Genomic DNA, 141,658 nt, shown 5'->3' with positions numbered 1-141,658 from the left:
AAAAGCTGTTCGGGTGTAATGTATACAATCTGATGAGTTTAGAGACAGGTATACATCCATGAAAATATCACCACTTTCTATGCTGTAAACATATCCTTCACCCCCAAAAGTTTCCCCCCACCCTCTTTAATTGCCTGAATTTAATTGTTCCAACATTTTATCCCCTTTCCTCTCCCATGCTTCCCTTCAACCTGAGGACCCACTCTATCCCTGAATCTGAATACACTTGCATTTGCTTGATTTTTGTGCCTTGACCGTAAGAGTTGACAAATACTAATTTTTTTTTTTTTAAGATTTATTTATTTATTTATTTGACAGAGAGAAATCACAAGAGAGGCAGGCAGAGAGAGAGGAAGGGAAGCAGGCTCTCCACTGAGCAGAGAGCCCGATGCGGAACTCGATCCCAGGACCCTGAGATCATGACCTGAGCTGAAGGCAGCGGCTTAACCCACTGAGCCACCCAGGCGCCCCGACAAATACTAATTTTTATCTCAAACTCTAAAAAAGTCACCACCCATAGCTCATTTCCTGCTTGGCCAAACCTGTTGGAGCAGGAGAGGTAAGGATGAGCCTTGAATGCCAGGCCAGGGAGCGTGGACTTTCTTTTGAGGGCAATGGGGAGCCATGGAAGTCTGTAAGCTAAGGAGAAGGCAGATTTGGATGTATGCTAGAAATGCCCTCTGGCTGTTTGCAGAGACCTGGAGAGTGCCTTGCAAGAGGGAGGATGAGGGGCTGGTGGTCACCTGGATGAGAGAGGTGACAATCCAGGCTTGGGCTGCAGCAGTGGAGATGAAGGAAAAGAGGCAAACTGTGGGACTTGTTTCACATTCCCGCAGGGGTGAGGGAAGGAGGAGTTAAAGGTGATGCGCAGGGGGCGCCTGGGTGGCTCAGTGGATTAAGCCACTGCCTTCGGCTCAGGTCATGATCTCAGGGTCCTGGGATCGAGCCCTGCATCGGGCTCTCTGCTCTGCGGGGGGCCTGCTTCCTCCTCTCTCTCTGCCTGCCTCTCTGCCTACTTGTGATCTCTCTCTGTCAAATAAATAAATTAAATCTTTAAAGGTGATGCGCAGGTTTCTAGCTGGGGCACCAGAGGGACTGCAGGCTCCTTGAAGGTTTATCTTGGTTCCTTCCTTATTTTCACTGTCAGGCACCATGTCTGGCACGTCATGAGGCTCTGTGGAAGTTTCTGGCATGAATATGTGCCTGTGTGAATGAGAGAAATGGGGAATGCTGCAGGATTCGGGGGAGGAGAGGTCTGGGAGAGAAGGTGACCTCAGTTATTAGGGGAGACCTTGCGCTTGAGGTGGCAGTGGGCCTTCCCGGGGAGATGGCCAGGAGGTAGTTGGCCATAGGGCCAGTGCAGGAGAGAGGTCCAGGCTGGAGAAACAAGTTCCGGGGTTGTGAGTAGGCAGGAGCCAGATCATTGGAGCCAGATCACTAGAGGACATGGCGAGGAATAAGAAGGCAGTGGATGTGGAAGGAAGCTTGGGGGCCAGAGACATTTGAAGAGCTGGAAGGAGTCTGAGAGGGCCAAAGTTCCCCCTCACAGGGCTGCTAGGGGTTAAGTGAGACTGGGTTGGGGAGATCCACAAGAGCCAGGCAAGGGGTGATAAGCTGAATCGTTAACAGGCACTGGACAATCAGATCAGGCTGGGCCACTGAGGGAAGCCAGGACTTCCAGGCTCCCAGTTGTGCTAGAGTGAACTCCTGAGTAGCTGGGTCACAGGGAAGGCAGAGGCAGGATGGGAAGAGGGCCTTGGGCAGCTGGGGCAGGGAGTGGGGCACCCGGGGGCTCGGGGCAGCTGCTCTGTACTGGCTAGAACAGAAACACGTAAATACTTTAATAAGTGGGACAGTTACATAGGGACATCCTGGCTGCCTGTCAGCCCTGGGGACGGGCTGTATCGATTTCATTCATTCCTGGCTCTGGCCTCACATTAGAATAGCACCCAGCAGTGAGGAAACGACAGTTTCCATCAGGCTAGCACCATACCTGGCCTCTGATAGGTGCTCAATACATGTAATTTTTTTCATCTTCTTTTCAGGGAGTAAAGACGCCTCCGTAGTTCCAGGGAATTTCCTTCCCTGAGCACAGTTTTTCTGTTTTAGGAAAGCGAATTTCCTTTCACTTGCAAAGACCTGTCTTTTCTGCTATTGAAGTCCTGGGAATTTCAAAGGTCCTGGTTGGCAAGCTTGCTGCAGATCATGGGACAGTAGGAGCCCCAGTGAACAATGGTCCAATCTGGAGGGATGGCTCCAGTCAGGGTCACCCCCCTCATGGCCTACCCTCCCTTCCAACACAGCCTCGTCATCTGTCGGGAACCAGGGGCTTCTCCGGGCCTGACACACAGTCTGTGCTGTGTAAGTGTTCGTTGTGATTATTTTTGTTATTACTGTCCCTCCGCCTGGTGTTTCCTCAAATTGAATTATTTCTGTGACTCTAAAGCTTAGTTTATTTTTTTTTCTCTGAGCCTCCAACTAATACCTTAAGGCTTTGGGCCCCACAGGCTGGGTCCTCTTGCAAAGACTAATTCCAACACAATCTCTTTCCAGTGATTTTTAAACACTCACACTGAAAAGGAAGGTAGGCTTCCTTCACGAGCTCACTTAGTTTAGATAAATATGTGGCCTGTGGCTATATGAACAGTCCTAAAAAGTACCTTTATCTAGGTGTAGGATCTCAAAAGGAGTTTTCATGGCTCAGTGCCTATTCCTTTAGTCATTGATTTGTCCACCTCGTAGCTGCCCGTAAAACATCAGTGAGGGCAAGCTCCGGGCCTCTTTTGTTTGCTGGTATAAACCCACAGGTGGAACAGTTCCTGCCACATCCTTGGTGTTCAGTGAGTGCTTGTTGGATGAGTGAGCGGATGAGTATCTTCTCTGTGCTGGATTCCTGGCATTGGAAAGCCAAGGTAGGACACAATCCCTGCTGTCCATGGGCTCGTGGTCTTGGGCAGGAACTCACCATCCCCACAGCATCTACTGGAAATTCAGAGCAGGTCAGCATGGCTGCCCATGAGGCCCGCAAGAGCCTTACAGTGGTCTGGGAGCCTGGAAGGAAAGGCACCCCTGTGGGGAAGACCAGGGCAGGCGTCTGAGCTGAGTTTCATTTCAGCATGAGGTATGGGTGACAGGGAAGTAGAATGAGCCAAGGTCCAGAGTGGGAAATCTTGGTTTCATAGAGGAAGTTCCAGAAAGGCCACTGGGTTATGTGGGTCCCTGGGCAGAAGCTCCATGAGGGCAGGGGTTGTGTCTGTCTGGTCTGTCTTCTGTGACCCAGTGTCTGGCACATATGAGGCTCTAAGGAAATCGTAGCACAGGAGAGTGAATGAATGACACGAGATGGAAAGGAAAAATGGGACTTGGAAATTGGTTTTGGAGGTTTGCTTAGCAACTTCAGTGATTGTCTCCTTCCACTCTGGAACGTAGATGCTCATGTCTGGGAAGAACCTTAGGTCCCCCCGCCATTACCTCCATAACATCCCCCCACCCCACCCCAAGTGATCATGTAGCTTGGGCTAGGATGCCCCTCAGTGATGGAGAGCTCCCTCCCTCCCACACAGCTGGTCCTTGATTTTGGTATAGATCTGATGGCTAGAATTGCCCCTCCTGATGTTGACCACAGAGGAGGGGCAGGGATGTAGCCCTGAACTTGGCTTGGCTCTTGGCCCTTCCACTGACTCCTGTGGTCCTTGGGCAGGGCTGGCATAGCCAGTGATCACACAAGTGTGGGCTCTGCTGTCAGACAGAACAGAAGTTACTTGGCATCTCTGTGCCTTACTTTCTTTATTTGTAATTGGATTTAGTAATAATAGTACCGCCCTCGTAGGATTCTTGTGGGGATCAAAAACATCCTCATGCATTAGATAATACGTGCAAGGTTCTTAGTACCTACCAGCAAATGAGTAAGTGTTCGATGAAAGTGAGCTCTGATTTTAGTGTTTTGGCCTCCTTTCCAGGTCTCGGTTTCTCCCTCCATACAAAGGGAGTAAGAGGCCCTGGCTTGGCTCTCCTGGGGGTGGTGGGAGCACCCGGAGAGATAAGAATGTGAAGGCATCACAGACGGGAGGGTTGTGCAGCATTCTCATCAGCTGTGGCCTTTGTCCTGGACAATTTCACTGGCAAGCCTGACCCCCCCCCAAACACCCCCACCCTGCCCAGCTCCCGCGTTTTCTCTCTACCTTCGGTGGCTAGTTCCTGTTCCTTGCCATCCTGTATCTTGATCTCTAAGATACATACTTAGAACAAGCCTGCAGGGAGAGGAAAAGGGACACGAAGAGAAGGAAACAGGCGAAGTTTTCTCTTTCAGCAGTTCCTTGGGGGACTCGAGTCTCAGGCTTTCTGATCCTTTTGCAAAGGGGGCTCAGCCAGTCTTTGAAATAACCACTTCCTCTCTCCTGGCCTTTTCAGATCAGAGAGGTGGGAGGGGGTGTGGAGATTCAGTTCCTGGATGAGCTGGACAGGAGGCTGCAAGCTTCCCTCTGATGTGTGACACTTCTCCAGGGGCCCTGGACCTGGAGACCGTTCTCTGGGGTGTGGCAGCTCCTCTTGGGGTCCGCCCTGGACTCACCGCTGCCCAGCTGCTTTTAAGAGGTTTGGCTGACTTTCAGCGCAACTGAGTTGCTGTCAGAGCTTGAAGAAGCGTTCATACTCTTTCGGTCAGTAGTTCCCAGACTAGAGGCCCTGTATGCTCGGGGCCTCAAACCACTTCCAGCTTTTCCATGAGCCCAAAAGATGCAGTAGACCACCCCTGTGTGTGTGTGTATGTGTGTGTGTGTGTGTGTGTGTGTGTGTGTGTGTGCTCACAGGCTCCCAACAATAGTAGGTGTCTCTGTGTTTTCCTGGCATCAGCTCAGGTGGTCCTCTCTATGCTGGTACTGCCGGATGCCATAACAGCTTCTCACTGAGCTGATTTTCTGCCAGGAGCTGGGCAGAGCCCTTGATGCATATCATCGCACTGATCCCCAACTCAGTAAGGTGGGAATGGTTTATGATCTCTGTTTGCAGATGGAGAAACTGAGGGTCCCAGTTTCCTGCAGCCACACACACACATAATCAGCCAGGATTCCAATTCAGGCAGACCGATTCCCTAGCTCCAACCCTTAGCCGCTCGGAGACAATCTCCTGGAGCTCCATTATGTGCTTGTCAGAATTGCAAAGGGGCAAACACATTCGTCCTTACTCAGGGAAGGCTATTGGTCGAGAAAACTTTCACGTACTAGATGCAGGAGGCATAGTCAGAGGGAGGCGGGAAGGTTGAGAGCCAGATGGTGTGTTGTAGCACTGAGGCTGAAGAAGTGAGGGTCTTGCCCAGGGTTTTCTTGTGAACTGGCAGCTGGGACAAGAGCTTGTTTCACTTCTGGGGATCCCAAAGCACCTTGAGCCAGGCAGCAAGCGGGGCAGCGGAGGGGTTCCCCGAGCTGATGGTTCCTGCCTGTGGGCACATATGCCCGCGGCTCTGCCTGGCAGGATCTCTGAGCTCCCTCTGACCCGCAGGCCACTCCCCAGCAAGGGTCAGACCACACACCCTGAGAATTCTCTCCCAGTCCCCACCTACCTCCCACCAGCTGCACAGGGCTTTGGCTTTGCCAGACCACAGGGCCGTGGAGGGCTGGGCGGGTCGGGTGGCCGTATCTGTCTTCAGCAGACTTCCTTTATCACCTCTGCAGCTCCTGATTCCATGCTTGTCCATGCACCGTGTAGTTTGCAAAGTCCTTCCACATCTACCATTTCACCTGACACCTAAGGCTGTTCTGGGAGCTGGGCAGGGGGGGATAATACCCCATTTTGCAGAAGAGGAGAAGGAAGTTCTAAGAAGCAAGGTGCCTTGTTCAAGGTCACGTGCTCAGCTAGGAGCTAGTAGAGCCGAAAGGTGGGGTGGAAAAGGCCTGTTCCACCACATGGGACAGCATCTCCCCTTTCAGGAGTGAAGACTCCTGGGGAGCAGTGAGTAAGGTGCTAGGCTGGGTCCTGCAAAGAACTTTATTTTTTAAAATATTTTATTATTTTATTTGACACACAGAGTGCACAAGCAGGGGGAACAGCAGAGGGAGAGGGAGAAGCAGGCTCCTCACCGAACAGGGAGCCCGATGTGGGACTCAATCCCAGGACCCTGGGATCATGACCTGAGCCAAAGGCAGATGCCCAACCAACTGAGCCACCCAGGCACCCCTGCAAAGAACTTTATATATGACAAACTACATCACCTTAACCACATCTTTCTTCCTGTAAGGCATAAATAGAGGCAGCTAATTAAAACAGTTAAACCTGTGTCGCCTGCGATTTCCTGAGAAATCGCCTGCTCTCTGAGAACTCGTGATGTGACAAAGGACTCAGATGTTCCAGCTGGAAGGGGCTTACCTCTCAGATCCATGACTTTGTTACTGTGACCCTGGAAAGACAGTTCAGCATCTGGGCCTCCATCCCTACACACAATGAAGGTGATGACAGTACCTACCTTGCTGCTTAGAAACATGAGTGAGGCCATCATACGAATTTCTCTGAGAGATCTTAAGAAGTGTTATGCGATGATTACATGTGACAATGAATTTCCAGAAACAGCGAAGGCAAGAGAAATTCAATTTATAAGCTAGTGATGATTAAGTGTTTCCTGAGTAGTTTACACAGATTGTTCCATTAACGTGAACAAGAGCCTCCAGGAACCTGGTATGATATCATCCTCACTGCACAGATGTAGGTACTGGGCCCCAGAGATTTTAAGTAACGGGTTGCAAATGGCAGAAGCAGCATTTCAATTTGGTAATTTAATGCCCAGCGGATAAGCGGATAAGCACTTTAACTCCCACTTTAACTCTCAGGTGAATGGGATGTCCCATTCACCTGAGGGGCTGGATAAAACTTGGAGCGCTGAGAGCCAAGCTGTGGGAAGAGCCGAGATGCCCTTCAGCAGATGAATGGATAACGATGTGGTTCATATATACACTGGAATACTACTCAGCCATCAGAAAGGATGAATACCCACCATTTGCACTGGGATGGATGGAACTGGAGGGCGAGTATGTTAAGTGAAATAAGTCAATCCAAGAAAGGCAATTATCACATGGTTTCACTCCTATGTGGAATATAAGAAATAGCACAGAGGATCGTAGGGGAAGGGAGGGAAAACTGAATGGGAAGAAACCAGAGAGGGAGACAAACCATGACGGACTCTTGACTCCGGGAAAAAAACTGAAGCTTGCTGGAGGGGAGGTGGGTCAGGGGGTGGGGTAGTGGGATGATGGATGTATTAAGGAGGGCACCTGTTGTGATGAGCACTGGGTGTTACATGCAATTAATGAAATCATTGAAAACTGTATCAAACATTAATGATGTACTATCTGTTGGCCAATTGAATTAAAATTAAAAAAAAAAAAAAGAACAGGGTCACATAAAACAAAACAAAACAAACAAACAAACACACTTCACCCCAGAATTTCTGACTCAATAGATTTGGGAAGGGGTCTGAGAATTTGATTTCTAAGAAGGTGATTCTTCGATTTGTTTCTCAGGTGAAACAGATGCTGCTGATGGATGGCTGGGGGTTGGGGGGGGCACACTGTGAGAACTCTGTGCTACACAGAACTCTCCTGGTACTCCTGCTCCACTGATGGCCAGATATGGGCTTTCTGAGGCCTGTTTGTACAGCTTGGCTGGACATCATGTGCACCAAATTCTCGATTTATGTCACGTAGACACACATTATGCTAATGGACAAAGTGGCTGAGAAGGCCTTTACTCCTTCAGAAACTAAGTGAGAGCAGTTGCCCCATGCCTGCTGGTCCTGCAGGTGCCCGAGTCCTGGTAGCTGTGGTTGCCCAGGCCCTTCCCTGGGCCAGCCAGGGGAGGGAGGGCCATTTGTCTAGGGAAGGCACCGAGGACAGATTCACAGGCTGCCCGCCCCCCACTCTCAGCAGTCTTTCTCTTTAAGCCGCTCATGCTCCCAGATTTCCAAAATAATCTGTGAATGAGGAGATCAGTCACAGCCTGCAAAAAGAGAAAGCACAGACTAAGAAGACTTTAACTGAATTAAACTTAATTAAATTTTATGTTTTTGAAAAGACGTAAGCAAACGACTTCTGGAAGAATAGAAGCATTTCAGAAAACGGGGGTTGAGCCACAAGCAAGGGTAGCAGGAAGTAGAGAGTGAAAACCAAGGGCATATGGACGTCTTATTGTTCTGGAATGCTATCTGTTGGAAAGACTATGCTTTCTCCACTGAACTACTTTGATATCTTTGTCAAAGATCAGTTGTCCAAATGCAGAAAAGCTGAAATAATCTTGAAAAAGAGTAACATCACAGTTTCAAAACTTACTACAAATCTACAGCAATCAAGATGGTGTAGTACTATCCTAAAGGTAGACATCCATGCAGTGGAACAGAATTGAGAGTCCATAAAGAAACCTCACTTTTATGATCAGTTGATTTTCTGCAGTGGTGCCAAGACCATTGAAATGGAGTTTGGGGGAATAGGGTCTTCAACGAATGGTAGTGGGACAAGTGGATATCCATACACAGAAGAATGAAGTTGGTTCTCTCCCTCATGCTATATGTAAAAACTAACTCAAGGGGCAGCTGGGTGGCTCAGTCAGTCAAAAATCTGACTCTTGGTTTCAGCTCAGGTCATGATCTCAGGGTGGTGACTGAGCTCCAGGCTCAAGAGGAGTCTCCTTGGATATTCTTGCCCTCTGCCCCTCCCCTACTTGCTTGTGTTCTCTCTCAAATAAATAAATCTTAAAAAAACAAAAAACAAAAAACCTAACTCAAGATGAATCAAAGACCTAAATGTAAAAGCTGAAACTAGAAGACTAAGAAGAAAACGGAGATGTAAGTCTTGGTGACTTTGGATGAGGTCATGGGCTCTCTCTCCACGATTTGGGTCTTCATTTCGTCAGCAGTATTCCATAGTTTTCAGGCCTTTCACATCTTCTGCTAGATTTGTACCCATGCATTTTGTACATTTTATGCTATTGTAAGTAATATTTTTTAATTTCAAAATCCATTTTTTTTGTCACTAGTATATAGAAATACAGTTGCTTTTGTGCAGTGATCTGGTATCCTGCAACCTTGCTGAGCACACTCCTTAGTTCCAGTAGCTTTGCAGAAGATTACATCAGATTCTCTACAGACAGTCATGGCATCAGTGCATAAATTTGGGCAATTTTACTTCTTTGTCCAATATGGATGCCTTTCATTTCTTTTTCTTGCTTTAAGGCACTAACTAGAACCTCTGGTACCTCTGAGAGCAGCATTGAGACATGCTCACCTTGTCCCTGATCCAAGGTGGGGAGGGGCCAGTTTTGAGCATTAAGGAAGATGTTACCAGTGGGTTCTTCTGTGGGTGCCCTTGAACAGATAAAGGAGACCTCCTATTCCCCTTCTATCCCTAATTTGCTGAGACTTTCAATCAGGAATGGATCTTGGATGTTGTCAGTGCCTATGGATAGAGAAAATCCAGCGATCATGGATGGGAGAGTCCAAACTCAAGAGTGGCCTCTGCCTTCTCCCAGGAAGGAGAGGGGAAGAAATAGCCCCGCCCAGTGGGAGGAGCCCATCGTAGGCCACTAGGCTTGCTCCTCTTCTGCTGCTGGTCTGCACCTCCCTACTCAGCTGATGTTCCTAGAGTTTGGACCTGTGAACTCCAAAGCCAGTGCTCTTTCCTCTACACCAAACTGTTCAAAGACTTGACTCTGGAACTCTGCCTGACCAAGATCCCAAAAATGGATGACACCTCAGATTCCTCAGTAATATGATACTAGCGGCCACTTACTGAGCACTTTTGGAATATCAAGAACCAGGGCTGGTACTAGGGTGAGTTGAGTGAATCTCCCATGGGGGCAGAATTTACAGAGGTACCCCCAGCACGGCAGGTGCCTCACCTATCTAACCCTGCAAAGAGCAGTGTTCTATTGTCTGCTTGCATCCACTCCCTAAATCCTCAAATAACCCTACAGTGGGACGTGCCAGTGTTCTGAGTTTACAGATGAGGAACTAGGATGAGGGAGGTGGAGTGACTTACCCAAGAAGTAAGCTGGAGAGCTGGCATTTGAAGCCCAGTCTGTTCGTGTTCTGTGTGCTTAATCAGTGGTTCCTGGCTCTAGTGGGTCAGAATCTCCTGGAAGGTTGGTTAACACACTGATGTCTGGGCCCCACCCCAAGATTACTGATTTAGTAGGTCTGCTGTGTGCATAGGAGAGTTTGCATTTCTAATGAGCTCCCCGGGGGGCACGGATGCTGTTGGTCCAGGGACAGCACTCGGAGAACCATTGCACTATTTGTCAAGCCTCTTCCTTTGCAACCCTTGCTCATCAGATCCTCCGGGCGTGAAGATTCAGAGAGTAAAAAAGAGAAGTCTGAGCAAACACCACTGGGTTTGTGAAAGAAAAGAAAGCATCAGTTTCCCAGGACTGGATCACGAGTTTCCACGTCATCCAGGGGTGTGTTGGAGCGCCAACCCCATTCCAGAAGGCCTCGCACAGAATCAATGAGCAGTTATGAGTCGAATTGGAGGATGAACTGACTGGTTGCCATGGGACCTCTGTAAGGACTTATTCATCCTAAAAGAATGCCTGACATTTATTCTGAAAGGCGTCTTTCTATAGACCCTCAATCCTTGTAGTACAAAATGGTATTTTTTTTCTAAATATATTTCAAATGTTTTCTAACTTATTCTTAGACATCTATATCAAGGGGACATGGTACATTCAATTTTTCAAGTCTTTGAACATGGGCCATTGCAAAATAATAAGGGGAAGGGGGAAACAACACAGAGCTATTCACCATGTGATTAAAAAAAAAAAAAGCAAACTTAAATCTGTCTTGGCAAAATCTCTGAGCTCTGAACATGTGACAACATTCCAGGGTTGACCCTAGTGTCTGAGGAGTTAAATTTTTCTTTAAGCTCCCAAATCTTTGGACCCTAAGACCCTATCCAGTGGCATCTGGCCTTAAAGTGCAATAAGGAAAAAGCTGGTTTTAGTCATTTACTTGATTTTTATGAGGAGTATCACAAGCCCCGTGGCAGGAATTCACAGTCTTGGCCGCACGCTATAGTCACTTGGGGAAGCTTCTAGGAATCCCTTTGCCTCTGGCGGTGCCTCAGACCATGCACATCAGAGTGTCTGGGAGTGGGATCAGGCAGGAGTATTTTTGAAAACCCCCAGGTGAAGCCAGTGGCAGCCAGCCCTGGGAAAGCCCAGCTCTAGGGCAAGTGAATTCTTGGTGAATCCCCATGGCCTTCCTCTGATTTTATACATTCTGTACATATTGACAAGTTGTCTTCACTAAGTGTGGTACCACTAAGTGTGGTACCCATATGCACCATCACCATGCATACGCGCATGAACTCCATCGCTGTGCCTTGGTCCGCTTGCTCCCTGCAATTTCCCTCCTGGTCTCGTTCACGTAGAATGATGCTGCAGTAGACCAGGGATGGACAAAGATTCTTTGCTATCTCTCCCATTGAGAGGTGGGGTCTAATTCCCTGCCTTTGAACCTGGGCTGAACTTAATGATGTGTTGACAAACTACAGTTTGTGACAGAAGTGATGTTCTGGAACTTCTGAGCCAAGTTGCAAAAAGCCTTGCAGCTTTTGGCTAGGTATCTTTGAATGCTTGCTCCAGGAGATCCCACCCACACGTAAGAGCTCCAACCTTGCCCAAGAGACTGCCATACCAGAGAAGCTCAGTGTAGGAGCTGTGGCTGACACCTGCAGCTGAGCCCATTCTGCCAGCCACCCCAGGCATCAGGCACATGAGGGGACGCTTGGAGCCTCTGGATTCATTTTCCAGCCAAGTACCAGTGAGTGCCCTCAGAGGCCATGAAGAGCAAAAGCGTTTCCCAGCTGAGCCCTGCCTAAATTCTTGACCCATAAAATCATGAAATACTATAAATTGGTGCTTGTTTCAAGCTGCTAAATTTTAGGATCGTCTGTTGTGCAACAATGGATAACTGGAACAGGTGTCTTTATGTTTCCTTTTAAAAAAAAGTGTGTTAAGAACTATGTTCCTTTGATTTACATTTCCAGTTTGTATTTTCCTAGGGATTTGGATTTGGATTTGCAGTCTGTTTTCACCTTTGCACACGGACCTTATCTTGTCCCCAGGTAGGACCTTGACTCCAGGTTCACACTTCCATGGCACTCCCAGGACGCTGAATGTCCAACACCCCACCCACATGGCTATGACATGGGCTCCTACCCAGGAGATTTATACACAGATGAACTTGAATTCCTTTCAATTCTTCCATTATTCTAAGTGTCCTGGATGGTGGAGGGAGAAATTGAGATTTATTTTCTGAGTCCAACACTCACAGCCATGGCATATTGAGTCCTACAGAAGAAATAAAAATGTAGAGAGATATGAAGTATCATTTCCAGGCTCCTTGACTAGAAGCCCCTTGTAAGTGGATCCTAGCAACCTAAAAACACAGAAATAAGAGACGGTAAACCCTGAATGCTTTCTGCAGTAATATAATTTGGGCGGTTCAAGGTTTGAGCCTTGAACAAAACTGCCTTTTGCATGTATTATATATTTATTTTCTAAAACATGAAAGCATTCTAAAAACAATAATTTGGGCACTGAGATGGGTAGTTTCCCCATCTTAATTACCCCTGACATCTACTAATATTTCTTCCTACTTAAAGCATGAATAGGGGCGCCTGGGTGGCTCAGTGGATTAGGCCGCTGCCTTCGGCTCGGGTCGTGATCTCAGGGTCCTGGGATTGAGCCCCGCGTCGGGCTCTCTGCTCCGCAGGGAGCCTGCTTCCTCCTCTCTCTCTGCCTACTTCTCTGCCTACTTGTGATCTCTCTCTGTCAAATAAATAAAATAAAATCTTTAAAAAAAAAAAAAAGCATGAACAGTATCTACTGTCCCCACAGCCCATCACACTTTTTTTTTTTAGGGATTGAAATTTTTGAAAAGGAAGAGATTTAATAATATTACAGCTATCTGAAAACAAGAGAAAATCTATATGCCTACCACTTTGACACAGTGACAACTATATTTTTATGTTCCTTTCCTGTTTTTACAAGTCACATGTATGCAAATACTGTTCAAGACTTTCCACACCTAGTACTTTATCGTAAGTATTTTCTGTGGTCCTTCATAAACTCTATACCCATCATTTTTAATGGTTATAGAACATTTCTTCAAGGCTTATACCATAATTTACTTTACCATCCTCTCTTTCCTTTTTTGAATATTTGAGCTGCTTCCAGTTTTTCACTAAACAACTCTTTGATGAATATTTTTCTGCATATGGCTTTTTCCATATTTCAGGGTATTTTCTTAGGCTAGCTTCCCAGAAGGGGATTATTGAGTCGAAGTGTATGAACATTTTTATGGCTTCAAAGTATCTTTTGAAGAAGGTAGGTGTTCCATTTCATGAGGTTCACAAACATCAAAAAAAGGAAATTTGGCTTCAAGAAAATCCCTTGTAACACATGTATGTAAAACTTTGGGCAAAGGGCGGTTCTGATCATTTTTTAAGTCATTGAAAGCTTGCCCTTTTAAATGAAAACAATTTAAAAGTTGCTTCTTGTTTTGTTTGTGATGAGAATCTCTTATGAGATGTTTTACACTGCTGAGCTTTTCTACAAAGAGCCCACACAGCACTGTCCAACGTTTTGCTCGAAGGCTCATGCGATCAGCATACCCATCAGCTATTTTCTCTAGGCGGAATACCTGAGTTCTTCCAGGAATTTCTGCGGTGGAGAAGCTACTTGCTTCTTCACAAAACGGCCCCAGATGAGGGGCTCTTGTCCTCTGGGTTCAGGGCCTGGCCTCCCAGTTGCAGGCTACAGCTAGTGTGCTGCTACTTCCTTGGGCTGAAGACACCAATGCCGCCTCGGATTCTTCCTCCTGACCCGCAGACCACAGGCAGCTCTTGGAATCGGGGGTCCCATGGGCCCACCCCAAGCAAACAGCGAGGTACCCACATCAGCCATAGTCCCTCTTGGCACATGTTACTTGTGAAGCGCCATGTTGACGTGGTGAACAAGGCCTGTCAGGATTTCCTTGGATGCACGTGGTGATGAGAAGTTCCCGTTGCCCGTGGAAGTTCTGTGAGGCTCCCACAGCCTCTTCTGGGAAAGTGAGAATCTCTCAGCTGTCTTGCTGGAGAGGCGGAGGGGTTGGTGTCCGGGCTTTGGAGGAAGCCTGGCCACCTTGCTGAGGGGAGGGAGTGAAGTGAGAAGTGAGGCCAGGAGACCCAGGCTCGAATGTCCGCTCTGCTCTTTCTTGACCCCCTGAACTTGAGAGAGTGAGCTGCTTACCCTGCCGAATTTCAACCTTCTCTTTGAGGTCGGGGGAAGAAGAGGTGCCTTGCCACCTCCAAGGTTCCCGTGAGGCTTGTGTGAGAGAAGCCGCAAGGGAGCCATGAAGGCCCATACCTCGGTGGGTCGTCATAGTCTTGTTTACCTGTGAGAACACAGATCAGCTCGGGCCGGTGCCAGCCAACATTTTGTGTTGTCTACTTTTTGGTGGCGAAACCTGGAATCTCGCAGGTCCTTCAGAATGGGAGGCCTGGAAGGGTCGTGACCCCTCAGGGCCTGGAGCGGTGCAGGAAGCCGGGGGAGCGATGGGGCGTCCAGACCTGGGCAGCACCAGGGGCCTGCGAGGCGAGTGTGTGGTCTTTACGCAATGACTGTACATGCGAGAACACTGAGTCACTAAATCCAGGAAGTGGAGAAAACATAAACCAAGATAAGAAGGGACTGTCCACGGAGAGGCAGGGGGAGGCCACTTTTTCTGAAAATGGCGTCTTCTCAACCACTTTGAAGGAATATGTGGATACGATGACAGGTAAGAGTGTGTTAAGAATATTAGAGGACGCGGTGGGAGGGAAGTGTCTGATTATTCAGTTTGGGAGGGTTGTCAGTGGTCAGCGGGTGGTTAAGGGGTGGTTGGTGGCCCCGCCTACCAGTGTCACAGGCCCCACTCCTGGAGCCTGGCCCTGCCCTTGGCCTGATGATCGGCATCTATTCTTGCCCTTCTTCGGGCATGTTAGAACCTGGCCTGCTTGCAGAGCAGGGAAGTGAGGAATTGATTCGGAGAACCAGGCTGCCCATCTAATGTGGGCAACAGGCTCTGGTTCAGGAAGGTGACAAACAGTCCGTTAAGCTCCCTTGGCTTGAATCACAGTGCTCACACCACTCCACTGCCCCGGGGAGTGTAAAGGTTTTACTGGGAGGTAAAAACCTTTGAATGGCTAGGATCCCTCCGTTTCCCCACCACAGGGGGAGATGCAAAACACATGGGACACGAGCCTCAGAGCAGGGCCTGTGAAAACCTCAGAGCAGGGCCCTGTGAAAACCGCAGGCCTCGGTAATGGGCAATGGTTTGCATCTGGCTTTGGGAAACAGAGCAAGACTAGTTTGGCTCATCAGAAGTCCCTGGGGTTTTCACTTTAGCCCTGAGAGTTTGTAAGTTAAGTAGTGGGGTTGAGAGCAGATGACTAATGCTTACAAAGAGGTTCCCTCCGTGTTTCATATTTCCACTCACTGGTGCTGATGAAGAATTTGGAAATGGGGGCGTCTGGGTGATTCGGTGGGCTCAGGTCATGCTCCCAGGCCTGGGATTGAGCCCCATGTCGGGCTCCCTGCTCAGCGGGGAGCCTGCTTCTCCCGCTGGCTGCAGCTCCCCACTCTGTCAGAGCTAGATATGGCAAATACATCATTGTATGGGGTTATATTTCAACTGGGAAGTGTCCTAATGCACATAGTGCCAAGGTAAATTTCAGGAACCACGTGTTAGGAGAAATAGAGATATTGAAACTTCAGGCCAATGGCAATGAAACTTTAGTATACAGAAGGTGGGTCAGAGAAACTTCTTAAAATTCCAGTTCCCAGGGTCTGCCTACAGACATTCTGATTCGGAAAGTTTTAGGTAGAGGCTCAGAAGCTGCATTTCTAGCATTCTCCCACAAAATAATTCTGATGGTGTGGGCCGCAGGTTAAAAAACTCTGGTCTGGGGGCGCCTGGGTGGCTCAGTGGGTTAAAGCCTCTGCCTTCAGCTCAGGTCACGATCCCAGGGTCCTGGGATCGAGCCCCACATCGGGTTCTCTGCTCAGCAGGGAGCCTGCTTCCTCCTCTGGCTCTCTGCCTGCCTCTCTGCCTTCTGGTGATCTCTGCCTATCAAATAAATAAAATCTTTATAAAAAAACAAAAAAAAAACAACTCTGGTCTGGACCAAGGCTGACTAATGCAAAGTAGCAGGAGCGAAATGCTCCAGGGTGGCCCTTAGAAAAGTGGACGTCTCACGAGAGTGAAACATTCATTTCTTATTATCTTTCTGATTTGTAATGGTCTTGAGTCTGGGTATATGGGGGAACTTGGCAGGAGCCCCACAAAGAAGAGAGATCACTGGACAGGGGTTAGGGCACTTGGCTCTGGCTTAGCCCTGGATTAACTGTGGCCCTGGGCAAGCTCTTTCTCTGTCTGGGCAGGAGGAGAGACTGGCTTGACAGTCTCTCAGAACTCTTCTAGAACTGCTATTCTATTTTTTAAAGATTTTATTTATTTATTTGACAGAGTACAAGAACAGGGAGCAGCAAGGAGAAGGAGAAGCAGGCTCCCACTGAGCAGAGACTGACGTAAGGCTCGATCCCAGGACCTGGGACCATCACCTGAGCTGAAGGCAGATGCCGAACCAACTGAGCCACCTAGGTGCTCCTTCTAGATCTGATATTCTATGACAGTAAGTATGGGCTTTTATTTATATTGAAAAGACAAAGGCACTAAATAATAGCAAAACAGAAAATTGCTTAGTGACTGCCATGTGCCCACTCTATATTACTATAACATTTTTTTTTCTTTTTTAAAGATTTTATTTACTTATTAGAGAGAGAGAGAGAGAGCGAGCGTGAGCGCACAAGTGGTGGGGAGGGGCAGAGGGAGAGGAAGAAACAGACTCCCTGTTAAATGGGGAGCTCGATGCAGGACTCCATCCCAGGACCCTGAGATCATGACCTGAGTCAAAGGCAGATGCTTAACCAACTGAGCCACCCAGGTGCCCCGCTGTAACTATTTGCAATTCATGACACTTGAGGCACAGAAACATTAAGTGATTTTCCTAAGGCCACACACTTAGTAAGAGACAATCGATGAATTTAAAGCTATAGAGTCTGATTTTATTTTATTTTATTTATTTTTTTAAAATTTATTTATTTGACAGAGAGAGATCACAAGTAGTCAGAGAGGCAGGCAGAGAGAGAGGAGGAAGCAGGCTCCCCGCAAAGCAGAGAGCCCAATGTGGGGCTCGATCCCAGGACCCTGGGATCATGACCTGAGCCAAAGGCAGAGGGTAACCCACTGAGCCACCCAGGAGCCCCTAGAGTCTGATTTTAGATATCTCTGCGACTCACATGTCAGATGTTGGGTGGAGTCCTTCTGTCCCTTGAAAGTGACCTTTGCCTCTGCCATTCTGTGGCAGAGCTTCTTTTGGAAGAAGTCAGAGTCACCCTCAATATCTAAACAAGTTCTCAGAAAGCTGAAGTTCTTATGCTTACCTCTGATGCCGAACTCCTTTTCCTGCTAAGTTCCAGTGATGGCTTATCAGCACATCCCACGTGGGCAGCCTTTGTTCTATTCTGTTGACCAAGATATGGAATTCATCTCTCAGTCGATGTCCTTAAAATCCTGTTTTCACAAGGCATTTATGTATTTGGCAAACTTGATGGAAGGCTTCTGTTCTTGTGGCTTCAGGAAGGGTACAGTCAGGAGGAGTTTCCATTGCTGGAATGCAAACAGCTACAAGCTGTACCTTAGCTTCATAGTTTCTCCAAGGGTCTGCAGCCAAGCCGGCTACAAATATTTCACCGGCTGCATCATCTACAGACTTTCTGGCCTCTGTGTGGGTACTGGTTTAAAGCTCTTATTCTCGGTCTTAACCTGGGTTTCGGAACTCAAGTTCAAGGCAAAGACTTCTGCACTAATTCATTACAGAGTACAATCCCTGGAAGGAGGAAGTGGGAAAGAATCAAGGAACAACAAAGATACTAAAGAGGCATCAAGTGGAAACGATTTCTCCCTCTTGTGGGATATTCTTTTAAGAAGCTGATCTGTAGGGTGGTTCATCTGGAAGAGGGAGGGGAAAATATCTATTTACTGGTTTCTATCTCCCATTGTTCAAAAGTCAGCCACACAGTATTTCCTTTGCATTTCCAAGTTGCTTGGGCACTAAGTGAATCCTGTGGCGTCTCAGCCTTCTGCATTGAAGGAGAGGTCCCAAAGCAGGAGAAGGGTGGTACCCAGTCCAGGTGAAAGTCTGCCAGGCAGCAGGCATGGTTGGCTGGAATCCTTGCAGAGGTGATGGCCACAGTGAAGGCTGTGACTGGAGCACACGGCCACCTGGAGACAGGTGACATGGGAGGATTTGAAGTGGTATGCTAGGGTTGTCTAATCTGGTCCACGCCTGTACTTCTTAGGTTTGCACGTGCCCTCCCAATAGATCGGCTCCCATGCTAGGATATGGGGCACCGATGTTGTGAGAACAAGATGTTCTCTTCAAGGGCAAGTTCAGTCAGTCAGAGAGTTCCTTTCAAGATCACAGCCTCGATTGTTTCATATGTCATCAGTATGGAATATGGAGGGGCCAAGAAATCCCCTTGAAATCACTTGAGTTCCTCCCTCCCCTCATAAGGTAGCTGCTGTCACACTTACGGAGCCTGGTGGGAAAGACCGAGTGGAAGTCCTTAAAACTTCCACCCTTTCTCCATCTTCAAGAGTAAATAAGAAGCAATACCACCTCCCAGGAAGCACGGCGGAGATTAGAGCCACGATTAAGATTTAAGTAGCAGACGTGATGAGTCCCATTATACTTCCACTAATTCACCTCCATGGCTCTTGCAAAAGCCAAATAGCTTGTGATGGGTAATAGTGGGTTGCCATAAACTTGCCCAGGTGGCAGCCTCACTTGAGCTGTCATGCCAGATGTGGTGTCTTTACTGGAATATATCAACACAGCCTTTGGCACTTGGGGCGCACCATGGTCTGGCAGGGGCAGTCACGATCGTCCCATCAGTGGGGAAAACTGAAAGCAATTTTCTTCCATATGGCAAGGACAGTACTAGGTATCTACATTTTTTTTTTTTTTTTTTGCCCCAGAGCGGTGTTAACTCTCCTGTTCTCTATTATAGTATAGCCCACAGGGACTCTTTCCTCTGGACATGCCACAGGTCATGATTCTGGTCCTCTCTGTCGATGGCATCATGCTGACTGGACCTGGTGAGAGGGAAATGACAACCACCTAGAGACTCTGTTTCGACACACGAGGGTGAGAGAGCGAGAGGTAAGCTCTGCCCCCGCCTTACCCTAGGCTCTCAGGTAGTAGTTTTGGGGGTCAGTCTGGCATTTGGGAGTACAGTCCCAGGAAGCAGGGGTGAAGGAAAGGGGAGTGAGGCGCGGAAGGAGGAGGGGCCCATAAGATACATTAGACGAGAGACATCAGTCTTGGGAGACCACTTTCTGAGACACCTTACACACAGCTCTCTTGGGACAGGACATCTGAGAGAAGTAGGGAGAGACCCATATCTGTTGGCTTCCAGGTAGCCCATGCTAGGTGGCTCACACGTGTGGCAGCATCCACAGGGAGCCCTGGGGCAAGGAGCCAGAGGTGTTCCGTGGGATCAAGGGGCACGGGGGACAGGAGACTCTTGGGGTCTCTACACGTTCCTACCAAGTGGGAGAGGGAGCTGACTGCCAGTCACTGGCTGAGAGTTGCTCGGTCAGCGGTAGCTCCCAGCACCTCAGGTCCAGGTGGCCAGAGCAGGCTCCAGCAGCCAGAGAGATCGCTCAGGGAAAGGGAAGCAGGCCCGGTAGTTGGAAGTCTTTGCCTATAATACACATAAATATCAAAGGCAGAGGGTTCAAGGACCAGACACTGACAGTGGCTCTGAAGAACATCCGACACACTCTCCCTCCTGGTCCACTTCCCTTCAGGATTGTCAGATTTTCAAATTCACCATTGTTGTTTTTTTGTTGTTGTTGTTGTTTATTGAGCCCTCCGTTCCCCTTTTGCACAACCGAATGCGTCAGAGCGGTCATCAGAGCAAGGCTCCTCGCTGGAAAGCAATTGGGGCCTTAAACGGTCATTGCTTTCTCTTGATCACCCAAAAGGCTGCCCACTTTTGTTATTCTAGCAAATTCTTTTCTAGTCAGCTAGCTAAGTTTATTCCCCTTTCTCCGCCCGTGGAATCAGATGAGGATGCAAGCTTCGGGTGCCTGCAGGAACTCTGTCACCACCACGCCACGAGGGAGGTATTATCCCTGCATCCTGGAGAAGCAGGCTCGGGAAGACGTGTGCTATGAGCTTCGTAACTTCTTCCCAAACCAAAACTTGGGATGCTTCTCACTGATTTTTGTACCCCTTCCAGCTTCTGGAGACAGTCTGGAGAATGTGTTTTTGGAGACTGTGTTTTCTGGGACACTTGGGTAGATCATGGGAAAATGGAATAGCACTTTAATTTAGCTGAGTCCTGGTAGAGCCAGGGACATAAGATCCCCACGTCTCCACATGTCTTAATCTCTCAGATTGTACTGCAGCTGTGGTAAACAGTTTAAGACGCACTTGGGTTTGACATGAGGCTTCCCCTTGGCTATTTCTACCGTTTCATACTGAATGGAAGGAAACGACTGAAACCCTCAAAACACAGTCTGGCAGGAGGCGAATTGCCTGGCTTGGCGTCCTACCCCCATCCCTCCCACACCTGCAGCTGGGACCATTTGGATGCCCTGCACCCTCCCCTGAGCTCACAGTTCCCACCTCTAGGCCTAACTCCAAAATGAGAGCCCTAACACAGCCCTCTAGGACCTGGTTTCTCACGTGAAGTAGGTACAAAATTAACAATATTCACATGCATTCGGTTCCAGGCATTTGTGCAGAAGAAATGTGCTTTGGAGACGTTCATCTTTAGGTTCCAGTGAACTGGATATTATCCAATATGTACGCAGAAGTTGCAAAATGTGAGATGTGCACACAAGATGCCCCTGCCAGAGTAGTAAAGGAACCCGCCGCCTTAAGCCTACAGATCTTTCTCTACTTCCAATGTGGTTAAGTCCCGATAAACCCAAGGTCAGTTGAAAATATCCCGAGTTGAAAATGCGTTTAATGCATCTAACCTACAGAACATTGTAATTTAGCTTAGTCTCCCTTAAATGTGCTCAGAACACTTACATTAGCCTATAGTTGGGCAGAATCTTCTAATGCAGAGCCGGTTTTGTGGGACCAGCACGCTTCTGCTGCACTACTCTGCTCAGAGCCTGTTTATAATAAAGCACTGAATATTGCATGCAACTTACCAAATACTTACTGAAAGTGAAAAACAGGACGGTTGCATGGGTATGAATGATTGTAAGTGTATGGGTTGTTTACCCGCCAATCAAGTGGCAGATGGGGAGCTGCGGTTTGCTGCCACTGCCTAGCATCATGAGAGAGTATCATCCCCCATACATCTAGCCCGGGAAAAGATCAAAACTCACAATTTGAAGTATGGTTTCTATTGTACTGACTGCACATTGCTTTCATAACACTGTGGAGTCAAAAAAACATAAGTCAAACAATTGTAAGACTGAGGCCATCTGTATGTACCTTGAATTATAAATGGGACCACCCTTAAATTCCACCAGGCAAAATGCAGCTGTGCCTTCATCCTTCCAGTAGCAACACAACTGAGGGGGACAGGGCTTGTTTCAAAACATCTCAGTTTTCTTCCCCCCCCCAGATAGATATTAAACATGCAGAAATATGTTCTTCCACATCTTTCTTGAAATCTGACTCTGTATATTTATACATCTTTTTATATTTTACCCATTTTTTTATAGAGACATAAGCGCTCAGTCCATTCTACTTTTTTCTTTCTTCTTCTTCTTTTTTTTTTTTTTTAGAAGGGAAGGGGTAGGGATGGGCAGTGGGAGAAGGAGAGAGAGAATCTTAAGCAGATTCCATGCCCAGCATGTAGCCTGATGTGGGGCTCCATCTCACAACCCTGAGGTCATGACCTGAGTTGAAATCAAGAGTTGAGTGCTAAACCAACTGAGCCACTCAGGCACTCCCCACTTCTCTCTTTTTTATGAGAAAGGCAAAGTGGATATAATGGCAAATGATTCATAGTCTTGGTGTTGAGGAACAATAGGGAATGGTGGGGACTATGGCAAAGTGGAGAACACAGCCTGACCTGAAGGCAACAGCCCCTTTTCAATGCAGTCAACTGTTGGCACAGGGAATGCAGGCCTCACGTTGCGAGGTTTCCCAAAAATTTAAAAAGAACCCAGAAACCTAGACTTTAATATGTAATCACATAATTATCCAATATCATTAATTTAATTTTGATCTTGTCACCAGACAAGTCAAACGAAACATACCTATAGGCCAAATTGAGCTAATGGCCACCAGTTCACAACATCTGGTTTTAAGTCAAATAGAACCACAGACCTAGCAGACAGTTGTAACTGATACGGCTCTTTCTAAGCAATGTAGAAATGTATTCTAAGTTTGAGTTCTAAGGAGACCAATTCTATGTCCAGTTGATGCGATACTTTGTAAGCAATAGAGAAATAGAGAACTAAGAAAGCAAATTCCCTATGGTTGGTAATTCATACTAAAGTAAGGTATTCCCACACGGAATGGCTACAAGTGGGAGAGAATTCATATTCACAGAGAGTACGAACAGATGAAGAAAGAAGCCTGAAGCAGATGATTTTCTTAGAATACACTCTGACTTGTGTGTTAATTCTACTTGGGGCCATCCTAGCTCTAGAGCTGCTTTGGCGGCAGGTGCCTTAGCCTCTTGAAGGCTGGGCTGGGGTTGGAGGGTGTCATCTCTCTTCCAGCCCCACCCCTTCCCAGAATCTCACCACCATCCATCACAGAAGCTAACATCCAAATGAGCATTATCTTGCGCCAGACACTCCGACAAATGCTGTGTACGTCAGAAACCTCTCCATCCTCCCAACAACTGATAGGAGGAAGGATTCATCATCTTTGTTTTACCGACTTGCCCAGATTTCATATAGCTCCTTAGTAACAGAGCCAGGATTCACCGGGAGGCATGATCCCAGAGCCCCAGTTCATAATTCCTACCTTCTCTGGGACCCCTTGTTTGTTAAGTTGTCTGTTTCTCTTGTGACAGGGAATTCACCACTTTTAAGGATCTTCTGCAACACTTGAGGACCTTATCCCTGCTCTCCTCTTACGCATCTTCCTCCTCAGCTCTGGGACTTGTCAATCTGTCACTTACTGGAGAGTTAACTTGTAAATTACATGGCCTGTCTGAGCCTCAGTTTTTCCAGCAATAATATAGGGACGGGAGGGAGGAGGTGGCTGGATCAGATTTCTCAGGGCTCTATGTAAATGTTCCAGGATTCCGAATGTGCAGGGAATGCCAATGATTTCAAGGCCACATGCATATGCATCGATTAGCATGTCATCGAAGGTCTTGGCTCCATAGCATTGCCCTGCCTGCCCTTCTGCTCTCCAATCCAGGACATCTTTAGCCATATGCTGCTTGAGTGTCCACCTCTAGGAGTAGTGCCTTCCCCTCCCTCCTCTGAACCACCTCCCCCAAAACACTCCTTGGACCCAGAGGCTGGGTGAACTTCACTTTCATCTTGAAACCTCTCCTACCTTCTCCAGGCCGTGTTGCTCTCTTCCCGTTCTGAAGGCCATTCACACGAATCCTAGCTGTGTACAGATCCCAGATATGCAGCCCTTTATGGGGGAAAGAGCGCCTTTCCACATTTTTTTATCAACAGACCCACAGCCACTTGCCCACATCAGGACCATTATGTCCACTATACGGATGAAGAAATTAAAAAAACAGAAAATGGCAGGATTTGCCCAACTTCATTCTGTAGCCCAGGCCAGAACTGGACTGGAAACCCAGCTCCTGATGGCCTCCCTTCAAAGCCCTCACTGGCTGTGCAGGCATTAACCCTTTCATGCTGGGGTGCTGCATGTCTCCAGTGGGTCTAATTCCATTGTCATTGGGTCCATAGTGTGATTGAGTGGTGAAGAGCATGGGTGCCTGTCCCTGTCCTTCATACGCTGGGCATATTTTAAGCCTTGGCTTCCTCATGTATGAAATGAGGATCATTGCAATCCTGCCTTTCCAGGGCTGGATTAAGCGAGATAACCCAGATATAGGCAACCCCTGCTTTACAAACGTTCACACTTGGCCACTTTGCTTTTATGAAAGACCTATGGGAGTACCTGTTTTCTGTAACTAAAAGAAATCCAAAGCAGATTTTCACTTTTGTGGAGAAAAGGGGCAAAATGAAAATAGTGCTCTGTGTTTCGCAGGCGAACATTACAGATGCAGCAGGGACCCCAAGCAGTGGGATGTCCCCCCCCACCCCAACAAGCATCTCAGCATCAAGCTGCCATGGCTTTGGACCGTATCTGTGAGCATCTGTGCTTTATCTCAATTTATTTTGGGCATCATTAGCACGATGTATCCTAAGGTATCACAAAAGCCTAAGAGGAGTTATTTCTGGGGTCTGGGAACTCGCATTTTTCTAGATAAATTAGTGGTAATTGCTTCTTCACCTTACACCATTTTGGCTCAGCATAGATTTCATAGGCTCACTCTATGTACCGATGGTGGGTGGAACCTGTAAAGAATTTATTTAACAAGGGTCTGGGAAATAATCAGCACTCCGTAAATGTTAGCTACCATGTCCATCCCCCATCCCATCTCTGGGGACTAAATTACTGGAAGTGAAAACCGGGAACTGACCACAGTGCCTTAGCCCGCTGTGGCTGCTTGTTGCTTCAAGAAGAGAGGCCCCTGGGGCTTGCAAGGCTTCAGAACTGTGCAGGTCTCCATGGACATCCATGATGCCTCCTTGTACCCCCAAATCTTGCTCTACTGTGCTCACTGGTAATCATAATAAAAAGCCACCATTTGAGGGTTTAGCCAGTCCCAGGCCCTGTGCAAAGCTCTGTTCAGGTGGGGCAGTCACACACACCAGGGATGATTTTGGAGGCTGAGCCTGGTCCCCGTCGCACATCATCACAGTGCCTGGAGTGGTCTCACCTGAGACCGCGCTCCTTCATTCACCCAATGTTTATTGGTTTTTCCTACCACCAGGTACTGCTTTAACCAGATAACAAAATAAATAGAAATTCTCACCCTCCTGAAACTTACATTCCCTGGCAGGGGGGTGAAGGGGACAGGCAAGCTGTAGAGAGGAAAACCTTGGAAATAGTCAACACATTTAAAATTTTTATTATTAGGATCATCTTTGCTGCATAAGTTTGTATGTATCGCCGAACCCCTCGAAACGGGGCCACTTCTGTGGGGTTCGTGGGTCAGGCGTTCAGGGCCGGCGCAGCTGTCAGAACTCGGTCGCGCTGTGTGATCTTGGATGTTCCCTCCATCTCTGAGCCTCAGTTTCTTCATCGTCTTTGAAGGAAATCACAATGACTCCAGCCTCCCTGGGCGGTGGAGAGAATTCCATTGGCCCATGAAAGGAGAGCGCGTCGTCTGCGGGGCAGCCCCCACTGGGACAGACGTTGGGGCGGAAGGGAGGCAGAGCCCCGCGTACCCAGAGGAGCGCGGGTGTGGGGCTTTTCTCGAAGGTTACATAAGGCCGTCCCGGTGGCGGCCGTGGCCGGGAGCGCGCGTCCATCGAAGCGGGGAGAGGGGCGTGGGGACGGCGGCGGCGGCTGGGACCCCCGGGGCGTGAGTGCGGCGCCGCTGGCCGAGGTGGGCGCGGCACGGCGCGCGGGTAAGCGCAGGGCGCGGCGGAGTCGGGTTTCAGAGCGCGGGTGACTCAGGGGAGCAACGAGGCTGCCCGCAGCCGCCGCTGCCCAGCGCCGCCTTTGTTCGCGGAAGGAAAGGCGACCGCGGCCAGGGCGCAGCCGGGCGCACAGTGCCTTCGGGGGCTCGGCAGGCCTGCGAGATGGCGCCAAGGTAGGACTCGCTTCCCCGCGTCCCGGCCCCTCTGCCCCTTCGGCCCTCCCGCCCGCCTCACCTTCTCGCCCTCCCGCCACTTCTTGCAGGAGGAACGCGCGCTGCTGGCGCCTGCTCTTGCTGCTTTCGATCTCCGCGCTTCTCCCCGCTGTCTCCCGGACCCGCTCTGCGACAGGTAAGCGACCCGGCCCGAGGGTGGCACCGTCTGCCTCCGCGCTCTCCGGGGAAGTTCGTTTTGGCGGCGGGCGTGCCTGCGGTGCGCTCCTCATTCCTGGACATAAAAGGGAGTCCTCGCCGCGCGGTGCGCACTGGCGGTCCCGCACTTCCCCGGGCGGTGCAGAGGATGCGAGGGGCGAGCGGGAGTCCCTCACCCGCAGGGCGGGTGGCGCGCCGTCCGGCCACTGTGGAGCTAAGCGCGCCCCCCCGGATCGTGGGCACAGAGGGACACTGGAAGCACAGTGACAGCGCCAGCGGCTCCGCGGGGACAGTTAGCTCCAGCTCACCCAGCGCCCGCATGCAGGTCGTGCGTGCTGGCTGGTTCATTGTAAGGGCAGGTCTGGTGCCCTGTGACACAGGTGCGGGAGCGTGACCACCAGCAGGGACACCTGGCGCCTTTGCCGCGCAAGAAATAACGGGACTGAATCACCTCGATGTTTAACTTAGCCCTGAATTACCTAAGGGAGTCCCCTATCTGTCGCGGGCAGTGATGCCATGGGTGATGAGAAGAGCTGGGGGTGGAGGAGAGCCAGGGATCTGGTCTCTTCGGTTCCCCGAGTCTCAGTTTCCCCACCAGAACCCAGAGGCGGGTGGATGACTGGTAGGGTCTGAGTTAAAACTGATTTTGGGAGGGGGGGTTGTGCCTGGGTGGCTCAGTAGGTTAAGCCTGTGCCTTCAGCTAGGGTCATGATCCGAGAGTCCTAGGATAGAGCCAGAGTCCTGGGTTCCAGCCCCACATCGGGCTCTCTGCTCAGTAGGGAGCCTGCTCCCCCCACCCCCTCTTCTATGCCTACTTGTGATGTGATGTGTGTGTGTGTGTGTGTGTGCGCACGTCAGATAAATAAAATCTTTTTTTTTAAAATGTGATACAACAAACTGAGGATTAAAATAAATAAATAAATAAGTGAAATCGATTTTGGTTAAAGTGTGTATTCAGGCTGTCTGGACTTGAATTGTGGCTGAGTTAGGTGACCCAGCTCAGGACAATGCATTTCACGTCTTTGTGCCTCCGTTTACAGTAAAGTGCAATAATTAGACCACCTGTCCTCCTAGGGATGCTGCAAAGATTAAAAGAGGTATTAGAAATAAAATGCTTTCCACACTGTGACCCATACTAGGCACAAAGTAAGTGATAGAACTTTTGGGTTGATCCTTGAAATAGATGTGTGATCAAACAATGCAGTCTGAGAGAGGCTTAGGAGTGGCCTGTCCCAAAGGTGGGATTTGAGCCCAGCTCCCTGGGCTCCGGTCCTTGCTCCCTCAGCTCTTTCTCCTTGCTGTGTTGTTGCCCAGCCCAGCGGTAGCCTCCCACCCCTTTTCAATTTAGAAAATCAGTACTTAGCCTCAATAGAAGAAGTGTGTGAGAAGGGGCAATCGACCTCCTTCCCTTTGCAGGAAACTGACTGTGGAGGGTGGCCTGGGTTAACTCTTTGTGTGCCAGAGAAAGCCTCAGACAGCCTTGACCATTGTCTCCTTGGGAGCAAGACCCAAATTCAAAGACTATTTCTTCCTGCCCAAGCCTCCAGCCTGGCATTTCTTGCAGATCAAAGGGCAGCTGGAGCACAGCTTTGGCTTCTCAGCACCATGGCCCATGTCGAAACATTGCAATTTTCACGTGCTAAAGGGTACTGCTGGCTCAGCGGCAGAGGGCAGCTTCATGTTTCGTGGTCTTTGTGAATTTTGCTATAACCCCACTTCCAAAAAGGAAGAAGATTCTGGGAAAAGAGACTTTGGTGTTTTTATTTCTTCTCCTGTGTTTGGAGGCTGAACTCCTTGATGTCAAGTCCGTTGTTAGAAACAACACAGAGGAAGTCCTGTTCCCATCCATAATGTAAAAAGGAGTGCCAGGAAACCCTCAGGAGCCAAAAAGGGCAACGAAAGGGCCATTTGCAACTGATGGGTACTCAGCGTCCCTCGGAGCCTCTGCAGAGACTCTTCCCAGACACGTGAAATACCCTCATGCACTTTAATCAGGCCAACACTTAAAACAAACCGCTTTATACTTTCAGGCAGAGGTGTGAGCAGGTCTGAGTTACCTTCATCCAGTCCTCAGAATCACTGCAGAGGCAGGGACCAGTTATTATCTGGTTATTATGTTATTATCTTTGTGCTTTAATAAGGAAACCAAAGCCCAAAGTCTCAAGGCTTCCTAGCTCCTGAGGCTTTCCTGGCCTGCCCTGTTTAATGAGACACTTGTCAATGGGACCCTGTCCCCCACACCGATCCTTGTGCCCCTAACATATCATAGCCAAGCCAATAAAGTTACAGCACCATTGGGATACCTCTCTTTTAGCAGATAGGGAAGTGGTTTGGGGGACGGGGCACTGGTTCCACAGGTAATTTGTTCCTACTAATAAAATCCTGATAGATGAAACTTACTTAGTTTTCTTAAACTTTTTTACCATGACATTTAACACCCATGCAGAAAAGTCACACAGAAAGTATAGCCCAATGATTTATCATAGATCAAATATCCATATAACCCAGGTCAAGAAATAGGATAGGGGATGCCTGGGTGGCTCAGTGGGTTCAAGCCTCTGCCTTCAGCTCAGGTCATGATCTCAGGGTCCTGGGATAGAGCCCTGAGCCCCACATTGGGTTCTCTGCTCAGCAGGGAGCCTGATTCCCCCACACCCCCGCCCTGTCTGCCTCTCTGCCTACTTATGATCTGTCTGTCAAATAAATAAATAAAATCTTAAAAAAAAAAAAAAAAGAAACAGGATAGCCCCAGATGTTCTCTTGCACCCCTTGGATGTGATTATTCCCTCTCTGCCCTCAGAGGTCACCATCACCTTGACATTATGGTGATTGCTTCCTTACTTTTTAGAAATAACTGTAGTACCTAAGCATGTATCCCCAAAGTCTACAATTTCATTTGACTTGAGTTTGAACTTTATACATGGTATCTTTCACTGAATATTAAGTTTTTTTTTTTTTTAAAAGATTTTTTTTTTTTATTTATTTATTTGACAGAGAGAGAGATCACAAGTAGGCAGAGAGGCAGGCAGAGAGAGAGGAGGAAGCAGGCTCCCTGCGGAGCAGAGAACCCGATGCGGGGCTCGATCCCAGGACCCTGAGATCATGACCTGAGCCGAAGGCAGTGGCTTAATCCACTGAGCCACCCAGGCGCCCCAGAATATTAAGTTTTGAGATTCATTTACGCTGTTGTATGTGGCTGTGGTGAATTCATCTTTGTCACTGTATCATTTCCCACTGTATTAATATGCTGTACATTATCTGTCCATTTTTCTCCAACAGGATTTGGGGGCATTTCCATGTTGGCAGATAGAGCGATGTGTTTCTGAACATTCTCGTACATGTATCTCAGTGCACAGGGGCACGTATTCCTATTGGTTCCGTGTCTAGGGGCTGAGTGCTGGGTAATGGGGTGTGCCGCTGAGGCCGTACAGACAATGCCAGCCCTGAGGCGCATGGTCGTCAGCCTGGTATAAGAGCTCCCACTTCTTCAAATCCCCAACAGCACTTGGTCTTGTCTCTGGGCTCAATTTTGGTCCTTCTAATAAGCACATTGTAGAATCTTACTGTAGTCTTTTTTTCTTCTTCAAGATTTTATGTATTTATTTGACAGAGAGAGAGAGAGACAGTGAGAGAGGGAACACAAGCAGGGGGAGTGGGAGAGGGAGAAACAGACTTCCCGCTGAGCAGGGAGGCCGATGCAGGGCTCAATCCCAGGACCCTGGGATCATGACCCGAGCCAAAGGCAGGCGCTTAATTACTGAGCCGCCCAGGGGCCCCTAGACTCTTACTCTTTTTTTTCTTTGTTTTCCTGATTATCAAGTTGATTGCCTTTCCATGTTTGTTTTTTTTTTTTTTTTTGGATCTCTGGTTATCTTCTTGACTTTTTTTTACTGAGGTGAAATTCACATAACATGAAACTATCCACTTTCATGTGTACAGTTTGGTGGCAGTCTGTACATTCATATTGTGGTACGGCTGTTTCCTGTCTAGTTGCAAAATGTTTTCATCGCTCCAAAGAGTGAAAAGTCTAATTTCTAGTAAGTGGACCCTGGCCATTTTCCCCAGGCTCACCCCACCAGCGCTAAGCAACCACTGATTTGCTTTGTGTCTCTATGGATATGCCTGTTCTATTTCATATAAATGGCATCATATAACTTGGGTCTTTTGTGTCTGGCTTCTTTCACGTAGCATGATATCATTGAGAGACATCCATGTGTAGCGTGTGTCGGGACTCCATTGCTTTTTATGGCTGTGTAATATTCCATTGAATGGATATACCGCTTTCGTTTATCTATTCTTCCATGGATGGAGACCTTTGTGTTGTCTCCTCTTTTTAACTATCATGGATAGTCTCTTAGAAACATTTGTGTACAAGAGTCTGAATACTTGTTTTAATTATTTTGGGTATATACCTAGTAGAACTGCTGGGTAATGTGCTCATTCCATGCTCAGGTTTTGTAAAGATTCCCAAATCTTTCCACAGTGGCCGCACCATTCCACAGTCCTCCCAGCAGCGTACAAGGCTCTGATTTTCCACATCCTTGCCGACACTTATTTTTTTCCATTTTTATTTTTTTTTATTTTTTTTTTTAAAGATTTTATTTACTTATTTGACAGAGAGAGATCACAAGTAGGCAGAGAGGCAGGCAGAGAGAGTGAGAGGGAAGCAGGCTCCCCGCTGAGCAGAGAGCCCAATGCGGGACTCGATCCCAGGACCCTGAGATCATGACCTGAGCCGAAGGCAGCGGCTTAAACCACTGAGCCACCCAGGCGCCCTTTTTTTCCATTTTTAAATTACGGTTACTGGGGCACCTGGCTGGCTCAGTGGGTTAAAGCCTCTGCCTTTCGCTCAGGTCATGATCCCAGGGTTCTGGGATCGAGCCCCGCATCAGGCTCCCTGCTTGGCGGGGAGCCTGCTTCCTCCTCTCTCTCTCTCTGCCTGCCTCTCTCCCTACTTGTGATCTCTGTCTAATAAATAAATAAAATCTTAAAAAAAAATTACAGTTACCTTAGTGGGTGTGAAGTTGTCCCTTCTTGTTGTTTTGATTTGTGTTTCTGTAATGACTAATGACATCGAGCATCTTCTCATGGGCTTGTTGGCCATCTGCAGATCTTCTTGGGGGCAAATCTGAATGCTGATCAGAGCCAGTTTGGGATTTTCCTCTAACCATCTTGCTCTCGCTCACAGCTATCTGATGTGCTGTCCTGAAGGAGAGAGGAGTGGGGAGGGGTCACACCTGAGATGTCCTGTCCCTGGCCTCCTGCCTCCCCTGGGGCATGGCCTGTAGTGAGCTACTGTTGCTTACACACCATTGGAAGTTGCGATGAAGATAAATGATGGTAGTATTTTCATTACTGGGGAAACTTTTCGGGTTTGTAGAAAGTGGGGAATGCCCCTGGGGGCGTCCTGTGCCGCCTGTGTGTTTTTATGACAGAGCTCAGGCTGAGAACTGGCCATGGAGCCATTCACAGCTTCCCATGTCATCTTGGGGCTTTGTAGTCTCTTTGACTTAGCACAAGACGTGACCTCCTCTCCCCATCTAGAGACTGCCTTGCCCTCGGTTTCTCTCGAAGGCCTAATGCTACCTACCAGTTTACATGGCACCCTGGTAGAGGCATCTTGCCAGGTAAGCTTTTTCATCACAGAACTGCCCATGACCTTCATCTGTCTCTCCCAGCGCCACCCACTGTCCCTCCCCGCCGCCAGTGTCAGAGCCCTTTGAGGATGTGGGTCAGGCCTCGTTTGTCCAGAGTTGGCCACTTGGACTTCAGCTGTTTTGTCATTATTATGAACAGTGCTGCTGGGACCATCTTCTGACAAATGGCCTTTGTTTTCCTTTTGGATTTTTTTTTTTTTGGAACTAGATTATCCTAAACAGAAGTGCCCATCAACGAACAGAAGTGGTTGGAGAGTTCTTCTGTATTTAGATGGATCTGTCTTAGATACAAATTTAATCATTCTCCTTCTTTTAATTGCTCTCACTGGGTCCTTACTGTACCTCAGAGGGGGTCATGCTCCTTGCTGCAGAGGGCCTTTTGGTCTCCCAGTCTCTCCAGTCACACAGAGCCCCTACTGAGTTGGGCTCACACCAAACCACTTCTAGCTGGTGGAATAAGATATGCAATGACTCACCTTTGTGTCTCTGCCCAAGCTGGTCGCTCTCTGAGACTACCTTTCTCCTCGTGTCCCTGACAGCCCACCATTCATCCTTTACCCATTCTCTTTGGGAAGCCCTCCCCCTCCAAGCAGGTTGGGTGTCCTTCCTCTGGGCTGACACTATTAACCCATTCCTCAGTCCTAGGGCTTCTCAGATGGATGGTGACCACTGATGAAATCACTGATGAAGTCTGCCTTCCCTACTACACAGGAATCTCCAAGAGGCAGGGACTGGGCCTTTCCAACTCTGAATCCTAGAACCTAGCCCAGGGTCTGGAATGAGGGTACATTATTGGGACTTTTAGTTTTTTTTTTCCTTTGGTAACTTTAATAACTAGTTAGAAATTTATTCTAATGTCATTTTGCTCTTTATCTTTTTTCATTATATGTAATTGCATAACAATTTGTTGTCTAGCTTATCCCCATTCATCTTATTCCTGATGGCCTCCATTTTGTCAAAAGTTGTACATTTATCTTTTCTTTGCTTGCTAAATATTGAGTTTATTTTCAAGGTTTCTTTGAATGTCTACAGCTTGATCTGCTTAAAATGGACTATAAATTAGGTTAATTACATAGATTATGTAGTGTGTAATCTGAAGTCAGTTTTTTTTCAAAGTGGTACCCAGGAGTCCCCAAAATACTAATTAAAATGTGAGTGATTTACCCATCATTGTGTTGCTTCTGGTTACCATGTAATTTTTCTTTCTTAAATGATAGAAATTTTTTCCTCAAATCTCTACTGTTGATCCCTTCTTGTGCGTATGTGTATGTGTGTTTTTAAAATCTCACTTGGTCTTGGTAATTACTGCATTATAATATGTTTTAAAATCAAGGGAAGTCACCCCTGTCTCATTCATTAGGCCATACAATTTTTAAAAAAATTTTTTTATTCTTAATGACTTTATTAAGGTACGCTTGATACGCAAGTCTACACAAATGTAATATGAACAGTTTGATGGAGTTGAACATATGCATACACCTGTGGAACCATCATCTCAATCCATGTAATAAATGTAGCTTTCACCTCCAAAAGTTTCCTCCTGCCACCCGCTTTTTTTCCCACTTATCTTTAATTTCTTTTCAGCATAACAGTGTTCATTGCTTTTGCACCACACCCAGTGCTCCATGCAGTACGTGCCCTCCCTATTACCCACCACCTGGTTCCCCAACCTCCCACCCCCCGCCCCTTCAAAACCCTCAGGTTGTTTTTCAGAGTCCATAGTCTCTTATGGTTCATCTCCCCTTCCAATTTCCCTCAACTCCCTTCTCCTCTCCATCTCCCTGTGTCCTCCATGTTATTTGTTATGCTCCACAAATAAGTGAGACCATATGATACTTGACTCTCTCTGCTTGACTTAGTTCACTCAGCATAATCTCTTCCAGTCCCGTCCATGTTGCTACAAAAGTTGGGTATTCATCCTTTCTGATGGAGGCATAATACTCCATCGTGTATATGGACCACATCTTCCTTATCCATTTGTCCGTGGAAGGGCATCTTGGTTCTTTCCACAGTTTGGCCACCGTGGCCATTGCTGCTATAAACATTGGGGTACAGAAGGCCATACACTTTCTTAGTACAGATTGATGTATCACAGAATTTTCTCATGATATGATTTAGTAGTGGGAGTGTTGAAGTGGTGGTGGGTGGGTGAGGGTTATCAAAAGGGAGAAAATCTTACAATAAGATTCAGCCAAAGACACTAATGTGCAATAGGAGAATGGATGAGCAAATAAGGTTTCAAAGACAGAGCAGCAGATCATGGGGCCTGAGATACTACTGTTGGCACAGAGCCCAGGGGAGCAGAGATGCATCAGAAGTGTTGGGAGGAGTGGATTTGCTGACTGATCACCTTCCTCTGCTCTACTCCAATTCAAGAGAGAGAAAGTCTAGGGTTAGAGCAGAACCTGGAAGAAGGTCCAGACCTATTATTGGGAAAGCTTTAATGAGGGAGATAGGAGACTGGGGTTACCTAATGAGTGCATCCCACCTGTTATCCCCATCAGAACTCAACTCAGCCCAACCTAATCTAATACAACCCAACCCAACCCAAACCAATTTTATCCAATCCAATTTATTTTGCACTTGTTGCATGACATGGGTGATTTGAAGGACTGGACAGAGAAGAAAACTCCTCTAGGGATCTTAGTATCTCCCTCAAATGAGCAGGACCCCTGACTTCAGATATTAGGAGAGCCTCTTCCTGGGTTTGAGGGAGCTTGGCTAGAGTCTGATTTGCCTTCAACGTCTCCAGGAGTCACCCTTCCATCACTGAGGACTTGCATGGGGTCCAGCTTTAAATCCCCTCTACCATTAGGAGGGCTTTTTCTTTTTCTTTTTCTTTTTTTTTTTAAGATTTTATTTATTTATTTGGCAGACAGAGATCACAAGTAGGCAGAGAGTCAGGCAGAGAGAGAGAGAGGGAAGCAGGTTCCCCGCTGAGCAGAGAGCCCAATGCGGGGCTTGATCCCAGGACCCTGAGATCATGACCTGAGCTGAAGGCAGAGGCTTAACCCACTGAGCCACCCAGGTGCCCCTAGGAGGGCTTTTTCAACAAGTCTTTCTACAAACTGAACATCTGTTGAAATCTTTGAAAAACTGCCATGTTCTGTGTTCTGGCTACTATAGATATATTTATATTTATATACATAATACTTATATATAATACATAATAATATATATTTATATATATAACATTTTAATATATTTATTTTATAGATATATATAGAGAGATACAGATATATAGATTTCTGTCTTCTCCCTGTATTTCCTAACTGCCTGATCTCACAGAGACCCTCTGGGATGTGTGGTTGGTAACTAAGAAGATGCACTGGTCCAAGCGCTCATATCCTAGAGCGACTCAGAGCTCAGTAGTAGAGACCAGTGGGCAGCAGCTGACTTAACTGCTAGGGAGCCTATCCTGTGTGTCCTAATGCAGGTGCAGGCGAGCCTCTGCCTTACCAGAGTAGGGATGTCTATTTCCACCAGCAGATGGGGTGGCAGGGGGAGGGAAACGGGTTTTGAAAGAGGAGCTTTGTTTTTTCAATTACACTAAAAAATTGATAGTCAAAGTAATAGTCAGTGTAAAGATCTGGAGGATGGAGGAGTTTACAAAGGCCACATATTGTCTCATGACTCAGAGATAAATGCTGCCAACATTTAGTGGACAATTTTTCAAAGTTATTTGCCTTAATGTGCATATATGTTATAAAGAGAATAGCTCATTCTGTACATTGTGTTTCATTGCTTGGCATTTTTTCCCCTTAATAGTCATCTAAACCTTTCCTCTGGAGCATTAAATATTGTTCCCTAACATCCTTTGTAATTGAAATAGTATTTCATTGTATGTACATCCCATAATTACACTAGTCCCCTTTTATGCCTTAGACGGTTTTTGGTTGTTCGCTACTATAAACACTATCGTGATGACCCCATTCTTGCAGTTCTGTATTTGACCCTTTCCACAGTTATTCCCTAGCACAAATTCCTGAAGCAAATTGTTGGCTCTAGTGCGTGCCCATTTTTAAAGCTTCTGTTGCATTCTTTGGAAAGGCAGTAATTTCTCCTCCTCCCCGCAGCAGCACACAAGAGGAGCTCAGCCCACATTTATCCGCTGCTGCTACTTCTCTAATCCAAAGGGAGATGGGGCGCCTGGGTGGCTCAGTCTGTTAAGCCTCTGCCTTCAGCTCAGGTCTCAATCTCAGGTCCTAAGATCAAGCCCTGTGTGTTAGGCTTCCTGCTCAGCAGGGAGTCTGCCTCTCTCTCTTCTCTGCCCTCTTCCTCTGTCTTCCTGTCCCCCCACCCCGTGCTCTCTCTCTCTCTCTGTCTCAAATAAATAAATAAAATCTTAAAACAAAACAAAGGGGAAAAGTAACAGCAGGTGGAGGGACAGTGCGGCCTCACTGCCCCATATTTCCCTTAGTTGAATGGAGTCGTGAATCCTTCCTCCTTCCTCCCTTCCTGCTTTGTTCATTCATTTTGCACATGTCCTGTAAGGCCTGGATGAGAAGAGGGTCTTTCCAGAAATTGGAATTCCAGGAGTCAGGTCATAAGGACCTTGGTGGTTCTTAACCTTGGCTGTACCTTAGAATCACGTGGAGATTCAGAACGAACACAATGCCCAGCCTTCCCCACTTCCAGGATGCTGGACCCACCCAGGGTGAGTTCGGGCCACTGGCAGGTTTTAAAACCTCCTGGTGTGATTCTGGGGTGCAGCCAGGATTGAGAACAACTGGTGCAGCCTGAAGGCCTCCTTTCCGACGTGGCGATCCCGAGTCCCATAGAGGAAAGTACCAGCCCGTGGTTGCAACACAGGGGAGGGGCACGGCTGGCATTGGATCCCAGAGGGAGCTTCAGGGGGCAGAGTTCAGGCAGATGAGCTCTGGGAGCCTGGGTCTTGGGTTCAGATCTCAGCTCTGCCGCTTTGCACTGAGTGACCTCTCTCTGCTTACCTTCCTTCGCTATACATTGGGCCAATAATTCCTACTCAGAAGAGTAAGGAGGTAAGCTTTGGGCCTAGTGACCCATTCAGTACCTCCTTCCTTCCCTGTTCCCACATCACTGCGGGTTCCCCGAGGGCAGGAAACCTATTTTATTTATCCATGTTTCCTCAGCATCTGACATGGCACCAAACGGACACAATGAGCACTTGAATCCATTAATGAATGAATCATTCAAAGCCTGGGACTGTGGAGATCTGAGTGAAAACCCAGCATTATGAACCCTTGACCTTAGCAAAATCTGTGTGTGTCCGCTGCCCTGCTGGGAGACCACCCGCAGCCATCTGCTGTGACAGAGGGTGCGGGGACCAGAGCAGGGGGTGTGGCAGGGACCCGGATATAACAGGTGGGTTGGGATAGAGTACGTGTCACCAGAAGAAAATGAAGGTAGGCTCTTTGGGTGCCGGGAAGTTATAACAATTCTAGACTAGAAGTCCAAAGAGCCTAAATGCTGGCGGACAAACTGAACTTCAATTCATGCCATTTCTACAGCATCACACCCAGAACTCCGACTGCAGTTGGGCCCTCCAGGTGCTTCTCCCCTCTCAGCCCTGCATCTTAGCGACAGGCTTCTTCCATCTTTATTTTAGCACGTAGGTGTGTCTCCCGCCACCCTTCGGTGTGTCTTCCAGCTGTGGCCCACAGTAGTCTTCTAGCTTCTCGCTGCTCAGATGCGGTCCCAGGATCAGCAGCAGCAGCAGCAGCAGCAGCAGCATCTCCGGTCCCAGCCACAGACCCAGTAAATCAGAATGTGCATTGTAACAAGCTCCTTGGCAATGTGCATGCATGTTAGAGCTTGAGCAACGCTGTAACACCAACTCTGATCATGTCACCCCGGCTTCAAACGCTTTGTCATCTTCCCATGCTAACCACCCATGGAAGGTGGTCATGGCCCTCCAAAGGTGTCCACGTCTTAATCTTCAGAGCCAGTGAATACGTTTGGCCACATGGTGTAGGAGACGTAAGGTTGTAGTTGGAATTCAGGTTGTTGACCAGCTGACCTTAAAAGAAGGTCCTGGAAAAAAGAGGATCCTGGAAGATGCTCGTGGGCCCCGCATAATCACATGGGTCCTTAAGAGTAGAAGCAGGGGCGGGAGAGGAGGTCAGTAAGATGCAACATGGGAAGAACTTGACCGGCCTTCTTTGCTGATGCTGATGATTCAGGAAGGGACCATGAGCCAAGGAACACAGGTGGCCTCTAGAAGCTGGAAAAGGCAAGAAATGGATTTTCCCTTCAGGCTTCTGGAAGAGAGCCTAGTCTGTTGATACCTTACTTTAAAAAAAAAAAATTTTTATTTATTCATGTGTCAGAGAGAGTGTGCGCACACAAGCAGGGGGAGTGAGGGACAGAGGGAGAGGGAGAAGCAGGCTCCCTGCTGAGCATAGAGCCCCATGTGGGACTAGATTCCAGGACCCTGGGATCATGACCTGAGCTGAAGGCAGACGCTTAGCCAACTGAGCCACCCAGGTGTCCTGAGACCTTAGTTTTTATCCAACTAAGACCTGGGTTGGACTTCTGACCTAAAGAACTGTAAGATTATAAATTTTTGTTTTTCTTTTTTGATGTAAGTCACTAAATTTATGGTGACTTGTTACAGCAGCTATAGACAACAATGACAACACTACTTAGCATGGCATTTGAGACCCCTGATATCCCATCAAGGTCCTATTCTGGCCTTGTGTCCCAGAATGTCCCTCCTCACAGCCTGAGCTAAAACTGCATATTGAAATCTGGGGGAGGCCACCTCGAGCGTCTAAACTGGGGACCTTTTCCATACCCCAGGACCTAGCACCATGCCTGGCCCCTGGTAGGTACTCAGGCAATGCTTCTGAAATGAACAACCTGGGGGAAACCTGGTACATTCAGGTGACCATCAGCCATGGAGGGGCTCCCCTATCTTCAGGAGGCACAGGTGGCAATGATAGGGGGAGGCACGGTAGACACCTGCCCAGAGGCTCAGCTTTGTTGTTCCCCTGCTCTTCCTTTGTCTTGAATGGATCTCTGCTTCTTTGGGGGCCTCAGTTTCCCATCTGAGAAGTAAAGGGGTTGGACCAGGTGAACCCTAAAAGCACTGTTAAGCAGGAACATTCTAGCATGCCCGAGTTGTCTGCCCAGACACTGTGGCCCTTGGGGGGCAGTGACTGAACTCCTCAGCTCTTAGCCCTGTCCGTCCAGTTGCCAGTCAGATGCCTCACTGCACCCCATCCACAAGGCAGGATACAAAACTGTCCTCGACAGCCGTGCATTTGGCACAAAACGGAGACCACAGCTGCCCTCTCCCCCGTCTAGTTAAAATGCCAAATTACTCAGTCTCCCACGGAAAGAAGAAAAAAAGGGGGGGGGGGGTAGAAACTTTTTCTCATTGCGGAGTTTTTCCATGTGACACATTTTCTAATTTTACTTCAGGTTTAGCTGTCTAGAGTAGATGGCTCCGTTTCAGGGTCTCCCCCCCCTTCTTTTAGAATGTAAACTTCCAGTTGAAGAAATGGAATGTTTTTGCTTGTTTCATATTTGCAAGTGCGGGCTGATACCAAATTACAACTGAATGTCTTTGTTTTCTCCGCCGGGGAAATTCTCTGAAATGCCCAGCACTAGCCTAGCAGTCCGATTCCTTGATGCTGGGCCTGGCTGTGGGAGCTTGACCGAGTCACTGCCACTCCGGGACTCAATGCTGGTGCTGGAGCAAGGCAGGGCAAGGCAGGACAAGGCAGCCCTTTGGAGACAGCTCCCCATGGAGACTGTGTGGCTGGACTGGAAGGAGTGGTTGGTGGGCCCCATTTCTAAGAGTCATTCTGTTTGAGACTCCTTCGGAACGGTGTGCGCCTGACTTTATGTCCACTGCCGGCTCTGGCTCTGCATTGTGGCCCCAGTGTGTGGAGGGGCTGAGAAATTGTTAGTACGTGGAAAGACCACTGCTGCTTTGTTGGAAAGAAATGGGTCTTACCCTTGCAATGTCTGTTGCATCCAATGTCTCGCTTCCATCCCTCTGCCCACCCACCACCCCGGCGTCAGGGCTGTGTCGTGTCCTTCTAATGGACTGTAGTAGCAGTTCCCTTGATGGTGGGACCTCCATGTCTCTGTTCCCAAACATGCCCTGCGGCTTGTGGAAACACAGGTCCCATCACATCATGCCCCTTCTTAGAACACTTCTGTGCTTTCCATTACACCTTAAATTCCACTCTCTTTGGGCCAGAGCTCAAGGCTGCTTGTCCCCTCCCATCCCTCCTCATGCCCTGGCTCTAGCCACGCCGAACTGCTTGCTGGGCTCTGAATTTCACAGTATGTTCCCTTTATCCAGCCTTCGCTTGTGCATGCCTCCCTGCATGCAGGCTGGGATACTCTCCCTGCCCTACTGAAATCGTTTGCCTTTCCTCCTCTGTAGACTTACTATTCAAACTGGTCCCTGTACCAGCCCATGGGCATCAGCTGGGAGCTTGCTAGAAATGCAGAGTCCCAGGTCGGCATCACCCACGCCCCTTGGGGATGCGGGTTTTCGTGCATGGCCTTTGTAGCATGGTGGTTAAGGATCTGGGCTGTGGGGGCACACAAAACTGGTTCAGTTCCAGGCTCTGTACATACTGGCTGGTGATTTTGGATGGCTTACTGATCCTCTTCTAGCCTCGGTTTCCTCGTTTGTAGAATGGGAGATAATAATTGTGCCCTTCTCAGAGTTCTTGTGATGAGGCCATGGGCTCATGTCCCCATAGCTCTTAGCACAATGATTGTACCTGCTTCAGTCCATCAGAGCTCAGAATTCCTCTGCAGGTCCATCTCCCCAAGGACGAGGAGGACTGGAACAAGGTCATTCAGCTTTGGAATCATTGACCTTCTAGTGAAGGGAATGTAAAAAGCCATACTCTGCTGTGGGAAAAGTGAAATACAGCTAAATGAGGACTTTGCAGGGGCGGGTAGGTGGGTGGGATAGAATTAATCCCAAAGTTTCTGACCTTAGTAGACTTTGCCATCCTGCCTGTCATACCTGGTAGGTCTTTCTTTCTTTAGAGAGAGAAAGAGAGGGGGAGGGGCAGAGAGAGAGAGAGATTGAGAGAGAGAGAGAGAGAATCCCAAGCAGGTTCTAAGCCCAGCACAGCCCAACTCAGGGCTCCATCCCACAACCCTGAGATCATGACCTGAGCCCAAAACAAGAGTTGAACACTTAGCTGACGGAGCCACACAGGCGCCTCAGGCTTTTCGTTCATTCATTTGTTCACTTATGGTTACTGAATAAATATTCATTAACTGCCTGCTTGGTACAAGGCAATGTGGTATGTCTGGGCAGCCAATGATGAACAAGAGAGACATGGTTCCTGCCCTTGAGGGAGCCTACAATCTATGGAGGACATAGACACTAAATAAATAATTGTAAAAAAAAAAATGCTAAATAATTGTACGTGGTGAGCAAATGTTATGAAGAGGTACAGGGAGTTCTGAAAGCACAGCCCTGGCCATTCTGATCAGCACTGGGGAGTCAGAAAAGTCTCCATGAGGAGTGACATTGAAGGTGAGCTGTGAGGGGTGAATCGATTTAGCCAGGAAAGGGGATGGGTCTGGGGGGTTGGAAGAGAAATGGAAAGTTCCAGGTCAAGGGAGTAGAATAATGAGAGGGTGGAAACAACAGCGTGTAGGTGTGGGAGGTGAGGCTGTGGGGAGTCTCAGGTCAAAAACAGAACCTCCATCCGGGAGCTGCTTTCCCAAGCCTGGCCCTGAGTGAGCATCCTGGCTTCCTTCTGTCCCATGGGTCCCTTGCAGTGCTCATAGCCCAGAATCCATGGGCTGGGGGCCTCCAGGTCCTGCTTCCTGCCCTGCTTGTGCCTCTACTTGCGAAGAGTGAATTGCTTCAGGGAGGAAGAACAGGGTCTCCACCTCTGTGTTGCTCCAGAGAAGTGCATTGGAGAAATAGCAGCAAAATTTTGGTACCATTTTGGTAGTACCAAAAATGGTAGGGGAGCAGGGCTCAGTGAGAGCCACCCAGAGCCTGTGACCCCTGCATCACCAAGAGGCCATGAATGTCACAGGGGGAAAGGATTCTAAGACTCTCCCTCTGCAGTGAGGCTGTAGTTAGTCTTGGCTTTGAAAAGCTTCTTCCTGTCTCTGAAATGAAGGGGTTAGACCAGCTCTCAGGCCCATCCAGATCTGATACTCTTATTTTGACTTTTGTCTCTCTTTGGATCTCAGTATTCAGAAGGTGTGTCCATAAACACAATGCAGAAATCTCTCGCCAGGGAACAGAAGCAAGATCCTGGGGCCCATAACTCTGGCGGGAAGCGTTTAGATGTGTTTACACAGGAGAACAACTGCTTTAGAAATGGTGGGGGTAGGGATGATGCTTTACCTCCTCCCGTCCGGGCCGTGCCTTTGGAGACCTCACCTTGGCTGTGCTCCCGGCTCCTGGCTGAGTGACCGTGGCACACAGAGTCACGTTGTTTATTTCCCGCATCCATGTTACTCAGAAGCTGGTAACTTGGCTGGGGGGGTGGGGAGTCCAGTGATGACTGGGGAACAATTAAGAACATTTTATACTAAAAGGAACAGCACACATATATTACGGAGCAGGATGCAAAAGTTGAGTGCTTTTAGAGTTAAAGCAGAAGACTCAGAAGACTTTCATTAAGTCTCTGAGCTCTGGGGGCTCTTCGTCTAGGGCTAGACCCTCAGGCACAGGTCCCCTCTCCCTGATGGCAGGATGCATGAGTGGTGATGTTATATATAGATTTGAGGTCCCCAACTGGTAGGAGAGGTTCAGAATCATGGCAGTGGATGCCAGAACCCACTCTGTATAAACATTTTCTCCTGCTGCAGATACCTAATGCACTTGTGTGCGGAAGGGATTCACTCCTTGTTGTTGTTGTTGACAAGATGGAGATCATTGCTTTCCATAGCTCTTGTGCCAGAACTGTCCATGCCCTAAGAGGAGGAACTTGTCTGTCTGTCACTGCTGGATCCCCAGCACCTCTAATAGTGCCTGGCAGACAGCAGGTGCTCTGCGAATGCTGGTTGAGTGAGTAGATGTGTATGTGTGTTCATGGCTACGAGAAGCTTTCCCCTCTCAATCTGCATTTACCTTTCCAGGAATGAACGTGTGGGGCCGCATTAGCATGGCAAGGTTGAGTGGAATGTGAGAAATGCTGCCCATGTGTGTGCAGGCGGGGGACTGGCCAGTCCCACTCAAGTTCAGGATTTCTAAGAACTGCCCTTTGGAGGCAGCCTCCTCCCCATGTGGTCTGTGCCACAGTGGCTCCTGTGGGAGAAGGCACAGAACTATTGTTCGTGCACCTTGGAGAGCTGGGTTCCTAGGGCACCCCTTGCAAAGGGTCTGGAGGTCCCCCAAACACTTTGCCTCCATCAAAACCTCCTGGGAACCTTGGGGACCCCAAACATGTGGGGCTTTCAGGATCATCTATTCTAGTTCTAAATTACAGACAAAAAGATGGGAGCCACATAGCTGGCCTACAAGAAGCCTGGATCTGGGTCTTCTGATGTCCAGGTGGGGCCATTGCCCCACCCAGAACTCCCCCAGCGCCGGGTGACTGTAAATGCATCGTTGGTCTGTCCCACCCCTGGAGACGTGGGAGGAGAGCCAAGGGCAGGCATTCACAGACGCTGAGGTCCCTTTTGTGTATGGCAGCCGGTGGTTAGAACTGAGCTTTGGAAACATCAGGTGGACTTCAAATCCCAGTTCTTTCTTTTTGGAGCGATATGTCTCGGGCAGATCCCTCAGAAGGAGGGATGGTTTCCTCTCCTGGATGTGGGACTGGGGTGGGCAGAGGTCCCACCTCTGGGACTGTGTGAGGCCTTCAGCAAGTGATGCTAGGGGAGTGCTTGGAGAGAGCCAGAAGCAACAGGCCTTCAGTGGATGGGAGGTTTCCCTAAACCAGGGACCTCACGCTGCTGCACCAGTGGCATCGCTGGCCTTGTCCTTGCAGATTCTGACCAGGGTGACCGCCGGGCATCAGTGTTTGAAAGCCCCCAGTGGTGGTACTGCCAGGGATGCTCAGTCCTAGACCACACAGACCATGAAGACCAGTGCCTCTCCAAGACCAGCGGTGCCAGGCACGTGGTGGTTGGTGCTTGATACTATTTGTGAGTGAGTGAATGGGTGGATGGATGAATGAGTGAACGAACGGAGGGAGGGCGTGGTTGGCACCTGACGTTGCCCTATGGCACCCCCCAGAGAGCTGGCTCTGGCCATGTGTGTATGCCCACATAAGGAAACTAATGCTCAGAAATGTCAGAGGACTGGCCCAAGGTCGCCGGTGGGCAAGTGGTGGAGCAAAGACTTGTACGCAGGTCTGTCTGGTGCCGAATCCCCCATCCTTTCCCCTGCACCCGTGGGGTAACGCTGGCCCTCCTGGGATTCCCTCGACGTCAGTTTCAGGGTTCCAGGTAGGGGCATCTCCGGGGTAGTCATGGTGGAAGTTCTGCCCCCCCTCGCTCCGGTCACCATCCCGCTCTCCCTCCAGCGAACATGTGGGGACCGTCGAGCTGGTTTCATCTAGATTAAACAAGAGTCAGCCTGTTGCAAAATATGACTTTAGGGTCGCCATCTGTTCCAGCTGTTTACTGAGACTCCAATCCCACTGCAGAGCTGAACAGGCTCCAGTGTCCAGCAGGGAGCCAGTCTGCGCCATCGAGCAGGCCAGTCTGTAGGAAGAAGCAGTGTGTTTGGTGGCAGCTGTCAGCAGGTGGCTTAGGGGTTCTTTCCCCCGCCTGCCCATCAGCACCCAAGTCATTGCATGTGTGGAGCGCGGGCCCCCACCACAGGCACGAGGGCATTCATGCCCACATTGGGCCCCTACTGTGTGCCGAGCACCGGCTGAGGTGCTTTCCCACACCGCGCCTTCTCTAGGGTTTTGGGGGAGAGTGGCCTGGAGACTAGATGGCCATGGGAACATGCCATGGGTGCTTGGGTGACTCACATCATCAGTCTGGGCCCTGGTTTTCTCGTCCTGGGGACATGGGACTGGTGTTTCCCCGAGGTCCTCCCCAGCTCTGAAGGCCTCCACCAGGCTTGCTCTGCGTGGGTGAAATTTCACGGGCCTGCCGAAGCTGTGAGCTCACTCTGCCCGGCGGCTTCTCCACCCTGGCTCAGTTCACACCAGCTCGTCTGCTGGGACGCCCTGGGCTGCTCCCACGGCAGCTTGGTTTGCCCGAGGCAGAGCTACATGCCAAGTGCCCTGAGAGGCTGCAGGAAAGTATGTCTCCGGCTGTTGCCAGCCTACCGCCTTCGCTCCGCATTCCAGTTCCCCAGTTCCACCCTCTCCTTGGCAGGGGAGGGAAGAGGACCTGGCTGCCAGGGATAGCCACTCGGGGTGAGGTGGGCATGCCTCCTAAAATGGTCAGCAGTGGCTTTCCTCAGAAGCCTGCTGAAGCTCCCTGTGGCCTGTTGGATACACTTCAGTCTCCTCGGCTCTCAAGCCTTTCTGCAATCTGGTCTCCCATGTACAAAAGTGGTGCGACAAGAAAGAACTGGAGAAGACCTCAGGTGACCCCCTGCGAGGCCCAGCCGCCTGCTCACCAGCCCTGGGGCTTTCATCTGCAAAATGAGATAGCGGCAGTCCCCACCTGGCCAAATTGTCCTGGGATTAAGGGGCTACTGCATACTCACTTTAATACTTCTACATCTCTATTTCCCCGGATTTATAATTCTATCCTTGCTGCTCTAATGCAGGAGGTTATCTAAGGGGCCTGGATGCCGCTCCCCCAGAACCATGCACATACCCCTCATTCTCCTTACGGTGGGGTCGCCTGTGCTCTGCTCACGCTACCGCATTCACCTGTGCAAAGCCTTCCAGTTCAGGCCACCTGTAGCGGGGCTCTGCATTGGTGTCTTGTCCCCTCTACTAAGATGAGAGCTACTTGGGGACCAGACACTGCATCCTCTCCATCTCCCGGAGTCTACCCCAGAGCCAAGTTTGGACCAGGTCAGCCATGGGACGCTGGTTGTAGGCAAGGCCAGAACCCTCGACGGGGGCCAGGATAGAGTAAAGGAAAGATCCCTCCAGGGTCTGTTCTCCGCTTGTGGTTGCGTTGGTGCTGGGGTAATGTAAGTGATGGCTGAATCGAGGCAGGTGACAGCAACTCTTTGAGAGATTTCACGGTCCAGGTAGTGTCACCCGTGCCCAAAACTTCAAGAAACACCTGAGGATATGCCTCACTTAGAGAAAGACTTAGACAGCTCCAGAATTGTTAAGGCTTCCAAGTTCCTCCCACCACTTGATGCCCCTCCCACCCTTGTTTCCTGGGTGAGGGTGGGGGGTGCAGCCAGGAGCAGGAATCTTTTGCTTCTCCCCCCAGGACCTGGAGGGCTGGCCTGTCCCGTCCCATCCCACTTGTCCAGTGGCCCCAGCTCATGTCCCATACCCAGACAGGCTATGAGCACCTTCCTCGAGGCCTCCAGCACAACTTAAGACTCTAACAGTATGTCAGGGAGAAGGGCAGTCGCTCACATCTTCCTCGTTTCAGGGAGGGGGGACGTGGGGGCGGCTGGAATCTAGTCTGAAGTCTGAGAGGCCAGTGTGTTTAAGGGAGGCACTCCCAACTCAGTCAGTGGGTGAGCGCCAAGGGCTGGAATTTTGCAGAAGGTTGGTCATTCAAAGCCGTCTTGCTTAAGGGTCAGCCAAAAGGATGGAAGACTGCAGCCCTCACAAAAGTTAAAATCAAGCCTTTGTAATATTATAATAATAATATTCTATTATATCTCGACAACAGGGATCCGATGAGAGCTGGGTATTGGGCGCGTGTTGAGCTAATGGCGCTGGTGGGGTTACAGTGACGACAGTCGACATTCATTAGAATTCTTTTGACTGATGACAATAAATAGGAACTATTAGGGCAGGTCTGCAGTCACTCTTGTCCAGAACCTACTGAGTTCGTTCATTCACTCACATGTGCGTTATTTGTCCGTCCATCCATCTGTCCATCCACCCAGGCTCAGTTTTCACTTACCCCAGGCAAGGTCCCACGCTAGAGGGGTGGGTGAAGTTGGAAGATACAGAAATGAAGCCAAAACATGATGTCTGGACCCTGAAAGGCTCATAAGCCAGTGGGAGACACAGGCAAGTAAACAGATAATAACAGGGTAGTGAGAAATTGGAGCTTCCTGGGAAACTCACCCAGGGAGGATTTCTTGGCAAGATGGGGTGACTCATTTGTAGTCATCTAGAACGAGTGGGCCCTGAGGCCCAGCTTCCCAGTGTGGCTGAAGTGGACTTCCCTGGGTGTCTTCAGGCCCCCTAAACCAAGTGTAGGGCAAGGGCAAGCTGGGGGAGGCAAGGGAAGTGGCTGTGGCCATCCCCTCTGGAAGGCTCCTTCTGCTCAGGACAGGCTTTCCTTGGGGAATAGCTCCTTTGGAGGCCATCAGCTTACTCCTGGCTGCAGAACTCTCAGCCAACAAGCCCAGGCCCGTGGGCTGGGGCTCCCAAGCCTCCCTCTACCTGCTTATCTCCAGCCTGGGGCCCCTTGGCCACCTCACTACAGGCCCTGAGGCCCTCCTGTTGTCAATCAGTGGGACCTAGTCATTCAGGGGACTCAACATTCCATTGTCCTGTCTAGGAAGTCACTAATTTGTAGCTCATCACTGCCGGTGGGACTCCTGCCCAATCCTATGCCTGGGTCCCAGCCCTGCAACAGACTTCTCTGTTGCTGGGTGTCTGCTCACATCATCTTCTGCCTGGTTCTCCACCACTGGCCTCTGTTCTGGCCTTGGGCCACAACCTCAGCCTCCACCAGCAACGTGTACGACAGGTATCACCAACCTGAGGGTGATGGTCCCTGGGGAGGACTAGTCCAAACATCCACGCTGGCCTTTGCTGCAGAGTTTCTGATTCATTAGGTCTGGAGGAGAGCCTGAGGACTTGTAACTCTGGGTCCCCAGGTGATGCTGCTGCTGCTGGCCCAGGAACCACACTTTGAGAACCATCAGGGCCATGGGTGAGCAGATGGGCTGCGGGGCTTGAACCCAGGCTCTCTGGGTTCAGATCTTGTCTCTGTCACTTACCATCTGTGCGAACCCATGCCTCTACACTTCAGTCTCCTCATCTATAATCCAGGCTACCATGAGCCCCGAATGACCCAGTCTAGGTCCCACCTGGCCCACAGTAAGCATTCGGCGAATGTGTTCGTTTCCCTGGCCCAAATACTACAATTGGGTTGCTTCAAACAGCAGAAATTTATTCTTGTAAAGTTCTGGAGGCAAGAATTCCAAAATCAAAGTGTTGGCAAGGCCCCTCCCCCTCTGGAGGCCCGAGGGTAGGGTCCTTCCTGGCCTCCTCCAGCTTCTACTGGCTGCTGGCATTCCTTGGCTTGCGGCAGCCTCCCTCCAGGTTCTGCCTCCATGGTCACAGTGTCTCCTCCCTTTCGTCTGTCCGACCTTCCCCCGTGTGTCTCTTTTAAGGACACTTGTCACTGGATTTAAGGCACACATGGATAATCTAGAATGATCTCTTCATTTCAAGATCCTTAAATACATCTGCCAATAAATTTAAATATATCTGCAAAAGATCTTTCTTCCAAATAAGGTCCCATGCACAGGTTCTGGGGACTAGGACGTGGACGAGCGCATGCAGATATGTCTTTGGAGAGCTGTCATTCCACCCACTGCAGTGAACGTGGTCATTATTATTATTATTTAGTTGTTGTTTCTTCCAACAGCTGCAGTTAGGCCTGACCCCAGCTTCTTGCCCTGGGGTGTGTGGGGTGGGTATCAAGTGGGGTGCTAAGCCAGTTTCCAGGTTCCAGCTCCTCTGTGCTGGCCCCATGGTACTCAAGCCGTTCCCAGCCCGGGGCAGGGATTCTGCTTCTGAACTGACACTGGCCACGTCAATTGGATGGATTCAGAGCTGAGCACTCTCAGCTCCCAGTACCTGTTTGGAGCCCTCTGTCCTTATAAATTATTCCCTGCACCAGAGTAAGCTGTGCTTGACAAAGCATTTTCCCATTCAGAGCCACCGTGGCCCTCTCTGCAACCTAGGGAAGGAAGCAGTATCATCCTACCTGCAGGTGAGAAGACTGAGACCCAGAGGAAGGAAAGCTTATGTCATTGATGATAATAACAATAGCCCCAGCCAACATGCTCTGCTAAATCTCTGCGTTTGCTAGGCCCTCAGCTCAGCATTCTGTATCTGTTATCTACCTCAGGTCATTCTCAAAATTCTTTCCTGCAGTAGGTGACATTATTCCTATGTTACGGAGTCAGAGCCCGAAGCTCAGAGACGGGAAGTGTTTTGTCCAAAGTTGCACAGCTCTTAAATGCAGAGCTGAGATTTGAAGCCAGAGCTGTCTTTCTGCCCAGCACTACTCTGCTTGGAGCTCCTTCTCGCAGCTCTGAAAATATGTCTGGTCAGCCAAGATAAGAGATGGGCTAACCAGTGGCCAGCAGAACCAGAGTCTCCACCCTCCTGGATCTGCTCAGAAGACGAAGCCCACGAGAGATTGTCTCTGGCTGGCAGCAAAACCCTCTTCCTCATAGCTGATAGGGAGAGGCTGTGCTGATCCTAAGAGCGATGGGGAGGGGCTGTCAGGGCGATGGGGATAAGAGGCAGATGGGCCCAAGATCCCGGAGGGCTAAACAGGGGGTGTTCCCTGGAGGGGGGCAGCCTTGGATTAAAGTGACATTCCTGGAAAGGAGGGGATAGAGACTCAGCTCCTCACATCTGACAGATGAAGGATTAAAGTCACCAGTTCTGGGACCCGATAGCTGTGTGCCCTTGAGCAAGTAATTTAACTGCTCTGTGCCTCTGTTCCCACATCTGTGTATTGGGAACCATAAGAGTGGGGTTTTTGTGAAGAACTCAGGGGCTGTGTTGGGGTACCGGGGTGACTCAGTTGGTGAAGTGTCTGAGTCTTGATTTCAGCTCAGGTCATGATTTCAGGGTCCTGGGATGGAGCCCTGTGTTGGCCTCCATGCCCAGTGTGGGGTCTACTTGAGATTCTCTCCCTCTCTCTTTGCTCCCCCTGCATTGTGTACACTCATTCTCTCTCTCTCTCAAATAAAGAAATCTTAAAAACAACAACAACGACAACAACAACAAACACCAAAAGGAACGCAGAGGCTGTGAGTATCACCTTGCGTGACTTCAGCAGCCCAGGCCACGCTTGGGCCATCTGAATCAGAATCTGTGGGAGTGAGGCACGGGCCATAGTATTTTTGGAAATCTCCCCAGTGACTCTGCCCTGTAGCCAGAGCTGAGAGCCACCGCAGTGCGGGTAAAGCCCTTGCACCCAGGACACAGTGAGGGCTCAGTATACGTGAGCCATCGTTACACACACAATGCACTCATATGTTCCTGAAACTGGCCTTTGGGGGGCACCTACCTGTGCCAGGCTCTGTGCCAAGCATCACCTGGACGGGTCGGCTGTTCATATTCATCGATCAACCGTTTCTAGCACTGCTTCTAGGAAAATGAGTCAGTTGGGCTCGATGCTTCGTGAAGACATGCCCCAAACCTGACATTCTGAGAAGGTTTTGCTGATGAGGGGAAAAATGCAGAAAAAGTACCCACATGAGAGAAACCGAAACCCTCTGTGTAGGATGTAGGGAAGGATCTCCAAAGCCTTCGAGAGGTAGCTGGAGGAGAAAAAGTGGGCTGCGACTCTCCGTGGGCCCCTCGGCCAGCAGCTTCCCTTGCCGTGCTCCCTCGTGAATGCCAGTGACATTGAAGGCTTTTGACGGTGGGTTTTGGTTGGTGGGTGGGTTTTTAGCTACTGAACCCCGTCTTCCAATGAGGCTGTGACTGGAACCGAATCCATGAAGCAGGAATGGAGTCAGAGTTGCTTTGGGGCAAGTGTGTGTGAATGTGTGAGTGTGTGAGCGGACGAGTGTGCATGCGGCTCCGTGAGTGTGTACAGGGGATGTGTGTGGGCAAAAGTGTCAGAGTGTGTGCGTGTGTGGATGTGTGTGTAGGAATAGAGGCGTCTGTGTGTGAGGGTGATCGTGTGTGCACGTGAACATCTGTGTGGTCGTGTGCGTGCGTGTTAGGGGCCCTACAGGCAGGTCTTCCCCCCTTCATCCCCTCCCCCACACCCCCACCCCAACACTGGCAGCCTCCTCTGTGTTCCCCCTCCCTGGAGCCCCACCCCGGCCCTTGGGAATGCCATTTGAAGCCCTCTGGTCAAGATGTCTACACTGACCCTGCCTGGCCTCCGGCTCTTGGTTTCTTGTCTCCATCTGGCGCCAAGCCTGGTAGTGTTCGGGATCTGCGTGTTGCCAGGTGCCTGTTCCTAGCAGGCTGCTGCGTGCTCCCATCTGTGCCCCTCAGGTGCCCCCAACAGGCCCCATCCCCTCCATGCTTGTTTTCTCTGAGTTTCCCTCATGGTGCCCTGAGCTGAGGCCTCCAGAGCTGCCTGCTGGGACCGATGACTCATTGCAGCTGATGTCATCCTTGGGACTCAAGGCCCTCCTCACACTCAATGAGTCTTTGTTCCCCAAATGGAAAAGGAAGGGCCATGCATCTAGAAGAGTTGACTAGAAAACTCTGCCCAGATGCTCCTGCTGGCCCACACCTGCCGGCTCTCACGTGCCACCTGGTGCACGTGGCCACTGCGCTGGCTGGGTACCCAGTGGGTTTCTAGAACAAATCTGGGGAACAGCCTCAGTGCAACAAGACAGCAGGACCCACTGCTGCTTCCTGAGGCCTGTGTATGGCTCTTGCTCGGGAGCGGATTTCTGCCTGGGCCAACGGGTTAGAGTATGTGTATGTGTGTGCATGTGTGTGTATAAGTGTGAGTGTCTGCAGGAGGAGGTAGTGAGCAGACCCGGGCCACAGAAGGAGGGAGCCCTCACATATTCTCTCTAGGCTAAACTCTTCACTTCTTTACTTGCTGGGCCTACTTATCTCATGATATTAATTCTTCAATGGCTAAGAGTTTGGAGCCTGGCTGGTGAGAATGTGGGAGGGCCGGGCCCAGACTTGGCCCAGTCCAGTTAGCTAGGACCTGCAGTTGGTCCTAGCTAGGCATGGCCCTCATCGTGTCATCCATTCTCACCATGACCCTGTGAGCCAGCTCTGTTGCTGTCCCTCCATACAGCTCAGAGGAGGGAAGTGGCTTTCCCAAGGCCATACGTGGGTTAGTGGCCGACTCAGGACTCAAGCCCAGGTCTGCCTAGGGAGACCTGGGGGAGGGGGGTAACTCTTACCTGGACCCTCCCCATGGGGGAGGGCATCACACTTACTCAGGCTAGACCCTGGAAGACACTGGGGTCCCCAGGGTGAGGCAGGAGGGGCAGACCTCTGTCTTTTTGAAAGCTCCCTGGGTGACCCTGATGTGTGGCTAGGACTGGAAACTTCACACCAGGCTATACCACCCATTCTGATTTGAATCCTGACTTTAATCGTTTATTGTCCTCATGGCCTTAGAGTGGTGATGAACTTCTCCAAGCCTTAGTTTTCTAACCTGTAAAATGGGGATGATAACTTTATCTGCCTCACAGAGAGTTTGTAGAAGATGAAATCATTCATGGAGAGCTCATTGAACTGTGCTTGTCACGCAGCAAGCCCACGGTGAATCTTAGCTGCTGACATTCTTCTCGCTTGTCTTCATTCATAGGTCATTCTTGCCAGGCTCTGCTGGCACTGGGGACTGAGAGGAGTCCCCACCGTCTATGCGTCTATGCCCAGAAGCTTATGTGTCGTCATATCAGAGGGGGAAGGGGACGCACCAGCAGAAGGCAGAGAGATGAGGGTGTTTGGGTGGAGGGATGGGTGGGGACCATGGGGACACAGAGGTGTGCAGCGGGACCCGGAGGAGTCCCACGGGCAGCCTGGGAGGGTGTAGCTTGTCATGGGCAGAGGCCCAGCATCAAGTCTTCAGTGCTGGTTCCTGCACTGGGGCTTCCAGTAGGCTAGGGCTCAATTTCCTCCTCTTTGAAAGGAGAGAATGATCATGCCTTGCTTCCCCTCTGCTGGGGAGCTCTGGAAGCCTGAGAGGGTGCTGGGTGGGGGACAACCTTGCCTTCCTGCTGGGTGGGCGGGGCAGACAGGCCACAGTGCCCACACCTGGTCTGTCTCCACCCACGGCCAGGCACCTTCAAAGCCATCCTTCTCTCGGTTTACACCAAAGGCCTGAGAGAACGAGAGAGAGAAAGAGAGGGAGGAGGGCTCACACAGTAACTTCATTGAGCATGAAAATTCCTATGCTATATATGAAAACCGGAAAAGGGAAGGAGGCGTTCTAAGTTTACATGTAGAAAAATGCTCTTCTGTAATTCAGAAAAATGAGGTCTTTGATTGTTGCCAAGCCCAGGTCTCCTTTCTAAGTTGATCCAGGAATTTTCCCCCCTCGCAGGAAAATGGTTCTTTTTCTAAGAAATGCATTGGGTGGCAGGTTTTTCTAAGAACCTTTTGCATCTTTTTGCTGGGTGCAGATGGATCCCATGCAGTATGAATTCTGTTGTGTTCCTTTTCCTTGGGAAGGGACTCAGGTAGAGCTGGGAGCCTCTGCGGGCTCCAGACTGGGTGGGGCGATGCTTCCTTATAGGCCGAATTGTGACATTTTCCTGGGCACAGCGCTCCATGCTTCTGGCCAGGCTGTGCTGCCCAAAGATGAGGAAGTCTGTTGGGGAGGGCTGGGTTTGTCCTGCTCCCTACTGGAGTCATTCCTTCCAGGCCCGAATGCTGTGGACTGGAGGAACGGACGGTGAAGAGTGGTTAGAGAAACTGGAAAAATAGATGGCAGATGAGAAGGACGCAGGATTGGAGACTTGCAGACCTGGCAGGGGCCTCTGGAAACCATCATCCTGAGGCTCAGAGAAGAGAAGGGATTGCTCAAGATCATACATTGAGCTAGTGACAGTCTGCCTCCGAGGTTGGCCCTTCCCCCCACCCCCTGCTTCTGGGAGGCCATGATGCAAAAGTCAAGGCCAACTTGTGTGTGGTCCCAGAGTGCAGAGAAGGGCTCAGCCAGGCGGGGCGCAAGGCTAAGGGAGACCGTCTCGGTCTATCAGGAGAAAGAGGCCCAAAGACTGAAAACTGTCCAGCAGTGGTCAGGGTTCTCAGGAGGGGACCTAACTCCCCAACAGTGGACATAGGCACAAAGAACCCTTGCACATGGCCTTTTGGTCATTATGTGGTAGAGGAAACTCCTTCTCCAGATGGTGAGCTGTGCTCTTCCCACTTAGAGTCCGTGTCTTGCTGCCCTCCCTGTTTCCTGTCTCGGGGGGGAAGTGCGAGGAAGGGAAGCCATGGGCCAGGAGGTCTGATTTGATAACCCGGAGTCCTCAGGGGCCATGTCCCTGTAGGAGTATCCAAAGGGAAGGGAAAGAGCAGTCCTGAGAAGAGGCAAGAATGTCTCCCTCCTACCAGGATGGCCTGAGAAGGAGCAAGAGGGGGACACTTGGTTCTCTGAGGCTCCCCAGTTTATGCTCCTGGAGCAAAAAAGGTATTGGGGAACTCCTCTCTCCCCAGAGCCTGAGTGCAGAGGGGCCCTGCTGGGGCTCCCAGGGTAGATACCCCCACTTTACCTGTACTCCCTTAGCCTACTGGCTCTAGCTCCAGGAACATAGGGTCCTCTGGACCCCTTGAGCCCTGTCTCCAGTGGAATACACCAACCAGCTTGAAGGAATCCTGGGTCCCATTTAAACTGATGAAAGTGTCCCATGGGTCTTCACAGCCACAGGTGGCAATGAGAGATGTGGGGGCCACCTTTTTCTTTCCCAGGCAGCCAGAACAAGGAAAGTGAAAAGGATAGGAAGAAGGCATCTAAGTTTTGAGCCTGACTTGGTCGCAGAAACCAGCATGACCTCAAGCCTGCCCTCTGGGGACCCTCCCAGACCTTTGACCCTCCAGACTTTTGGTTGTGTTGTTGCGATCCCTGTCCTCCCAGTTTCTCCAGGCACGGAATGTGTCCCTCCCAGTTGTATCCTGGGAAGCCTTCCTTGGGTTTCACGGAGGCATAGTTCTGCCTGCGGCCACCAGGGGCTGCTGCCATGCACCATCCTGGGGTGTCCTCAGCCTCCCTCCCTGTCTGGCTTCTCTGCAGCCCTAGTTGACCTAGAGCCAGAGGAACGCTCCTTAGCTCCTTCCGGCCTTAAATGCTAACAAGCGCGAGCACTGGGCTCAGGTCCCAAATGATCATCTGTGAGATGGAGCTTTGCGAAGCCAAATACAGTTCCCTAGGGAGGCAAAGCGCCAAAGCCCAGACTAGCCCGAGGCACTGCCTCCTCACCCCACAGATGGAAGCGCTGAACCAGCCCATTACATAGAAGGAGAAACCAAGGCTTGACTGGGGGCCAGAGATGCCAGATGTCCTGGAGTCTGTGGCTGCGGAGAGGAGAGGGAAAGGTTCCTATGTTTCACTTCCTCTGGCCAGGTTGCTGTCGTCTCTGTGGAATGAAAACCTGAACCCTGCCCTGTTTGTTTCTTCATCACTAGGAATCTGCCCTGGTTTCCATGGAAACTGACTTTGGACCCCTGGGAGGAAAGTTGCACCCTGCTGTGACTGTTCAGATTTTCCTCTGCCTCGTCCATCTCTAGAACCATCTGATGCCTCCTCCCTGTGCCCTCGGGAGGGGCCGCCCAGAGCTGTGCTCAGGAGCCTGAGCCAAAGACTTGTCCCCTTTCATCAGGCCATGGCACTAAGTGCCTGCTCTGTGCCCAGACCTGATTTGAGTATTTAGAGGAGGGGATTGAAGCTGTGGCTCTGTGTATAGGGTGGGAGGAGGGCTCCGGTGTCTTGGAGCGCAGCTGAGCAAGGGCAGGAAGTGGGAGGGTGGGGCTCTTCTTAGATGATTCGGCTCTGAGAAGATGGGAATAGAAGGAACAGCTTGAGCAGAGACAGAGATGGGGTGAGGGGGCAGATGAAGAGATGAAGCAGAGGGTGTCTTCACTGGAATTTTGACTTGATCCTACGGGCACTAGGGAGCCATGGAATGCTTTAGAGCTTGTAAGTAGCATGAACGGATAACTGCTAACCAAGACACCTAGATCGTGAGTTTCTTGAGTGCCTGCATTCTAGATTCAGCATCATATCCCTAGTGGCACACAGGCAGAATGTGGGGACTTTATAAATGTTATCAGTTCTTGGATTGAAAAAGTGGGTTGAGAAATCCCCATTGGAGATGAAACTATTGTTATGTATTAAGGAAGCAAGAGATGAAGACTGAAGTCAGAGTCAGCCCCAGGAGGTATTTGGAAGGCAATGAAGGACTATGTTTATATGGCTATGGCTCCAGGAGTCCATCTCGTCTAACTCCTTGATGTGCATATGGAGAAACCAAGGGCACAGATGGAGTCAGTGGCAGAGCTGGGATGCAACTGAGGAGTCCTGCATTCCCTCCCTCACCCCCCCCCCCCCCAGTCCCTGACCTCTCTCATAGCCCCATGGCTATGTCCATGCCTGGAGGGCTCCCTGGGCCTGTGGACCTAGCATTGTGGGAATGGGAGGGAGCTTGGATCTCCAGGTGATGGACGAGCATGCAGTGAGGTCCTTGTTAGATGTGGAGCCTGAGCCTGATCTCACTTACCTTCCCTGGGGCCTCAGATTCTGAGCCTGGCACTTCCTGTGTGCTAAGCATTTTAGATATATAATTTCACTCAAGTTACACAGCTGTCCTCTGAGAATAGATGTTATTATCTGTGGAGAAGTGTAGCCCCTTCCCATGAAGGGCCCCAAGGTTCTTGAGACCAGAGAGTTCCAGAGTTCCAGGATCAGCCCCTGTCAGACTGCCCCATCCAATCTAGCCCGCCCCCCCACCCCCAGGATGGTGGGATGTCTTTCCACCAGCTGTGATCCCCACCCTCCCACTTTCCCCCCAGTGCAGAGCCATCCCAGGACAAGCCTATGGACCAAGTTGCCGGGCCTATTTGTCTTGGCTCCCTGGCTTCTCTCCCCTCCCTGGTGGCCGCCTGAGCAGGTGGCCCTCCTGCAGAAGCCAAGGGGAAATGAGCCAGCAGGCCCAGGCGCAGCCCTGAGCACGGGTCACTCCAGGCCAGGGGTCACTCTCCACCATGCCGTGCCACGGGATACCGCGTTTGGAGGGAGCTCAGGGTTGCTGAGAGCAGAGCTGGGCTGACCTGGGCTTCCTGCAGATTGCAGCTTGGCTCCCTCTGTGGCCAACCCAGTGGAAACAAGGCTTGTGGCCAGGCTCCTGCACACTTGTCTTCCCTCGCACAGCTGGGGCCTGGGCGGCAGGAGGGCAGGGGGCGGCTAGGGAGGGTCCTCTTTGCAGACTTGGATTTCTGCTAAATTTATACCTTTCAGTCAAGTAGAACACGAGTCACTACCATTTGCTGAGCATGGGCACTTCCCACCCTTCATTTCATTGGCTCCCCACACATGAGATGAACCGAATGTCCCTACATCCCCGCTAAGTCATCCACCCAAAGGCTGCCCCCTTGGTAAATGGCGAAGTCTGGATCCCAACCCAGCTCTGCCCAATGCCAAGAATTCTCCTCCGCAGGTGGCTTCCTCTGCCCACTCTCCAGATGGCCAACCCATCACCAGCGCCTGGAGGGGCTGGGACAGTGGGGCAGAGTCACACCTCCTCTCTGTCCCTCTTTGCCTGCTGCTCAGTTGCTACTTCCTGGCTGTGGCTTTATAGTCACAAAGCTCCATCCCTGGCCATTCATTTTCCTATCTATAAAACCAGGAGGTTGGAGAGATTTGTGATTTTCTTTCTTTCTTTCTTTTTTTTTTTTTAAAGCAGGATTCTTTGGGGACTACAGGATTCCTAGAATTGCCACGTGGAAGCCTGGGCTGCACTGGCCATGGCATCGCTGGGCTGGTTTAAGCAGGATTCCTGGCCTCTCTGCCTCTAGCCTCAGGTCCTCGGAACCTCCACTTGTCCCTGAAACCATGGGGACACCACTTGGAAACAAGCCACCGGCTGAATGAGAGCTTGGCCCATTTACTCCCGTGGAAGGGCACGTTTTTTCCAAAGCTGGGGCGGCCCACCGAAAAGGGGCTTCCCTCTTCTTCTCAGGACGGGGGTGATTGGAACAGGAGGGAACTTCACACTGGATCTGGGAAGAAGAAAGCAGGGCTGTCAGCAGGGTGCTGTTGGTTCTGTTTTGCTTTTATCTTTAAACCTGGAGGGGAGAAAAGACATCCCAGTGGGGTGTCCGTTTCTTTTCTTTTCACTCTTTCTCTCCCCTTTCTTTCCATATAGGGACAGACCATACTGAGTGAGGACAAGCAAAGAGAGAGGGTTTTATGGGATGGAAGGAGTTAATGTCTTTAAAATATGTAAATGTCTCTTTCACACCATGTATATGATATAAAATTTCTAAAAGTACAAAAGAGTGTCTAGAGAAAAGAAAGTCTCTTATTCCACAGCGCCAGCGCCCCCCCCCCGCCACTGGCTCCCTTCCCTAGAGACAGTCTCTAGTCCCGGTTTCTTACGTATCCTTCTAGAGATAGTCTACTATATATTTTAAAATATATCATATATATTTATATAATTTATATATGGAATATGTATTAATATATGCATTTCTAACTCATAGTGATTCTGTTCTGCACTTTTTTTTTTTGGTCTGTTTTTACTTAATACATCTTGTTGACTGTTACATAACAGTACCTAAGGAACTGACTCTTTTTAAAATTATTATTTATTTAATTCCATTTATTTATTTATTTTATTTATTTAACCATTCCCAAAGATGGACAGTTAGAAGCATTTTCAACAATGCTGCAGTGAATATTCTCGTACATGCTTTAAATTTCACATATGTGACTTTATCTGTTAGAGAATCCGTAGAAGTGTAATTCCTGGATCAAAGAGCCCGTGTACACTTGTAATTTTGATATATATTGTCAAAGAGCCTCCCACAGACAGTATACCAGTGCGTGTGATCCCACCAGCAACCCATAACACAGCGTACTATCTGACGTTCTGATGTGTGCCAATCTGAGAGGGAAATGGGTGTGTTTTCATTGCCTTAACTTGTATATCTCTCCTGAGGGAGGCGGAGTATCTTTTCATATATTTAAGAGCCATTTTAATTTTTTTTCTTTTTCTTTTTCTTTTTTTTTTTTTACAGTGGAAAGAATTTCCCTGTTCTTCTTCCATTTTTCCATGAGGCTGTTGCTTTTCTGTTTTGTATGTAAGGGGACTAGTTTGCTGTCTGTACTAAATGTAGCAAATAGTTTTGTCCAGTTTGGGATTTTATTTGATACCAGTTTGGGAATTTTTGTTGCTATGTAGAACTTGAAGAATTTTGGTGCAGTTAAATTTAACCAGATTTATCAATCTTTTCATGTATGCCTTCTGGGGTTTCTCATACTTAAAATTAATTCCTGTTTTAATGCGAGTTGCAAACCGGAGAGGAAAAGCACTGGATGGAGAATCAGCTCTGAGTTCCTAGCCAGCAGTCTCCTCCCTCTTTTCATCTCACTTTCACCCCTTTGTAAAATGAGGGGGTTGACTTGAGTCCTGCGTTCATTTATTTGTTTGTTCGTTCATTCATTCATCAGGACTAGGCTGGATACTGGGAACCCAGAGGTGAATGGTGTGCTCCCTGCCCTCCTAGTTTAATGGGGAGAGAGACAAGTGGCCCAGCAGTGACATGCGGTGAGCCGAGGGCAATGATGGACGATCCCAGTGTGGGCTGCGAGGACGTCTAATGCAGCCCCCAGAGGGGAGGAGGGTGTGGGTGCGGACGTGAAACAAGCAATTTCAGGGGAGGCGAGGCCTGGGTTGGGTCTTGAAGGAGGTCTTCTGGCAAAGTAATGGGTTGGAGTGAGATGGGGTGGGCGACAGAGGGAAGCACACTTGCTGTTCTGGGGGAGGACCTGCCACAGCGTGGGGCTCTCCCAGGCCTGCATCAGGGCTTGCTGGGGAGCAGGGAGCACAGCTGGGTCTGGACCACCAAGTCTTCTCAAACCAGGAGGTAGCAGGCGTCCCCCAACCCCCATGCTGACTGCAGACCCAGAGCCCTGGGCTAGGCGCCCGGAGACTACTTAGCAGAGCACCAACATGATCAGATTTGCTCTTTTGTTGAAGATGGGTAATTGGTTTTGTTAAAAATGCTGTGAAATATTTTCCATGACATGGTTTATAAACAATACTACAATGAATATTTTTACATATTGCTTAGTCTCAGAAATAAACATTATTGCTTGAGTTGAAAAGCCCCACAGACTGCTCCTTTGGGTCATCTCCCTACCTCCCTCTGAGCGCTGGTAAGAGTGTGCTGCTGGTGGGCACAGCGGCATCTGAAATGTTCTTACCACCGAAAAAGAAGTGATAGTTACCGTGATGTTGGTGGCGGTGTTAGCTAAAGCTGGGGGTGATCATATTGCCATATAGCAGTATATCAGATCAACAAGTTACATATCTTAAACTTATACAATGTTATATATCACTTATGTCCCAATGCAAAAAAAAAAAAAAAAATCAGCACAGGTGCTTCGGAGGCCATTGTAGCAGCATTCAGTGAATTTGCAGGTGTCTAGTCCCACAGCATCCCACCACTCCCCCCCCCCCCCCGCTCCGCCGCCCCAGGTAAGCACTAGGAGATGTGGGTAAGAAGTCTGCAGTGGTCATGTTTTAAATAGCAGTGAAAATCTCCCTTCCCATCAATAGGAAAGTGGACCAGTCTGTATGGCTTACGGATGCTGTAGGGGACTGTTGGGAAAGTATAAGATCCAGAGTCAAATAGATCAACCAAGATCAACCTTCAAAATACAATGTTGGGTGTGGACTATAAAAGGGTCAGAGGCGTCCACGTGGAATACCAACAGTGCTGCGAGGGTTAGAGACATGCGGAGTGGTGGCCCAGTCTGTCCCCAGCACGTCTGTGCTCAGGTAGCAAACAGACAAAGGACATGCATGGGAATAGGCATGCCATGGGCTTCAGACAAGCTGTCTTCAGGGGCATGATCAGGGGAAGAGGACTGGAGAGTGTCTGAGGGCTTCTTCTGGGTCAGTACTGTCTCCAGCAGAGGGGTAGACCCAGACCTGTTCTTCGTCAGATTCTTTAGAAATTATTTAAATAATATAGTCTATTTAACCCACTATATCCCCAAATTATCATTTCCTTTTATAATCCATATTCACGTGATTAATGAGATATCTTACATTCCTTTGTCCAAATGAAGTCTTCGAAATCCAGTTCACATGTTACTCTTGCAACTCAGGTCAGTTGGGACGACCCACTGGAGTCACCATCTCTCTCCCCCATCCTCCAGGGAAGCTTGAGTTCCTGGATCACCCAGAATTCAGTTGCATCCTCGTGCTGCTCAAGGGTCATTGGCATGACGGGCTGACAAGGTGCAGCTCCCCCCCCCCACCCCGAGCCCCTGGGAGGGAACCCCTGTCTGAAGAGACTGAGGCAGGGAACCAACCTGAGGTCAGACCAGTCATGGCTTGAAAACTTGTGCCATTTACCGTGTCACCTCAGGGAGTGACTCCATCTTCCCAAGCCCTGGTTCTTCATCTGTAGGATGGGAAAATGGCAGGTGACCCTGGGCCTGCAGTGAGGACGAAGGAAAATCACGGATAAAAACCCTGGTCAACTTTATTCTGTGTAGGGAGCTCAGGGAACACTGAGGCAGGGTGTCCAGGCCCCCCATCTTGGCCTCCCTCTCCTTGTCAGCACAGTGCAGTCGATGACCCCTGTCCGTCAACCTCTTGGGCTTGTTGAGTGGATGTCATCAAAGGAAAGAGTAGTGAATGGTTATTTTGTCATCGCTGTATTTCCCAGGGCTACATGGATGGCCTCCTTTAATCAATTTCATGGGGCCCATATCATAGAAGGACACACAGCGATGGGGCAGTGAAATGAGTCACCAGCTAATTAGTTGTCCACACAGACAGAGGCAAGTTGGTAGACTGAAAGGCAGGCTCAATTTGTCAGATGGGGCTTTACTCACAGTGTCCTTGAATGGCTTGGGTCTTCTCTGGGCACAAACCCTGCGGTCACTCGGGCTCTCAGGGTCCTCTGGCCTTTGGCCGTAGCCCAGGCAGTCACCAGATGTCTGCTGTGCTCCTTGGTCTCTGGGGAAGTACCCTGCTTGATTCCAACCCTCACTCACTCCAGGCCTCCTCCTTGGACTGTGTCCTCAGGATCTGGCTTCACTTCTGAGGGCAAGATGTCCTGTGTGTCCATTGTCCTATCAAGGATTTGGGGGGGTCCTGTCTGCAGGGGTCCTAGACACCTGAGATCTGCCTTCCTCTCTCACTGCTGGGACCCTGGCATCTCCTTTGGAATGGGTGCCCATCACTGCAAGCCAGCTCAAAGCTTGCTCCCAGGGCATCAGTATTGGACAGATTAAGGCTTCCGAGCCTGAGGGCCTTTCCAGCACCACCACAGTGGAGCCCTAGGATTTTAGCCAGATAAGAGCTCAGACTCTGGGGTCAGACACTCTGGCTTTGAACCAGGGCAGATTTCTTAACTTTTCCCTGAAGTAGAATGAGGCTAAGGGTACAGGGTTGTTGTGAGGATTAGATGAGCTAAAGTATGTGAAGAGTTTAGAGCTGGGATCCGCACAGAAGAACTCAGGGAATGTTCATCATGATGACGATGTGAACTTCAACTGCCTTAGATCTGGAAACACTTCACCTTGTCCCAGTTTTCCCCCATATCCTGGGGCACTCAATAGTTGACCTCATTCAAAACAAACAAAACAAACCTACCCAGTTTTACAGAAAGAAATGAGGAACAATCTGTAAGTTGATGGGAGAATGTTACATAGTCTGCAAATATTCTAGGACATACTTAAAAATGTTTCCCAAACTGTAGGTCAGGACTTCTTAGTGGGTGATGAAATCAATTTAGTGGATTGTTGCCAGCTTGCTTTTAAAGATTCTATTCATTATTTGAGGGGAATGCGCAGAGGGAGAGGGAGAAAATCTCAAGCAGACTCCCCGCTGAGCATGGAGTCCAACTTGGGACTCGATCTCATGATGTTGAGATCATGACCTGAGCCCAAACCAAGAATCTGACACTTGACCGACTGAGCCAACCAGGGACCCCTCCAGCATGCTTTTAATGAAATAAAAGAGGCGACGAATTCCCAAAAGGAAAATATCAGAGTGCCTGATGAGTATTGAAAGTAATAACGTTTTATGAAACATTGTTTCGGTGTTACAGGTGCATGTTTATCGTAACTTGCGTGGTGGGTTGCAATATAAATGCATTTCTTATGGTGGGTCATTGTTGAAAAAGCTTGAAAACCAGCAATTAAGGAACTACAGTGAGGTTTCTGAGGGATCCCATTTCACTTAGGACTTTCTCTTTCTTCCCCATTTCCAAGTTTAGTAGAATATATGTATGAGCCATGGCCTCTGTTTCCCCCCCTGCAGAGTTGGCTTCCCAGGGCCACCTGGACCTCACGGAGCTCATCGGTGTCCCACTGCCCTCGTCTGTGTCCTTTGTCACTGGCTATGGTGGCTTTCCAGCCTACAGCTTCGGGCCTGGTGCCAACGTTGGCCGCCCGGCCAGGACCCTCATACCACCCACCTTCTTCACGGACTTTGCCATCAGCGTCACAGTAAAGCCCAGCAGCGACAATGGCGGCGTGCTCTTTGCCATCACTGATGCCTTCCAGAAGATCATCTACCTGGGCCTGCGGCTCTCGGGCATGGAGGATGGCCGCCAGCGGGTCATCCTGTACTACACGGAGCCAGGCTCCCACGTGTCCCACGAGGCTGCTGCCTTCTCGGTGCCCGTGATGACCCACAGGTGGAGCCGCTTTTCTGTGATTGTCCAGGGCGAGGAAGTAACCCTCCTGATGGACTGCGAGGAACACGGCCACATCTCCTTCCAGCGGTCTTCCCGGCCGTTGGCTTTTGAGCCCAGTGCAGGAATCTTCGTGGGCAACGCAGGAGCCACAGGGCTGGAGAGATTCACCGTGAGTCCAAGCCCTGCAGATCAGGGAGGCCCCAGACGCCAGCCGTGAACCCAAGCAACTGTTCTTACTGTTTTGTTCTTACAGCCTCAGAGAGGCACATGTGTGTGGTGGCGAGAGCGCTAGTCCTGGGACCCCAAACCTAGATTTCGGTCCTGTTTTCAGTTTAGCCTGATGACGTTAGAGCGTGGATCCTGGGATTCTCTCTGGGTCTTCTTATCTGGGCACGATGATAAGCAAACCTGTGCCATGCAGTGGTAGACTCAAGTGGAATGGTCTGAGTAAAACATTTTTGTGCATTTTAAGACAGGATAAAAAGAGGAAGGTTTACTATTTATTCAGCAATTTTTTTTTTTGTTACCTTTGGAGAGGAGTGTCATGTACATTTAAGTTATTTCTGTGAAAGTGGAGGAAGCTAGAATGCCAGAAGGAGAGGTAGCTTTTCTCTCTCCATTTGGACAATGTGTTCTGGAAAAAATAAGCAGAAAATTAACTTTCCTGTCAAAACAGGCTTTTATGAATAAGCCATTCTAAGAAAATCTCTAAGTAGTTACGCATCTAGTCAGCACACCTGCTTACTGACACCTTGGCTGAGTGATACAGGGTGGTACCAGGAGTCAGAGTTTGGGTTTACTTGTAGGACAGCGGGACAGTAGGACAGCGGGAGACCATCAGGGAGTCTGAAGAAGTGAAAATCCAGTCACAATTTTTCCATACTCACTTTGGGAGCATCATGGAGAACGGACTGTCAGGGGTCAGGGGTAGAGAGAGGAGGTTGGGGTGGAGGCCGGGAGGCTGGCTGGCCGCTCTTCTTCCCACGAGGCCTGCCCGCCAAGGAGCTTCAACACTTTCTGGAAGAGGGGAGATGGGCATCCCAGGGACCACCACAGACAGGCTGGGGACCTGGGACCAGGTAGGAGGCTGCTGGGAGTCTGTACCTTGAACACAGTACCCTTCAGGGGCTTCTCCAGCTAGCGGAGCTCATCTTACATCGGCCCAAGCAGGACCCCCGCCCCCAAAGGAGAGTGGGCCAAGAAGTGGCTTGTTCCATTGTCATGGCCCCAGGCCGTGCATTCTCATGCCTGTCTTCTCACTTGGTAGCCTGGGCTCCATTGCAAGAACTGTCATGCTTGCCACTCGTGGTCGTGCCGTGGACAAGCAGGTGGTGGCTTCTGACCCTGTGTTCTCCCCCCAGGGCTCATTACAGCAACTCACCGTCCACCCTGATCCCAGGATCCCTGAGGAGCTGTGTGAGTCCGAAGAGTCCTCGGTGAGCCCCCATCCCCCACTGCCCCCCACCCCCAGCCTCCGGTCAGCCAGGGAGGGCTGGACGCCCAGGCAATTCCTCTTCCCCAACGTCACTGAGTCTCTAAAATCCCTCAACTTGTCAAGTGCTGCCTCAAGTCCTATTTTGGGCTTTTTGGCTTTATTTTTTTTTTTAAGAGCTTCAGCCATCTCTTTTGCGGGGGGTGGGTTGTGTTTGTTCTAAGGTGTTAGGTTCTCCGGTGGCTGTGGCAGTCCATGGCCTGGTTTCCAGATTTCCTGCCAAGAAGGGGTGTCAGGATTCTAAAATCTCAGTTAAAACTCTAAGACATGAGTGTAAATTCCTATAAAAATGAGCCTAAATTTAGCTTTTATGCTTGGCAAATGAATCCGTTCCTAAGTTGGGGATGAAGTGGTAGGCAGGGAAAAAGATGGGGCCTTCTGTGCTCCCCTTCCCTTCTACCTCCTTCCCTTCCCCCAGGATCTACTGAGTCCCTGTTAGGTGACAGTCCTGGGGGATGCTGGAAATACTGAGATACGCTTGCAGCTGTCTCCATCCTCAAGCAGCTCACGCCACTTCCGCACCCAGAGGCAGTGACAGAACCGCAGGGTGACTGGAACCTGTGTGGTCCTCAAACCCAAGTTCTCTGGGTTGGGTAGGGGGCACGAAGGTGAAAGAAGAGGGACCAGAGTAGGCAAGGGAGGGGTTGATACCAACGACAAGCAAGTATCCGCCGGATGATAGAAGAAAATGCTGCCCATTTAGTGGGGAAACCCTTCAGAGGTGGAATTTGGCTCTGTAAGAACGTTGGCTCTCCCTGAGGCCATGATCCTGGCCTGACGTTCCTGTGAAGCCGGGAGAAGGGAACCCTTATGTATATGCATTCCCTTCTCTCTGTGTTGCTGTTGGTACTAGAAAAGTAGAAGCTGCCTGAGAGTCCAAGAATAGGGTATTCGTTACACAATGATGGCCCTCGGGCTCCCTGGCTGACATTAGGCGGCTCATGATGAAGACAAGGTAGCAATAGGAAGACATTCTCCAAATGTCATCGTTCTCCAGTGGAACATTCGCGTGACAGCCATGCAAATGGAGTCCCTTTGGCAGAGGTTGAAGGGACCTGGACAAAATGAAAAGAGGTATATTAGACTGTATATTGACTAGATTTTTGTCTGTGTGTGCAATAGAATATGGAAGGAACAGCTGAAAGAATAGCAACTGTATATGTGCTTTCTCTCGATTCCTCTCTCTGACTCTGTCCATTTCTTTCTCTCTTTCACACGCACACACACACACACACAAGCGCATGCACACAGAGTTTCTCCAAAGGAGTTACCGTCTGTGACTTGCCCTCTGCTGGTATCATTTGTCTCCACACAGGCGTCAGGAGAGGCCAGCGGGCTTCAGGAGACAGAGGGAGTCGCCGAGATCTTGGAAGCTGTCAGCTACACTCAAGCCCCGGTGAGTACTCAAGCCATGCGGTACCTTCTCCGCCAGCTCTTAGGGGCCCAGAGTCAATAGAGCATGCCCGGGCCTGACATCTCTGTTCTTAGGTCTGTGGCTTCAATTGTGGGCTTACCTGGGGAGGTCCAGGAAAGTCCTGACCCAGGGTATTTGGCCACAGCCCCAGTGCCCTGAAATGTCTGTATCTCCTGGCCACCATGTACCATGGCCACAAGAGTACTGTCCAAAGGCAAACGTTGTGTTCTCCTGCCTCCTGGCTCTGTGAGCTTAGGTTGCATACTCAGCTTCTCTGGGTCTCTGCTCCTCTTCCATAAAATGCTATTCAGAGTCCCATCTCGAGGATGTGTTAGGAGGGTCAGAGTAAGCAGTGCAGGGTCAGGGCCTGGCGTCAGGCACGAGGGAAGTGGCCCTAAATGGTGGCGGGCATCACATTTGTTCTGGGCTCTGGGCTCTGTGAAAGAAGGCAGGGCCCCTTCTCCTGGGACATGCAGAGCCTTCCCAGGAGCTCCCTTCTGCTCCCATGGGAAAGGCGCCGTCCTCACAGTGACTGGGGCCTCCTCCCTCCTGGGAATGTACTCTGTGGCCCAGACGAGGAAGTGGTTTTGAAAGTACTGAGTCAGACGGTGGGGGCAGCAGGAGCCTATTTTAATGAACACAGCCAGCAGGGTCTGAGTCATTGAACACAGAAGCCCAGAAATCTCCTCGACCGGGCTGGCACATTCTACAGACTCAACTCTGATAAAAGAAAGCAAGGGAATACAGGCAGAGGCTATAGATTATAGACTTTTGGTGACAGAGGTTTGGGGGGGGCAGAATGGAACCATAGTCCCTTAGTGTAGGGGGTGGCGCGTAAAGTTCTCCTCTTTCTGTCCAGAGGTATATGGGAGACAGCCCTTTGTACAGATGGGCCGACTGAGGCCCAGACGGGGGATGAGACTGCCCCTGGGGTGCCTGGGCAGAACTGAGGCTAGAGCATGGGCCCCTTCATACCCCATCCAGGGCTCAGGCCGCAGCCCTGTGCTTCTGGCCCAGGCGGTGTTGTCAAGTTCCATCCCTAGGACTACAGCCAGCTCTAGGGCAGCAAGGGCAGAGGAGGCAAGGGTCTGAGGTGGCCGCGTGGTGATGGTGATGGTGGCTGCTCTGGGCAGAGTTGTAACCCTGTGTGCCACAGCTCTGCCCCCCACCCCACCATTGGTGTGTCCAGGGCACCTGCAGCAGGGCACAGAGTGGTTGGTCCCTTGGGCCTTCTAGCCTGATGCTGTCCCCCAGTGCACCAGGTCACAGCGAGGCTTGAGTTCAGCTCGGGCAGGGATGCTGGTAACACATGGTGGCCTTGTGAGAGAGACAGGAAAGGGGAGTGAGGTTTGAGAGCGTAAGAGGATTGTGGCAGCAGGAATGGGTCAGGGAGGACTTTCTGGTGGAGGGGGCGTTGACACTGGGCACTCTGGACAGGGATGGGAGAAGGGAGGGGATGGAAGAGGACCAGCATTTCTCTGCCTGCTGTGCTTGTGTCTATGTGACTTGATTTCATTCTTCCAACAACCTTGCACGGGGCAGGGGTGGGGGTGGGGGTTGGTGGGGGGGAGGTGGTGACAGAAGCTCAGGGAGCAGAGTCAGGGCAGCCGTGATGTCAGGACCTCAGGCCGCCAGGTCAGGGCAGGTGCGTAAGCATGCTGCAGCTGAGACGAGGTAAGAAACATCCCTCCAGGATCTGAAGAAGAGAAAAGTCCGCTGAGGGACTCAGTGGCCCCTGCCCGAATCCCCGCCCCCAACACGTTCCTTCCTAGACTTCCTAGCTCCACTGTCCTCAGTGGTGCAGAGATAACTGGGGCGTGTCAGAGTTCCTCTGGGTGTGGTTCAGCTCCGCCCCTTTCTGGTCCTTAACCGTGAGTCTATCACTTCCCCCTCCTCCGCTGAGATGTAGCAGACCTCCCCCGCAGCTCCTGCCCCAGGAAACATGGGCAGCGCTCGGCACATGGCAGCACACGGCAGCCCTCGGCGTGTGGTGGCGGATGGCGCCCTTGACTGATAAATTTATTGTGCTAGAGTGCCCTGTCCTCTTGGGGCCCCCTCCTGCCCCCTGCTTCCAGGTTGGCTGGTGACTGGGAGTGCTGGGCATGCCAAACCGCTGTGGTTGCCCTTAGTCCTCAACAGAATTCTCTCTGGGCGGTGGGTCCCGGAGCTAACTGCTGTGTTCCTGGGACTGGAGTCCCGTTCCTCCTGGCAAGGGTCCTGCAGAGCGTACATTCGCTCCCTTTGCTGTTTGCTGGGGAGTGCTTTTCCATTCATTCCTCAGAGAAGGCCCTGAGGCACAGAGGAGGGATGACCTTTGTCCCCAGGGCTGCCCAGCCTGGAGGTGGAGAGCTAGGTCTCTAGCTCAGGACTAGGGCTCTGTCACCATCTCCGGGAAGGGCTTCGTGGCTCCCATCTGTAGCCACCCCTCCAGGACAGGGAGTTTCCCTCTTCTCACAGACCTTCCCCTCCCATCTCTGTCTGGCTTCTCTCTTGGAATCAATCTCACTTCCCTGTCCTCACCCCTTCCAGCCTGCCACCCTGCCAGACACAAGCCATGAGCAGCAAACTGAATCATGGGCTGTCTGAGCACTGAGGGACTTAAAAAGCCAGCCTTCCTCACCTCTTTCCCCATTTAGGGCAGGAGTCCCTGCTACCCCATGCTTCCCCCTAAGTCAGCTTCTCTTGACACCCCTTTCCATTTCTGGAAAGTTCTATCGTGCTGAGTTAGAATTAATGTCCTTATGGTTCTGATCCCTGGCTGTGCATCAGAACTGCGTGTGTGTCTGGGCGGGTGGTGGTGGGGCAGGGATAGGGAGACACTTGCTTCCTGGCTGTATACCTGGACATTCAGATTCAGGGGTCTGGAGTGAGGTTCAAGGGACTGTACTTATGAAAGCTCTGCCGGTGATTCTGATTCACTGCCAGGACCTCTGCTCTAGCCACACCTAAATGCCCAGGTTTCCCAGACTCTGTAATCTTTGTAACCCCTTCTTCCAGGCTTTGGCCCCGGCCAGCCGTTTGCTTGGAGGGCCCTGCCCACACCCCCCACCCTACCTGGCCAATTCCTAACTTCCCCTTCAGGATCAATCCCCAGCTCCTTGTCAGAGCTTCCCTTCTGTTCTCAACTCTCCCCTCTGCCCTCACACGCCACATTCAGCCACACTATTCTGAGTCTGGGTCTCCCCACAGTCCAACAATGAGAGGGTAGGCACTCTGTCTTTTTTCTTCATTTCTGTATCCCTGGGGGTCGGCGGAGGACCTGGTGCACAATAGAGCCTCCGGAAATACATGTGGAATGAACAACTGTGTTTGCGAATGCGAGAGAACCTTTGCCATCTTGAACAGAGCTCAGCCCATGTCACCTTGCTGTCCTGTTTCCCATGCCCTGCCTGTCCTGCCTGCCTTGTCCTGATGCTCAGGTCCCTTAGAGAGCGACTTCCGGCAACCAGCGGGGACATCCTTAGAGAGTCACCGCAGAGGGGCCCCTGCTCCTGGAATGGCAAAGACAGGAACTGCCTGGGGCAGAGGTCTTGTCACCCTGCTGGGGCTCAGCTGGGGAGGAGCTGGGCAGCCCACTGTGGAGTCCTTCACAGCTTCCGGTGGGGCCATCTGCTCTCTGCTCCCATGGCCCGCCCTGGTTCCAGCCTCGCTGGGCCTCTGTCATGCACCCTCCTTGTCTCCTGGTCTAAACCTCAATTCTCAACCCTCAAATCCATGCCCTCTTTGGTGCCAGGGTGAACTCCCCAAAGCACACACTTCTCTTGAGCCTGCTACGCATGAGGGCCCCAGATCCAAGGCCAGACATCTCACTGGAGAGCCGGCTTCCCCACTCTCTGCCTGCCCTGGCTCTGGCCCTCTCTTCTCTCCCTGAACCCTTGAATCCAGGCCCTGACAATACTGTGTCCCTTCTTACCTGGCTCCTCCCTCCACCCCTGTCCACTGTGACTCTCCTCACTCTTTAAGGCCCAGCTTCTGGGAGGTTTCCATTCCTGCTTCTACCCTGGAGATTTTACAGTACAATAACCTGTATTTTCTTTCTCATATGTAAATATTCCATCCTCATTTTGGAAAAATTATGGTTGCGGTGAGCAAAAAAGATAAGGCAATCACCTTTAATACCAACACCCAAAGAAAAGCATTAGTGAGGGGTTGTTCTTTCTCAAAAATTTGAAATTTCGGTGTCGTGAATAACAGCTACCATATGTGGGTTCATACTATGGGCCCGGCTCTGTCCTGAGTGCCTCCACGTGCTTTCTTCCCTGTGAGCAGGCACCATTGTCCCATTTTGCAAAGAGGAAGGTTACACGACTTGCCCAACAAAACGTAGCCAGTAAGCGGAGTACAGAGATTGGACCTAAATTTGATCGTAAGAGCTGAAACATTGAATACCAGGTTATGGTGCCTGTAAGAATCCCTTTTGTTCTAATGGACCAGAGACTTACTCTTTGCATACTAGATTCTGACATAAAGGAAATAATCTTGTTATTAATCAGGATAGTCAAGTCATGCTGCCATAACAAATCAGCTCTAAAAATCTCAGTGGCTGGGTGGTTTCTTGTTCAGACCACAGGGCCAATGCTGGTCCCTTCCATTCACCACCCGCAGCTCCTTGACCTCAGGAAGGGATGAGACTGTGAACATCCCCAAGCCCTGGGCTTAGGAGCTGCTACCTGATCCTGGGTCTAGGGATGGTGTCATGACCTTTGTGCCCACCCACCATCAGGATTTCTGCCAAGATCTTGAAGCTGCGCTGTGTTTCCAACTGTCGGGGGGTTTTGTCTGTTCAGAAGGAACTCACCCCTCTTCTATTTCGCAGGCGCGTAGTACACATCTGGCATTGGATTTATATGGTTTTTACTGAGGACACCGGGGTTCCTTTGTTTACTTGTTCATTCCCTCATCTAAGAGATCTCTATTGATCATGTCCTCTGTGCTGGCCTGGGATGCAGGTCCTTGTGCTTGAACGTCAGCCAAGATGAGCTGAGTCTTACTGTAAACAGAGCAGAATTTCATCACCCCTAGCATGCACCTTGCTCGGGTCCCAGGAGGGTCAGCGATAGCCTACGTATGTAATCAGCAGGTCCAGGCATTTTTCTGGGTTTGTTCAGCGTGTCGTGGACATTTTATTTCCTCCAGTGAAAATCCCTACCATTTTTCCTGCTTTCCTCCCAAGTAAATCCTTTTGGGTCTCGTTTTTCCTCTCTTCAGTCTAAAGAAGCAAAAGTCGAACCCATAAACACTCCTCCAACTCCATCGCCTCCCTCTGAGGATGCAGAACTTTCTGGTGAGCCTGTACCTGAGGGGACTCTGGAAACCACCAACTTGAGCATCGCCGAGCACAGCGGCCTGGAGCAAGGCAAGTCTCCACTGCACCTTCACCCGTGACAGTCTTTTATGAGGTGATGCCTGTGTGCCCAGCCTGCGAGACATATGCCACATAAAGCCTCTCACGGAACCTTCCCCTTGGTCCTTCGAGGAAGGAATTAGAACCATCCTCATTTTATAGACACGATGGGGAAATCAACTCAGAAAAGTTAGGTGACCTAGCTGGGGTTCTTTGGCTTGTAAAGGGCAGACTTGATTTGAACTTGGATACTTGAACTTTTTTTCTTCTTTAAGAGTTTATTTATTTATTTGAGAGAGAGAGTGTGTATGTGTGTGTGCTAGAGTAGGGGAGGGACAGAGGCAGAGGGAGAAGCAGACTCCCTGCTGAGCAGAGAGCCCTATGCAGGGCTTGATCCCAGGACCCTGAGATCATGACCTGAGCCGAAGGCAGACGCTTAACCGACTGAGCCACCCAGGTGTCCCTGAAACTTGAGCTTTTAACCCGCAGACTCTGGAAGGGCTTGAGTTCCAACAGAAAAGCTTGCAGTAATTTACTGTTAATTAAACACCTGCTGTGCACCAAGTGCTCACGTACTTCATCTCCAGTCCCGACAGTCCATGTCCAGGTTGGGATTATTGGCCAATATTTTATGGGTGGAAAAACAGATGCTTGAAAATGTAAGTGACAAGCCCACAGTCACACAGCTATTGAGTGGTGGGATGGACCTCATGCCAGGCCTGACTCCAGAATCCCCACCCTTCCCAGCTTTGTCCTCTAACTCCTGACTCTCAGAGGATGGGATCAGCTCTGAACTCCTATGGGGCCCACAGTGGAAACTGGTGGCTGGAGAGGGACAGGCAGGCACCCACAGGTCAGCAGCAGGCCCTGGGGGTGCTCTGGCCTCCTGTGTCCCCCTCCAGGGCTCTCACCCCTGACCCTTGTCCCCCAACATGTGCAGAGGACACTGGTCAAAACCCAAGATCTGCTGTGACCTCCAGGCAGCGACGTGACGTGTTTCCAAGGCTGAGAGGGGTCTGCACTTCCTGCCCTTTGTCAGAGGCATATTGGCTTCGGACTGAGATTACTGCCCGCGCCAGAGCACCAACATGCAGGGCAGAAAACACAGACAGAAACCTGCTCTGCCCGTGGGAAAGATTGGCTGAGCAAGCTGCCTTTCGTGCGTGTGTGCAGCCTTGATTTTGATGATGCAGGAGATGTAAGGACCCACGACGGACTCGTGCGATATGCCACAAGGAAAGCAGATTTCAGAACTCTGTGTGCTGCCACCCTAACTTTGAATATATTATTTAAATCTATTTATATATAGCCATATGTGTGTGTGTGAGAGAGAGAGAGAGAGAGAGAGAGTGATAGACAACAAAATATTCCAAGTAGTTATCTGGGTGGTAGGATTATGGCTGGCTTTTCTGTCTTTACCTCTGGTTTAACAAGCCTTCTGTAATCCTATGTATCATTCTTCTTCTCAATTCTGCCATCAATAAATGCACATCATTTTAACAACTAAATTGGGAAGTCTCTGGGAGAGAGAAGGTATACAGGACTGAAGAGGAAAAAATTTGTATCATCGTTTAATACCGTCACGGAGTCAGGGTGTTGCCGGGGAAGACTGGGAACAGCAGACAGCTTGGACAGAAGCCCTGCTCAGTCACCTATTTGCTCTTGGGCCTGGGGCACATTGCTTACTATTTCCAAAATTCAGATCTTTTCTTTTTTTTCTTTTTCTTTTTTTTTTAGATTTTATTTATTTATTTGAGAGAGAGAGAGTACGCAAGAGAGCGCAGGGGAGAGGGAGAGGCAGGCTCCCCGCTGAGCAGAGAGCCCAATGCGGGCTGGATCCCAGGACCCTGGGATCATAACCTGAGCTGAAGGCAGACGCTTAGTGGACTGAGCCACCCAGGCGCCCCAAGCTTCAGAGTTTTTACCTGCCCCCTGGGAGTGTTCATGATCCCTGCCTCCCAGGTAGTTTAGAGGGTTGAGCGCAGCCAGGGATGTGCAGGTGGTTTATGGATTGTGAATGCTGTTGTCCTGGGTGGAATTAGGATCTCTGAGGAGGGGCAAGGAGCCAGCAGAGGCCACAGGGCCAGGCTGGAGCCTCTCCTGGACTCGGGGGTGAGTGCCGAGGAGGTGGGAGCCAGTGCAGACAGAGACACCGATCCAGGCACTGGCTCTTCCATTCCCTGGGATCAGCCAGACTCCCTTACTGTCAGAGAAAAGGCCAAACAAACAGCAGAGCTTGCTGAAGTGTTCCTGTTCTTCCTGTCGGATAGACAGCCCAGATGGTGAGGAGGAAGGGGCCTGAACCCTGAGCCCTGTCTCCGTCTGGGGAAAGCTACCTAGTAGTTTCATTCCAAGCTTTCCTGACACCACCTTGGCCCAGGGCACCCCTCCCCCACCCTCCAATTTAGCATCCTCCAAGGAGTGGAGACTCAGAGGTTTGGGGTCGGCCTGCTGTTTGCACAGCACCCCCTGGTGGCCAGATCCGGGAGGACAAGAGAGAGCGGTGATGCGGCCGGGATTGGCGGGGTGGGGGAATCCTTCAGCACCTTCCCCCGCCCACACCGTTCTCACCGTGGGACATGTGTACGCACAGCATGCATGGACCTGGCCTGACACAAGGACAGGCTGACCTGGCTTCAGGACCCCTCCTAGTCACTTACTTTCTGTGGGACCCTGTTCTTCTTCAGCAAAATGGGGTTAATCATAATAAGATACTAATATGTGCATCAGGGCAACACACACGTGCCCTGGGGTGATAGGGAGGAACCTGGAAACGTGGGATCCCTGTCCTGGCTCTGCTCCTCCAGATGTCAGGTGGTGGGAAGGTCCTTGTGGGTAGGACAGGTGGGCAAGTGGGAGGATTAAACGGGGTACTGCATGGGACATGCTTAGCAGGGGACCCAGCCCATGACAGGAGTACATTCATATTAATATAATTTCTTTTTCTTTGCTTTAGGATTCCACTTGTTTTAAATTTTTTAAAAATTTTAAATAGAAATTTAAAAAGATTTTATTTATTTATGTGACAGAGACACAGAGAGGGAACACAATCAGGGGGAGTGGGAGAGGGAGAAGCAGGTCCCCTGATGCGCAGGGAGCCCGATGCAGGGCTCGATTCCAGGACTCTGGGATCATAACCTGAGCCAAAGGCAGATGCTTAACCCACTGAGCCACCCAGGAGCCCCTCCACTTGTTTTTGTTTTTGTTTTTTTAAAGATTTTATCCATTTATTTGACAGAGAGATCACAAGTAGGCAGAGAGGCAGGGGGAAGCAGGCTCCCTGCTGAGCAGAGAGCCCAATGCGGGGCTTGACCCCAGCACCCTGAGATCACGACCCGAGCTGAAGGCAGTGGCTTAACCCACTGAGCCCTCCAGGCGCCCCTCCACTTGTTTTTTAAATTGCAAAAAGATACGTGCTAGTGGTAACAGTTCAAGCAATGCAGAGTTATATGAACCCTCCAAGATCGTAGTTTCCTTACCTGTCCTCTGGAGGAAACCAGTATTTAGCCTTTGGGTTAGCCAACGTTGTATGGTTATCTGCACATGCATATGTTTCCATATATTACACGAGTTATTTAATAATCGTATTAATTGTGTAATGATCATTATATATGTGTGTGTGTGTGTGTGTGTGTCTGTGTGTGTATGATAAAACCTGGCTACTCACAGGATGCCTGGGTGGCTCAGTCAGTTAAGCATCTGCCTTCAGCTCAGGTCATGATTCTGGGGTCCTGGGATCGAGCCCGCCCCATTGGGCTCCCTACTCAGTGGGAAGCCCGCTTTTCCCTCTCCCAGCCCCCTGCTCATGCTCTCCCTCGCTATCTCTCTCTCATAAATATAAAAAATAAAATCTTTAAAAAAAACATGTACACTCACATAGTTTTTTCCCTTTACACATGGAACCACGCTGACAGTGAACATTTATGAATGGCTAACTAAATTGCTAACTCTATTGAGGGACAGTCCTCAGTGCTTTTTCTTGTGTTCACTTCTTGAATCCTTGTAGCGCATAACCTTCCAAACACCCTTGTAAAATAGGAATTATCCTTCCCAATTTATGGATGAGGAACCCGAGGCCCCGGCTGAATGCCTCGCCACAGGTCACGTTCCTAGTACGTGGCAAAGCCGGGTTCCCACCCGCAGGTGGTTCTGGAGCTGACGGAAGCACCGTGTGATACTGCCCTTCAACGTCGGTTTTTCTGCAACTTGGGTTTTTCCCCCTCTTAATTCTGTATTATGGACATCTTTTCAAGTTAATAGGTAAAGAGATGCTTCACTCTTTTCCAAGGTTCCAAAATACAGTCATCAATTACAGAATGCCTATTTCCGTAGGGTCTGGTGAGGTTCTGAATGACACGCTGGAGGGAGTTCATACTATGGACGGTGCCCCTGTTACGGATGGTGACCCTGTTACGGATGGTGCCCCCGTTACGGACGGTGCCCCCGTTACAGATGTTGGTTCGGGGGGTGGAGCCTTCATTCATGTCACTGAAGAGGTGAGTGAGTGGTAAATTTCATTTGCCAAGTCGGTAGTCAGTTTGTTTGCTCGTTTCAGACTTGATGGGAACTTGTACGGGGCATGGTAAAGAATCAAGGGGGTTTTTGCTGAACATCCTTGTATGGAGGAGAGGAGACCACACACCAGGTCAGGGGGAGGAGATGCAGCACAAGCTGGTCCTCACACCTTCCCCGGGGGATGGGTGCCGGGTCCTCCCCATGGTAACCACCTCCCTCCTGCTCATCTGTGAAGACACACAGCCTTTTCCTTTGGAGCCCCTTTTAGACAGAACCAGATTGATTGCACACGTGCGTGTCCACTCCATTGTTGTGTAATTGGGTTTTACACCCATAAAAACAATTTTTTAAAATGTTAGACACAGTAAAGTATGAAATTAAAGCAAACGTCTTCTTTTCACAACAACCTCTGCTAAAACCCCACAGATTCAACTCATGCTTTCTGTTATCGTGGGATGGAACTCAGACACTTCTCATGCTCTCCCAGATGCGACCTGATAATAACCCATTTTCACAGCTTTTTCCAAAGTCTAGTCTAGTATAATATCAAAATTCAACCCTTTGTCTCTCAATTTCCAAGGAACACATATCCAGCTCACACATGGTTTGTAGTGGGGAGAAGGGAGGAGAAGGTCCCTGCACACCGATGATTGTCTCCAAAGGAATCCTTTACCTTTTCCTCTATAGCCCGAAGGCAGGTGGCGGCTAACCTTGATAGAACTGATTTCCTTTCTTGTCTCTTAGTACATCCCACACAAGTGGTCTGGTCCCTCCTTCTGGCATGTGAAGTGTACTTAATTGTAAAATGAATTAATTGTTCTTAATTATACTTTAGTGTAAGGCCTTTGGGACTTAAGCTCCATTTGAGGCAGAGTCTCATTTTAAAATCTGTGACGCCACCTTCTCTTTTTTTGCGGGGTGGGGGGTGGTGGGAGACAATAATTCCGCAAGGATTAATGTTGTAGGGAAAAAGGTTCTGTGGTCAAATACATTTGGGAAATACTGCACTTTATATCCTCCTTATGATCGTCCCCTTATAAATCCTGCAGCAAGGAAATCTACCTTTGATCAGCTTAGTGGTTTTAGTATCCAAAAGAGCTACTTTTTGTGAAACAAAACAATATAAAATGATCCCTGCATCCTCCAAATTTAAAAGAAAAAAAACAACCTTTGGAAACTGAGATATAACACAGTTTGATGCCACTCGCAACCAAACTGCTGTATCCCTTTCATGCATCGGCCGTGTAGCATTTCCCAAGGAAACTGAGTCACAGGGAGAGACGAATCATGGGGGGTCAGTCTGGAGAAGCCTGGGGAGATCAGAGTCGTTGCCTGCATCTCTCTGAATCTCTGTCGGGGGCTAAGGCTTTCGACTTGTTTTTATGGCTCCTGGATGGGCCCCTGGGGGAGGTCGCAGGGACACAGATGTGTCTAGACAGAGGTGTGTGGAGCTGGAGTGGGCTGACCCAGGAGACAGGGATCTCCCGGTCACTGGGCATGTGCAAGCAGATACTTGGAATCAAACAGGAGATCCATTGCCTTGCAATCTCTCCTGTCCCTGGGATTCTGGGATTCTGTCCTGGTGTGGGGGTGACGTCACAGATAAGAAAGCGCTGTGAGAGAAGGAAGTTACAGAAATACAAGCTGACGGAGAGGGGTGTGAGCAGTCTGATCCGTCCAGCCATAGGCACACTGGTCAGAGCCACGGGATCAGTGACATGGTCCCTCACGATGCTTTTGTTTCAGACTGTGCATGCTGAGGAAGGTTTGGCGGCCACAGCAGCAGTCGGGGAGGCCGAGCTGCCCCCCAGCCCCACTGGGGAAGCAGAGGCCAGCAGTGTGCCCACCGGGGGGCCAGCCCTGTCCTTGTCCACTGAAGACACAGGGGAAGGAGTCACTCTGGTGAGTAGCTCAGAGCTTATGCCGTTTCTGGGGGAGGGCGGCCATCTCGGGTGGGAGCGGTCACTGGTCTTCCTTCTCAGTCTGTGGAATGCAGAGTGGGGGCCTTGTTGGGTCCAGTCCGAGTGGACACTGATTTGGAGGCTGAGGGCTCTGCTGCATCAGTCAGCAGCTGTTTGTGAAGTGATGTCTTATGCTGGGCACAGGCAAATAGGATAGACCAGTTCCTGGGGACAGAGCTCTAAGAGGTGCAACAGGAGAAGCACCGAAAGGGGCCCAGAACCCAGACATGGGGGTCCTGGAAGCCTTCTTAGGGAAGGGATGCCAAAAGCGAGCCCATGGGGATGCCCGGAAGGAGCCCGGCAGGTGGGAGTGAGACAGGTTCCAGGAGGCAGGCCAGCAGGAGCAGAGGCCTGGAGGGATCAACAGGAACATGCATGGGGCATGTGTGAGCAAGAGGGGCAGGGAATGTGGCCAGAGAGGCCCCTGAGACCCAGGGAGCCACGCTTTGGAGCTGGAGTGTGTTCAGAAGTGGCGAGTCACTGAAGGGCTAGTGGCCTTGTCAGAATAGGGCTTAGAAGGTGGAGAAAGGGTGGGAGAAGCAAGCCTGGAGGCTGAGGCCTGGGATCAGAGGCTGTCATGGTCTGGGCACCAGGTGGTATTGGGTTGCTCTGGGTTTGGTCAGTGATGTCATATCCCGCCATGAGTCTCGGTGAGTAAGGGCTTGTAAGGCACCCGGTGGATCTGTCTGAATGGCTGCTGGTGACTGTAGGGAAGGCAGGGTTAGGGACATGGGAGGTGTCGAAGGAGAGTGAGACGAGCAAGCTGTCAGTGAGGGCAGCCAACTCCTCTAACAAGAAAGAAGGCTGGGCATTGCAAGCCCCGGGTTTTGTCCCAGCACCGTGATTGGGGTGTTTGGTGAGAGCCCTCCTTCTGGGAAGAGCAGAAGGGAGAAGGCAGGGACGGTGGTGCACGGCACCAAAGGTGACAGTGAGGGATGGAGTGAACCACGTAGGTGGCATGCTTGCCCAGGGCTCACGCCTCGAGCGGTGTGCAAGGCGTGGGTTTCTGTGTGGGTGCCATGTTCAGGGCATTAGCATGAGGTGAGGTCTGGTGCCTTGAGGGCCAGGAAGTGCCAGCAGGCAGGCACTCACAGGGCCCGGGCAGTCTGCTGCCTCCGGCTCCCTCATGATGTCTTCCTGCTCAGGGTGCAGACGCTGAAGAAGGCTCGGCAGCTGGGGAGACCGGCAGCACCGCTGGGGAAGTGGCGGCCAGCAGTGTACCCGCAGGCGGAGTGACCCCATCCATGCCCATCCAGGACGCCAGGGAAGGGATTACATGGGTAAGGGGTGCGAAGTGCCCCAGTGCTGAGTTCGCAGCTGGGCGGGTCCTGACCTTCTCCGAGGACCCATCTTCATTCTGCTCACACACCCAAAGGAGCCTGAATGGGGCACTTCTCTGAAGGGGAGCTGGCCAAGGCCGGGGTATGCGTGTGCTAGAGCCCAGCTGGCTTGGGGACTTCATGGGCTGACAGCCCTAGCAGGCCAGTGGGGAACCTGGTTGGGGGGATGTGGAGAGCCAGCGAGTGGGGACAGTTTCAGGGGCCCACCACGTCCACCAATGGTGGGTCAGGAGCCAAGGTGGGGGAGCCTGGATGTGGGCGGGACAGTTAACGGTGGGCACAGCCATGGCCGATTTCTGGACACAAGCACAAGCTGCCAGAGGGCGGAGGGAGATCAGGGTCAAGGGCAGGGCCAGGCCTCCTCAACCTTCTTCTTAGGCAGCATGGAGATAGTGTTCCCAGCTTGTGAAGGTCGGATGCAAATATTTCAGGACATGTGGCAGGTCTGTCCCTAAAAGGTCATTACAGTGGCAGTCCTGCAAGTTCTTCAGACTCAGACTCAAACCTGGACCCCCCTGTCCACTGTTGTGTCCCCACCTCTAATGACTGGGACCATTGCCCCCTAGTTGGCCAATCAGAATTCTCTTCCATCTTCTTTACTCCCCATATCCTGTCAAGCATCAGGTCTTGTTGTTTTTCTATCTAAATCCACTGTGCTCCTGCCTCCTTCTCCCCTTCCCTAGTGCCAGCCTGTGGACCGAGACAGCATGTCCCCAGTCCAGACAACAGCTGAGGCCCCGGCCCGGGCTCATGTCCTCCATCCTCTCCCCAACTCCTCCTGTGGGGGCAGCCCTCTGCTTGGAGCTTCCCATTGCCGTTGCTTTTCGAGTCACAAGGATTTTCAGGATCTGGCCCGGCCAGCCTTGGTGACCACATCTTGGATCACTGTCTCCCCGGCTCTCAGTGCTCGCACCTGACTGATCTTACTTCAGTTTCTTGAACATGCCCAGACCTTCTCCTCTCTGCCTCGAACCTCTTCTTCCCTCTGCCCTGCCCTTAATCTTGGCTTAGCCTTCAAAGTTCAGCTCAAATACCACTTTGTCAAGGAAATACCATCCCAGGAGCACCCGGGTGGCTCGTCAGACTCTTACCAGCCAAAGCACTGGGCAGCGGGGTGCCTTGGGGGTGTCTGGGGGACGAGTGCCCTGACCTGAGAGGTGCACTCCAGCCTGGGGTTCCGGGGCTCTGTGGGCCAAGGTGGGTCTTGCACGAGCAAAGCTATGGCCATGTGAGTTATCTATCTGGTGGCCCAGCGGCTTCCTATCCTGCAGCCATACACCTGCTGAAGCAGGGCGGGTAGAAGAAGGGGCCGATTCATGCCATTTTTGTTTCAGGGTGCGGCCGGGGAGGCAATGGTCACAATACCAGCAGCTGCAGCGGAAGTGGCCCCCAGCACTTCGGAGGAAGAGGAGACTCGCGGTGTCCCCACCGGTGGCCCGGCCCCCCCCACACCTACAGCGGCCGCTGAGCAAGCAGTCGCTTCTGTAAGTGTCTCCTGGCATTTTCTGTCTGGCTCACGGCAGGGAGAGGGGTCAGCGTCCTGGGACAGGAGCAGTCACTGGCCTTCCCAGCATTGGGAGAGCCCAGATCAGGGTTGGCGCCCCTGGAGGGAGGCAGGGTGCCTGGAAGGAGCGTGAGAGCAGGTCAGGGAATCAGGTGCCCAACCCTGCTACTTCCTAGCTTTGTCCAAGAATTTTCTCAGAGTGCTGCCGAGTCAGAAGGGGTTGCTAGGGGTTGGGGTCGGGGGTGGGCAGAGGAGGCGTGGGAAGAGGAGATGTACGTGGGGGAGGGCAATTTTGAGTCTAGGCTTCTGTGAATGTGTTGCGTGTACCGATGGTTGAAGGTAAACAAGTGTTGTGAGTTTGGACAGGCACTGCAGGAATGACAGTCACCCAGACTTGCAGGCAGCCTGCCGTGCGCTGCATCACAGGCCAGGTGAGGTGATGCCTCTTGTTGGTTTTGCTTCTCAGGGTTCTGGTGAAGATGAGGACGTAGCAGCAGCCGCAACAGGGGAGCCCCTGCCCGGGACTGTGGCAGAAGAGCTGGACGGCAGCCCCCCAGGGGGGCCCCCACTGCCCATACCCACGGTGGCTTCAGAGAGAGGGGTCACTCCGGTGAGTGGTGTAGAGGCGCAAAGATTTGCCGTGGCCTGTCTTACTGAGGCGAAAAAGAAAGGCTGGCGACCTGGGAGGGACCTGCCCCTGGCTGGCTTAGAGGCAGGTTTCATTTTGGTTCATGAAGTTCCCCATTTGGGCATTTGAGGGGCCTGCGACCTGGGAACACACAAGGAAGCCACAGAGTGCAGAGGAAAAAGCAAGAGGTAAAAAGGTAGGGCACCTGGGTTCATGTCCCCAGTTGTCTCCAAGTTCAGATGAGAACTTTGTAACAGGCAGAGCTGGCCGAAGACACCAAGACCCTGATATCAGGGGAGTCCCATCCTGGACATGGGGAAGCTTCTCAGACTCAGCAGGGACTCAGAGGTGTGTGGGGGTGACCTCCACATCCCTTCTCCCACGAGTTTTTGTAATTCTGGGCCGTACCTGCATGACCTCAAGCAAACCCGTTCTTTTCCTAGGCCTCATTCCCTCCTCTTCGCGGGAGGATGGCTGTGAGGCCGAGTCAGAGGATGCAGTACTGGGAATGTTTGGAAAACTCTGTACGCATGCCCAGCATTGCCCTCACTTAAGGGCTGTAACTTCCTGTTTTGGAACTAGAGCCCCAGAGCTGGTTCCCAGCAGTGAATCAGATTCCCAGCTGTGAATCTGAAGGAAGCTGCTCCTCAGGTGTGAATATTTTTAAGGGACAGTCTGGTGACCAGAGTCACACCTGGTTACCTGCACTTTCAAAGCCTTGACCCAAGTTACCGGCGTATGACCTGTGGGACCCAATACAGCCCTGCAGGACTAACCCCCTGTGTTTGTCTAGTTAAACCAGCCCTGTTGCTGACAAAGCCCCTGGGCTCACTTACTCATGAGAACCTCTTGGCGAACACATAAAACTACGTAGTGTTGACCCAGAGGCTCTTGTCCTGGGAATCAATGTAAAAGGAGACAGTCTGCTGCGTAAAAAGGTTTGGTTGTATACAAATTTGCTAATCTCCGTATTACCCATAATAGAAAAAAATCAGACACGGTTTAATGAGACAGCCGTAGGGGGGTTGATTGAGTAAAGTATATTCAAATAATGAGACATTATGCAGCTATTAAAATTACACTTTTGGGAGTATTAAATGGCGGGGGAAATACAACATGACACTGAATGATGAAAACCGGTTATAAGCTCGAGTACATTCTGGGGGTCTTCACTATTTAAAAATAAACTCACGCACAAACTCTGGAAGGAAATGCCCTCCCTGAGTGTTAGCAGTTGTGTCCTCAAAGTGGCAGGACTGGGGAGGCCTGGCAGGTTCCCAATACATTCTGGTGTTTTCACCAGGGGTGTTTATGACTTTTACAGTGGGAATTTGTGAAAGCTCTAAGGAGAGTCTAGGCAGGGGGGACAATGGGGAAAGGGGAGCCACACCGATTGTAGTTCGCTCTGGCATGTGACTGATGAAGACAGGTCACCCCTAAGTGTCCGTGCCAGGAATCGGCAGGGAAGGGAAATGGAAGCCTCGGTTCATGAGCAAATGCTTTAAAAGCACAGTAGGGGCAGTGAGGAGAGCACCCACGCCGTCTTTAGGATCCTTGTGAATCTCAAAGTCACCCGAGGCAGTGGGGGAAAGGGACATCCAAGGTTGGCTGTGCCACAGCTCTGGGACGCATTTCTCACCCTCTCTCTGTTTGTATAACACGGGGTCTCAGCCCCTATTCCTTGTGTGGTTGTGAGAATCACATGAATCAGTACTTGGAAGAGCTTACCTAACGCATAGCTACACCCAACCAATTACGTAGGCAGGCCCAGAGAGGGCTGGCAGTTTGCTCAGGGTCACACAGCTCCCAGGAGATGAGTAGGGGTGAAAGCCTTACTGTCTGGACTTTTGTTTCTTTGTGTTTTGCACTGTCCCCAGCCACCCATCTTCAAACATGAGCCATAAGCCTGTCAGCAGCATCCAGGTGGTCCAAATGAGGTCACTCCATGTCTACGGTCTTCCCACTAGTCATTTGGTGGGGAATACTTATCAAGACCCTAATGTCTGCTGAGTGTGAGGGGCACAGCAGAGGCTAGGTGGCCAAACCTCTGTGCAGGGGCTCGCTGCAAGCCCCCAGGCCACACTTAACTCACAGAAGGGCTCCCACATTGGAGATGAGCTGCTCTGTCGTGTCTTTGGGACACGGACCAGGTTTCAATGACATCTTCTTGTCTTGGCTCAGAGAGGACATGTGGGAAGGAAAGGGCAGGTTGGGCCCCAAGCAGAAAAGGCTGGTGCTGTGACCATTCTGGAGAACACGTTGGCTCTGGTCAAGTGCCTGGAGCATGTTATTTGGGGTAAATAGAGTCAGTTCTGATCAAGGAAATAGCAGAAGCAGTAGGAGGACTGAGTCCCAAAGAGACTGAATTGGGAGTCCAGGAGAACCAAAAAAAAAAAAAAAAAAAAAAAGGTGTTTGGCTCAGGTCTGGCCACCTCTCCTCATTGATCGGTGACCTTAACCTCTGCAGGCCTCAGTTTCCCCATCTGTAATCAGAGGGGCCTTCCAATTCTGGTGTTCTCCAGCTCGTCTCCCATCTCTGCCCCTGATTGTCTTCCTGGGAAAGCCTGGGAACACGGGGGCTTCAGACACTTGGGTTTGCTTCTTGGGAGTTGTGGGATTTCTGGAGAGGTCTTTGCCATTTCTGTGCTCCATTTTTCCATCTGTACTGTGGGGGTGGCGAAGACTACCCCTCGAGGACGTTGTCAGGATGAAATGAGGTGGTGTTGGTGGGAGTGCCTTGTCTGGTGTCTGTCTCCACAGACGGATAACAGACTGCTCCTGAAGCAGCAGTGAGGTTGAACTGTCACCGAGGGGTTGTGCCCACGGCAACCAGGGCCAGGGACCCCCAGGAGCCCCCCAGCCTGCTGAGGTCCCACCCATGGAGCCTGCTCTGGCCAGAGGCAGCAACCTGGCTGCCTCTGGGGACCTTTTTGCTCTGCCTGCTGGTCCCAGTCCTCTTGCCTCCCTCCCACCTCCCCCTGGATGGAGGGTGTTCCAGCTCTGGTGGGGTTGGAGGGGCTGCCAGTGGGGATGGAGGGGCAGGAAGGCTTGGGGTCTGGGGAGGATAATGTCCTCCTTTTAGGCTGGCCTCCTCGGTGGACTTCGGATGCTAGCAGAGTTCCTGGAAGCAGGTCACACCACACAGGCTCTGTGCAAATGTACTGTTCGTGTTTCCATTCCTTTTGGTGGCTCAGGCCATTCTGTCACCTTTTTTGTCAGAGCAGCTGTTTCTCTGCACCCTTTGTGACAGCTGAACGGCCCCTGGGATGCTGCGTTTTCTCATTTTCTGCTTCCTTCTCCTTTCCAAGTCAGTATTCCTGTCACTCTGAAAGCATTTCCTGAGCACCCACCAAGGGCCGGGTGCAAGGCACCGGGGCCTGGAGGAGATTCGGGTGCCACACCTGCCCTCCAGGAGCCCCCGGTCCCAGGGAGGCTGGCCTACAACCCTGTGGACAGGGTGCAGGGCTGGTGGGAGGAGCAGGGTGGCTAGGACCCACTTCAGAGGAAGGCACATGGGCCTGGCTACCTTGTTCTGGCAGCACCTGGATCGGGGCGTGGGGTGGGGGAACCCTAGGTGATGGGATGGGGAGAGTCCCTACTGCTTCCTTCCTTCCATCATTCCCATGCACACTATGCGTGTGATACAGAGAAGAAGGGCTCCTGAGCCCAGGGTGGCTGAGTGCCCCTTGGGTTGTCTCATGAAGAACAAAGCCTTCTCCCTCCCTGCATAAGCCTCCTCTTAAAGATGAGCGGTTTCTACAGGGAGCAGAGGGGACAGCGTGTGTGTGTGTGTAGAGGGTGGGGGGCAGCCAGCACTCCACTGACCATCTTGTTCTCTTTAGGCTGAAGTTGGGGAGGGACTTCCTGGCCACCCTGAACCTGCCAGGCCGACTGGACCCACGGTGAGACCCCCACCCAGGCTCAGCGTGCAGGGCCTGGGAAGCCAAGAAGTAGGCCCAGGCTAAGGTTCAGGGTGTCTTCCATTGACACGTGGGGACATCACCTCTGTCAGAACCCTCAGTGAGCTCAAGAGTGGAGTCTTCATATACCCAGTGCTCTGAATGGCTTGCATGTCTCTCAACCACATCCTGAATGACTCGTTGCAATGCCCCATCCCTTGGAATGCCCCATTTCTGGGAGTGGTGCCCCATCTTCCTGGATACCAAGACAGAAATCAGGAAGCCTCCTCCAGGGGACCTCTGCCTCCCACCTCCCATCCAGTCAGTCTCCAAACCCCAAGTCTAGCTGGTCCCTCAGACGGTGTCAGCAAGCCCCCACAGTCCCCACCTTCTTTTTCCCACACCACTGCTCCCTTCTCAACCCAGCCCAGACCTCCAGCCCAGCTTCTCCTCGGGGCCTTGGAGTGTGTGCTCCATGAACGTTCTGTGATTGAGTTCAGCCTCACCTGGTTCTTGGGCTCAGGAATTAAGTCCCAGAAAGGGGTTTTTAGAAATTCCCTTTTGTTCTTTGGAGGAATTTGATGGCATTCAACAAGTAAGCACTGAGTACCTTCTTGGTACCAGATCTTGTGCCAAGATACTGGACATTCAGCGGTACCTCGGGGCGGGCCAACCCTGGAGGCGTCCTAGTCTGGAGGGGCTGACAGACATACACACAACTGAGCTTCAGGTCGGGTGGTCCTACCACCAAATCGAGACCTCAGCAGAGGTTGGTGAGGAACACAGAGTAGGGAGAGATGAATTCCGCCTCCGCCTGGAAATGGGGTGGGAGGGCTTCCTGGAAGTGGTGACAGTAGAACTAGGCCTTGAAGGATGAGTAGGGGTTTGGAAGGCAAGAAGTGAGGCTGAGAAGATGTGAACGAGCACGGTATGTCCAAGGACCGCTGCCCACTGGCTGTGCAGCAGGAGGTGGTGGGGAAGGAGGGGAGGGGTAGAAGGGAACGGGAGAAAAGGCCAGAAGGAAGGTTGGCAGCTGCAGTCTCCGGGCTACAGAGTAAGGAAAGACTTCTGGCGACAAGGCTGTCCTTAAAGAGTGGCCGGTGAAACCAAGTGGTGGGAATTTCTTCTCTCTCCAGGTAGGAGCTGAGGCCGAGGGCTCCGGCCTGGGCTGGGGCTTGGATGTCAGCTCCGGTTCTGGCGATCTGGTGGGCAGTGAGGAGCTGCTGAGGGTGAGTGTGAAGACGGAACCACGTGGTGTCTGGGCTTGACCACCTGGTGTCTGGGCTTGCCTTCCCAGTCATCGGGAGGATTATATTTTCCTCCCACATGTGTCTATGTTTGGCATTTTCCACTTTGATCAGTTTTGTTTCAAGTGAATATGAGCCTTAGTTTCTCTTCAGGACCCCTACTTCGCCCCTGCCCCCTTTCCCTGGCATCCAGGGCTGTCCCACAGCATATGCCTGTGACCTTCACCTCTTACTTGGCTTTGCCCCCATTCCCTGTACCCACTATAGAGAATCACTGCCTCTTCCCTAGGTGGTATTTCACACTTTGGCTTCCAGACTCTTCTGGAAATCCCTCCTACCCTGAGGCAGCCCCTCCTACCTCTTCAGCCACTCCTTCCTCTTTGGTCTTGACCCATCAGCCTCCTGCCCAAGGCAGGGCCCCCACCGGTTCCTGGGTCCTGGGTCCTGGGTCCTGGGCAGCACCTCCCTGCTCCAGCTGCAGCTGGTGGCTTTGTCCTGAGGCCCCCAACCTCACTCAGACCCCCTGTGCTGATTCCCCACCACTCAGTTGCCCCCCTGCCCACTCCTCAGGATAGAGCAGAAAAGTTCTGGACTCACTGGATAAATGGAGTGGGAGCTACATGGCTCTTCCAGGCTGGTGGGATCAGCCAACCCAGCAAGAGGCTGAAGAGTCTTACTAAGGGTTAGCAGCAGGAAGTTTTTGACTGCTCTGTCAGGTAATCAGAAAACTAAATTAGAACACCTCTGAAAAGTCTTAACTGATTGGACTTTTATTGTATACATATAACTGGGGAGAAAACATGATATGAGGGGCTCAGAAAGATCCTGGTTCAAATCCCAGCTCTTCTAATAATTAGCTGTGAGTGTGTGAGCCCAGACCAAGTCATATTATCTCACTGAGCCTCAGTTTCCCCCATTAGCTAAGTGCTAACACCGCTCTCTACTTGTAGTGTTAGTGTGAGGAATGGAAAGAATGGATGGAACATAAATGCTTAGTATATGTTTATCCCCTCCCCTGCTGTCTCTTAACAGACTTTCTGTTTTTTTTAGGGTCCCCCAGGCCCCCCAGGCCCACCTGGCTCACCTGGGATTCCAGGAAAACCAGGAACTGATGTTTTCATGGGACCCCCTGGATCACCTGGAGAGGATGGAGCTGCTGGTGAACCTGGACCCCCGGTGAGCCGCTGGGGTCCTCCCCCCCTCTCAGTGGCCATGAAGCTTCCTCTACCAGGGAGGCATGTAGAGCCCCCAGACCCCAGCATGAAGGCTCATAACAGAGAGTGAGCAGCTCGCTAATGTTTGTAAGCAAAAAAGTCCTCAGCTGAGTCATTGCTAAGACTCACAAGAGACAGAAGCCAAGAAATACACCATCCTACCCCCTCCTTTGCTGCTTTATCTTAGTCATTATAGAAGAGGCAAACTCAGGTGGAATCTTGGAATCCTAGCACATCAGAGGGCCTGGAGCACGAGGCCACCAGAGGCCATCCAGTCTGACCCTGCCCCCAGCTCCCCTCCAGAGAGGAAGATGCCACCCAGAGAGTGAAGGACACTCGTCCTCGGGGCATGGTCAGCAGTGACCATGCTGGGGCCAGAGGCCTGCATTCTGCCCTAGACTGACACAAGGTTCCTGGACCCACTGACCTAACCTGCTCAGTCCTCCCAGCCATGGCCTCCTTCTCTAGGAAGGGTTCATTCTTGATTCTTATCAGAGATGTTGTGGACTGATTGTCATTGCTGTTCCCAGGGCCCTGAGGGACAGCCTGGAGCTGATGGAGCCTCTGGCCTTCCTGGGATGAAGGGAGAGAAGGTAAGGACAGGGTGGGAGGGGCCCAACACATGGGGGCCACCAGGCCACACCACCTCTCACTTACCTCTAGGCCTGTCCTTGCCTCTTAGGTGAATGACCCTTTCTAATCCCCTCTCAATCCTCTCTCTGCTGGATGTCTCCATTCCAGGGCTCTTGATGCCCAAACCTGAGCTCAGCATCTCCAACTTCAGTGAATGATGCTGCCTTCTACCCAGTCCCGAGGACGCAAACGCAGAATCTTCTCTAAGCCCTCCTTCATCTCCCTTTCCTGCCCTGGCCCTCCCATTGCAAGGACTGGCCCATCTGTCATCCACATGCCTTGCCTGTCTGCACCCTGATCTGAGGTTCATCTCTCCTTGTCCGCATGGCAGCTTCAGGCTTCTCGCCAGTGTCCCATTCTTCCCACCCGCAATCCAGCTTCCACCTACCCGCCCCACCTGTCCATCGTCCTGCAGCAGGCTCCCTGTGGTCTCTGCTGAGAAGGTATCAAGTCTTGCTGCTGCCTGAAGGACCAAACGCTGACAGTGCCCAGACCTGCCTTCCCAGCTCTGTCCCCTGCCGCTCCCACACATGGATTCTGGATCAGCCAGCAGCAGCCCTACTGTGGTGCTCTGGGCCTGCCCTTCCTGGATGGCCCCTGCCCTTTGCACATGCTTTCTCTCCACCTCAGGTGACTTTCCCTTTCCTTGTCCTCCAAGGACTGGTTCAGACACATCCTCTGAGAAGCCCTTCAAACTCCCGATGAGCAGAAAGCAGCTGTCCCTCCTGCACTTCCATTAGCACAGCATTGTTTCTGCTGGGACGCCTCCAAGCCAGTGTTAGTGTATCTGCGACAAACAGCTCTAGCGCTGTCTATGTGTCCTTAGGATCTGGCTCAGGCCTCTGTGAGCGTCTGACCAGTGAACTGGCCATTCCCTTCAGTCTCTTCATTCTCTGTAAGCCTGTATTGTCTTCAGTCTGCAAACCCCACATGATGCCGCGGGGGTGGAGGTCCTGCCCTTCTGTCGGTTCCCAGCCTCTTTGAGGAGATAAGCCATATCCTGCAAAGGAGAGCAATCAAAATGAGGTATATACGCAAATAATGAATGATGGAACACTTAAAAAAAAAAAGAAGTAAACCTCCTTGCAGTGATACAGTCGTGAGTTTCCCTGAGGATCAGAGGAGGGAGGATCCCTCCCAACTGGGATGGGGAGCAAAACCTTCTGTGGACTCCGCTGTATGAAGCTGTGGAAAATGCTAACTCCCCAGACACCACCATCTTTGCTGAAATGAGTTTCCAGTTTCCATCAGCTCTCAAGTGTGTTTATTTTAATTGAAACAGTAACTCAATTTCCATGGAAAGCTCATTTCTCAGAAAAAGAAGAAAGAAACTAGTTGTCAAGCTTTATAGGACTCATTTTTACATGTACCAGCTATTTCATAAGAAATTAGATTTTGCAGGAAATATCACAGACCTACACTGTTCCTCCCTGTCCTTACCAGCTCTCCCCTACCCACCCACACACACCCCACCCATGCTCGTCTCGTACTTAAAAATACCCACGGCCACATCTGCACACGGACACGGGGCGGGCACCGTCTGCAACTGTCCGGGGCAGCAGGCTCGCCCGGGATCACTGTTGGAGATAAATTACAGTTTTCTCCCCCAAATTTGCATGAGTCTGAATTTTTCGCACCACGTGCAGAAGACACTTTCTGGTCAAGTGAAAGCAGACTCTAGAAGGACTTAGAAATTTAGATCTAGAAAGCACGGAAGAAACTTTGCAGATGACATTTACCTAAAAAAATCTCTTAAAGGACAAAAGTAACCCGAGGAGCATGGTAGGGATGTCAAACAACAGAAAGATGCTTGAGAACATGAGCGGTCTCTGGGTCGTCACACAACGTAGGATCCAGTGACACATCACTTGATCCTTGACTCCCTTCCACGGTATCTGTTCCTCTTGCACACCTCCCGTGACAAGGGCCTCATTTCCTGCCTGGTGGTACGTGGCCGCGTGTAAGGGGATCATTCCTCACGCTGCTCAGAAAACAGCCTCTCTTCTCTCTCGCCGTGTGTGGAGACCAGTCTGGGCAGTTGTCCAAAGGGCAGTTTTCCCCCCAAGAATAAAGAATTTTCCCCCAAGGAATTATTTGGCTGGAAAAAGAATATTATCCTATATATTCATTATTTTCAAATTGAGATTGTCATCAAAATATGGATGGTCATTAAGAATTTACGCAATAGATTACTTTATGTTGAGTTCGATGACAGGCGTTCTCCTCAGTTTATTTTCCCCGAATTAAGAGGAGCAGCTACTCTGAGATCTTTAGCCCATGAAGGAACAGGACAAGAGTAGCCTGCTTTCCCAGCTACAGAAGGCTTCTGGAAAGGATGCTTCTGCAACATGCTAGAGATAGATCTCTGGAACATTCCTTCCTGCTTTGTGCCTGGCACACTGTGCCATCGAGATCTTCAGCACACGTGTAGCGTTTGTAATCCTCACTCTCGTCCTCCTTTTACAATTTGAGTCATTCGCTATGTTCTTCTATGTCAAAGGTGCTTGGACAGCCAGGCAGGAAGGAGTTTGTGTTTTGAAGTTTTCTTCAGTGCCCAGAACTGCGGAGGGGCATTGAGCTCCCAGTAATGGGCTTCGAGTGGTCCCACTGAGCTGCCAAAATGTCATCGCTGGGCCTCGTATACGAGATTCTGTCTTGCCCATGAGATGAAGGGAAATGCAAATAAATCATTATCAGCTGCCCTTTCTCCATTGAACCCCACCTGGATTTGAGCAATTCTGTAAATCTTACACATGGCAGAGCCGGGTGCCCTCGAGAACCTACATGGTGAACCACGCCTAATAAAGGTCCAATCATGGTTTTAGGGCTGGTAACAGCTTAGGTCACTTGAACATTTCAGTACTGGCCCGATTTCCTGTTTCATATCTTCTTTAACCACCAGACGTGTTTGGTACAAAATCAGGATCATAGGCCCCCATCAAACCGAATGGACCATGGTCAGTTCTAATTGTAACAAGTTGAAGTTATCAGTGTAACGAACACCAAGAGCTCAGCTGACAGACACGTATGAGGCAGTAAGTTGTGACATCTCAGATACCACAACAGGAAAAAGAAATCAATTTATTTATTAGGTTCTTTGATGTTCTTGTACATTGAAGTCAAAGTCCTTAGCAAATTTACTTACCGTAATGAGCGGAAATTTCTAGTGAATTCTGCAGCCTGATTTTGTAGCACTCCTGCACCTCGGTCTTTGGTGGTAATTCTGTTGTGGAACTGGCCTCTCCATACCTCACTGCCACAGCCAACCCCGCAGCTGGGCCGGTTGGAATTCCAGGATCCCCACTGAGCAGTGAAGTACAGCTCTACCCTGTCATTTGGGAGCAGAGAGTCTTTGCCGACTCTTGTCATTTGGGTTCCCAGTTTCCACTGTATGTGTTCACGTAAATTCCAAGATGAGCTCTTCCATGCCCCAAGCTGATCTGCTCAGATTCTAAAATAGTGGCCACCAATGGAATGGGTCCAATGGAATGGGTCCAAATACTACCTTTTTGCTTGTACAAACTGGATAAAATCATCTGTTTCTGAGACCAATTAATCAAGGTCCAAAATACCTTCCAGAACTTCCTTTGAAACTGCTACAAGATGTACTCTCAATTTGAAGAGCTGGGAAGGTAACGTAAAAAAGACCATTTTTCACTTTCCAAACAGAATTTTCTTTAACACGCTCAGCTGGGAACCCAATAAGGTTTTCAGAGGATACAGTTCAGGAGTCAAGAGAGGAGGCTCGTTTAACTTCTCTTTCGCAATATCCCTGACTGACTGCGATGTGACTTGTGACTGGAAAGGTGCACAAGGTCGGCACTTCCTCAAGGACAGATGGCGACAGGCCGCGGAGGACAGCATGGCTGGTCACACCCAAGAAAAGCTGGCACCGAAACTGTAGCCTCCAGATTAGGAGGAGGAACTGGAACACAATTCTTTTTTGTTTCTGCCCATGGTGAAAAGTCCCATGTAGGTTCTCAGCGGTCAGCTTGGTAGGCAGAGAAGCCTCTGAGCCCAGCCACCACTGCTTCCTTCTCCCGGCACCCCTTCCTGTCCCGCCACCCACTAATGTCCCTGCTGGAAGGCAGGGGGGACTCTACAGCCAGATTCTGTAATTCTCTCCTCCGGTGCCTCTCTTGTGATTCAGCCCCTACAGAGCACTTCCTTTCGACGGTTATGTATTTTTATTTCTAAGATCTCGAAGTGATCTGTGCTTATGCCGTGATAGCTTGCCCACGTCTCGGGGCCAGAAAGCCCTCCCTTTGCTTCCCGAGAATACAGATTGTATACACTTAGAGTCCCAATTGGCTTGTGTTCTTCCCGCTCCTTCCCCGGGCGTGCATCCCGTCGGCACTGCCGCCTCCCTTTTACAGTGTTGCCTTCCCTCCGGATGTGTGGTGTTTCTTGCTTGTTTGTTTGCTTTCAAAATTGGAACCTCTCTTCGGTCTGTTTTCTGCCTCTGTTGGAGAGCTGGGCAGCATCTACTTCAGAGACTTGCAGTTTTCGGGGAGAGGATGCAGGCAGTGGGGTGTGCCATCAGTCAGGGCCCCTCTGCAGCTGGTCTTATGAGTTTTGGGGTACCCCTGGACCTCCCTGGGTTCCCTTAGCCACTCGGGGCTCGGCCCTGTGTCCTGACTCTAGTAAACAACGTTCATCGTTCATGTAGGCGTGAGACCAGGAAGTGAGGGGGAATGGTCACGGCTTGCCAGCCTTCCTGCTCTAGAATTTGAACCTATCTGCCCATCAGAACCACACCGAGCTCCTGGCTCCCGCTGCCACCACTCTGCAGGATCCTTTTTCCCCCTGTGCTTTTTCTCCACCATTGAAGTCTCTGGCTGCAGCTTCCTGTGTTTTTGCCTTAGCGTTCCTCGCTATTTTCAGTTTCGGTGTCATTTGCCATCTGACTTTTGAGCATATTATTTTGGACCTCTCTGTTCTGTCCTTTCTATGGATTTGATATGAAGGGCCATCCCGCCCAGGGAGAGAGGGATTGGGGAGAACGGCAGAGCCACAGAAGGCGGGTACATCACGATCAAGTGTCAGGACCTTGTCCTGGCTCCTTCCTTCGTGAATCCTGAGAGGTTCTCCCACTGGGGGGCCCTGTTCACAGTCCCCTGATGTCAGGCCATGTCTCTTGTGGTTGACCACTCCTGGCCAACAGACCCCTATTGGTCCTCCCCTCTGCTCAGAGCTCATAGCTGGTTCTCGTCTATGGGATCCACATCTAATGCCCCCCCCAACCTGTACTGTAGTCCTCATTGGGAATGGACGTACAACCCACTTTAGAGTGATACCCTCCCCCCAACCTCATTCTGGGGCCACCCCAGATATAGCTATATCCAGAAGAAAGTCCGTCATCATTCCACAAATCTCCAAAAGTCTAGGAAATACATATCAAGTTCTGGAAGCCCCTTTCTTGGCTTCAGGTAGGACACATATCCCTCTACTTGCGTCGTGGGAAGGTGGGAAAAGGGACCAGCCAGTATCAGATAATTTTCCAAGGGAATTCTCCCTCTCCAGTCTCTCCTTGGTTCATCTTTAACTTCTCCTTTTCACTCTTGAGGTAGGTAATGAGCTAACAGTTGAAAAATGGACTTCTCCAGCTTTCAGTGTAACTTGCCCAGCAAATGGACAACTGTAATACACCCTCGGCTTGGAGACATCAGCCCCTTTTAATATCCTGTTACTTAAGAGTCATTAATTCTGCATTTTTTTCTTCTGATTATACCAAATGAGATGTATATTAATTGGCCCTTTTTCTTGTTTTTTGTTTTGTGTGTGTGTGTGTGTGTGTGTGTGTCTTGTTTGTTTTGTTTTGTTTTTTCCCCCAGGGTGCAAGGGGGCCTAACGGCTCAGTCGGTGAAAAGGTAAAAGAAAAAGAAAATACTTTCTTCTCATTCGTAGCTTTTCTCTGGGTTTGCTCAGTTGGACTGGAGTGCTGAGGGTCTGCATGTCAGGGAGCAGAGAGAAAGGATCCAGGAAGTGCTCAGGGAAAGCAGAATGGATACATGTGTGCTCCCCTCCCACGCCCTCCACCCAAAGGGCCAGATGCGCAGAGCGCGTCAGCATGTCTCCACGTGAAATGTCAGTTAGCAAGACGGAGGTTTCTGTACCTCAAAGCAGTACCTGTCAGAGAACCCATCAGCCTCATTAAATACAAAGAATGATTTTCGAACTCAAGCGTGTCTGTTGCTCCTTTCACCGGTGAACCCAGGGCTGCACAATAAACCTGTCCTCTTCCGTACAGGGCGACCCAGGCAGCAGAGGCTTACCGGGACCTCCAGGGAAAAATGGACAAGTTGGCTCTCCCGGGGTCATGGGACCCCCAGGGCCTCCTGGACCGCCAGGGCCCCCAGGTCCTGGATGTACAGCGGGACTTGGACTTGAGGTACTTTGCCCCCTTTTTGTGGCTAAAGAAGAATGGGCGCTAGGGACTGTAGAGCAAACCAGCTAACAGATGTTGGTCCAATGGCAGAGACGGTGGTGACCCCCCCGGAGCCCAGCCCCAGGGCCCAGCTCCCCACCTGGCACCAGTAGGTGCTCAGGAACTGGGTAAGAAATTCTCATTCTCTTTTCCTCCCAGGATCCTGAAGGGTCTGGAAGCATCAGGCTGTTACATGAACCTGGACTCTCCGGACCAGTGGCTCCCAGCGTAGGTTGAGTTTGGAAGCCTTCATCTGGGGGGGCTGCCATCCGGGCTCTGTTGTTTTCAGTGACTCACCCTCTCTGTGCCTTTGGCTGCCAGCTGTGCAATGGGGACACCAAGTGCTCTTTATAGTTTGTTTCTTTGAGGAGCGGCACAGATGTTTTGTATAAAACATCATAGGGGAAAACTTGAAAGTCCTCTCTTTGTCCCTTACCATCAAGCATCTCAGCTTCCTTGCCTCCTACCTGCTGCCCCCTTCGGTACTCACACTTTCCTCATCTCAGAATCCTGCGCTCCTGACAGGGGCTCCTTCCGGCTGCACCTAGCCCCAGGGAGGTATTATCCATCCTCTGCTATGATTCCTGCTCTCAAGAGGACCACCCCTCCCCATCCTTGTCCCATCCCACAAAGATAATGAGACAAAGATCTTTATCTCATTATCTTTGTCGGATGGGACCCAGAGCTGAGCATACCAGTCCAGGAGAGAAGCCTCACAGGGGCAGGCAGCATAACCCCCTCCACGATTAAATAAGACCCTTCCCTCTCCTCCAGATGCAGAAGGCTCTGAGATTCAGGGTTAAGAGGACACTCACTCCGTGCTGGCAGAGAGCTTCTATGAGTGTTCCTTCTTTCTGACTCTGGAAGGGGAATTTGCCCATCACCTTTTACCCCCATTATCTGGGGGCAAAATTCATGTGGGTGCTTAGGGAGAGACAGCAAGACAGGAGGATAGATGGGGAGCAAGCAAAGTGAAGAGAAGAAAACCAAAGAACGTCTGTTTGTTTCACCAGGGTCCCAAAGGAGAAAAAGGAGACCAGGGACCCAAGGTGAGGCCACTGATCTGAGATGGGGGTGGGGGTTCCCAGCCAGGTTCCGGGAGCGTTATCCGTGTACAATGACTTTTTTTCCACTATCACTGCTGTATCCAGGGTGACAGAGGCATGGATGGAGCCAGCATTGTGGGACCCCCTGGACCCAGGGGGCCACCAGGTCGCATCGAAGTCTTGTCCAGTGTGAGTGTCATGTGCAAAGTTTACGGTAAACTGAAAGAAGAAAGTGCTACGGCAGTTCAGGGCTGTTATATAAGAAGTGGAGGAGGGGACGGGTGTGTTGGTAGTCAGTTCTGTATGTTACTGTGTCCACCTGTGTTCTGTCATCCTGGGGTGATCTCCATTAAAGCCTGCCACCAGGAATGGGGTGGGATGTGTGCTACCCTCTGTCTCATTGTCTGCTTTCTTTCTTTTCAGTCCTTAACCAACATCACCCACGGATTCATGAATCTCTCAGACATCCCTGAGCTGGCTGGGCCTCCGGTGCGTATCCACAGCTGCCCCCAGAGTGAGGGTCCTACCCAGAGGCCCCTGCGGAAATGAAGTTGGGTTGGTTTGGAACCCTTTTAGCTCCTGAAGCGTGGAGCTAGAGTATATCAGAATAGAAGGGAAAGGAACTTTGCATTTCTGAGAAGTTGCCATCACATTAATTTGATTGTCCTGGGAGTTTTATCCAATGCAGTGGAAGCTTCCAGTCTCATGTACCAGAAGTATGTGTCATGGAAACCAGAGAATCAGAAGTATGTGTCATGCAAATCAATCAGAGAATCAGAAGAAACAAACCCAGTGACATCCGTGTGATGGCTTTGACCTGCTTTTCTTAACATGATCTCATTTCGCAGAATGGGAAGAGCCTAGAGAGACCTAACCTTGTGCTCATGGGAAAAGTGGCGCACAAGGAGAGAACCTGACTTGCTTAGGTCCTTCCAGCCCCTGTTAGAGACCAGGAGCACTCAGGGAAGCTAGTCCACACAGTTGTCTAAGGCACAGCAGGACCTAAGAGGAAGGAAACTCCTTCCTGCAGGCTGTGCCATACATTCCCATCACCCCTCCCGGCATCTGCTGGTGACAGCTGGGGAGAGAGGCAAAAGCTCTAAGGAATCTTGGGGTCCTAGCCCGTCTGCCACACACCCCCTGAGCCCCTGAGTCTGTTCTCTGATAAGGCCTCACCAGCCTCTGGGGCAGCTCGTGAGAGGCTGGGGCATGAACCTGCTTTGCAAATGGTGCTCTCTGTGGAAGCCCACATGGAGACTGAGGCTCATAATTCCACAGCTGGCTTTGGGGGTCACCCCCAGCAGTACCCACTGAGATTGGCCTGGAACCCCCACCATCCATGTCCAGGGGCCCTCGGTGCTCTCCTCAAGGCTTCTGCAAATACCTGGGAAGTTCTTCTAGAGCCAGTCTCTCCTGCTGGGTCACCTCTGTTGGTGGGGTCTTCCGCTGTCTCTTCTGCACTACATCCCCTGGGACCCCTTCCCTTGATTTCTGGAAAATCACTCAAAACACCCCGGTGATCAACCCCTAAAGCAAACCCGCTATCAAGCCAAAGTCGCCTCACAGAGGCTCTTGGGGTATTAGGTGGGTTATAACTAAAGCAACGTACAGGCTCAAATGAAAGATTTGGCCTCTCTGTTCTGAGAGTCCCTGGGCCTTGTCTGCCCCTGCCCCTTCTCCCTCTCCCCACCTCTAGAATCTACCTTCTCTGCCAATCCCTGTCCTCCCTTAGCAAATCAAGGTCCTCAGTGTCCTTTTCAGTCCCAATGAAAGGCCAAGATTGTCCTCCTCAGAGGCCCTTCCCTCCCTAATGGGACTCAAGTCCCGGCCAGCACCCTCATGCTTCCCTACCCCCACCATACGCACAGGGCATTGAGAAATGTGTTGCTTTCCAGTTGTCTCTCTCTTTATGTATTCTGCCAAACTCATAGACTTTAATGAGTATGTGGGTGCCTGGGCCAGGAGAGAGAGCCCTGACCAACGTGTAGTGAACCAGACTCTCTGTTTATTCTTCTCTGAGGGAGAAGAACATCACCCAAATGCCCCCACTTCCACCCGCAAATACCTCAGTGCGCTCTCTGGGCCCACTCCTCAGAAATGAGGAGCTTATTCTCAAGAACACGTGTTGAATGTTGATGCTGAGTGATTTCCCAGAGCGGGAGTCAAATGCAGGGTCCTCCCTGGTGGTGGAGAGGGAGTGGGGCCTCTGGGCTCCTGGACACGGTTTCTGGCTCTGTCACTAACTGGTCATGTGACTCTGCACGGTTCCTTCCACTCCTGGGCCTCGACATCCTCGTCTAGGAACGGATCATGGGGTCCTCCACACAGGAACATGCTTGGGCCTTTGGGAGGTACTAGGAGGGGTGGGCCCTGAGGCCCCGCATTCCTGCTGGCCTCCTCCTCACCCATCTGCTTGGTTTTTGGTATGTCACAGGGTCCGGAAGGCATACCCGGGCTGCCAGGATTTCCAGTAAGTACCACAGTGGCCCTCCTCCCTCTGTGCTCTGGGGCTGTGTTCATTCTGTTCCTTCCCCCTGGAATGCCACTCTCATTCTGCATGACCAAGCCTCTGGTGCCATCTTGTTCATGTAACCTGTCCTCGTTGACCCCCACATGGAGGGATCCTTTTCTCCTCTGAGTCCCATAGGCTTTATTTTCAGCTCTGCCATGATCCTTTTCTGCCCTGAATAACAAGTTATTTGTGTCCTTGTCTTTTTTTCTCAATTTTACTGTGAACAGCTTGTGGAGGTTGGGTCTTATCTCTCTCTTCCATGGTACCAGCGGAAACCAGAGCCCGTGGTTGGCTTTCAATGATTGCAAGTGGATTAGTCACATTTTTCAGTCGCTAGATAAATAGATACGGTCAATACAGTTCCAGCAGATCAGTTTCCTAAAGTGAGAAGATAGCAGCGATGGGGGATGGGGGAAGTGGAATCATAGACCGCAAGTCTAGCAGTTCATAGGAAACCCTATTGGGGTTTCCATCATGGAAGGTGAATGTGCATTTCTGTGTAGAAACTGATCAGTTCTGTCTCGAACTTGGAACCTGTGCTGAAGCTCAAGGCTCCAGAGTGAAATCTACATGATTCTCTAAGACACTACAGCTCTGAAACGTCCCAATGCCAGCAGGCCTATACACTGTCTCTGGGAAAATGAAGGGAATTTATCAAAACCGTGACATAAATTGATTCTTGATGGTGGGATGATAAGCAATTTCTTTTTCTGTTTCTTTTTTACTTTTCTGAACTTTTTACATTTTGTAAAAGGAGCATATCCAACAATGACACAGAAAATACAGATGAATTCACCCTTAGACACAGGAGAGAGTGGCAGCCAAGGAGGACACCTCTTTGTTAGGAAAAGAGGCCACACATCTGAGCCCTGGCATGGTGGCTTCAAACTGGTGGCATGTTCCAGAATACGTTTTCCTCTAGATGAGTAGTTCCGTGTTCCTGAGGGAGCCTACAGGGCTACTTTAGGGAGTAAAGAGGAGGCCACAAAGGCATGTTCTGGGGGACCTCTAAAGAAGCTCCATTTGACATGTTTTATATATTGGGTTTTCATTTAAGTCTTGTTTGAAAAAGGACGGCAGAGAGCTTCATTGCTAAAAAAAAAAAATAGTAATCACAAATATTTGAAAGCCACTGCTCTCATGCATAAATCACCCTTTAACCCAGCGGAGAGGACAGGGACTAGTGCAAAGCTTCATGGCAGTAAAGCGTGTGAGCGTTTTGGGGGCAGACATCTGGCTGCGAGTCATCGTCACAGGTATTGAGCGTCTATTGGAGTTGAGAAGAGGTCCGCTCTGGCTGGGTGTGCAGAACTTGGCTCCTTAAGGGGGCGGACAGGCCTTCCTGCAGGGGGACAGGCATGGGTGGAGGTGCAGAGGAGAAGGGGAAAGGCTCACCCTGGTGGGGTGACGGGGTGAGGTCTGAGGCTGGCTGGGCTGGGTTTGGGTGTCAGGCTGGGCTGCCTGGATCTTACCCCATAAGTGGTAGGGAGCCAGAGAAGAAGCAGGAGTCACGGAAGGTGAATGGTGGGTGGAGGCCGGCTACGGGATGACCTGAAGGACCCACAGGGCCACCAGAGGCAGCAGGACAAGGCTGTTCCAGTGGTGGCCATCAGAGGAAGCCTCCAGGCCTAGTCCTGCTCGGTGTTGTCTTCTTTCTGCCAGACCCTGCCAGACCACAGCTTCATGGCTCATGGTGATTTCTTCCCACGAGCAGAATGACACTCCATATTCTACTTTTTGAAAAAAAAAACTTCCACTTGGCTAAAGCATAACAAACCATAAAATAGCCTCTGATGATTCCTTCTAGGGCCCTCGAGGACCAAAAGGGGACACCGGTGTGCCTGGATTTCCAGGACTGAAAGGAGAACAGGTAAGAGGGAGCTGGGTGTTTAGTGACATCGCGCTCCAGAATTGGCTAAGTATTTCCAACTGGCTGAAAGTCACTGTTAACTTTTGTAAAATTTCTGAGATATAATTCACATACCACAGAATCCACCCCCTAAAGGATTGTAGAGTTTGGTGATTTCTGGTATATTCACGGTTGTACAACCATCACCACTACCCAATTCTTAGACGCTTTCTTTCTTTTCAAGATATTATTTATTTATTTGACTGAGAGATAGAGAGCACAAGTAGACAGAGCAGCACACAGAGGGAGAGGGAGAAGCAGGCTCTCCGCTGAACAGGGAGCCTGATGCGGAGTTCGAACCCAGGACCCTGGGAACATGACCTGAGCCAAAGGCAGACACTTAACAGACTGAAACACCCAGGTGCACCCAATTCTTGGACATTTTCATGCCAGGAAGAAACTCTATTTATTAGCCATCATTCCCTAGCTCTTAACTTTTCTAATCTCCATGGTCCTCCAAAGTGTAGGTGGGTTATGGGTGGAGAAATGGATTCTCATCACAGTTTGGGAAAAGAACTCAACACGCCCTTGAATGTTGTTGTCACAGGTGCTGTGCTTTGTCTGACTCCCTGTTGGGCACCCCCCATTAGAGTGTGCGCTCCCCAAGAGCAGGCCACACAGTTTCTTCTGTATAGTTCCTGTGCTTAGCATAAGTCCTGGTACACAGGTGGCAGTCAAGACATTTATTGAATAAAAAATATATAATTAATGAGTACAATGAATGCTAACATTTCGAAATTATAAGCTGGGCATTCTGCATTTGGATGGCAGTCTTGGTCCAAAAGCTTTGGAATAAAAAGCATGCAAAGCATGTCCTTGGAGCTCCCAGGACACTGAGCGGACCTTTATACCCTTCCACCTTTGCCTCTTAGAATTAACTCCCCAGTTGGTTTTTATAGATAAGGTGGAGAATGACATCCCTATGCAGATTGCAATGACTGGGGACTGGGTCATTAATTCATCTATCCATTTGTGTACTCATCCGCCGCATATCTGTTCCCTGGGGTGTGCCAGCCAGTTTCCCAGAGTAGGCACTAGGGACACAGAAGTAAGACAGGAGGAACGGACGTGCAATTAGCCGACAGAAAGTATGACCACTGCTCCGTGGAAGGTCTGTGCAAAGCCAGTAAGAGCAGCCCTGTAGCCTGCCTTGAGAGTCACGGAGGGTGGTTATGTCTCCAAAAGGAGGGAGCATTAAGCTTCTCTCTTTCTTTCTCCCCCCAACACCCCACCCTGGCCCCCCAACAAAGGTTCTGGTGTCTGTTGAATCACAGTCTTGGGGGGAGGGGGAGCAGTGTGCTGGGCAAAGGGGGTCTAAGTTTGGCGCCACATAGGGTGATGTCTTGGGATGCTTTTCACTGCCTTGGGCCTTTGGCAAGCAGCTGCTCTGGCTTGGGAGGAAGGCTGGTCAAGCAAGAGTGGCTCTTGCCTTACATACGGTTTCTAGAGGGATCTACACGCCATAGCCGCCCCTAATCTCCTGCCATCTTGAAAACTGGGACGGGCGCCCAGCCAGCTGCCAGGCCTCACAGCAAACAGGCTTTCTCTCGCTCCGCCTCTAACGCTCTTGTGCTTGTCCTTCTCGCTGCTGCCGTGCTCAGGACTGCCTTCCCTCGCCGGCGGAGGGGTAAGAGCCCAACATGAGGTGGGCGCTTAGGGGGACAGAGGGAAGAGGCTGCTCTGCTTGCTTCGGCACCACTGTCCTGGCTGCTTGTGGCCCCGTGGGAGGGAGACTTTAGTGGGGTCCAGCCCAGCCCCCCCGCCCCCCAGGGGCCAGCGCTGAAGCTTGGAGCCAAAGCCTCAGGGTGGTATCGAGAGTTCCTCCACCCGGCCTTCTCTCGGCACCAGTATCTTCTATCCACCAGCCTCCTGGGATAAGTAGACGGCTCTGCTGAGGACAGGATTTGGGGGTGGGATTTGCCTCCAGTATCTATCCCCTGAGCTCCCGGCAGCTGAGATAACTTTGCCGGATCCGGTTTGCCCAGGAGCCTGGCGTTGGGGACAAAGTTCCACATGGAGACACAAGGCCTCTGTGTTGAGAGAGGCTCCTGGTGTTCTCACCAGTCTCTTTTCCAATTACAGATGTTTTAATAAAAATAAGGATGTTAGGAAAGCAAGCCGCCAAATAAATTAGGAGTCAGAGGTTCTCAGAGGGGTGCCATGTAGCAAGAGGTGGGGAGGACCTCGTCAGGCTCGTCCCAAGAGGGTAGGGGATGATAGTGCAGATCCGTCAACACTAGGGAGCCCTGTTAGGGGGTGGGCTTGCAGGACTCCCGCCTGGTCTTGTGGTGTTTGGAGGCAGTAACCCTGAGAAGGCTGCTGTGGTTGTCTTTCCAGACACAGGTTATGTCAGAGCGGTGGGGCTAGAGGGGTGGGGCCGGGTGACAGGAATGGGGGACCCAGGAAGCAAGGAGGAGCCCCACTTCATCGAAAGGTTCTCTGAATTTCAGGGCGAGAAAGGAGAGCCAGGTGTCATCCTGACTGGGGACATTCCTCTGGAACGGCTGCAGGGGAAAAAGGTAAGTGTGTCACCCGACCCTGAAGGCAGCCATCTGCGTCAGCATCCCAGGTTTGTTCTCGCCATGGACTGTGGCCCTCTGAATGACAAGTTCATGTCTCCCTGCTTTAGGGTGAACCTGGAGAGCACGGAGCCCCGGGACCAATGGTAAGCCGGTGTGCCTCTCGGCCGGGTCTGGCCTGGGGGCTGAAGGGTTCATCATACGTGGGCCCCGTTAGACTGAGTTGTCCCCGTTGTGAAAATAGAAAGGATGTGGCCTGATGTGTGTGGATTAGGGTAGGCTAATTGTAAGGCAATAGAAGTCTCCCTGGTTTAACACGGCGGAGGCGTGTTTCTCACTCCCGCCAAGTCCAGGGTGGTGGTTCCTTGGTGGGCCTCTCCCCTCCCCTCCAAGCCATGACTAGGGGGCCCAGGACGCTTCTATCCTGTGACTCCACCATCTGATGGCTTCAAGGCGACACTGGCATCTTCCAGCTGGCAGGCTGGGACTAGGGAGAGGGAAGAGGAAAGTGATGAACATCACCTCTAGTACACTCTACTGGCCAGAAAGAGCTCAGATGCTTGGGGCGGGATGGGGGAGGGTGAACTCAGAAGTGTGGTCGAGCTGTGTGTCCCGGAAGGTGAGGAGGCCGGGATGGTGCTGGATGGGTACCCCGTGCTCACCCAGCATTTCCCAGGGAGCCCCTCCAAGGAATCCCAGAGAGCCTCTCTGCTTTTCGGATTCTAGTTGTGGATCCACGGCTCCTTTGTCATGAGGTCTGGAGTGAGTCCACTTCTCTCTGGGCTTCTGTTTTCCCATCTGTAAGGGAAAGGTAGTGAATTAGTACTAGGTGATAAGATAGGGCTCTTCTCACCTTATGTGCTCTGGGAATCAGTAACCCATTTGGGCTGCAGAACGGTTTTGGAAACTGCCAGTTCCCTCCAGGATGAACTACAAGCCTCTCTTGTCATAGTCTCCACGCCCTCCACTAAAGAACAAGAGAATTGAGGTGTAGGACCCCCCACTGTGGCTCAGACACACTGACACTTCACGCCATCTCATTTCATCCTCAGCACTCTGAAAGGTGACTATAAGAATCCCCATTTTAGAGACCAGGACACTGAGGTCAAAGAGAGTGAGGAGCCTGCCATCTGTCACACAGCTTGTAAATGGTACACTGGGGATCTCGACCAAGCCTGTCACACTCTGTGTTCAGGGTTTTCCCACTGCCTCCAAGAAGCATTTCTTCAGAAGCATTTTGGCATGGAGATTTGCATCCAGGGTTTCTTCGGTTGAAGCTGGGCCTCAGGCCTGGGGAGAAATGACTCACAGACACATGTCTTTGGTGAATGAATGGCCCATTACCACCAAGGTGCATCCTTCAAATGCCCTTCTGAGCCCTTTGGTCCTTTAAGTCAGGCAGAATGGATTGCCCTGCAGAGGAGAAACTGTGGGTTAAGGCAGCCTGGGGGAGAATTGTGTTAACCACTGGTTAATCACTTACTAGCATCTGGTCCCGTGGGAAATAGGGTAGTTAGCAATGGTGGCCAGCAGGCTGCTGGGGATGGCTGCTTTGATGGTTCCTACTGAAGGCTGGTGTGAGCACAGCTTGCCAAGTACAGACCAGAAGGGAGCACCTCCTAATTTGCATAAAGGTGCCCTATAGGGCAGCCGTGGCCCTCGTGACCTGTACAGCTTACACTTCCTGTACAATTTCCCTAGAGCCATGTTGCTTATGGCTCATGGATCAGCATCATCAAGATCCCCTGGAAGCTTGTTAGAGAGGCGGAGCCTTGGGCTGCACCCCAGACCTCCTGGGTCTGCATTTTGACAAGATCCCAGGTGATGCCGGGCACACTGACATTTGAGAAGCTCTGCACTAGAACATACCACCAAGTGGCCTGTGCCCTGTGATTCCTTCCGTTCTTGGTTTTCTTTCATGAGGAGTAATGCGGGCTCAGTCCGTTATGTTCAGAGCGTGTTTCCGCTCAGCTTTATTTCCCAGTTTCCAGGGCGTGAACGTATATGTTAATGTCAGCAGGAAGAAGGGGCTTGGCTTAAACTAGGCATTCCCTTGGGAGACAGGGCAGACCCACCTACAGAAGTAGGAAGGGGCAGACTGGAGGTAGAGCCTGTTCTGGGAAGAGGTCGTGTGCATTGTGTGTCTCCTGGATGCCAGAAGGTGTGAGGGTTCCTGCAGGAGATTAGAACAGGGCTGTGTCTCTAGAAGCATGAAGACATAGAAAGCAAGCCCTGGAATGAATAAGGGTCCACAGGTCAAGGACTCCTCTGGAGAATCAGGGTGCTAGCCCAAGACTCTGGTCCTGAGAGGTAGGAGCAAGACAGAAGCCCAATCCTGGGGCAGGTTCTCAGGCTGGGCTGACATGAGGGATGAGGCAGGATTGCATTACTCCAGTTGGAGACATGTCCTGGGACCTAAGACCTAGAGCAAAGATCCAGCTTCTAAGCTACCCCTGTAGCCCACTACCTAGGGGCCAAGGTCCTGAGCTCCTGACCTCTTGCTCTTTCGTTAGCTCTAACTGAGAGGGTGGGGTTGGGAGTCTGGGATGGGGAGAGCCGACAGGAGCTCCAGGGGAGGTAAAGGGTAGAACAGGTGGTCCCAGACTAGAGCAGAGAGGCTGGGAGAAAGGGGACAGGCAGGTGGCTACTTCATAATTGTCCTGTCCTCCTTCCTCCCCTCAGTGATTCATCCTCACCCCTGCTCATGAAGGCAGGCCAGTGCCCCCCATTGCCTTGGCTCTTGACTTTCTGTTCTTTCTAATCTGGTAATTGTTTTGCCTCTAGGGGCCCAAAGGACCTCCTGGACACAAAGGAGAGTTTGGCCTTCCCGGACGACCTGTAGGTGTCGGTGTTCCTCAGACTGGACATGAGGGGCAGACACGTGGGCTGGGCTAGCTGCTGGGGAGTGGGTTAACTAAGGCATGACCTGTGGGTTTCAGGGTCGCCCGGGACTGAATGGCCTCAAGGGCGCCAAAGGAGACCGAGGGATCATGATGCCGGTGAGTGACGTGACCACTGTCCCAACCCTTCCCCCCAACCCCCTGTGGGATAGAGCCCTGAGTCCAGTACCCAAAGGAGGACCAAGAGTGTGCCAGGTCCAGCAAGTGGGGCTTGCAGAGAGAATCTTTTTAGGAGTGTTTTTCTCCTTCCTCCATTGCCTTTCAAAGATCCTTCAACCCCTCCCCGTCCCCCAGCTCACTCTCGGGAGGATCCCTGTCCCTGAAAGCACCTGAGTGGAATAGAAGCTTCCTTGTTCAGACCCAAGACAGAGATGGGAGAAAGCAATCCAGATGTGGTCAGGAAATCTGGTCTCCACCCCCAGTCTTCTGACCCTGGGGTAGTAATCTGTCTTCCCTCCATACCCAGTCCTGGGATTTCACACATCTCTAGGAGCTCAGGACGTGTTCGTGAGCTGCTATCAAAGCTAGGTCAGCTTCTTAGGCGGAAGCTCCCAAAAGGGCAGATATTGGGACGGCAGCAGGCTCCAGCGTCTACAATAAGGAAGTCAATGTTTATTGAGCACCTACTGCGTCCCACACTCTCTGCTAAGTCTCCTTTTGTTGGCGCCACACTGTCTCTCCTTTGAATGTGCGGAAATCAAGAATGCAGTTTTACTAAAGCTTGTGGGGACTGGCTCATGCTCGTCAAGCCGCTGCAGCTGCTAGGGAAAGCAGGCACTCATGCCTTCACTTAGGATAATGAGTGCGGCTTCTGAGCAGGCCAGACTCCTCATGCCTGTGGTCAGAACCTCGTCCCTCCTGCTGAGCAGTCCTGCTTCCGATCCACGCTCAAGAAATCTTTGTGTGGTGTTAAGGCCAGGCTGACCTGACTTTGAAAATAGCTGTGCTATTGAGGGAGAGTTTTACATACATTCTCCCCGGTACCGAGTCTGGTGAAGGACCCTCCCCACCCCTCCTGCCCCCGCTCCATACCAGGGTGTGCTGGTGGAGAGGTGGTGGGTTCTGTGTTGGCTGAGCCCCGCTCTGAGAGTCAGAATCTGAGTTCCGACTGTGGGGCCTTGAGCAGGTCACTTCCCCTCTCTGGGCCTCCATCTCCATTTGTAAACCAGGAAGACTGTCTCTTCTGCTGCCTCCCCCATGGGCTGCTATAAAGATGCCCTGGGGGTCCCGGAGGCAGTCGTGCTCTTGAGAAGTGTCAGGCCTACCTGTGGGAGAAGTTAACTTTAAGAGGACTCTTCTTTTCGAGGTGTGTCCCCAAATCCTGGAGGAAATATCCCACACCACCTCTGCACACAATACCCGGAACTCAGAAAAGGCCTTTCTTCTCCCCTCAGGGTCCACCTGGCTTACCTGGTCCTCCAGGTCCCCCGGGGCCTCCTGGAGCTGTGGTTAACATCAAAGGAGTAAGTTGAGTGGGGCAGGGGAGGGAGACCTTCAGCGGGGAACGGACCCTGCACTGGCCTAAGCTGGAATCGGGGGTCCTGATGGCCTCACTTCTGTTCTCACTTTGCACAGGCCGTCTTCCCCATACCAGTCCGGCCACACTGCAAAACGCCGGTAAGTAGTGTGGAGTCACTGCCTTACAGGCCAGACTGGGGCATAGAAAGCAACCTAGAGAAGGTGACTGGTCTTTGTCTTGAGCCCTTGCAGTCCAACAACATCCTCTTCAATATCTCCCATCGCCCCGAAGTAACTAGCTAGAAGCCTCTAGAAAACACACCGTGGCAATAAAACATACTGGGTCTTCTTAAGGTGCACATGCCGTCAGAGTGTTTCTTGTAATGCGATCAGGAAAGCAGTGTCTCGTTATTGTAACCACATCAGCTTCCTGCATGGAACCGCCCAGTAAGAAGGAAGACAAACCCCTTCAAAGTATGGGTGGGAAAATATAGCAATTCCAATCAGTGTTCTTTGCATTAGGAGCTGTGGGCTAAGACCTACAACTGAGTGTGTGCTGTCCCTTCCCAGCTGGGGAGCTGCATAGCACACAACCCAGAGCGGGGAGCGCTCCCGCCCACTCTGTAATGAGCCAGCAAAAACCGTGACTCAGACAAGCTCCCTGACTTGTCCAGGTCTGTGGTCCTAACAGAGCTAGGGTCATCCCTCGCGTTGCCTGGCCATCAGGCACCAGGTTTAGACACTGTGACTCCCAGGATTCAGGATTGTCAGAATGTCACCCGGCTAGGCAGTGGTACTGTCGCTGAGGTCTTCCCTGTTTGGGGAGGGTCCTGTTTCCATGGGGAAGACCAGGGAGAGAGGGCCTGTCCCCACACACAGGCATTAGTCACAGAACCATGTGTGATCACTTTCTCATTCATTCAACAAGTATTTCTTGAGGAGTTGCCCAGAGCCAAGTACTCTGCTGGGCCCTGGAGACACAGGGGTGAACTAGACAGGCGTGGCCTTCCTTCCTGGGAGCTTGCAAAAGGCAGTTTACAAAGATTCCTTGCAGTGGGTTCATAATTGGTGCTTACTGGGTGTGGTGGTGAGGCTTGGGTCAGAAGCTTTAAAATGACGCAGTCTGGCTGCGTGTTTGCCTAGACATCTGTCTGTGTCAAAACTTTGAGGCACACAAGTCTGCAGCCCAGGGCCTGGGAACTCTGGCCTAGAAGGCAGATGACAGGACCCACTAAGATGACCAAGGGGCCTGCTGGCTCCCAGATTTCCATGAGGACCACAGCAAGCCAGGTCATGTAATGGTGATGGCCTGAAGGGACACCTCCAAGAGATGGCTGTATCCCGCCTCCTTATCATACAGAAGGAGAGCCTGTTTGCTCTAGGGACCCCATGAGTTTGTACCCAAAGCCCCCCTCCACTAACACAGTTGCAGGTGTCAGTGGAACACCCATGGGGCAGCACTCGGCAAACTTGGAGATCATTGTAAATATGCTACTGCCGTCACCACGGCCTGTGCTAGAACCCTTTGCCGTAGCCATGGCCCCTGGGGTCATGAGGTCCCTGAAAAGAAACCAGCAATGAGCTCAGAGCATTTTTGATGAGTTTTTGATTTTACATTGCCTGGCCGGACACCATGGACTTTTCTGGACCAGCTCTCAAAATGGACACTTGGAAAAGAACGGCTCTCTGTCCACATCCATCATGCCTTAAGTCCCTTCTGCTTTCAGCCCCTTTCTGACACCACAGTGTCAGCCCACATTGGGAGTGGAGGACCCTATCGGTGTAGCCGCATGGCATCAGCTTCACACTGTAGTCTTCTTCCCTAGCTCCAAAGTGTTGTTTGTAAGGATTCCCATCTATACCCCCTGTTCTTCTCTTGGTGACCCCTGAGCAGCTGCTGACCCTCCATCCAAAAGCAGGAGGATCCCAGTACCAGAGGGGTCATTTTGATTCTATGTATCAACTGGCAAATGGTGAAGCTGGGTATTAAAAGCAGGGCCGCAGGTAGCTCTGTTTTATAGATGAGAAAATGCAGAAATCTGGGAATGAACTGTGAAGGAGTGATTATCTGGGCTAACTTGGGTGCCGGCCCCTGACTCGAAATGGGGAGTCTAGACTAGCCCTTGAAACAAATGCTAACCCCCCGTATTAATCGCTGCTCCCATCATCAGCTCCTATTCGTTATGTGCCTCCTTGATTCTGTCCCGCAGCAGAGCTCATGGCCGGCCCAGCCTTGTGACTGTGAACATCACTCACTCGGATGCTTAACCTCTCGCTTGAATTAGTCCTAAATCATAAGAAAGGAGGCTAAGGACACTCATAGTTGGCCACAATTTGTTATTTTGAAACTTTGTGCCTTCCCTTTGCAGAGTTGTCCGGCCAGTGAGTGTCCCCCAGGCCTATGATGCCCACCGCCCCCCACCCCCAGTTGAAGGCCTGGTTTGTCCTATGCAGTGAGGGCTGCAGGGGAGCTCAGAGTTTTGGGGGGCTCCAGAGCCCAAGAAGGGCCTGACTCTGTCACAGTGTGCCTTATGACCTTAACTCTCTTCCTCTCCAGGTTGATACCACACATCCTGGGAATTCAGAACTCATCACATTTCATGGTACAGTGTCCCTTCTTCACCTTATGGTTCTGTGGGACTTTTCCAGACTCTTGTAGCTCTGAAGAAGGTGGTCTCCACTCCCAGCGCTGGACCTGCGACTTATGGCTGGGAAGATCTACTTCTGACCTCCCCATCATTTAACAAAGGATTTCATACCTTCAATAGGCCTTTGTTTATTGAGTGGACTTTGCTAAAGGGGCTCAGTGTGAAAACTTGTCTCGGAAACATTTTCTATAGAATGAAGGTGATTTTCCATTGTTTTTTTTAAAAAACAAAACAGAACATATATGTGTTTGATGACAGGTGTTAAAGGAGAAAAAGGATCCTGGGGTCTTCCCGGCTCAAAAGGAGAAAAAGGCGACCAAGGGGCCCAGGGACCACCAGGTATTCCAACTATTGTTCTGGATCTTGCCTTGGATCTTTGTTCCTGAGAAATTCAATTGACTGAGCCAGAAAATAAGACACATTTTATTACCACACTGATAACAAGCTCCATGGAGTTCTAGAGAGACCCAGTCATGGGTCACACATACATACGATGGAACACTGTCAAGAGAGACCAGTTCCAATAATTCATGCTTCCTGTGTAAGACGAGGCCCAAAGAGGGCCAGGGACATGCCCAGGATCCCAAAGTATCCGGGTTGTGGGGCCCAGCCTAGGGGCCCCAGTCCAGTGGCTAATCTGTGAGCTAAACCAGTGTGAGGTCACTTCCACTAGGGAGTGATGATGGTTGCCAACTTGGAAACTTTTATTGGTTTATTTTAAAGATTATTTATTTGGGATGGGGGCATGCTAGCAGGGGAAGGGATAGAGAGAGAAGGAAAGCACAGAGCCCAGTGTGAAGCTCGATCTCACAACCCTGAGATCATAACCTGAGCTGAAATCAAGAACCAGACGCCCAACTGACTGAGTCATCCAGGTGCCCCTGAAGACTTTTATTTTGGAATCTCTGAGGTTATAGTTGTGAATTTTACACAGCATTTCCTTTTCAGGCCCTCCAGTAGATCCGGCTTACCTGAGACACTTTCTAAACAGCTTGAAGGTGAGTTTTTCTCTACCAGACATTTGGCCTGTGTTTCCAAGTGCTTGGCCTTAGGTCATAGACCGCTTCTTCTTACTCTTACTGAATGTTCTCGGCTTGCAGGGGGAGAATGGAGACCAGGGGGTCAAAGGAGAAAAAGGAGACTCTCACAGTGACTTCTCTGTGTCGGGGCCTCCAGGCCTGCCAGGAAGTCCCGGCTTGGTTGTGAGTAGTGACTTCTCCTCGCCATCTGCCTCAGTGAGCCCAGCCTACCCTGAAGGCCCCCAACAGGACCAGACAGTTGAAGAGTCAAGGGTCTGTCACAGCACCACAAGCTGGAGACAGGACTTGGGGATTGGCTTGCCTCCCTTGTATTTCTTTACTGATGGGGAGGTTGGCTGTGGCCCATGGAGGAAAGGGAGCAAGCTGTGGTCATATGCATTCTGGTAACATCCAAGGTCATTCACCACACTGCACGTCAACGGTGGAAAATTCACTCAACCCAAAGAGTTACTAATCGTGAACATATCAGATAATGAAGGTGGAAGGGAAGGGGAGGGAGATATTTTAGGAGGGGCAATTTGATTCTTCTGAAATGTCATCAAAGAAGGAAACACTAGATAGGTTCGGTCTTCTTAGGATGCCAAGTTTCCCCAGCTCACAGGAGAGAAATTCAGGTTATACCTCCAGTGAGATAATGACCAGATCATGACCCTCAGGAGCCCTAAGCAAACTCTGGTCCCAGAGCTCACCATGAGGGTGGACCCCGCAGAGCCAGAGGACCAGGGGTCCTCTTCCTCCTCTGCTGAGAATTGGCTTTGACATTGAACAAGCCCCATCCTCTCTCTGTGCCTGAGTTTCCCAATCTGTGAAATGCGAAGTTGGGGCCCTTCTGACTCCAGGGCTCTGTGGAGTTGGGCACGGTGCATGGACATGGACATGGACATGGAGCATGATGATTGGGCTGCTGTTCTCTAGGTCTTCTGCCAGAGCTGTGCCCGGCATGGAGGCTAATTACTGACTTTTTACCAACCTACAGAGACAGCTGGGGCCTCTAGAGAGAAATGCTGTGTTTTCTTTTCTGTTACTGTGCTCTTGCCTTGATAGGGCCAGAAAGGGGAGACTGTCGTCGGGCCCCAGGGACCCCCGGGGGCTCCTGGCCTGCCTGGGCCTCCTGGCTTTGGAAGACCTGGATCCCCTGGGCCACCAGGACCCCCAGGGCCACCAGGACCCCCAGCGATCCTTGGAGCAGGTTAGTACCGTGCATAGTGGTCTCTCATGCTTCCCTGCTGTTGTGCTCAGGGTCAGCTGCCCCAGCTGAGTGGCATGTCTGGGCCACACTGAGTGACAGAGAGCTATTTCCTGGACAGGCCTTTCTTTCTTCTCTCTTTTTTAAAACTGGTGTATAATTTACACGCCATAACATTTACCCATTCAAAGCGTACAGTTCAGTGATCTTTAATATATTCACAAGGTCGTGTCGCCATCTCCACCCTCTCATTCCAGAACGTTTTTATCATCCCCCAAAGACACCCTGCACCAATGAGCAGTCATTCTTGCCCTCTTCCCCCCCCCCCCCCCCCCCCACCCAGACCTGGGCATGTGAATGTGTACTTGCTATTGCTCTGGCTTGGCCTGCTCTGGGCCTGTCCTATCTGAGGACTCACACCCCCACATGGCTTTCTGTGTCTGGCTGCTTCCCCTCCGTGTGATGCCCTCCAGGCTCAGCCGTGCCGTAGCGTGCCCTAGCTCCTCCTTCCTCGCTCGGGCTGAGTGCCAGTCCACGGTGTGCACCTGCTACCTCCTGCTGCTGCGGTCCTCAGCTGCTGGACACCTGCGTTGTTTCTCCTTCTGGGCTATTGGGAATAATGCTGCTGGGAACATTCGCATACACATTCTTGGGTGGACGTATGTTTTCGAGTCTCCCAAGGGTATGCTGCTCGGCCTGGCCTTGCCGGGTGCCAGAGACACATGTTCACTCTGTTTAGCTTTTTGAGGACCTGCTGACCTGCTTTCCAAAGTGACCACCCCATTTCTGCAGCCCCTCCAGCAGCGCAGGCCAGCCCCGGTGTCTGCTTGCTGCCACCCACCCCTGTTAGTCTTCTACCTGTTTCATTCCAGACAGCGCCCGATGCCATGAACAGATAGCTTGCGGAGGTTTTTGTTCACCTTTCCCTAAAGCCTAGAGACGAGGAACACCTTTTCATGTGTGGGTGGGAACTTCTTGACTGCTTTGTCAATGCCCAGCTCTGAGGGGACTCGAGGACGAGTGTCGATTCAAACCTTCTATAAAACTCTCCCTATCCAGAGGTCCCTCACTCCCTCAAACAACAAACAGGTGAAGAAGAAGAAAATCTCCCTTTACTGAACATTCACCAAGCGCCAGCACTCCGCTTGTCACTCTCCTACATCATTTCATGGAATTCTTACAGAGCCCTTCAAGGAAAGTACGAGCATCTCCATTTCACAGATGAGGAAATTGAGCCCCACAAATGTTTCCAAGGTCGCACGGCTAATTAGGGGCACCGACAGGATGCAGTCCTAGATCAGCCTAGCTCTAAAGCCTGTGTTTGCCTCCCGGGCCCATGGTGGACCAGCAGCAGTCATACCATGAGTGTGTCAGTTTTGTTGTTTGTACCGGCACGAGCCATGTGTGATGGAAGGACCCCCGGGAAGGGACGTGTCAGGGACATCAGGGAGAACCTTACACAGGAGGTGGCTTTGGGATTGGGCTTTTGGGGTTTTTTGGCGACAAGTGACAGAAATGTACTCAAACTAGCTTAAGCAGAAGGGAAATTTATTGGACGTGAAAAAGGAGGTGAATCTTTCTTTGTGGGAGGGACCGGCCTACAGCGGGATCTCAGGCACAGCCAGAACCGGGGACTCGACCCCTGCAGAGGTTCTCTGGCCATCTCCTGTCTAGGCTTCTCTCTGTGCGCTAGCTTCACGTTTCTTCACCACAGACCACATCCCCTGCACGGTGGGAAATATGGTTACTGACAGCTCAGACTTTCCACCGTTCAGCTAGATATCTTGGCCTTCTTTCTCAGTTTTAGTCTGAAAGGTCCTGGGGTGGAGAAGGCCTAGGGAAGAATTCTGACGAACCTGGTCTGGCCCCGATGCCCAACTTCGGGCCAGTTACCTGTGGCCAGAAGGCGGGATCACGTGAGAACAGGATGGTGCCTTCTGAATCCAAATGGTGGGGGGGTCGGGGGGAGGGAAGATCTCAAAAGAAAGAGGAAGTGAGGATCCTCATCCCACGAAGAAAGTAGTTGCTGGGCAGATGAAACCAGAGGAGCCAACATAACCTTGGGGGACGAGCAGCAGTGGCAGCAGGAAGAAGGACACTACGGGACACAGGGAATCTGTTGTTCATAGCAGCTCTACGGGAGACGCTGCCTAGGGCTTCTCATTCCACTGACGAAGGACTGTGTCTCACCTAGTGCACGCCATCCCCAGGTACAATATGTCCTATCAATTAGCCCATTTAATCTTAGCAGCGACCCTGGGAGGGAGAGGAAATGGATATTATTATAAAACTCATTTCATGGATGAAGACACTGAGGCTCAGAGAGGTTAGGAGACTTGCTCAAGTCACAAATTGTAGTAAGGGCTTGGCTGGGATCCAAACCCGGGTCCTCCAACCTTCTCTTCGCCAGACATTCAGCATCTATGAAATGATTTTCAAGTCCTATGTCAGAACCACGGACTTCCTTGTCCCTGAGCAATCTCATAGGATAATTTTACTGGGAACTTGCCAAAACATCCTGAACTACCAAGAGCTTTGCAGATTTGGGGATGGGGGTGGGGGATGGGGTTTGGAGAGGTAGAAGGAGAGCATGGGCACGAGCATTTTTCTAGGGAAGAGGGCTCTGACTCTTCAAACACTGCGAACCTCTGGTTGGATGCTGTGTAGTTCGTGTAAAGCACATCCCTAGTTTCAATCTTTTTTCCGTTCTCACCACAGCCCAGGGAAGAGGAGAGGCTGGTTTATATTTCACAGGTGAGGAAGCAGGGGTTCAGAGGTACAGGGACCGACTGTAGGCCGGTCCCTCCCACAAAGAAAGATTCACCTCCTTTTTCACGTCCAGTGAATTTCCCTTCTGCTTAAGCTAGTTTGAGTACATTTCTGTCACTTGTCGCCAAAAAACCCCAAAAGCCCAATCCCAAAGTTTTTGGAAACTCCACTCAGACTGACCTATACAAACAACAGAAACAACGGGGATGCAGTCACTTACGAAACTGAGAAAGTCCTAGTGTGGCTTCACGCAGGGCTACGGTCAAGAATCCCAGCTCTCTCCCAAACCTGTCAGCATGGCGGAGTCCCAGGCTGGGCTCACGGCCCCCCAGCTGCACTTGCAAGGCTCAGGGCTCTTCAGTGCTCTGAATGGGGCTGTGAGGGCTCCCCTCAGTGACCCCAACGACACCTGAGGTGTTTTGCGGAGAGGGTGCCTTTTGGTAACTTCTCTTTTCTGCTTTGTCTTAGCTGTGGCCCTTCCAGGCCCTCCCGGCCCTCCAGGACAGCCAGGGCTTCCCGGATCCAGAAACCTGGTCAGTATTATTACCACTGCGCTTTTCTCTTTCTGCTCTGGCTGGGTTTCCTTAGAAGTTCAGCTATGGGGTGTAGGGGCTGGCACACCTTTTAGGTGAGAATTAGGTCTCCATGGCCATAGAATTGGTACAATTCCACGTAAAGAGGTTCTTTATGGTGTCTTTAGGTGACTTATCAAGTAAAAAGGGAAGAGAATACAAAATCATTTATGACTCTGATTCCACCCTTCTAATCTTTAATCGACTAAATGGTCACAAGAACCAATTCCATTACATCTAACACCAGAAGCATCAAAGTATCAACAGGATCACAGCAAGGCCCCTGCTGGTCAGATCTCCCCTGGGTCCTTGCTCCTTCTCTCTCTTCCCCGGGGACATCTCTCCTACATTCATTCCCCTGCACACCCTGGGCCCAGGGTGTAGCAAGCTCTCCAAGATGAGTACCATGCCCAGGAAGAGGGATGAACACCTCACAAGGAAGTCCGGAGTCCTGGGAATGCTCTGAGATCTTGGCTGGATTTTAGCTGGAAAATGTAGCTGTCAAAGGAAAAAAACCATCCAGCAGCTGACAGAATGTTGACATCTGGTGACTTTGGGGCATGTCTAATCCATTTTGATGCCCAAAGTCATGATTTTCAAGACTAGGTGAAAACTAAATTTTTATGCTCTTTGTCAGTCAAGATGAAAAATACAGACTCTCTTGGCCGATATTTCTCAGAGGTATGATGCCTCTCAGCAGGTTTTGGTAACTTTGGGGGCTGCTCCTGGAGTGGCCAAGATGGACAACTCATCTTTTTCTAGACGATTTCTAGACGGAGAAATTACAGATCCTTGTTACCTCTCATGTATTTAATATTACAAGTTTTTTGTTTAATTTTTTATTTTTATAAAAATAAAATTTAATTTTATTTAATTTTTACAATTTTACAATTTATTGTAACTGAAATCTAGTTAATTTTACAATCTTTTTTGCCCAACTGGGCAAAAAAGTTTCCAAACCTAAGTGGAATGGCCCATTGGCTTGCGTTTCTTATTCCAAATCAAAGCAAACTTGAACTCTTTAAGGACTAGCAGGAGTTGGGGCACCTGGGTGGCTCAGTGGGTTAAAGCCTCTGCCTTCAGCTCAGGTCATGATCCCAGAGTCCTGGGATCAAGGCCCACACTGAGCCCCGCATTGAGCCCCGCATCAGGCTCTCTGCTCGGCAGGGAGCCTGCTTCCCCCTTTCTCTCTCTGCCTGCCTCTCTGCCTACTTGTGATCTCTGTCTGTCAAATAAATGAGTAAAATCTTAAAAAAAAAAAAAAAGGACTAGCAGGAGTTAAGTACATTTAACAATGTCATGGCCACCAAGCTGTCACACAGATCCAAGTGGCAAAATGCACCCATGGTTTTGCCAATGCCAAGACCCAAGAAAGACAACCTTCTGTATAGTTTCTAACTGTCCTTGTTCCCCTAGAATATCATCTTCCTATTTTCTTTTATTCATTACAGTTCCAATTTGTGCTCTGAGCTAATTGGTGTTTTTGTTTCCTTATAAAGAATGTCCTTTGGCTATTAATGAAGTTACATATGTCTCAAAGGCACAAAGAGCCTTTCACTGGCTGTGAGGGGAATCCTGCCACCACTCTAGCGATAACGGCACTATTGGGAATGGAAAACTTTCTGACAGGTGACAGCATTTAGCTCCATGGATGACATGCTGCAGAAAGCACATCTGGTCATTGAAGGGACCTTCATCTACCTGAGGGACAGCACGGAGTTCTTCATTCGGGTCCGAGATGGTTGGAAGAAATTACAGGTTAATTCTTAAGCTTCCTTTTAACAAGCTGCCTGCAAATACCCTCTAAAAATAATAATCTACCCTCTGGAAATGCCATTTTTCTGTTTTGAAACTAGGCTGACACTCTCCGGTTGATGTTTCATTTTCAATGTATTATTTTTTTTAAGCTGGGAGAATTGATCCCCATTCCTGCCGACAGCCCGCCACCTCCCGCGCTCTCCAGCAATGTGAGTAGTTGCCCTGCCTTTCTTCTCACTCCTTTGCTCATCAGCATCCACGAAGTCCCCCTCGGTGTCCAGAACCAAGCTTTCCAACCTCTGCCCAGCCAGCTCTGCATGGTTTAGTCCTTGGCGGAAGCCCAGAAATTCCCAAATGCCAACAGAATGCTCTCACAGGAGAGCGGAGCAGGAACCGGACCCAGAGGGTGGAGACCTGCTATTTTCATGTCGTAGCTGAATCCTCTTGGGCAATGAGGGGCTTCCAACCCCTCTTGGTCTCAGTTTATTCCCCTGTGAAATGGTGGTTGGCATACGTGGTCTAGAAGAGCCCTTTACTTTCTGCACTCTGTGACATCTTTGCCTGGTAAGACCATCGGCAACTTCCATTGTCTGTTTTTTTGGCCCTACAGCAACCCCTTGAGGCACGTCTTGCCATCCCCACCCTGCCTTGCCAGAAACGGAGGCTCTGAGTTGAAGTGAATAAGTTGGTTCTAAGACACGGTCTTATGCTTCCTCAGTTCTGTGTTCTCTGTAAAATATTGGAGAATATCCCCTCCCTTCCTGAGGATCCTGTCTTCCTGGTTGGGGAAGGGGGGGCCGGGGGGAGGCATGAAACTCCTAAGAGTGTCCTGGAGACAATGACAGACGATGCAAAGCATCACAGTCACCCCTTGGTGTGCGCTGAGGATCAGACTGGATGCTTATTCGGGACCATTTGTTTTCCTCTTTTATGTGACAGCCACATCCGCCTCCGCTGATGCCGCCCTCAAGTGTCAGTTACGAGAGACCTGTTGTAAGTATGGTTCATGCTTTCTCCCCCCTGCAAGTGCTGGGTGTGTGTCTGCCACCGTGTACTCCCCAGCCCTGTGCCTGGAGCCCTTTCCCTCACCGCCCGAGATGCATAGAGACAAGCAGGGGGTGGGCAAACCAAAAACCAGAGAGTTACAATAGTTGGTAAGTCATTGAGGCAAGGCACACACTGGGTGCTGGGGGAACGAGGAACCTCAAAAAATTCTCCCTTCTTTATTAGAGGGAGCCCCTAAACTAAGACCTAAAGGAGAGTTGAGAGCAGGAGAGAGGCAGGCCGGTGGGAGAGACTGGGCGTATTCGAGGCAGAGGGGATTTGGAACAGAGGGAGGCAGGAGGAGGTACTGGGCATTTGTGGAACAGCAGGTACCCCGTCTGGCTGAAGAGGCAGGTTTTAAGGCAGAGAAGGGAGACGTTTAGTTTGCAGAGGGCAAGGGCCTGTAAGCAAAGCTAAGGGCTTTGACCTGTTCCAGTGGGCAATGAAGAGCTACTGAAGGGTAGCTTTTCTTCTAAACAAGAAAAGAATCTCTAAGATTGGCATTTCAGAGATTACCTTGGTTACCGTGTACACATGGTTTGGAAGGGACAGGCCCAGGAGCCCAAAGACAGTCAGGTGGCTTTTGTATTCCTTGAACCAGGATCACAGCGGTGAACACGTAGAAAAATAAGATTGGAGAGAAAATAAAAAGGCAGGAGTGACAGATTTGGTCCCCGGTACAGATATGGGACAGCAGGGATGAGGGTGATCAGAACGATGCCCAGGTTTCTGCTTGGATCGTCGAGGGTGCTGCTTTCCTTCTGGAGGGTCGTTGTGTTGCCAGAATGACAGCACTGACCCTTTTCCTTCAAGAGATTAAGTGAAGGTGTTTAGATCACTGCAGAAACCTCCTGATACTCTACAGCAGGAAGTACACCGTCCTGGGACTCCTGTGGGACTCCTGTCCCTGTTGTTCATCCACACCGGTACAGAGTGACTTCTGCAAGGCTCTCTCCTCTGCCACCTTTCCACCCCCATCCCAACACGCAGACATAGCTCACATCCACAAGCTCGCATGCCACTTTGGGTTATTGTGCCACTGACTTTGGTCCCAGCTCCAGGGGGTCTTGAACCTGGAGAGCCCGGTACCACCTCACTCGGTCCAGGGTCTGTGGAGAGGTCACCTGCAGGGGTCATCTTGGGCTCATTGCCCACTCCCAGCCGAATTGAAGAATGAGATTGAATGGCCTAAGGCCATGCCTTTTTAGCGAGGGTCCTGGGGCATTTTCAAAGAACAAGACCTGGATTCGCACCAGAAACGTGTTTCTTGGGGTGCTGCCACTCACCAGTCAAGACCCCCTCGGGGGCACGGTGAGTTGAGGTACCCATAGGATATGTGAATGGAGGCCGCCCAGAGGGAGTCAGATTGGGAGCCTGGTCTAGAGGTACGGACCTGGGAGTCTCCTGCCCAGCTGTGACCCGGGTGAGGAGGGCGGTAGGATTCCCAAAAGAGAGTGCGTGCACTGAGTAGGTTGGTGAGTGTAGAGCAAAAGCAGAAAGGAGCCGATGGAGGAATCCTGAGAACAAACAGAAGCCGTAGCCCGAGAGGAGGAAAGGATGCAGAGCAAGGTAGAAGCCAGCAGTGTCAGAAGCTGCCAAGAGGTCCATCCGAAGAACAAAACGGTGTCCTCCAAATTTAGAAGCCAGAGATGAGCATATCTGGGTCATGGAGGGATGCCAACGAGATTCCGATTGCTTGAGAGGACACGGGAGGTGAGATGAGGAAAGAGAGACGCGTGCGGAGGTCACCCTTCCGAAAGTTCGGCCACGAAGGGGAGAAGTTAGGGCAGCAGCTGAAGGATGTTTTAAAGTAGTATTTTATCAATTCTGAAGTCATGTGCATTTTGTAGAAAATCTGGGCAATAAATGAAAAGAATGGAGAAGGAAACAGTAAATCCCCAATAACTTTATCAAAACTACAGCCACTCCCCAGATCACCCTTTTAACATTTGATTGTTGGACCTGTCTTCATAAAAACAATAGCATGTTCATTATTAAAAATGTCCTGGCTCTTAGAGAAACACAGACATGAGGGCACAAAAGCCCCCAGTCTTGCCATCATTCCAGACAGTTCTTTCTGTATCTTTGTAAAAAAAAAAAGGTGGAGGTGGGTGGGATTAGAGGGATGCATGCACCTGTGCCCCTTCTCCAGGTGTCCCTTGGTATGGGGACGCCATCCTCTGGTGACTGCACTTGGGTATAGCCACGAGAAGCATGCTGGTTGGAAGGTTGCAGAACCCTAGGGCCTCGTCCCTCGGGTGCTGGTCCTCAGGTCGATGGGAGGGAGGAAGACAGAGCCTGTGTGTGAGGCTGGAAGTCCGGTGGCCTGAAAGTGGTCTTGGTGAGCGAGCAGTGGGCTGCAGCCATCTCCCTATCCTCAGGCTGGTGCTGGGAGGGCTGCGGGGAAAGCCTTGTCTCAGGTAGGGGGACAAAGGGTGTGTTTGACCTGGACCTCTATCCAGCTTGACGATGCAGGCAGAACCAGGGATGAAAAAACAGGAAGAAACTGGGAGGTGTGGCATGCATGATCTCTTCTCTTCAAAATGGGGAAGGAAAGGGGTGGCAAAACAGAGAAGAATGTCCCAAGAAGCGCAGGGGGGACTGCGTGGGACGGTCTGAATGTTGTGAGTGTGTGAATGGCGGCCGGACCCTTGATGAGTGGGAGAATGCCAACATGGTGACCCTTGATGTTGGGCCATGTAGAAGCTTGGTGCTGGGGACGTTAGGCCTGGAGAGGGAGCTCAGGCATGGGGAGAGAAGTGCTGACCACCTCCTGCCTCACCCCACAGGGCTCATTTCGTGTCTTTTGGTTTAAGACCTTTTGAAATATTTTTCTTTTCTGGGGACTTGGGCCAGCCCTCTCCAAGGTGACATTGAAGAGGGAGAGGGCCACTCCTGGACACATGCCACAGAATGTATTCCAGAGGGCACAGCACAAAGGCCGGGAGAGAGGGATGGGTTTGGGGAGAAAAAGTGTGGGAGAAAACAGACTATGGAAGGACTTTTGTTTTGGCTGCTGCCCAAGGTGGCAGGCATGCGAGGCTTGGGTTACTATGTGAGCCCTATTTTCTAAAAGGGTCTACCCGGCAGTCTTAGCAAGAAATGTCATGACTTTCTCCTTTCAGTGCCTTTCCCTCTGGACCCTCATGACCAGCCCCAACCTACTCGGGAAGTAGAGGAAAGGGCAAGGCCAGCCAGCTTGGTGGAGTTCTGGGATCCAGTACAAAAGCGGGCTTAAATCCCTCTTGGAAGCTGACCTAGAGCAGACCCAGGAGTCTCCAGCAGATGGCCTGCACCCTGGGTTCAGATTTCTTCAGATCTCTGAAGTGCTTGCTTTTGTTTTGTTTTCTGCTATATGGAGGACATGGTCACCATCTAGAGCGGGTCAGAGAGCTGAAGCCCAGTGCTTGGGCTCCGAGCTCCCTGCCCCAGAGAGGGTCAGGCCAGGGCTGGAAAGTCTCCCTCAGGCAGAGGCTGAGGGACACCACCTGTAGCGCCTTCCATACTGGGGAGTTCGGGGTCTTACCAGCAACCTGAGATGGGTATGCTGGTTGGAGTGGGCTTCTAACTTTTAACTCTCACTTGCTTTTCACAGCTGCACTTGGTTGCTCTGAACACGCCGTTTTCTGGGGACTTCCGAGCTGATTTTCAGTGCTTCCAGCAGGCCAGGGCTGCGGGGCTGTTGTCCACCTACCGGGCCTTCCTGTCCTCCCATCTGCAAGACCTCTCCACGGTTGTGAGGAAAGCAGAGAGATACAGCCTTCCAATAGTGAACCTCAAGGTAAGCATAAGTATTCTTCCCAGTGGCTCCTGGAGGCACTGGTCTCACAGCGACTGACATCGTCAGAGGCGTGCTGATTCCAGACACTGCCTGTCCCTGACTGGCTGTGTGCCTGGATGGGTCAGTTGAACCTCTCTGTGCCTCAGCTTCCTGACATTTACTGTGGTCCTTCCTGCTTAGATGGTACGACTCTCGGAGCAGGCAAGTACAAAGTGCTTTATGCCCATCATCTTAATAGACACTTCCAATAAAAAGGAGTTATTCTTTCCTCAGATAGTCATATGTGGAAACTGAGGCACAAAGGGAGAGAGGAATTTGCCGGAAATCACTAGAAACCAGAAGTTAGGTCCTTGACGCCCAGTTTGGGATTCCCAGTTCCAGAGAGGAACTGGTGAGCACTGGTCCCAGAGCAGAGCCCAACTGTCCTGCCCCCTACTTTGGTCCTCTCGGCACCTCCAAACTGCCCAAACCTGGCAGGTATTTCTCTGCCCCCTTTTGCTGGCAAGGCGGGGCCTTGTAGGGCCCCTGTTCCACCACGGCAATGGCCGGTTCCTTTAATTCCATGGAGGGACAGCTCTGTTACCGCTCACACGCAGCCTGGACCCTGACCTCTCACCGTATTTCCCGGTTGTTCTGAGACCTCCAAGGCCCTGTGACTTGCCGTGCTCCAATTTGGTACCTCCAGACCCCACACCTGGCTCTTTCCATCTCTTTCCCTGAGGTTCTGTTCTGCCATATTCGCCCACTCAGATGACCGGTATTCTTGGAATACAGAAACTGAAGGGAACTAGGCTCGTTCAGGAAAAAGAGTGAGAGGGTCATCTCCATACAGTGCAGATTGGCACAAGCCCTGGCACAACTCTGAAGTTCAGTATTTATGTAGAAAATTTTTAAAAAATAAAAATTAGTGGGGCATCTGAGTGGCTCAGTGTGTTGGGCCTCTGCCTTTGGCTCAGATCGTGGTCTCAGTGTCCTAGGATCGAGCCCTGCATCGGGCTCTCTGCTTGGCGGGGAGCCTTCTTCCCCCTCTCTCCCTCTGCCTGCCTCTCTGCCTAGTTGTGATCTCTGTCTCTATGTCAAATAAATAAATAAAATCTTTGGAAAAAAATTAGTAAAGACCTAAAACAACTATTTTTTTAAAGATTTTATTTATTTATTTGACAGACAGAGATCACAAGTAGGCAGAGAAGCAGGCAGAGAGAGAGAAAGGGAAGCAGGCTCCCGGCTGAGCAGAAAGCCCAACACGGGGCTCGATCCCAGAACTCTGAGATCATGACCTGAGCCGAAGGCAGAGGCTTAACCCACTGAGCCACCCAGGCGCCCCTAAAACACACTTTTGATGAGGAGGAAACTTTATATGCCTTTAGTAAGAGAAATTACCTTAATAAATAAACAATAAAAGCAAAAGGGTTCAAGGATGGATTGTAAAATCAAACCACAAACATTTCCTGAGTTCCCACTCTGTCCAGGCTCTGGGCCTGGGGCTGGTGGCTTTGGCATGGGGTGGCCTCTTGGCTTTAAAGAATGAATAAATAGGGCACCTGGGTGGCACACTTGTTAAGCCTCTGCCTGGGATCGAGCCCTGCATCGGGCTCCCCGCTCCATGGAAAGCCTGTTTCTCCCTCTCCCACTCCCCCTGCTGTGTTCCCTCTCTTGCTGTCTCTCTCTCTCTGTCAAATGAATAAATAAAATCTTTTAAAAAATGAATGAATAAATAGCTAGTCTACTAGCAGGCCCATAGCACAATAACTCCAATGAAGTATTTCTATCTCTACAGGGCCAAGTACTTTTCAACAATTGGGACACAATTTTTTCTGGCCACGGAGGTCAATTCAATACACATATTCCAATATACTCCTTTGATGGCCGAGACGTGATGACGGATCCTTCCTGGTAAGTCAGGGGCAAGCCTTCAAAGTATACAGAGTGACAGACAGTTCTAGGAGACATTCTAACAATGAGATGCTTTTACCGGCCACCCCTCTGGGCTGTTGCTAACACAGAGCCTTAGCCATGCGGCTGAAGGCCATAGAGAGAGCCCTGGTCTTATAGCCGGGAAACCTGAGACCAGTCCCTTAATAAGGGACCTTTCAAGTTTCCTCCACATTATGAGCCTCAGTGGCCTCACTGTGAAATGGACAAGATGATCATATCTATACCACAGGATTGCTATGAGCATAAAATGGTAAGTGTGAGAACGTCCGGCATGCTGCAGACACTCAGCAAATGGTAAGGAATGCTGTTCTTCGTGATCCTTTAACCCTGTGCTGTGAGCTGTGCTCTAATTCTTTGGAAATGGTGTGTGCTATTAAGATTAAGACAACTTGATTGGGTGCCAGTGTGGCTCAGTCGATTGAGTATCTGACTCTTAATTTTGGCTCAGATCTTGATCTCAGGGTCATGAGTTCAAGCCCCTCATTGGGCTCCACACAAGGCATGGAGCCTACTTTTAAAAAAAGAGAGAGATTAGAACAAGCTTGACAAAGCTTTCCTCAGTGTCTACCCTATGCCAGGCCCGATGCCCACCTGGAAGGCATAGTAATAAACCTTTACAAGGCTCACAGTCTACAGGGGAGGACAATCACCACCTAGCTACAGTTCTAGATGGAACACTGTAATTGTAAAATGGAGTAACGGGTATGATGATGGGAACACAGAGGAAGGATTTATCCTTATATGACAGTCAAGAAGGCTGCCTGTAAGAGGAGACATTTAGTGGACTTTGAAAGACCAGAAGGAATCCCTGGTCTGAAAATGAAAGAGAAGCCACTCCAGACTATGAGATCTCGTGAGCAAAAGTTCAGAGTCACAAAAGCAGAGAGTATGGTCTGAGGACAGGTACGAGCTGGGTGGGGATGGAATACAGGGTGTTCAGCTAGTTGGAAGGAGTGACGTTCCCAGTGGTGGGGAGAGACTATGATGTGGGGTCAGACCATGAAGAGCTCCAGAGTTGGACTTGATTCATGACTTACGCCAATTTTTTCTTCGATGAGGTACGCCACAAAGAAGCAACATCTCGAAAGTAATGTGGCACAATTCCTTTGCAGGCCCCAGAAAGTCATCTGGCACGGCTCCAGCCCCCACGGAGTGCGTCTTGTGGATAACTACTGTGAAGCGTGGCGAACCGCTGACATGGCCGTCACGGGACTGGCCTCCCCACTGAGCATGGGGAAGATTCTGGACCAGAAAACATATAGCTGTGCTAATAGGCTCATCGTTCTGTGTATCGAAAACAGTTTCATGACAGATGCCAGGAAGTAATGACCTTCCAATGATTCATAAGGGTTTTCCAGTTTTTCTTATGTGAAGAGTTGACACTGAAATCTAAAAGGTTTTAAATGTTGTAAATATTAGTTTATTTTTTATTACACATTCATCACAACAGCAACCAAAGAAAACATACCTCAATACACTCAGAACTGAAGACATAAAGGACTCAGATCAAAAATAAAATCTGATCCATCTCTTGGTGCTAGATTTTGCAGGAGGCCCCGTGTGGTGTGGCCACGTCGCACCACGGTTAAGAGCGAGTTGAAAACAAGGCCTTGGCATTCTGCCCCCTGCATCCTTCAGAAAGGAATTTCTTCCTTTAACCATTGTTGCTGAGTGTAAGATGTCCTTCATGTTTTCTCACAAAGTCAGTGTTTAGACATGTTACCCTTTCTAAGTTATGTGCCGACCAAAGGCCTTATTCTTCACGCATCCATAACGCGCACCCGTCCTTTGCTGTTCGTACAGAGACAGAACTGCTCAAAGGATCCCATTTGTATTTTCTGATATTACCAGACTTTAATGTTTATTTCCTAAACTATTATTGCCATCATGCTTTAGGAGTTTTATATTTTTACACAACCGTATTTTAGTATGGCATCTGTTTATATAACTCTGACTTGCTGGAAAAGTTTAAGCTCCAAATGATCTGAAACTAGAAAAGAGATTGTGCCTAATGACTATCTTTCCCTTAGAGCCCCTCCTCCCCACCCCCAGCCCCCTGATTGTATGGCTTCCGTGGGGCAATACTCGAATTCCAACTACCATTGAACCAACAGGTTCAAGAAGATGAATTTTCTGAGATGCATATATCTTCATGCTGTATACTTTTTTTTTTCCATGTAAGTGAACATAAAAACATCTTTTCCAGGCACTTTCTTCTGTTTGACTCTTTGCCCCCAGTTCCTTTATTCTCCACCACTGTGTGGAAGTGGCCCTGGGGCAAGTTTGGTCACCCTGCCGCTGCCACACAGCCGCTGCCACACAGCCCTCGGGAGATGATCAGAGAGCGGCAGGATTTCCCATCATGCTCCTGCGGGCCTGCCTGTTGTCTCCCCCTTGGTGGGGGCAGCGTGGGGTGGGCAGAAGAACCCCAGCCCGGGAAACACGGTGAACTGTGACTGCAGTTGCCAACGCGTGGCCTTGGGCAAGGCTGCTGGGTTCTTTCAAGGAGGTTGGGATAAAAGAGCCCTAATATCAGCTGCCAGTTATTAAACATCAACCTTATTATAAGGCCAATTTGCCTTTCTTTTTTTTTTTTTTTAAGATTTTTTTTTAATTTATTTATTTGACAGACAGAGATCACAAGTAAACAGAGAGGCAGGCAGAGAGAGAGGGAGAAGCAGGCTCCCCACTGAGCAGAGAGCCCAATGCGGGGCTTGATCCCAGGACCCTGAGATCATGACCTGAGCGGAAGGCAGAGGCTTTAACCCACTTCGCCACCTAGGCACCCCCCAATTTGCCTTTCTTAATAACCGTGCAAGGTGGGTATTTTTAGCTCCACTTTATAAATGGGGAAAAAAAAAAAAGTTGAGGCTCAGGAAGTCCCTTGTTCCTTGTTCCAGGTAGCCTAGCTGGTGAATGGTGGGGCTGCTTTCAGACTTGGTCTGTGTCAGCTCTTTGCAAGAAACCCCTGCAGGAGGCTGCCTGTCTGCTCTCTCCAGCTCTGAGTCTGTGATGCTCTGGCTCTTGGCTCCACACTGCAAGAGAAACAGAATCACCAGGCAAGGGGCCTGCCTGAGACTTCCTCCCAGAAACTTGCGAAGTGAATCCACCCAAATAGTCCTTGAGGTAGGAAGGAAATTGAGGACAAAAAAAATCACACAGCCCAGAACCTCCACTTAGGGGCTTCCTAAATGGAAGAGTGATGAGAATCTCTAATGAGTCATAAAATAAATAAATAAAATAAAAGGCAGTTACAGGTCGGAAAGTCCCAGAAGTGGGTTGTTGAGGACTGTCCCACCTACCGAGTGACGGGGGCTGGGAACTGCCTGGCATGGACGGGAACGGAGAGGGGAGCGGGGCAGGAGGCTCCTGAGGTTATGATGTGAAGATGCCATCCATTTTAGTCAGAGCCCACCACAGCCGTGGGTCCAAAGTGGGCAGGGCAAGATGGGAGTTCGGGGAAAGCCAAAGGAGGAGAGACTCCTTCCGCTAACCCAGGAAGGGAGGTGAGTTTCCTGCCCTGGCTTCTCAGTCCTCCTCGGGCGCTGGACTCAGTATCACCAGCTGGTCCTCCTGGAAGAGGCCCTGAAGCAACCCAAGCCCTTTCAGTCTCTGAAAATGAAGGTCAAAATCCTGGGCATCCAAGACCCTTCACTGAGCAGCAGCTTTCACATCACTTGCCAAAGGCCACCAGCCTGGTGTCCTCATGGGTCACTTCAGTGAGTCACACAGGCTTCTCTGGCAGGCTGTTGCTCGTGTCCCACCCCATGTCAGGACAGCTGTCACCACCATTTGCTGGTAGCCAGTGTAGACTGCTTCTGCAACATCCCCCACTGCCCTAACCCTGTCTACCTCTTGTCATTCCTCCTCCTCTGTGTACCCGGGGTTCTCGTCGCACAGTTGAAACACAGAGGCTGAAAGGTCTCTAAGCCTTTGCTCTACTCCTGGATGGACCTCAGGCCAAGAAGTGGACTGATGCTCTGCGGCACACGAAGGGAAGGAGGTATGCCATGGACAGCTCGTCTTTACAGTGCTGGAGGTCTTTGGGTACTGGATCTGAGTCTGTGTTGTAGACTCGCAAGGTCTGAAGCCCACAGCGTCCAAGGTCCCCCGTCTAGAAGCAGAACCAGAATGACAGAAGCAGCTGTCAACCTATGCAAGGGGCTGGGCCCCATGAAGAGGCAGACTTCGGAGGGCCCAGAGGAGCCGAGAGACTAATGAGGTCTGGGGGGTGGTGGAGACAAAGCATGAAGGAGAAGGTCCAGGGTGATACTTTCTGCCAACATGAGCATGACCACGTGCTGGTGTGGAAGGGAAACTGAGGAAACAGGAGGCTGGATCACAAGAGCCCCTCTCACATGTCCTGCACCTCTGGACTTTGTATGGCGGATACTACATTGTCTGAACCTGTGGAGAGTGCCAGAAGGAGACCGCATGGACTTCAGGGAACTGTTAGCAATCCAGCACCGCTGAACGCTAGTCCGTAAGGGAGACACAAGCCAAATTCATAAGCCAAAAACACAAAACAGCAAACACACATAAAGGAATGTATTGGTTCTGGAAACCAGGAGGAAGGACGGGGAGTACAATAGACTCAAGTGATATGATCACTTATCCTGTTCTCTGTGTGTGTGTGTGTGTGTGAGAGAGAGAGAGAGAGAGAGAGGCTGTCTGTCTGGTGTCTTGCTTCTGCTTTTCTCTGTATTTGGTCTTCCTTCCCTCCAGGGAGGAACAAGAGTTCTTCGTGTGGAAGGAGTAGTTCACAGACATTCCCAGCCTTACATTGCCTCCCTACCCCACCCCAGAGGTTGGCTTCAGAGGATAGAGACTTCTTCTCCCTCCTGGGATTCTGTTAATTCCCAGAAAGGACTTGATCCGTCCCACGTGTGTTGTGTGTCTGAAATGGATCAGCAGCTCCACCCAGGATGAACCGTGCAGAAGGAACAGTTCCTCCACCCAAACTGTGAGGGTTACGATGACCAGAAAATGGGGACTCGGGAAGTTGAGAAAACAATAAACTAGCAAATAAAAATTCCAGCACGCACAGGGAAGGGCCGAGCGTGGGGGATGTGGTGGGGGTTGAGGGGGTGAGAGCACACTGCCCTTGAATTCGAGGATGAGGCATTTGAACTTGATCCTGCACTTGGGGGTGCATGTTGGGAAGATTTTAAGAAGATGAGGCACGGGATCAGGCAGGTCTTTGTTCAAGAAAAATCTAGTAGGTCTTTTGTTTATTCATTCAAACATTCAGAAATACTTTGAATGATGAGTTTGCACCCAGGACTAGGTTTGGATTTGGAAGTACAAAGACAGATGATGCCCCCACTTTTTAAACCCACCAAACGCCTTCTCATGCCACGGACTATTGCATACCTCCTGTATATCTCCTTCTCCCCCCAAGTCCACACAGACTTCCCCAGTGGAGGCAAGGACATGGGTATAACCTGTGCCTAACCTAGCAGCTGGAGAAGTACTTCTCTGTTTATGCCTTGAGCTCCTGGGTCACTGAGACCTCACTGAGCCCCTCACAGCTTTTCAGTTCCCACTTGTTGACTTTTCCCTTTGCCTCCCACTTTATACTTCACCTTGCAGGGCAGTCGAGTATAGGCAGGCCTTGGTTTGGGTTTGAATTTGAGCTCTGTCCCCGAAGAGCCTTGGAATCATAGGCAAGTTATGGAAAATCGTCCCCTACACTCAACCTTTCCCTGAAGCTGCTTCTTCACCCATAAAACAGAGATAGCAATGGAAAACCACTCTCTGTTAAGTTGCTGGAGGCTCTAGAAAGGGTATTCTTACACTGAGTAGGCATCCCTAAGTGCTCGCTATCTTTGGCCTGCCCTGATGTTTCTCGGGAAGGAGCTGAGGGTCTGGCCTCGCTGTCTGATGTCTTCTGATCTGCCTGGTTTCTCTGCCTGACATCAGACCCGGGGCTCAGGCTCCACCTGTAAACACTAGTACAACTATACCTGGGATGAAGATCCATTGTCCCAAGCCCCTAAGTGGGTGAGAGGCCCAAGCTTCTGGCTACCCTCACCCTCTGCTCCTCCTCGTAATCCAACAACTAGTGTTATCATCTGGCTCTTCAGGGACTGCCGGATTCCGCTCCGCCCAGGGGCTGGATTCCACCTGATTGACAGGAGCACGTGCTACAATGACTATGAAATAGTCTGATGAGTCCCCGGCCTGCGCCTGTCCAGCACCCTGAGTTCCAGAAAGTAGCCAGAGAGCCCTGTTATCTGATATGTCTGTAGAGGAGATTGTCTGCCTCCCCCCTCCCCCCAGACTAGCTCTTTTTCCCCCGGGCCTTCTTTCAGTGAATGGCACTACCACCCAGCCAGCAGCCAAGGAGTCATTTATCTCTTCCTCTCCTCATTCATTCAATAAATATGGATGGAATGCTTCCTTAGAAGTAGCAGTAATAACAGCACCCAACAGCAACAATTTAAGAAAAAAAATAAAGGTAAATGCAAGGAAGGTCGACCAAGTCTAGATATTTCCACGATGGCTGCTTCTAGTCTTCTGAATGTCACAATATTTAACCAGTATCTCAGGGCAGCTCTGCTCTGCTGTAGGTGTTGGTCTTTGAGACACAGTGAGGTCTTGACTCCTCTCTTACCTTCTGTGGGACTGCTACTCGCACCTCCAGGCTGATCTCCTGGCCTCCGGCTTCCCCCTCCAGTTCCTCCTCCATACCAGGAGAGAGAGCTTTCTAAAGAGCCTGCCACACTTTGTCATTTGCGTTCCCCCTTGGATGAGCGTTCATTTGTAAGCAGTTTATATGGGAGGTGGTCCCGGGACACACCGACAGGGAAGTGGGGAAGTGAGACAGAGAAGGGAAGGCAGACTCTAAAGGGGGCATCCAGTCACCACTGTGGATAACCAGATCCTGTCTCCTCTCAGGAACTCTGGGAGCCTGTATGCAATGAATAGACCCCACAGAAATTTCCCACGTAAGGGACAAGGGAGCTGTGGTTGTGATACACCATCCATCACTGGAAGGCAGGGATGCATTAAATTCCAGTACATCTGAGCGGCTGTGCCCAGGCAGAGTGGGCTCAGGCTGCCAGAGCAATCTCTTAAGGCAGACTCTTTGCAAGGACAGGTTGGAGGTCTCTGGGCCGGGCACCGCAAAACCTGCAAAATCAGGCTCCGTCTAATGGGAAGCCACATGGGTTTTATTTCAAGAACAGCGCCAACCAGGCAGAAACCTCGAGAACTTTTTGGGAGACAGAAACCTGGCATGAGCAGGTATGTGACAAAGACAAAGGCAGCATCTGCCTGGGACTCTGTCCGGCCGCTGATTTCCACAGGACCATGCCAGCAGGGGCCGGAGGCAAATGTGCTCCGGGGGGCAGCTAGGAAAGCTCCCAGTGATGTGTGCGACTGCTCGCAGCACTCGGAAGACCCATCCCTCCTTTTCAATACAGACTTTCTTATTTACAAATACCAGAGAATGACAAGCATCTGTTAGTCATCCGAGGAGATTAAGTGGCCTCAACATGGAACCAGAAGATCGATCAGAGCCAATGAAGAAGAATTATTACAGAAAGCAGGAGGTAATTTTTAAAACAATTCAAGTGTTTATTTCAGTGAAAAGACAGAGCGCAGAAGAAGCACGGAATAGAATACTGGGAGACCAAGAAACAATCCTTGGAAATAACATAATTGTACATGCTCCCAAATCAAATAGAACTACAGCATATACACTATTGAAAACTGACTTAGTGAGTTGTCAGATAAATTCATAAGAATCAATGTGATCCCCTCAGAACACAGACAAAAAGATAAACTCATCAGATGAAACATAGAGAGGAAGATAGATATAATATTCCATATTTACATAATAGCAGTGTTAGAATCAGAAAGAAGAAAGGATAGACTTTTTTTTTTTTTTTTAGGATTTTTACTTATTTATTTGACAGAGGGAGATACAGAGAGAGAGAGAGGAGAACAAGTAGGAGAATTGGGAGAGGGAGAAGCAGGCTTTCCACTGAGCAGGCAGCCTGTCGATCACAGGACCCTGAGATCAGGACCTGAGCCAAAGGCGCTTAATGACTGAGCCACCCAGGCGCCCATTTTTTTTTTTTTTTTTTAAACTCTCTACACCCAACTGTGAGCTCCTCTGGGGGGACCCAAGCCCAACCACCTTTCTTAGTGTCCACTTCACCCCACCACAAATTCTTCCTTTCTTGCCAGACAGCAGTAGGAGTATAAGTACCTCCCTTCTGCCCCATTCCCAGCTGGAAACAATGCCAGCCTTCCTACCTTACTCACAAAAGTCTAAGGGCAGATTAGAAAATGATAATCAGTTTGGGAACAGCAGGTCTCTCAGGGACCCCCCTGTATGGCTGACTTCTTGGCGCCTCCCCAGTATTTCGCTTAGGGGGAGGGTCGTCTCTCATTACAAACACTGCTCTCCCCACAAACCAGAGGATTCTGGCTCTAGCCCACCTTTTTTTTCTCAGCCCCGGTCATCTCATGAAGATTAGAAAGGAGGTCTGGAGGACAGCTGATAGGGACATTCTGACACCTTTCAGTAAACCCCAGCAGGGGAAACTGGTGCTCTGGGGAATGGAGGGGAACGGGCAGCTCTCTTGAGACGGTGATGCTTAGAACCTCTTTGTCTTCACCTCTGGGCTTTAGCTGGAATTCCTGGACAATAAAAAAGGGAGGAAAGATCCCACTGGGTATCCTGTTACCTTTGAACATTGGAAAGGGGACAGGCTTGCAAAGATCTGGGTGAAGGGTGTCCCAAGAAGGAGGAAGAGTAAAGGTAAAGGCCTTGAAATTCAAACTCGGTTGGTATGTATTAGGGGCAGAAAGAAGCTGGGAGAACTGAAGCAGGAGGCAGTGAGGGGGAAGATAGCGCCAGCAGAGGGATGATGGGAGGAAGCCGCAGATCACCGAGGCTCCTGCCCACTAAGGTAAGGCGTTTGGATTTTATGTGAAGTTGCTCTGAGAAGCGACTGCAGGGTTTTAAGCAGGAGAGGGACACAAACTAGCTTTATTTCTTTTTTGGTAGAAGCAAATTATACAACTGAATGCATCATTATGATATTTTCCTCTGTCAAAGAACACAAAACCAGCATTGACTCTTCACATACACCAAGTGCGTCTCACAAACACGTACTCGCCTCGTGCTTGTAGCATTCATTTTATTACTGACATAGATACAACTATCTAGATGTTTGCTCTCAGCAGATCTGTTAGGTTTGACAGTCTATGAACTGATTTTTTGTTTTGCAAAGACCACTGAGACTTCTGTGTGCTGAATGGACTTGGTGGTGGCGGGGACAACATTGGAGGAAAATGGCATGCTTGGAAAACTGTCATAGTGAGTTAGCCAAGATGCCATGTCGTCCTGGGCCCCAGCTAAGCTGAGGACATAGTGAGAAGTGGGAAGATTTGAGCTGGGTTTAGGAGGAGCCTCCTGAAAGGGCTCCATAGTCAGAGAAGGATTCCTGGGATTTGGCCCTGGCCAGTTGGCTGGATGGTGTCCCCACTTCCTGGTATGGGAATGGCTCCCCCAAGTCGTAAATCATGGTTGGTTGGTTATTTTCTTCCTTGTTCTATCCCCAGGATCTAAAAGAGATCCAGCAGTTAGTAGGTGCTCAATAAATGTGTGTTGAGTAACTGAAAAAGCAACAACTGGGCCAGGTTATAATTGAGAAGCCGAAGAGACCTACTCATCCTCTTGCCATCTATGACTAAATGATGCATGATCCCTCTCCCTGTATGTTTGCAAAATTCTATTTTAAAAAAATGGAATGGGGAATCAGTTCCAGTTGTCATCAGCCAACTACCTACACCCTATCCTTCCGGACAGAGGCGGGAAAAACTCACTTCTCTGACACAGGAGCAAATTCCCCTACCCTTGGTCCTGCCTCTTGCGGGACTTGGAAGAATTCCACTGAACAAACCAGACCTCCTAGCGGAGGGCTGTCTTCTCTTGGCCACAGGCCTGGAGGAGTGTCCATTCCTGGGGGCTCAGCTTCCTGGCCTGAGCTGGCTTGAAGCACCAAGAGACGAGGAAGGTCCATTCAGGCCCTGGGCTGTGCCGCATTCCATACTGCTCCAAGACAAGATGCTTCGTCTTTATTCCCGTACTCTCCTTCCCAGCCCCAGACTGCTGCTTTTGCAATTCTTCAAGGAAAAAGATCACCCGACTCTCTGTACCCTTGGCATCTCACCGTGAGGAGAAAGACCTCCTCTTGTATCTGTCTGCTGATCCCTTCCACTTTTAAACAGCCCAACTTTGAGAAAGCATCCTTTTCAGTAGTGCATAGACGGCCCATTCTAGCATCCTGACATCTTTCGATGGAGACTTCTTGGAACGGCTGCTGACAGCACAAGGCCTGGAAGGCCTACTTCTCCCCCAGCAAAGAGGAATCCCCAAGGCTCTGCACCACCTTGCCCGAGCCAGTCACCCCCTTTTAGGATCTCTTAACTTATTACCTACAAATCTCGTGCACAGATCAGTTGCTGTATTAGTCACCCTTCTTTGGTTGTGGAACAGAAATCCAGCTAACCCTTGCTTATCTAGAGAGGAGAGTTCCTGGTGCTTGTACCAAGGGCGGGGGCGGGGAGCGGGGAGCCCTGGGACTGAGATCACTGCGTCCATATAAATTATATTGTCAAGTTTTTCCACCCTGGACTCTCCACGCCTGTCTCTGCACCACTCATCTTGACTTTTCTGTGTGCTCGGGCCCCATTTTCTCTTACGTGGGATGGCTTCATCCTGGCGAGGACAGGGCACAGGAAGCATGGCCACCCGAAGCTCCTGACCTGTTCTTTAGCTCAGCGAGGCCGAGGCCTTGAGGACGCTGCTTTCTCCTCTGGGCGCTTAACCTGCTGTGAGTCCCAAGGGCCGCTCCGGCCAGCGTCCCCCAGTCTCCGCCCCCAGTCTCCAGGCTGCGGGACGGGGTTCTGTGATTGGTCACGCTTCGGTCGCGTCATCACCCGGGAGCGGGGGGAGGGGGAGCGGGGGGGGGGTGGAGCGGGTGGTGTCCGGAACCTGCGACGCGCAGCCACACCAGAACCCCGCAGGTTTTTGAGGGAGGGGAGGTGAGACTGCACTTTCTGCAAAGAAAGTCGGGAAAAGGAGCCAGGCAGGCAGACACAGCAGGAGATCGGGCTGAATGCAGTCCGGGGACCGAAGAGAGAGTGCACGCTCAGGCTGCTGTGGTTTTCGTTGCTAACTTACACCAGAAATATGCAGGTTGCGGGCAGGAATGGTAGTGAGGAAGTGAGCTCTGCGGCTTCCTCCGTGGAGACGCGTAGGAGCGAGGGGTTAGCGGTGAGAGGAGGTCTGCCCTCGCACACCAGCCCGCGGGAGGCCGGGGGCGGGGCGGGGGAGAGGCGGGGGGGGGGGGGGCGGGGGGGGGGATACGCTTCAGGGGATGACTCAGTGAGGTGTATGCCGTGCCTTCCTTGGTTCTGCTCTGTCCAATTCTCCAAAGCCAAATAAATAGGAAGTGTGGCAGACTGGATTCTTTTTAGCAGCAGTACACTTGGGTTTGTTTTCGTGGGCATGAGTCCACTGGAAAGCAATTATTTTCTCTTGCCTTCTTGCTGCATCAGAGAAATGGAACAATTTTAAAGAGATTTCAAAGAAACAATTTTGTAGCTTACAAAATGGAATCACAGAGGGACTGCCAAGTTGGCTGTGCTGGTATGTCAGGACTGGTTCTTTTTTTAAAAAAATAAAACTGTGTATATTTAAAGTGTACAACATTTTGACATACATATACATAGTGAAAGGATTACTACAGTTAAGCTAATTAACATATCCATGGCTCCATTTGTTACCGTTTGTGTGTATTTATGTGCGAGTGTGTGGTGAGAGCACCTGAGATCTACTCAGCAAATTACCAGTATACAATACAATATATATATTTTTAAAGCTTTTATTCATGGGGCACCTGGGTGGCTCAGTGGGTTAAGCCTCTGCCTTTGGCTCAGGTCATGATCTCAGGGTCCTGGGACCAAGCCCACCATCTGGCTCTCTGCTCAGCAGGAAGCCTGCTTCCCCCCCACCCCCTGCCTGCCTCTCTGCCTACTTGTGATCTCTAATAAAAATAAAATCTTTAAAAAAAAAAGATTTTATTTATTTATTTATTTATTTGTCAGAGAGAGAGGGAGAGCACAAGCAGGGGGAGTGTCAGGCAGAGGGAGAAGCAGGCTTCCCACTGAGCAATGAGCCAGATGTGAGACTCGATCCCAGGAGCCTGGGATCATGACCCACGCAGAAGGCAGATACTTAACCGACTGAGCCACCCAGGTGTCCCTATAATACAATATTATTAACTATAGTCACCGCCCTGTACATTAGATCTCTAGAACTTATTCATACTACATAAGTGCAACTTTGTACCCCCTGCCCAACATCTCCCCCATTTCCTTGCCCTCCCCACCTCCAGTAACCACCTGTCTACCTCTGCTTCTAGACTTTTTTTAGATTCTACACATGAGTGAGATCACGTAGGATTTTTCTTTCTGTGTCTGGCTTATTCCACCTAACATAACATCCTCTGGGTTCATCCATGTTGTCAGAAATGGCATCATCCGAATAATATTCCAGCGTGTGTGTGTGTGTGTGTCTGTGTCTGTGTGTTTAGGTTGCTTCCATATTCTGACTATTAGGAATAATGCAGCAATGAACATGGGAACGTGGGAGCACAAATAGATCTTCAAGGTACTGATTTCATTCCCTCTGGATACATACCCAGCAGAGGGGTTGCTGGATCATATGGTAGTTCTAGTTTTAATTTTCCAAGGAAACTCCATGCTATTTTACATAGTGAGTGTACTAATTTACATTCCAACCAATAGCATATAGGAGTTCCCTCTTCCCCACATCCTCTCCAATATTAGTAATCTCCTGTCATTTTGGTAATAGTCATCCTCACAGGTGTGAGGTAATATCTCACTGTGGTTTTGATATACATTTCCCCCATGATGAGTGATATCAAGCATCTTTTTTCATGTACCTTTGGCCATGGTGGTGTCTTCTTTGGGAAAAATGTCTGTTCCAGTCCTTAGCCCATTTTTAAAATCAGCGTTCTCTTTTGTGTGTTTGTTGCTGTTGAGCTGTATGAATTCTTTATATATTTGGGATAGCAACCCCTTATCAGATCTATGGTTTGCAAATATCTTCTGTAGGGTGCCTCTTCCTTGTGTTGATGGTTTCCTTTGCTGCAGAAGCTTTTTGGTTTAATGTAGTTCCACTTGTTTGTTTTTACTTTGGTTGCCTGAGCTTCTGGTTTCTTGTCCCCAAAAATCATTGCCACGACCAGTGTGTCAAGACTTGTTCTTGATCATATAGTTTCTATGAAAGTCACATGCTAGAATCAGGAAAGATCTTACAGATCACAGCCAACCCTGTCACACGGCAGAAGAGGAAACTGGGGCCCAGAGAGGGGAAGAGAGTGATTTAAAGGTCCCTTGTGAGTTTGAGGCAAAGTAAAGTCTCATACCAGGTCTTCTGCACTGTTGCACCTGAATTTCGCCGCTCAGTCACTCAAGACTGCTTCATAAAGTAGATAATGGAGCGTCTCCTACAGCATTGCTTCTAAATGTCCTTGAAGACAGTTGATGGGAAATTTCAACCTGCTGCTGCAAGGGAAATTGCTAAATGAATTCAATTCTTGCATGCCAAAAATATCTCTGCAAAGATGTGCCTCTGTACTTGTTTAAACACAGGACACTTGAATTCAGCCATCAAGGACATGCCCCGGCCTCCCAGGGGCCTTCCGGATCTCTGAATTCCTGTGGTCTGAAGGCGGTCTACCCGAATCGGCTCCTTGACAGTGTTTTTGTCATCTCTGGTACCTTCTGGGTTCCCCCATCCTGACTGTTGTGCCATGCTGCTCAGACTGGCCCCCCCTTGACCTGACCCCCCTTTCACAATGAGGCCGTGTGGGTCCCTTGCTCTTCCAGACCACCTGGCTCTGTGCCCTGCACCCTGATCCATCTGGAACACAACACTGGGTTTCCTTGTGCTTTGGCTCCCAGGTAGGTTAAGCCAACTGGCTAGAGAGGGAAGGGAGGGAGGAGTGTGAATTCAGGGGATTTCTCCGCCAAGTTTCCTGTCTTTGGGCTCTCCAAGTTCTGGCTGCACCCCTCCATAGAAAAGAACGCCATTGTCAAGTGACATCCTGGGCAGGCCTCTCTCTCCATGTGCCCAGAGCTCCTCCTCCCTGCACCCATTGTTCAAGCTGGGCTAGTGACAGCAGCTGCCTTTACCAGTGCCTCAAGGAGCACCGTGGGCTTCTGTGTTCACCCTCGCGCTTTGCCCATAGCCTACCATCCCTTTGAAAACAGTCCTTCTATTAAACGCTCCTTAAATTGCCCCGTTTACATGTGGCACCTGTTTGGCTGGGGCTTGGGCTGAAAAACTACCTAAAGCCAACCTGGGACTTCGGTCTCCTCTCATCTCTGGGACATACTCTATCCCAAGAGAGACAGTATTTGAAGTCTAAGTTCAGGAGTCTGTTTGCCTGGAGTAGCCTTGAATCTAGACTCCTAAGTCTTGATCATGAATTCTCACTTTATTTCTGAGAACAAACCTCCAAACCTAGGAGAACAAACCTCCAAACCTAGGAGGTTTGTTCTCCTCACATGGAGATGGCAAAGAGCCAGAAACCAGGACCTTGAGCAAGGAGCCTGCTGAGCTGTACTGCTATCTGGCCAGTGCTCCAAGTCTCCTATGGCAGAGGGGCAAGGACAGGCCCAGGAATCCAGAAAGAGAGCTTACCCTGCAAGCACCAGAGTGCTCCTGCGCTTTCTCAGGCTGCGAGGAGCTAAGAGAAAGGATTTGTGTCCATGTTTCGGCCTGAGCATGAAGGACGAGCAGCACCTGCCAGGCCTTGGTGTGACAATGGCAGTAGGGGGTCTTCTAGCTGGACTGAAAGAGCCCCTGGGGAAGAGGAGGCACAGTACTCTCCTCTCTGCACTAACCCCCTGTAGCCCACAGTTCAAAGTCCTGGTCCCCTTAGACTAGTCCCCCACTGGCATCCCGGAAGCTCCAAGTCCCCATTCTGGCAATCACGAGCTATTCAGTAGTAGCCCGTGCCGCCTTTATTTCTGTCCCTCATTGTGCTAGACACAAAATATGTGCGATCAAGAATAATTTACAGTCACTTACAACCTGCTTCCTTCAGACTGCCACTTGAGCACAAAACTGTGTGGATAGCAGATTCACAGAAGAAATAAGCAGTTGCAAAGATGCCCAGAGTGATAATATTATCTCACATGTTTTACAGTTTGTCAGACATTTTCTCATGCAGTACATACCAATTGAGTCTCACAATAAACCTATTGTATATGTGCGTATCCATCTATCTATCTAGCTTTCTGTCTATGTATCTACCCATCCATGTATGTATCAAATGCATTAGAAGAACCTCAGGCTTTAAGAAATAAAATGACTTACCCAAGGTCTTATAAATAGCCCAAATGAATTCCTTCTTTATATTTCTTGTGATGTCGTTGTGTAGTATATTAGTTGTGATTACGTCTGTCTTTTGCTTGAGTCTGTGAGCTCACCAAGCATAGGGCCTGTGGCTTATTATATTTTTTGTCATATAGGCTAGTAGGTGTGTGTTTGTGTATGTGCGTACACTGTATCTTTAACATTTAATGAATAATAAAACAACCAACCATGTATCTACCACTTAGATTAGGAAACAAATGTCTGAAGGCCCTTCTTTGTCCTTTCCCTATCTCTTTCTCTCTCTCTCAATCTACTAAACTACTATTTTGAATTATTTTATCATATTAATGAATCCTTAAGAATATCTTCTTTACTTGTGTATGTCATTTAATGTTATGTAAATGGGTACGTGGCCCATTTATCCTTGCTGCACCCACACAGCCTCCGCATTGTACACAGACACGTCCCATGTACCATAGGGGCTTGCCCTAGCCTGGCCTTAGCATGATCAGAAAGCACCTGTATACTTGCGATAATCCAGTCACCAAGTGGTTGAAGAAGGCTGGTCAGAGGTTGGAGTTGGGTTCCGGGTGAGAAAAATCATGGAACAAAACATCTTGGGACCCCCAGCTGTATTTTATACCCATACTGCCTCCAGAGAAGCCCACTGTGGCCACAGATCTGGTCTGTTCCAGGGGCCCATCCTGCAGACTGCTTACTGCTTGAAGCAGGAGTCCCACTTTGGAGCTCAAAACTCTCTGCTCTCAAGGCCAGTTTTCTGAGTCACGAGTGGCAAGTGCCAGCCCTCTATGCTTCATGACCTTGTACTCTCCATTAATTCAGCTTCCACTTCCTTACACACTTCCCTGTTACATTCCTGGAAAATTTACGACCCATTTTAATAACCACTTAAACAATGCAAGCGGTCCATGCAAATCCGCCGTAAGGGCAGCATTTTTCAAACTGTGGGCTGTGACCCCATAAGGAGTTGTGAAACCCATCTAGTGCATGTAGACCAGGGTTTTTAAAAACTAAGGAGATAGAATTGAGTCGTACCTGGTCAAGAAGCCGGGACTACACGGTATCAGCAGACATTCCCGGCAGCAAGCAAAGGGTAAATACTGGTTTGTGCAAGTTCTGATATAGCGCTGTGGGGTCTGGTGGGGGTGGGCACTGGGTCACAGCGTTAAGTGTATTTCTTACTATGGATCATGTACAAAAAGGGTTTGCTAACCGTTGCTCAGGAGGAAGTTTGCAGAGGACACTGGTTGCTTCCTCACGTGCCACTGAGCCTCTCTTTCTCTTTCTCGGTGGGATAGCCTTGTGGTCTGGGTGAGCTCTAGAGTATCCATTGACTGATATAAACCAACTACTGTAATTGCAATTGGTTGCCACTGTGATTGGTTCGTGGGTGGGCTGTAGTCCTAGGCTTAGACCAAAATATGTCTTAGTCTATGGTCACAGTGAGGGGACACATGACCCAATTAATCCAGGGATTCTGTATCTTAGGAAATCCAACCAAATCCTTTGATAGGCCTGGAAATGACATATAAATACTTTGGAGATGCCCAATCTGGTCTGAAATACAAAAAGGCTATTCATTGTCCACCCCTCCCCCATGCAGGCCAGAACTTGCCAGGGAGGGAGGAGAGACCAAAAAAAGCAAACAAGACACGGGGTGAGTTCCAAGCTACATCACTGATAGCCTACTTATAAAAGTCCTAAAGTCCTGGTTTTGCTGTCCTAAAGAGAGCGTGGTAGTTGACCATGGGTCCCTCTTAAGCTCCAGGTTCCCCCTGGGAGGTGTTTACATGTTGGAAGAACCTGGGCACTCAGCAGCTGAATTCCTGGGAAACAGGGATTTGGGAAGTCATCCACATGTCCGTGCCAGAAGGAGGCTGGGGAGCAAGTGAGGTTGTCCAGGAAGAGGTATGAATTGAGTCAAGATGAGAAGACCCGGGACAGACCCTAGGAAACAGTAGTGCTTGGGGATGGACAGAAGAAAGTGGTAAGAGGGAAGACTGTCACCACCGCTGCACCTGTCCCACTGTACCGTGGGGGACACAAACAGCAGCAGTTGTCCCGCCTGCCTGCTCTGGCAGCCTGCCAAGACCTGGTGTCCATTTGCCCACCAGAAGCCCAGGACTTTCGTGA

The 141,658-nt window shown here is 50.4% G+C and overlaps 1 protein-coding gene and 3 long non-coding RNA genes across 4 annotated transcripts; 2 read left to right on the top strand and 2 right to left on the bottom strand.

The window, feature by feature from the left end:
• The first annotated feature begins 16,566 nt into the window (after positions 1–16,566).
• Positions 16,567–21,051, top strand: LOC123952502. Its single transcript, XR_006820673.1, has 3 exons — positions 16,567–16,694; positions 19,135–19,286; positions 20,867–21,051. It is a non-coding gene; the product is annotated as an uncharacterized LOC123952502 (long non-coding RNA).
• A 4,147-nt stretch (positions 21,052–25,198) lies between these two features.
• On the bottom strand, positions 25,199–26,102 carry LOC123953356. Its single transcript, XR_006820867.1, has 2 exons — positions 25,970–26,102; positions 25,199–25,430 (listed from the first exon to the last, which is right to left on the bottom strand). It is a non-coding gene; the product is annotated as an uncharacterized LOC123953356 (long non-coding RNA).
• Positions 25,507–126,636, top strand: COL15A1 (collagen type XV alpha 1 chain). Its single transcript, XM_046023530.1, has 41 exons — positions 25,507–25,908; positions 25,998–26,083; positions 62,998–63,545; positions 64,738–64,812; positions 66,184–66,264; positions 71,491–71,638; positions 75,959–76,122; positions 77,888–78,043; positions 79,248–79,382; positions 80,777–80,926; positions 81,413–81,556; positions 85,417–85,476; positions 86,610–86,702; positions 87,771–87,896; positions 88,465–88,527; positions 94,402–94,437; positions 94,818–94,958; positions 95,154–95,222; positions 96,008–96,043; positions 96,146–96,229; positions 96,464–96,529; positions 98,475–98,510; positions 100,360–100,422; positions 102,912–102,980; positions 103,091–103,126; positions 105,765–105,818; positions 105,920–105,979; positions 107,275–107,343; positions 107,456–107,497; positions 109,896–109,941; positions 110,245–110,325; positions 110,935–110,984; positions 111,087–111,188; positions 112,071–112,215; positions 115,450–115,514; positions 117,183–117,311; positions 117,461–117,520; positions 118,251–118,304; positions 121,951–122,136; positions 123,914–124,029; positions 125,184–126,636. The coding sequence occupies exons 1-41, from the start codon at positions 25,898–25,900 to the stop codon at positions 125,395–125,397; spliced, it is 4,149 nt and encodes a 1,382-aa protein (XP_045879486.1). The 5' UTR covers positions 25,507–25,897; the 3' UTR covers positions 125,398–126,636.
• Positions 126,637–133,209: 6,573 nt separating this feature from the next.
• LOC123953393 lies at positions 133,210–134,930 on the bottom strand. Its single transcript, XR_006820869.1, has 2 exons — positions 134,794–134,930; positions 133,210–133,653 (listed from the first exon to the last, which is right to left on the bottom strand). It is a non-coding gene; the product is annotated as an uncharacterized LOC123953393 (long non-coding RNA).
• Between the last annotated feature and the right edge of the window lie 6,728 nt (positions 134,931–141,658).

This window comes from Meles meles, chromosome 11 (genome assembly GCF_922984935.1).
Source record: "Meles meles chromosome 11, mMelMel3.1 paternal haplotype, whole genome shotgun sequence".
In the NCBI taxonomy this organism is placed as follows: domain Eukaryota; kingdom Metazoa; phylum Chordata; class Mammalia; order Carnivora; family Mustelidae; genus Meles; species Meles meles.
The sequence above is the reverse complement of the archived record's forward strand: the minus strand, read 5'-3'. Positions and strand labels throughout refer to the sequence as shown.

Bases quoted from the DNA above. Each gene is read 5' to 3' on its own strand.
- COL15A1 (XM_046023530.1), top strand. The intron at 94,959-95,153 runs GTACTTTGCCCC...TTTTCCTCCCAG, and splicing joins CAGCGGGACTTGGACTTGAG to GATCCTGAAGGGTCTGGAAG. The intron at 96,230-96,463 runs GTGAGTGTCATG...CTTTCTTTTCAG, and splicing joins GCATCGAAGTCTTGTCCAGT to TCCTTAACCAACATCACCCA.